Raw genomic sequence first — 144,179 nt, 5'->3', positions numbered from 1 at the left:
CATTACAGAGGGATTTGTGGAAGCTTGAGGGATGGGCAGAGAAATGGTTGATGAGGTTTAATGTAGATAAATGTAAAGTTATGCACTTGGGCCATGGAAACAAAAAGTATAATTATGTTATAAACGGTCAATTACTTAGTAAAACTGAAGCTGAAAAGGACTTGGGGATATTGGTGGATGGTAAACTTAATTTTAGTGACCAGAGCCAGGCGGCTGCTGCTAAAGCAAATAAAATAATGGGATGTATGAAGAGAGGAATAGATTCTCATGATAAAGACATAGTTTTGCCCTTATACAAATCCCTGGTCAGACCACACATGGAATATTGTGTACAGTTTTGGGCACCAGTGTATAAAAAGGATATAGTAGAGCTGGAACGGGTGCAGAGGAGAGCAACCAGGATTATCAGGGGAATGGGGGAACTAGAATACAAAGACAGATTACAAAATTTGGGATTATTCAGTTTAGAGAAAAGACAACTAAGGGGAGACCTCATTACAATGTACAAATACCTGAACGGACAGTACAAGGATCTATCCAAAGATCTTTTTATACCTCGGCCTGTGACCAGGACAAGGGGGCATCCTCTACGCCTAGAGGAGAGGCGATTTTACCATCACCATAGACAAAGGTTCTTTACTGTAAGAGCAGTGAGACTATGGAACTTTGTGCCGCAGGAGGTTGTTATGGCCGACTCTATGTACATGTTCAAGAGAGAACTGGACGACTTTCTGGAGAGAAAAAATATCACAGGTTATGGGGATAAAACATTTATTTAATTCTTAAAGGTGGGACTTCATGGACTTGCGTCTCCTTCCAGCCTTATATACTATGATACTATGATACTTATGGCTCAGAAACTGATGACACATAGACGGCAAAAAACATGCAGTTAGGGTAAGTGATCCTGCACTCCTGTCAGTATATTCTATTCTGTCATGGACTGAGAAGCAGGAAAACAATTTGTATATGGTAAAATTTAGAAAATGAAACACGGTAGCGCCATTTTTTATGGCTTTAGCTTGGCGCTCCAAAAGACACTTCCCCTTTCGTCTATTGATCAGTACGATCACAGTGATATAAAAAAAAAGTATTTTATATCACCATTTTCTAATACTTGGGTGAGGTAAGATAAGTTTTGCGGGACAAGGTGACGTCTGCATTCATAACATTTTGTGTAATCTTCATCCTTTTAATTGCTTTTTATTCAAATATTTGTTTAAATGAAGGAAAATATGCATTTGGACAATCTACAGAGGAGAGAGGCACATGGGAAAGAGGGGGCTAGGGTAAAGCTAAAAAAAATTAGAGTGGGCTAAAGAACTACAACACTCAGCCTTTCTTTCGGCTGCTAGGAGTTGTAGTTCTAAGAAGTAAAATTACTAATGTGAATTGTAGTGCACTTATAACCCTGTACATACCTAGTGCTGGGGGCAGGAGGCCAGTGGTGTAACTAGAAGCCGATGGGCCCCAGTGCAAAGTCTGTGCCAGGCCCTCGACTATAATGTATGGTTTATAGTAAGAGTCTTCTCATATGGGAAAGTGACACCATAAGGGCCCCTAAACCTCTTGGGCCCAGGTGCGATCACAACCTCTGCACCCCCTCAAGTTACGCCTCTGCAGGAGGCCACCACACAGGTTTTTCTTTTATTTCATGGAGGTCCTGCCGCTGCGCACAGCAGGATTAGGTGGGTCCTGTTGAGAGCAGGCTGTGCTAAAACATCAGTCCCCTTCTGATTGGTGACCACAGATGCCTGTCAGGACCAGGAGGCGGGCTGTATCCTCTGCTCAGCAGATCCAGGGCTAGAAATACTTTAGCCTGGCTGCTCACTGCAGGACATTAACTCTTTGTTTACCTGCTGGAGCAGAGCCGGGAGTCTCTCATCTTCCCCTGCACTCGGGCAGTAAGGTGGTAACATACCTCAGCGTTGTGGGAGGATGAGAGAATCTGCAGCTGAATGCGCCTCCTGCTCTCTGATCCCCTGCACTTCGGAGGCAGAGGTAATAAATCAGTGACAGTTCTGCTAGGGTCACTGTTCCTACCTGCTCACAGTCCCAGGAGCCGTCCAGACATAGCGACGCACTCGGTGACATTGATAGACGCCGGAAGTGTTCGGCATATGATAATGTGGGGGCGGAAGCCAAGAGCAGTCGGGGGCCCCCGGTGGTTTCCCCGACTCCCCGGTGTCCCAGTCCGACCCTGGCAGCGGGTCCCACTGATCACATGAAATCACAGCATACCTCAATGGAGATGTGATCCGATACATTCATGAGGTACATTTTGCAAATGTTAGTCAGTAAAGGAGCTTCAATGACATCACCCTGGTCACATGACATGAAGTGCTGATTGGTGAGATGAAAAATGGGAGATAGGCAGGGGCAAGCAAGACACATCCCCTCCAACTCCTGTCTGTATGTCAGGTAAGATAACAAAGTTGATTTTATGGCAATGTGAGGGAATCGATTTAAAGCTATAAGAAGGGTGCCAGTTAGTAAATAGGGCTCTACGGGAACCTGTCACTAGCTGTATTTGTCAAAAATGTGGTGTCCTTTTAAGGATCCAATTGTGTTGTGATTGTGTTAAGATTAGAGATGAGCGAGCACTAAAATGCTCGGGTACTCGTTATTCGAGACAAACTTTTCCCGATGCTCGAGTGCTCGTCTCGAATAACGAGCCCCATTGAAGTCAATGGGAGACTCGAGCATTTTTCAAGGGGACCAAGGCTCTGCACAGGGAAGCTTGGCCAAACACCTGGGAACCTCAGAAAAGGATGGAAACACCACGGAAATGGACAGGAAACAGCAGGGGCAGCATGCATGGATGCCTCTGAGGCTGCTTAATCGCACCATTATGCCAAAATTATGGGCAACAGCATGGCCATGACAGAGTGACAGAATGAAGCTAGATAGCATCTAAAACATCCAATAATTGACCCTGACACTATAGGGGACGGCATGCAGAGGCAGCGGCAGCAGCGGCAGGCTAGAGAGTGGCATGGCGACATACCCTAAATGGACTCAGGCTTCAAACCAATGGGTGGCAGAGAGGAACCAAAGGAGGTGAGCAAGAAGCGCTCAAATAATATCGGTACATGATAAAAGTTTGCCAGTATATTTTGTGGATTACACAGCAGGGTGGCGACAAAGTTAACATGGAAGCCATGAAAACAACCCAAAATTCTGCCTGACACAGCTCGTTTGATAAGGGGACCATGTATGGAGGCAGTGAACTAGTAGTAGATTAAAGGTGCTGCAGTTAAAACTATGTTAGTTGGATCTTGGCATGGAGCTGGCGCTCCGCTGCCAGGCGAGCTTTCGCCAATCCAAGCCCCTGTCTCTAGGCTACTCCCCAAACAGCACTTCTAAGAACCTTTTGTATAAGATCAAGTGTAGTAGCGTTCTTATAAGTTTGGGATATGGCGGGTGAGGGGAATGTAAACAGATGCGCAAGAAGCGCTGAAATAATATCGGTAAATGATAAAAGTTTGCCAGTATATTTTGTGGATTACACAGCAGGGTGGCGACAAAGTTAACAAGTTTGATGTGGAATGCCCTGTAATAGCTCTTGGGCGGTGTGCCTTTTATCGCCTAGGCTCAGCAGTTTGAGCACCGCCTGCTGTTGCTTAGCGACGGCACTGCTGCTGTGCCTAGAGCTACCGACTGATGGCGCCATGGCCACGGATGGTAATTCGGAGGAGGAGGAGGTGGAGGAGGGGTGGGAGGAGGAGGAGGTATACTAGGCCTTTGAGACCTGGACCGAGGTAGGCCCCGCAATCCTCTGCGTCGGCAGTATATGACCAGCCCCAGGGTCAGACTCGGTCCCAGCCTGCACCAAGTTAAGTGTAGTAGCGTTCTTATAAGTTTGGGATATGGCGGGTGAGGGGAATGTAAACAGATGCGCAAGAAGCGCATGATGCGCATGGAGCTGGCGCTCCGCTGCCAGGCGAGCTTTCGCCAATCCAAGCCCCTGTCTCTAGGCTACTCCCCAAACAGCACTTCTAAGAACCTTTTGTATAAGATCAAGTGTAGTAGCGTTCTTATAAGTTTAGGATATGGCGGGTGAGGGGAATGTAAACAGATGCGCAAGAAGCGCTGAAATAATATTGATAAATGATAAAAGTTTGCCAGTATATTTTGTGGATAACACAGCAGGGTGGCGACAAAGTTAACAACTTTGATGTGGAATCCATGAAAACAACCCAAATTTCTGCCTGACACACCTCGTTTGATAAGGGGACGATGTATGGAGGCAGCTATATGGACGACTTTTGGAGGTAGCAATGGAGACAACGTGTGGAGGCTGCTATGGAGACAATTTAATTTGGATAGTGCCTGTATGTGGCAGTCCAAAAAAGTTTTCAAACCAGAGGAGCAGGTAGGTGGCCCTCCAGAAAAATGAAATAGATTGAGTGCCTGTATGTGGCAGTCCAAAAAAGTTTTCAAACCAGAGGAGCAGGTAGGTGGCCCTCCAGAAAAATGAAATAGATTGAGTGCCTGTATGTGGCAGTCCAAAAAAGTTTTCAAACCAGAGGAGCAGGTAGGTGGCCCTCCCGAAAAATGAAATAGATTGAGTGCCTGTATGTGGCAGTCCAAAAAAGTTTTCAAACCAGAGGAGCAGGTAGGTGGCCCTCCAGAAAAATGAAATAGATTGAGTGCCTGTATATGGCAGTCCAAAAAAGTTTTCAAACCAGAGGAGCAGGTAGGTGGCCCTCCAGAAAAATGAAATAGATTGAGTGCCTGTATGTGGCAGTCCAAAAAAGTTTTCAAACCAGAGGAGCAGGTAGGTGGCCCTCCAGAAAAATTGAATAGATTGAGTGCCTGTATGTGGCACTCCCAAAAATTGTTTAAAACAGAGGACCGGGTAGGTGGCCCTCCAGAAAAATTAAATGCATAAAGTACTATAGCTAGAGCCAGTGGGCCCTGTCAAAAAATAGCCAGTTTCCTCTGCTTTAGTGTACAAAGAGGAGGAGAAGGAGGAAAATGAGGAGGAGGAGGAGTGCCTAAATTATTCAGGTTGAGCTTCCTTCACCTGGTGGAGATTGGAAATTATGAGAAATCCAGGCTTTATTCATCTTAATAAGCGTCAGCCTGTCAGCGCTGTCAGTCGACAGGCGTGTACGCTTATCGGTGATGATGCCACCAGCTGCACTGAAAACCCGCTCGGACAACACGCTTGCGGCAGGGCAGGCAAGAACCTCCAAGGCGTACAGCGCCAGTTCGTGCCACATGTCCAGCTTTGAAACCCAGTAGTTGTAGGGAGCTGTGTGATCATTTAGGACGATGGTATGGTCAGCTACGTACTCCCTCACCATCTTTCTGTAAAGATCAGGCCTACTCTGCCGAGACTGGGGACAGGTGACAGTGTCTTGCTGGGGTGACATAAAGCTGGCAAAAGCCTTGTAAAGCGTACCCTTGCCAGTGCTGGACAAGCTGCCTGCTCGCCTACTTTCCCTCGCTACTTGTCCCGCAGAACTACGCACTCTGCCGCTAGCGCTGTCAGAAGGGAAATAGTGTTTCAGCTTGTGCACCAGGGCCTGCTGGTATTCATGCATTCTCACACTCCTTTCCTCTCCAGGGATGAGAGTGGAAAGATTTTGCTTGTACCGTGGGTCCAGGAGAGTGAACACCCAGTAATCGGTGCTGGAATAAATTCTTTGAACGCGAGGGTCACGGGATAGGCAGCCTAGCATGAAATCTGCCATATGCGCCAGAGTACCAACGCGTAAGAATTCACTCCCCTCACTGGCCTGACTGTCCATTTCCTCCTCCTCCAACTCCTCCAACTCCTCTTCTTCTGCCCATACACGCTGAACAGTGAAGGACTCAACAATGGTCCCCTCTTGTGTCTCGCCAACATTCTCCTCCTCTTCCTCCTCATCCTCCTCCACCTCCACCTCCTCCGATATGCGCTGAGAAACAGACCTAAGGGTGCTTTGGCTATCAACAAGGGAATCTTCTTCCCCCGTCTCTTGTGACGGTCCCAGCCTCCACCAAGTTAACCCAATGTGCCGTCAGCGATATATAGTGGCCCTGCCCGGCAGCACTCGTCCACGTGTCCATGGTCAGGTGGACCTTGTCAGAAATGGCGTTGGTCAGGGCACGGATGATGTTGTCTGACACGTGCTGGTGCAGGGCTGGGACGGCACATCGGGAAAAGTAGTGGCGGCTGGGGACCGAATACCGAGGGGCGGCCGCCGCCATGAGGTTGCGAAAGGCCTCGGTCTCTACTAGCCTATAGGGCAGCATCTCCAGGCTAAGCAATCTGGAGATGTGGACATTAAGGGCTTGGGCGTGCGGGTGGGTTGCACTATATTTCCGTTTCCGCTCCAGCGTCTGGGGTATGGAGAGCTGAACGCTGGTGGATGCTGTGGAGGATCATGGAGGCGACGATGGGGTTTTTGTGCCAGGGTCCTGGGCAGGGGGCTGACTATCAGCTGAAACAGGGGAAGGAGCAGTGGTGTGCACGGCCGGAGGTGAATGGGCTTGGTGCCACTGAGTGGGGTGTTTAGCATTCATATGCCTGCGCATACTGGTGGTAGTTAAGCTAGTAGTGGTGGAACCCCTGCTGATCCTGGTTTGGCAAAGGTTGCACACCACAGTCCGTGGGTCATCCGGTGTTTCCTTAAAGAACCTCCAGACTTCTGAAAATCTAGCCCTCGCCGCGGGAGCCCTCGCCACGGGAGCTTCACTACGTGACACATTTGGCGCTGATGCACCTGCTCTGGCCCTGCCTCTCCGTCTGGCCCCACCACTGCCCCACCACAACCTGTTCTGGTCGAGGACTCTCCTCCGTCTCAGAAGCACTGTGTTCACCCGGCCTCTCAATCCAGCTTGGGTCTGTCACCTCATCATCCTCCGATCCCTCAGTCTGCTCCCCCCTCGGACTTCCTGCCCTGACAACAACTTCACCACTGTCTGACAACCGTGTCTCCTCATCGTCGGACACCTCTTTACACACTTCTTCCACTACGTCAAGAAGGTCATCATCACCCACAGACTGCGACTGGTGGAAAACCTGGGCATCGGAAAATTGCTCAGCAGTAGAGATGAGCGAACATACTCGTCCGAGCTTGATGCTCGTTCGAGCATTAGCGTACTCGAAACTGCTCGTTGCTCGGACGAATACTTCGCCCGCTCGAGAAAATGGCAGCTCCCGCCGTTTTGCTTTTTGGCGGCCAGAAACAGAGCCAATCACAAGCCAGGAGACTCTGCACTCCACCCAGCATGACGTGGTACCCTTACACGTCGATAGCAGTGGTTGGCTGGCCAGATCAGGTGACCCTGGGATAGACTAGCCGCTGCCCGCGCTGCTCGGATCATTCTGTGTCTGGATGCCGCTAGGGAGAGAGCTGCTGCTGGTCAGGGAAAGCGTTAGGGTGTTTTACTAGAATAGTGTTAGGCAGGAGTGATTCAACAAGAACCCAACAGCCCTTCTTAGGGCTACAATAACGTTATACTTTTTTTTTTTGCTTGCTTGTGGCTGGGCTTGCTGGCACTAGTAGTGCAGCTAGTACCATATTGTGAGGAATTTGCAGGGGGACTTGCTACCGTTGTGTTTAGCTCTTAGTGACACACATATCCACCTCAAACACCAAAGTGGGAAAATTTATTAGGGGTTTGATTTCAATTAGGCACAGTCTGCCATTTACTTTTTATTTTACGTTTATTTTTTTCATAACTCAGCGTCATCTCATCTGGCATAGTAGTGTGCTTTCATACTTGGCTAGAAAATAGCCACAGGAGAATCCAAACGGCTTACTTACGCCTACAGTAGCGTTATATATATTTGATTTCTGGTTGATCTGCTGGTGGCTGTCCTTGCTGCAGTGCATCTACTAGCAAATTGTGAGCAATTTGTAGTGAGACTTGCGACTGCTGTGTTTTGCGCTTAGTGACGCACATATCCATCGCAAAGACCGAAGTGGGAAAATTTATTAGGGGTTGGATTTCAATTAGGCACAGTCTGCCATTTCCTTTTTTATTTTACGTTTATTTTTTTAATAACTCAGCGTCATCTCATCTGGCATAGCAGTGTGCTTTCATACTTGGCTAGAAAATAGCCATAGGAGAATCCAAACGGCTTACTTACGCCTACAGTAGCGTTATATATATTTGATTTCTGGTTGATCTGCTGGTGGCTGTCCTTGCTGCAGTGCATCTACTAGCAAATTGTGAGCAATTTGTAGTGAGACTTGCGACCGCTGTGTTTTGCGCTTAGTGACGCACATATCCATCGCAAAGACCGAAGTGGGAAAATTTATTAGGGGTTGGATTTCAATTAGGCACAGTCTGCCATTTCCTTTTTTATTTTACGTTTATTTTTTTAATAACTCAGCGTCATCTCATCTGGCATAGCAGTGTGCTTTCATACTTGGCTAGAAAATAGCCATAGGAGAATCCAAACGGCTTACTTACGCCTACAGTAGCGTTATATATATTTGATTTCTGGTTGATCTGCTGGTGGCTGTCCTTGCTGCAGTGCGTCTACTAGCAAATTGTGAGCAATTTGTAGTGAGACTTGCGACCGCTGTGTTTTGCGCTTAGTGACGCACATATCCATCGCAAAGACCAAAGTGGAAAAATTTATTAGGGGTTGGATTTCAATTAGGCACAGTCTGCCATTTCCTTTTTTATTTTACGTTTATTTTTTTAATAACTCAGCGTCATCTCATCTGGCATAGCAGTGTGCTTTCATACTTGGCTAGAAAATAGCCATAGCAATAGGATAGCATCGTTTGGTTTTAAAAACTAAAAAACACAAAAAAAAACAAAAAACACAAAAAAAAGTTAAAAAAAAATTAAAGTTATAACTCTCATTTTCAAAATGTTTAACCCGAGGGCTAGGGGTAGAGGACGAGGGTGGGGACGTGGGCGTCCAACTACTGCAGGGGTCAGAGGCCGTGGTCCTGGGCGGGGTGAGACACCACCTGCTTATGAGGGAGCAGGGGAACGCCGCAGAGCTACACTCCCTAGGTACATGTCTGAAGTTACTGGGACTCGTGGTAGAGCACTGTTGAGGCCAGAACAGTGCGAACAGGTGATGTCGTGGATTGCCGACAATGCTTCGAGCAATTTGTCCACCAGTCAGTCTTCCACGCAGTCCACCCATGTCACCGAAATCGGCACTCCTCCAGCTCCTGCACCTCAGCCTCCTCCCCCCCCAGTCTGCCCCCTCCCAGGAAAATTTGGCGTTTGAACCGGCATACTCTGAGGAACTGTTTTCTGGACCCTTCCCACAGTCACAAACCACTTGTCCGGTTGCTGCTGAGCAATTTTCCGATGCCCAGATTTTCCACCAATCGCAGTCGGTGGGTGATGATGACCTTCTTGACGTAGTGGAAGAAGTGTGTAAAGAGGTGTCCGACGATGAGGAGACACGGTTGTCAGACAGTGGGGAAGTTGTTGTCAGGGCAGGAAGTCCGAGGGGGGAGCAGACTGAGGGATCGGAGGATGATGAGGTGACAGACCCAAGCTGGGTTGATAGGCCGGGTGAACACAGTGCTTCTGAGACGGAGGAGAGTCCTCGACCAGAACAGGTTGGAAGAGGCAGTGGTGGGGCCAGACGGAGAGGCAGGGCCAGACCTGGTGCATCAGCGCCAAATGTGTCAACTAGTGAAGCTCCCGTGGCGAGGGCTCCTGCGGCGAGGGCTAGATTTTCAGAAGTCTGGAGGTTCTTTAAGGAAACACCGGATGACCAACGGACTGTGGTGTGCAACATTTGCCAAACCAGGATCAGCAGGGGTTCCACCACTACTAGCTTAACTACCACCAGTATGCGCAGGCATATGAATGCTAAACACCCCACTCAGTGGCAACAAGCCCGTTCACCTCCGGCCGTGCACACCACTGCTCCTTCCCCTGTGTCAGCTGATAGTCAGCCCCCTGCCCAGGACCCTGCCACAAAAACCCCATCGTCGCCTCCATGATCCTCCACAGCATACACCAGCGTTCAGCTCTCCATACCCCAGACGCTGGAGCGGAAACGCAAATATAGTGCAACCCACCCGCACGCCCAAGCCCTTAATGTTCACATCTCCAGATTGCTTAGCCTGGAGATGCTGCCCTATAGGCTAGTAGAGACCGAGGCCTTTCGCAACCTCATGGCGGCGGCCGCCCCTCGGTATTCGGTCCCCAGCCGCCACTACTTTTCCCGATGTGCCGTCCCAGCCCTGCACCAGCACGTGTCAGACAACATCATCCGTGCCCTGACCAACGCCGTTTCTGACAAGGTCCACCTGACCACGAACACGTGGACGAGTGCTGCCGGGCAGGGCCACTATATATCGCTGACGGCACATTGGGTTAACTTGGTGGAGGCTGGGACCGAGTCTGACCCTGCGGCTGGTCATATACTGCCGACGCCGAGGATTGCGGGGCCTACCTCGGTCCAGGTGTTTCAGGCCTACTATGCCTCCTCCTCCTCCCACCCCTCCTACACCTCCTCCTCCGAACTACCATCCGTGGGCATGGCTCCATCAGTCGGTAGCTCTAGGCACAGCAGCAGCGCCGTCGCTAAGCGACAGCAGGCGGTGCTCAAACTGCTGAGCCTAGGCGATAAAAGGCACACCGCCCAAGAACTATTACAGGGCATCACGGCGCAGACTGATCTGTGGCTGGCACCGCTGAACCTGAAGCCAGGCATGGTTGTGTGTGACAACGGCCGTAACCTGGTGGCGGCTCTGCAACTCGGCAGACTGACACATGTGCCATGCCTGGCCCATGTGTTAAATCTGATAGTTCAGCGTTTCCTCAAGACATACCCCAATCTGTCTGATTTGCTCACGAAGGTGCGCCGCATCTGTGCGCATTTCAGGAAGTCCAGCACAGATGCTGCCACTCTCAGGGCAGCGCAGCGCCGCCTCCAACTGCCCGCTCACCGACTGTTGTGCGACGTGCCCACGAGGTGGAATTCAACACTGACCATGTTATCCAGAGTTTACCAGCAGCGCAGAGCGATTGTAGACTGCCAGATGTCAACTTCCAGAACTGGTAGTCAGGTCAGTCAGCTTCCTCAAGTCTACAATGAGGAGTAGACGTGGATGTCTGATATCTGTCAGGTGCTGAGTAACTTTGAGGAGTCAACACAGATGGTCAGTGGCGATGCCGCCATCATCAGCCTCACCATCCCGCTGCTTGGCCTGTTGAAAAACTCTCTGATCAGCATGAAGTCGGAAGCTTTGCGCTCGTCACAAGAGACGGGGGAAGAAGATTCCCTTGTTGATAGCCAAAGCACCCTTAGGTCTGTTTCTCAGCGCATATCGGAGGAGGTGGAGGTGGAGGAGGATGAGGAGGAAGAGGAGGAGAATGTTGGCGAGACACAAGAGGGGACCATTGTTGAGTCCTTCACTGTTCAGCGTGTATGGGCAGAAGAAGAGGAGTTGGAGGAGTTGGAGGAGGAGGAAATGGACAGTCAGGCCAGTGAGGGGAGTGAATTCTTACGCGTTGGTACTCTGGCGCATATGGCAGATTTCATGCTAGGCTGCCTATCCCGTGACCCTCGCGTTCAAAGAATTTATTCCAGCACCGATTACTGGGTGTTCACTCTCCTGGACCCACGGTACAAGCAAAATCTTTCCACTCTCATCCCTGGAGAGGAAAGGAGTGTGAGAATGCATGAATACCAGCAGGCCCTGGTGCACAAGCTGAAACACTATTTCCCTTCTGACAGCGCTAGCGGCAGAGTGCGTAGTTCTGCGGGACAAGTAGTGAGGGAGAGTAGGCGAGCAGGCAGCTTGTCCAGCACTGGCAAGGGTACGCTTTACAAGGCTTTTGCCAGCTTTATGTCACCCCAGCAAGACACTGTCACCTGTCCCCAGTCTCGGCAGAGTAGGGCTGATCTTTACAGAAAGATGGTGAGGGAGTACGTAGCTGACCATACCATCGTCCTAAATGATCACACAGCTCCCTACAACTACTGGGTTTCAAAGCTGGACATGTGGCACGAACTGGCGCTGTACGCCTTGGAGGTTCTTGCCTGCCCTGCCGCTAGCGTCTTGTCCGAGCGGGTTTTCAGTGCAGCTGGTGGCATCATCACCGATAAGCGTACACGCCTGTCGACTGACAGCGCTGACAGGCTGACGCTTATTAAGATGAATAAAGCCTGGATTTCTCATAATTTCCAATCTCCACCAGGTGAAGGAAGCTCAACCTGAATAATTTATCCACTCCTCCTCCTCCTCATTTTCCTCCTTCTCCTCCTCTTTGTACAGTAAAGCAGAGGAAACTGGCTATTTTTTGACAGGGCCCACTGGCTCAAGCTATAGTACTTTATGCATTTAAATTTTCTGGAGGGCCACCGACCCGGTCCTCTGTTTTAAACAATTTTTGGGAGTGCCACATACAGGCACTCAATCTATTCAATTTTTCTGGAGGGCCACCTACCTGCTCCTCTGGTTTGAAAACGTTTTTGGACTGCCACATACAGGCACTCAATCTATTTCATTTTTCTGGAGGGCCACCTACCTGCTCCTCTGGTTTGAAAACTTTTTTGGACTGCCACATACAGGCACTCAATCTATTTCATTTTTCGGGAGGGCCACCTACCTGCTCCTCTGGTTTGAAAACTTTTTTGGACTGCCACATACAGGCACTCAATCTATTCCATTTTTCTGGAGGGCCACCTACCTGCTCCTCTGGTTTGAAAACTTTTTTGGACTGCCACATACAGGCACTCAATCTATTCCATTTTTCTGGAGGGCCACCTACCTGCTCCTCTGGTTTGAAAACTTTTTTGGACTGCCACATACAGGCACTCAATCTATTCCATTTTTCTGGAGGGCCACCTACCTGCTCCTCTGGTTTGAAAACTTTTTTGGACTGCCACATACAGGCACTCAATCTATTCCATTTTTCGGGAGGGCCACCTACCTGCTCCTCTGGTTTGAAAACTTTTTTGGACTGCCACATAAAGGCACTCAATCTATTCCATTTTTCTGGAGGGCCACCTACCTGCTCCTCTGGTTTGAAAACTTTTTTGGACTGCCACATACAGGCACTCAATCTATTCCATTTTTCTGGAGGGCCACCTACCTGCTCCTCTGGTTTGAAAACTTTTTTGGACTGCCACATACAGGCACTCAATCTATTCCATTTTTCTGGAGGGCCACCTACCTGCTCCTCTGGTTTGAAAACTTTTTTGGACTGCCACATACAGGCACTCAATCTATTCCATTTTTCTGGAGGGCCACCTACCTGCTCCTCTGGTTTGAAAACTTTTTTGGACTGCCACATACAGGCACTCAATCTATTCCATTTTTCTGGAGGGCCACCTACCTGCTCCTCTGGTTTGAAAACTTTTTTGGACTGCCACATACAGGCACTCAATCTATTCCATTTTTCTGGAGGGCCACCTACCTGCTCCTCTGGTTTGAAAACTTTTTTGGACTGCCACATACAGGCACTATCCAAATTAAATTGTCTCCATAGCAGCCTCCACACGTTGTCTCCATTGCTACCTCCAAAAGTCGTCCATATAGCTGCCTCCATACATCGTCCCTTTATCAAACGAGGTGTGTCAGGCAGAAATTTGGGTTGTTTTCATGGATTCCACATCAAAGTTGTTAACTTTGCTGCCACCCAGCTGTGTTATCCACAAAATATACTGGCAAACTTTTATCATTTACCAATATTATTTCAGCGCTTCTTGCGCTTCTGTTTACATTCCCCTCACCCGCCATATCCTAAACTTATAAGAACGCTACTACACTTGATCTTATACAAAAGGTTCTTAGAAGTGCTGTTTGGGGAGTAGCCTAGAGACACGGGCTTGGATTGGCGAAAGCTCGCCTGGCAGCGGAGCGCCAGCTCCATGCCAAGATCCAACTAACATAGTTTTAACTGCAGCACCTTTAATCTACTACTAGTTCACTGCCTCCATACATGGTCCCCTTATCAAACGAGCTGTGTCAGGCAGAATTTTGGGTTGTTTTCATGGCTTCCATGTTAACTTTGTCGCCACCCTGCTGTGTAATCCACAAAATATACTGGCAAACTTTTATCATGTACCGATATTATTTGAGCGCTTCTTGCTCACCTCCTTTGGTTCCTCTCTGCCACCCATTGGTTTGAAGCCTGAGTCCATTTAGGGTATGTCGCCATGCCACTCTCTAGCCTGCCGCTGCTGCCGCTGCCTCTGCATGAAGTCCCCTATAGTGTCAGGGTCAATTATTGGATGTTTTAGATGCTATCTAGCTTCATTCTGTCACTCTGTCATGGCCATGCTGTTGCCCATAATTTTGGCATAATGGTGCGATTAAGCAGCCTCAGAGGCATCCATGCATGCTGCCCCTGCTGTTTCCTGTCCATTTCCGTGGTGTTTCCATCCTTTTCTGAGGTTCCCAGGTGTTTGGTCAAGCTTCCCTGTGCAGAGCCTTGGTCCCCTTGAAAAATGCTCGAGTCTCCCATTGACTTCAATGGGGCTCGTTATTCGAGACGAGCAGTCGAGCATCGGGAAAAGTTCGTCTCGAATAACGAGTACCCGAGCATTTTAGTGCTCGCTCATCTCTACTCAGCAGCAACCGGACAAGTGGTTTGTGACTGTGGGAAGGGTCCAGAAAACAGTTCCTCAGAGTATGCCGGTTCAAATGCCAAATTTTCATGGGAGGGGGCAGACTGGGGGGGAGGAGGCTGAGGTGCAGGAGCTGGAGGAGTGCCGATTTCGGTGACATGGGTGGACTGCGTGGAAGACTGACTGGTGGACAAATTGCTCGAAGCATTGTCGGCAATCCACGACATCACCTGTTCGCACTGTTCTGGCCTCAACAGTGCTCTACCACGAGTCCCAGTAACTTAAGACATGAACCTAGGGAGTGTAGCTCTGCGGCGTTCCCCTGCTCCCTCATCAGCAGGTGGTGTCTCACCCCGCCCAGGACCACGGCCTCTGACCCCTGCAGTAGTTGGACGCCCACGTCCCCGCCCTCGTTCTCTACCCCTAGCCCTCGGGTTAAACATTTTAAAAATGAAAGTTATAACTTTAATTTTTTTTTTTTTTTTTTTTTGTGTTTTTTAGTTTTTAAAACCAAACGATGCTATCCTATTGCTATGGCTATTTTCTAGCCAAGTATGAAAGCACACTGCTATGGCAGATGAGATGACGCTGAGTTATGAAAAAATAAACGTAAAATAAAAAGGAAATGGCAGACTGTGCCTAATTGAAATCCAACCCCTAATAAATTTTCCCACTTCGGTCTTTGCGATGGATATGTGCGTCACTAAGCGCTAAACACAGCGGTCGCAAGTCTCACTACAAATTCCTCACAATTTGCTAGTAGATGCACTGCAGCAAGGACAGCCACCAGCAGATCAACCAGAAATAAAATATATATAACGCTATTGTAGGCGTAAGTAAGCCGTTTGGATTCTCCTTTGGCTATTTTCTAGCCAAGTATGAAAGCACACTGATGAGATGACGCTGAGTTATGAAAAAATAAACGTAAAATAAAAAGAAACTGCCAGACTGTGCCTAATTGAAATCCAACCCCTAATAAATTTTCCCACTTCGGTCTTTGCGATGGATATGTGCGTCACTAAGCGCTAAACACAGCGGTCGCAAGTCTCACTACAAATTCCTCACAATTGGCTAGTAGATGCACTGCAGCAAGGACAGCCACCAGCAGATCAACCAGAAATAAAATATATATAACGCTATTGTAGGCGTAAGTAAGCCGTTTGGATTCTCCTATGGCTATTTTCTAGCCAAGTATGAAAGCACACTACTATGCCAGATGAGATGACGCTGAGTTATTAAAAAAATAAACGTAAAATAAAAAGAAACTGGCAGACTGTGCCTAATTGAAATCCAACCCCTAATAAATTTTCCCACTTCTGTCTTTGCGATGGATATGTGCGTCACTAAGCGCTAAACACAGCGGTCGCAAGTCTCACTACAAATTCCTCACAATTTACTAGTAGATGCACTGCAGCAAGGACAGCCACCAGCAGATCAACCAGAAATAAAATATATATAACGCTATTGTAGGCGTAAGTAAGCCGTTTGGATTCTCCTTTGGCTATTTTCTAGCCAAGTATGAAAGCACACTGATGAGATGACGCTGAGTTATGAAAAAATAAACATAAAATAAAAAGAAACTGCCAGACTGTGCCTAATTGAAATCAAACCCCTAATAAATTTTCCCACTTTGGTGTTTGAGGTGGATATGTGCGTCACTAAGAGCTAAACACAACGGTAGCAAGTCCCCCTGCAAATTCCTCACAATATGGTACTAGCTGCACTACTAGTGCCAGCAAGCCCAGCCACAAGCAAACAAAAAAAAAAAAGTATAACGTTATTGTAGCCCTAAGAAGGGCTGTTGGGTTCTTGTTGAATCACTCCTGCCTAACACTATTCTAATAGAACACCCTAACGCTTTCCCTGACCAGCAGCAGCTCTCTCCCTAGCGGCATCCAGACACAGAATGATCCGAGCAGCGCGGGCAGCGGCTAGTCTATCCCAGGGTCACCTGATCTGGCCAGCCAACCACTGCTATTGACGTGTAAGGGTACCACGTCATGCTGGGTGGAGTGCAGAGTCTCCTGGCTTGTGATTGGCTCTGTTTCTGGCCGCCAAAAAGCAAAACGGCGGGAGCTGCCATTTTCTCGAGCGGGCGAAGTATTCGTCCGAGCAACGAGCAGTTTCGAGTACGCTAATGCTCGAACGAGCATCAAGCTCGGACGAGTATGTTCGCTCATCTCTAGTTAAGATGTACATACAATTACAAGAGCAGAGACAACTCTTCCTGCATCCTATTTATGATGCAGTTGATATAATGACATCATCCACAGTTTCATTGGCACCTCGGAGGGGTTGCTTCTTTTTTATATATTTATAATTATGACGACACTCCTGTTTATTATTGGGGGGTTGCTGTATTATATGTTAATTAAACAGGGTGGTGGTGCTGTACTATATGTAAATTAACAAAGAGATGTTACTATTTTACATATTATTTAATGAGGTAGGGCTGCTGTGCTGTATATTAATCAATGGCATGGGTGCTGCTAAACTGTATATTTATGAATGAGGAGGGGTTCTGCCACATTATATATTTTTAATGAGGGGGTTGCTGCTGTATTAGATTACTTAATAAGGTAATGTGGTTGCTCTGTTATTTGTTAATGAGTGGGGGCTAAATAATATAAACTAATCATTGAGAGCTGACACTGCTTATGAATAGTTGAAGACACTTTGGTGGCAAATCCATCATGTTCTATACCTTATGGATAAGAATCATCACCCGTGAGGCATCCACCAGAATGAAAACCAGGGTGGACTAGGTTATGACAGAGAGGGAAGGCAGCATCTGTGACTGGTTTATACAGTACATGATGTATATATCTGCCTGATGTGTACAGTATATTAATTGCTGCTATATACACTCACTGGCCACTTTATTAGGTTCACCATGCTAGTAACGGGTTGGACCCCCTTTTGCCTTCAGAACTGCCTCAATTCTTTGTGGCATAGATTCAAAAAGGTGCTGGAAGCATTCCTCAGAGATTTTGGTCCATATTGACATGATGGCATCACACAGTTGCCGCAGATTTGTCGGCTGCACATCCATGATGCAAATCTCCCATTCCACCACATCCCAAAGATGCTCTATTGGATTGAGATCTGGTGACTGTGGAGGCCATTTGAGTACAGTGACCTCATTGTCATGTTCAAGAAACCAGTCTGAGATGATTCCAGCTTTATGACATGGCTCATTATCCTGCTGAAAGTAGCCATCAGATGTTGGGTACATTGTGCTCATAAAGGGATGGACATGGTCAGCAACAATACTCAGGTAGGCTGTGGCTTTGCAACGATGCTCAATTGGTACCAAGGGGCCCAAAGAGTGCCAAGAAAATATTCCCCACACCATGGTTGTGCGTGAAAATCCCAGTAGATCAGCAGTTTCTGAAATACTCAGACCAGCACTTCTGGCACCAACAACCATGCCACATTCAAAGGCACTCAAATCACCATTCTTCCCCATACTGATGCTCGGTTTGAACTGCAGGAGATTGTCTTGACCATGTCTACATGCCTAATTGCACTGAGTTCCCGCCATGTGATTGGCTGATTAGAAATTAAGTGTTAACGAGCAGTTGGACAGGTGTACCTAATAAAGTGGCCGGTGAGTGTATATATATATTGTGTATTCACTGCAGGTATATTTTTATGACTGTGGCATATTTATTTCCGGTATGATTTTATATATGTTATTATATTATAGGTTATTATATATGAATTGCTGATGTGCTCCCTGATGGTTTATATTTATGTGGGTGTAGCATACCGATAGGAATAAATGTGTGCGTGTTATGCATAGTATATGTGTGTATATGTCTTTGTGTTGTATACATGATGTATATGTATTCCATGGGGCCCTGCATAGGCCCATTAGAGTATTGTTACAATAATCAAAAGCACCCATGCCTTGTTTACATGCAGCACCCTCTGATGCATTCATTTATATGCAGCATCTCCTTAAGAGTCAATTAAGATGCAGTATGAAATGTAGGACCCGAGTAATAAAAGTGACCATAGATCTTACTCTTCTCTTGGCTCTTCGGCCTTGGTTTTTGCTTTATGGAAATATGCAGAGGTATGTCTGACGAGCAGCTTAAAGACACAGATTCAATTGATCCTCTTATAAGAGGTATGTATCTGTCAAACAGTTCTCGAAAGGTCGCTCAGGCACCCAAAGCTACCCAAATCCCTGAGTTTAATTCACTATTGGATCCTCTGTACACACCTGCTACCAATTACAAAAATGTGTATGTTGTTGAGTCCCACTCAAATCTTTGAGACTTCCACTTGCAAATCTATTAACATACTCTAGCCACCAGATACTTTTCTTCTCCCAATTTTTGTAACACTGCAATTTACTAGCAATGTGTAACCTTGCTGCCAGAGTGACGCTCTATGAAATGTTCTTCCTTTGTTTCTCATCTCATGTGTTCTATTAGAGTAACCATACGATAATGTTGCAGCGTTCATTATTAATGATAGATTGGAAAAAAGGAAACATTCAGTCCATGGGTGTTCTGTCTTCTATGAAGCCTGTAGTCATTCCAGTGCAACACATTCTCCTTATGGCACAGAAGGTCCATGTGAACCCAAGGAATGCAGCCTGATTAATATCAGCTCTTTGATGTTGTTCAGATTATCTGTCTGAGGGGAACTGAAGTGGCACAAAAGCCGATTGTTTGTTTATTATTAATAATTAACAATTAATTAATTTAGACTTTCCATCATTGTCTGACAGATACATAGTTAACTCTTGATTGCTTTGCTAAACATCTCTTTGAGTCAGTCCAAATTTCAATGCAAAATTTCAGGTTTAATGAATATTATTATAGCAAATTACAAACTCAAAATAGAAATATATATATTATATCACAAAATTAAATATCAACCGGCTCAGCTCCTCACGTTTTATAATAAACTGCATCCAGATAGGAATCTATCAGCAAAGAGGTCAATGTCTCCTGCTCTGTAACATCCTGCCTTTAGGTATGTATGAATTAATCATTATTCTTGGATTAAGCAAATACAAATATTTTGGTAATCCTAATGGATTTAAAAGGTTTATTCTGATTTTATAAAGTGTATTTAAAGTCCTGGTTGTCCAACTGTATGTGCAACCTTTGCACCGGTGTGGAGAGTGGAGAGTGGAGAGGCCTGAACATCATGTACACTAGTTAGAATAACCTAAGAGCCGGCTGCTATGGTCTCTTGTAAATTGAGTTTGTCATGTTCTGATCGTTTTGAGTCTTTGCAGTATTTAATAAAGCAGGAATATCTAAGACAAACAAAAACTGTCATAACATGACATAACAAGGATTATGGGGCTTGTAAGTTCTGCCAAGACTTTATCAGCTTGTCATGGATAGATGCACCTGCTCCGCAGCAAAGCGCCCATGGTTATTGTTTTCAGATGTTGGATTCTCAGTCTGAATACATCTGAGCTTACATAATATTGCAATTTATATATGCAGCTTATACCATTCCATAACATCTGCTGGTGGATGAATGCGCTGAGACACTGAAAAACTTGCAATGACATTGGCTTAAAAGTCATCAAAAGTCAAGTGTTCCACACACACACATACATATATATATATACACTGTATATCACCTTTGGGTCTATATTACCTATATTTTTACGTAGAGGGCTAATGTCTGCTGTTAACAGCTACAATACATTGATAACGGGTTACTCAGACCTGACCGCGACCCCTGTAAGACTGGCAGTGCAGGAGCTCAGCCTTATTGGAGTGATATAAACATTTGGTGTTTTTTAAGGGGATTATGGCTGGCATAAGGAGCACAGCACCTGATGTGAGGCAGTCTGTGGTTTTAATAGAAGGTATATGCTATGGAAGTGATCAGACCAGCCATGGCAACCTCTCATTTGAGACACGTTTAAGAGACTTATTTGCCAAGTGGGTGTGGCTTAGCAGGAAAATAATGGTTTACTTTGAACGTCTAAAGCCACAACCCTTTAAGTATATAATGTAAATTTAGGCACAAATTTGTAAAGATGTATCAAATCAATCATCCTGCCTGGTTCACTGTGATATACCATTATTTTATCAGAATACTTCTGGAGTGTCTTTTACCGGCGCTATATAGTGGCACATTGGGTGGTTATACCCATGGAGTATTAAAACTCCACGTACCATCTTACTGTTCTTATACAACTATTTTAAAGTGTAACCTCAATAACCAAGTACCGTATATACTCGTGTATAAGCCGAGTTTTTCAGCACAAAAATTGTGCTGGAAAACCTCACCTTGGCTTATACACAAGTCAATAAAAAAAAAAAAAAAAGAAGTAAACTTACATACTCACCCTCCGGCTCCCCGACGCTTGGCGCGGCTCCTCTTCTGTCTTCTCTGCGATGTTCCGGTCCCTGCGGCTCCTCTTCTGTCTGCTGTGACAGCCGGCAGTGATGTGGCCAGGCACCCATGCACACTATGACGCCATCAGCGGCCGCATCACAGTGGCTGGCTGGGTGCATGGCCGCGCATGTCTGCTGTTACAGCAGACATAAGAGGAGCCACGGGTACCGGAGCATCGCGGACAAGACAGAAGAGGAGCCGCGCCGAGCATCGGGACCACCCGAAAGTGAGTATACAAGTTTCTTTTTTTTTAAGTGCAGGGCAAACTGGGGGCTGGCTGTATACTACACAGGGCTGGTTGGCTGGCTGTATACTACAGGGTGCTTGCCGGCTATATACTGGGAGGCTGTGACCAATGCATTTCCCACCCTCGGCTTTTACTCGAGTCAATAGGTTTTCGCAGTTTTTGGTGGTAGAATTAGGGGTCTCGGCTTGTACTCGGGTCGGCTTATACTCGAGTATATACGGTACGTATAATACTATAGAGAAATGGAATTCCCCTTTAAGTTGAGTCTTGTAAACCTATGACCTTCTATTAAGGTAATATAACCATCTGCTTTCTTTACTAGTGAGAGATTCTGACCCCGAAGTGTCCTGATGAATTCCATGGTGCATCATATGCCATGTACATGAAGCTATAGCAAACAGCTGCTCCAGGCACAGGATGTAAAATTTCCATTCATATACAAGGGCTTGGATATACTTGTATGCTCTAAAAATCTGAAATATTTTAATGAGAATCACAAACATTTAAATGATCGGGAGGACAAAGGAGGAACAGTTGAATGAGGACAGGGAAATGTAGGGCAAAATTCCAATTCCAACCCAGCAAGTGATAACTCTAATAACTGCATACATTTGACAAATCTTAAAATGTTTCACGTTCAATGAACTATTTAGAGGACAAAATTGTTTTATTTGTCACCATTGCTATGGCAGATGATGAATATTAGAAGTAAGAGCCAACGTTTTGTCATGGTTTGAAGTCTACAAGAGTGACAACAGGAAATGCAGCCATTTTGTTTGTCACTGACTAGAAACCCAAGTCTCATTTTGACAACACATTTGATCATATAGTAAGGTAATGACAACCTTAATGGACATCTACCAACAGGATGGAAGACTGTATGCAAATGAGCCTGACAGGCTTTAGCCTCCATTAACACCTACGAGGCCTAGAGCCCCTCAGGCTCATTTCCATACACAGTCTTTCATCCTGGGGGTAGATGTCCTTTAAGGTCGACTTCATTTTTTGTTATTTGGTGGGCCTGAAATGGGAATACCCAACTCACGTATCGCATTTCTACCTGCTACTTGATGCAATTAAAACTTCTCTCCAAATCCGTTAATTGTCTTTTGTTCCCAGAAAACCTTTCTTAGCTTTGCTGCTTGTTCGATGCTCATTGACTAGGTTTCTGGCCACCATTGCGATGCGTCATCATTGTGATGCCTGCATGCACTGGAGCCTTCTGACAATACTTTACCTTTGCTGCCAAGGAACTAACTTTGAGACCGCCCAAAAAAACAGAGGATATCCCAAAGCCATGAGACAGTTGGCAGGCAGGTGAAAGTGGGAAATGGGTCAACCCTTGAATATCCGATGCTGCTCGAAATCTGAAAAAAGTCAAGAACTTTACTTTAAAATGAAAGAAGATTTCCAATACTTCTTCCCCCCATTTTAAGGGGTATTGAGGAAATATTAACTTCTAATACAATAATAAAAATAATACTATAAATAAATTAATACAAAAAAACAATGTAATTAATCATAAAATGGATCTTAAAGAATTTGCTTTTATGATTCACCAAATGTTATGGGCTTTCCAAAGTAGGTGGAGTGATCTTCAACTACAACTCCCATGATCTCATAGTTCTCAGTAACTGCTCCTCCCATTTATGCTCTGCTCCCAGTGATCTAACAGACTGTTACCATAGTAATGAGGTGTATTACTGGCAACAGTGCATCAATGACATCTCATCACAACACTGGCCATACTGGATGCACAGCAACCAACCCGAATGCAGTCAAACATAGTGGTGATCACATGACCTACCCAGGCAGATGCAGGACATGTGACCAGCGACCATCTTCTTTCCTGTGTCTCCTCCACAGGGAGAAAGTCACAGGACTGATTAAAGGTCCAGTGGCATTTTAATTCTCCATTATAATGTACGTCCACAGTATTTTTCTGCTAAATGGAGCAACATTTTAAATGGCAATTAATTACATATTTGCTTATATTTGAATGATCCATTTGTATATCATGCTTTATTCCTGGAACACCCCTTTAACTTTCTCTTCAAAATGAAAAGGATTAGAGGATTCAAAAGCCACAACATGGTCACCAAAAGGAGTCTAATGAGAAAGAAACCCTCAAATAATTAGAATTGTTGCAGATCTGGCTTTGTGGGTTACCTGTGAACACACCCAAATGGAAGGCTTCACATCCCACCTTGGTTTTGGATAAGTTTCAAGGTTTGGGTTTGAGAACTGCATATATTAAAATTTACCCCTGGCATGAACCTAACTTATAAAATAAGCTGTTGGACTTCCCATGGATACATAGAGGAGTGTAACATTCTTAAATAGCAGCTCAGAAGTCACATATGTTGAAATAGTCGGTCTGCATTGCCAATATGCTTTGACGGCGGCTTTGAACATGACAGAGAAACTTCCATCACTGAATATCTCAGGTCTGTAGTAAAGAGGAATTTGGGAAGATAAATCTCTTCTCAAAATCTCCACACAGAAATTTGCTATCATTTCTTTTTCTCCAGCTTTCATCTTGTACTTGTTGAAATTTTTGTCTTCAGAGCCAGCTGACCAGGGAAAATGGAATTGCATCAGAAGTGGTTGTTGCCGAGAGAAAGTTATGTGTCTTGGAGCTCGGATGAGCCCATGATTAACTTCCCCATTATTATTATTATTATTATTGTTTGAAGATTTGCGTTGGGCCCGAATCTATTGACTATGAACCAATGTTGGTCCAAATTTCCCCCAAAATTGGTACACACAGCGATTTCCGGTAAAATGCAGAAAAATTAAAAATATTTATCTGCTAATAGGTCTGTTTTTTCCCCCCACCACTATAGAATAAGGTTAAAGCGAACCTGTGACCAGGAATGTCATTTATAGCTGGTGACAGGTTCCAATAGCGGCTAGCCTATGCTATGCGGATTTAAAAAAATGCCTTTGCCAACATTCTGAATAATTTCAGTACTTTATACAGCTTTATTTCACATTATCTGTTATGCTGTTCACAGTTTCGGTTGCCCTTGGATATGCTCGTAAATCTTCTGACTGTGGTCAGATTCTTCTCATGAATAGCTTCTCTTATCTGCACACTGCAGTGCTCTCTGCCTCCTGCCCCCCCCCTGCATTACAAGACCAGCCCAGGCATTGGAACATACTGCCACAAGCAGAAGTGTGCAGAGACTTACTCTACTAGCTACAGACCGATAATGTCTTTATCTGGAAGGGAGGCATAGCAGAGCTGACTCTCTGTGTGACATAGCAGAGCTAGAGTGCGTCATTGGGGAAAGGGGGCGATTTATAAACACACTTGCGCCACAGTTCTGGTGGTTTTGCACGAAAAACACAGGCTACAAAGCCTTGCATCACAGTTATCAAGGCTTTTAGACCTTTTTTGGCACTTTCCCGAAATGTCCAATTAAGCGGCGTGACCTTCTGGTAGAAGGGTGTGATCTCATGAAAAGGGGGTGTGGCTTGTTGGAAATCGGCCGTGTACCCAAATTCCCGCACACAGTAATGACCAACTGAAAGTAGTTCTAATGTAGGAACTGAAAGTCTTATACTGCACCAGACTTCATCATCACAGTGACAAATCTGCCGCAGCAAAAGCTAAGCCTGCATCTGCAGGACAAATTGTACTTCCAAATTTCATTACTAAATAGTCCATGCAATGTACCAGGAAGCTGGAAGAAATTCCAAATGACAAATTAAGGGCTTTGTAATTATGACTTTCAATGTACGACGACACATTTCCTGTGTTTTCTAGGTCAATATGTTCAACAAAACTATATAAATTTAATATCTGCTTGTTTTAAGACCTTAAAAAAAATTAAAACCTTTCAAGGGTAAAAAAAAATAAATTCATTTGCATTTAAAGTCAATAACTTTTTCACACAGAGCTGTGAAAGCAGTGTTTTTTTGTGGGACAAGCTTTTTTTTTTTTTTTCTTACAACTTTTAGGACTGTAGTTTTATTTCAAATTTTTCAAGCCCGGCTAAGCGACAAAAAAAAGTTGAAATTCAAACATTTGGAGATTTTTTTTTCTGTTACAGAGTTCACCACATGGAGCGATCATTTTGATTATTTGATTGATCAGGCATTTGGGAAGCGGTAATACGTAACAGGTTTATGATTTCGGTTGTACACATGGCTCAATGAAAACATTTCGGGCTAGGAAATGCCCTGTTTTTAACCAAATGTACACAATGTGAGGGAATTTATCAGAGCTTCGGTGCCACGCCAGTGGAGCGTGAAGTGGAGGAAGGGCTGGTCGGTGGGGAGTGGGCCGGCATTGGGCGTTCCTGTCCCTGCGCACAGTGCAGCCCGTAAATTTTCATATGTGAAGGGTAGAGATGAGCGAGCACTAAAATGCTCGGGTGCTTGTTATTCGATACGAGCTTTTCCCGATGCTCGGGTGCTCGTATCGAATAACAAACCCCATTAAAGTCAATGGGAGACCCGAGCATTTTTTTAGTAAAAGAGAACATTAAAAGAACAGTGCATAATAAAATATCCCAGATGTTTACTGATGTTTTACTTGTAAGAAAAAATTGAAATAACACTATTCTTCACTTTCCAGGTGTTCGCGCGTGTCTCCCGCTAAGTTAGGAGATGTTCAGAACATCTGGAATGTGAAGAATAGTGTTCTTTCAATGTGTTCTGCACTTAAATGGTCCTGTATTCACAGTTTTTAATGTTTTAATTCTATTCTTCACTTTGCAGATGTTAGCGCGTGTCTTCCGATAATGTCGGAGATGTGCGCGCACATCAGCAATGTGAAGAATAGTGTTATTTAAATGTGTTCTGCCCTTAAATGTTCGTGTTTTCACTGTTTTTAATGTTTTAATTCTATTCTTCACATTGCAGGTGTGCGGCCGTGTCTCCCGATAGGTTCGGAGATACGCGCGCACAGCTACAAAGTGAAGAATAGTGTTATTTAAATGTGTTCTGCCCTTAAATGTTCGTGTTTTCACTGTTTTTAATGTTTTAATTCTATTCTTCACATTGCAGGTGTGCGCGCGTGTCTGCCGATAGGTTCGGAGATACGCGCGCACAGATGCAAAGTGAAGAATAGAATTAAAACATTAAAAACTGTGAAAACACGAACATTTAAGTGCAGGACACATTGAAAGAACGCTATTCTTCACATTCCAGATGTTCCGAACATCTCCTAACTTAGCGGGAGACACACGCAAACACCTGCAAAGTGAAGAATAGTGTTATTTCAATTTGTTCTTACAAGCAAAACATCAGTAAACATCTGGGTTATTTTATTATGTAATAAAAATACTGTTCTTCACTTAATTTAATGCTCGATCTCGAGCCGGCGAGATACTCGTCCGACTAACGAGCCGGTCCGAGTATGCTAATACTCGACCGAGCAGTATACTCGGACGAGTATACTCGCTCATCTCTAGTGAAGGGCCTTGCGTAAAAATAAACACGCCCCCCCCCCTCCCCCCCAGATACATCAAGAGGCCGGAGCTATCATGCAAGTAGATTACAAAGTAAAATGTACACTGTACAGACTTCACAATGACCATAACAGTAGTAACCAATACCACAGGCCCCTGGAGCCTGAAAGTAAAATAAAGGCACCACTTTGTGCGGTTCCAGTTTACTCCGAGTCCCTTCCTTTAAAGCCAATTCTGTACTGTTGCAATTTTTTTTTTTTTTTTTTTAATCAGTCGGCAAATGTTTTGTCTTGCGCTGAACTGGAGCCATAGTTTGATGTATTAGACAAAGGGCAATATCAAAGCAATTTGTAACCCTGTATTACTTCCATCTCACCCCACAGATTTTTTTTTCTCCCTCCATTCTAGAACACAAGAAGCTATTATAATGGATGAGCACAGAGCTACTTTCCTTTCATCATGAAAAAAAAACCTCTTTTAAGTGTCTACATAAAATTCACGGAGGAGCGCAGTATAATGTCCAGACCGGGAACTGTCCAGAGGAAGAGTTTTAATGGCTGCGATCAAAGAATAATCCATCTAGTCAGCTTTCAGATTAAATGAAGCAACTTCACCCGTCTGCTCTGCTAAAACAAAGGCTTGACACTAGTTTTTAATTTATTTGGATAACTTTATTACTTACTGTCTGTCAAAACTGATAAAAGTTGTGTGTGTTAATGGGGCACATAATATGGTGAAGGTTTTTTTTTACCTTCAGACCGGTAAGAAATCCTTTCATTCAAAAGGAGTTAAAGGAAACCTACCATTTGATTTGATGCAGTGTGAAGCAAACAAACCTTAAGAATGCTGTAGCTACACTGATGCAGGATCATATCTTGGTTAATCCCTGAGCTGAGTGGTTTTGCTGAAAAAACTATAACATTACGGACCTTGGGAAAGCTGGGTCAGGCTGGCTGACAAACACATTATGCTGGAGCTTGTAATTACAAATGGAGGTTAGTCAAGACATGACTTATCAACCTGAGCCGGATCACGCAGATTGTTTTATCAGCAAAACCACTCAGCACAGGGTTTAAAAAATATATGATCCTGCATCAGTGTAGCTACAGCATTCTCGAGGTATGTTTGCTTCATAATGCATCAATTCAAAACAGTAGGTTTTCTTTAATAAAATGACCAGACCTGGGCCCGATCCAGTCACTCCAGAACTTTGACAAGTCTCTTGTCGGGGGCACCTTCTCCTCTGTCACAAATAGTTGTACTATTCCCTAGTCATACTTTTCAACTCTTATAAGTTGGCTGAGTACAATAAGAGCATTACTCTTGGAACACTTTTGGCATGAAGCTACCCCACCCCCTTTTTTATAGGCCACACTTCCTTTGCAATACTAGTCTAAGAAGTGCCTTTTTGGTGCAAATTAAGACAGAATTGTGTCGTAAGCAGATTATTAAAGCGGGTTGCCCTTCTTTTACATAACTTGCTCATGTGCATCTACCACCAAGACAAGGGGTTTTCACAATCTGCGGAGGTCTCAGCACCGAGACCCCCCCCCCCCCCACTGATCAGCAAGTTAGGCCCTCAAACTTTGCTTCATGGGAAAACTCCTTTAACACCTATGGTACCTGGAGCCCCTTATGCTTATTTGCATACAACCCTTCATCCTGGTGGTAGATGCCCTTTATTAATAATCATTTGAATGTTCATCAAGTTATTCAACAGTCCTGATAGTTTGTTGTCTGCAAACTCTTGTTGGATTTATTTCTATATGTCTGAACACTGATGAATAGGAGGGGCGGAAGTAGGAGAGTTACGACTCATCCTGCTTCGCCCCCTCCCCTTGCGCCTCTCAGTCAGAAGGACTGTGAGAGAAAGAGACACAGTGGGTGACGTCATGAGAAACAGGAAGTACATATCAAGGGCACTGATTGAGATTGCCAAGGCGCCAAGCATTCTCCGTCAGTGCCATAAAGATGAACGGGGCAGTTGGCGCATGTGCAAGCAGCTGCTCTTTTCATCTCTGACTAGTCTACAATGGACCTCTGTTCTTGTGGGGGGTCCCCAATAATGAGACCTCCACCTATCAACAAGTTAGCCCCTTAGCCGTGTTTGATACATTTTCAGATTTGCTATAAATTTCCTTTAGCTTTACTAGAAAGGACCCTACACTCCAATGATCAGCTGCGGGAAGGTGTAACTAAAATAAAATGTTAGAACAAAAAAAAAATTATAAGAGCAGACTATTTCATTCAATCATTTCAACCCAACCTCTAAAAATGTTACTTGATGTGGAGCAGGCGGAGCGTTTTCGATACAGTCTAGTGTTTATTGTATGTTATGGAAGGTACACTTGAATTTCAAAAAGTTAAAACATATAAAAGTGGTTAAGGGAAAAAAAACAATGTATCAACATTTGATAAATGCATAAGAATGTCTTATCATACCATAGAGCCGGGTACAATAATGGTAATGTTAATGCCAACAGAGCATTGTGGAAATTAGTCTAAAAAAAGTTATATTATGCTTTTTACAAACAACATTTGCTGCTGCTTAAAATACCAGGGAGGAGTTCTGCCTTATCAGGAGATGTTCCTTAGCTTTGTTCGGATATGAGGGAGGATGCATTGAGGGGGGAGTGGGGGAAGAAACAAATGATGCAATTACTTCACAGAAATCACAGAATCACCTGTCCAAACCGGTATCGATAAGAACATAAAAAGGTACAGGTTATAATTCTCCCTATACGAAATAATTTACACACAGATGTATGTCACCTATACCACCATCTAAAAGAATCACTAAATACATTTTTTTGAAATAAACAAGCAATATTTCTGCATGATCAAATATCAAAACAGCCAAAAAGTAGTGTTGGTATTTTTGTCCCTCTATTTTTTTTTTTTTTTGATCCTTTGCATGTAACTGTCCAGAAACAAAATCTTCTTCGTTTTGTTATATATATATATAATTTTTTTTTTTGTAGATTTTATTATTGTTTTTTTTTAATATTGTAGTGAAGTGCAACCAACCAAGCTTATCTGGTAGTACAACTGCATAAAGAAACCACTGGTCAAAAATACAATGGAATGGAGGGGAGGAGGAAGAATTTGAAGTCACAAAACCGCGTATTTTGTTTTTCTTTTCCAAACCATTAAAAGCAAAAAAAAACAAAAAAAAAAGCAAAAAAAGTACTCCACAGTTTTCAGAGGATGAAGATGAGCCGGATAGATACTCGTGCCGTGTTTTTAAGGAGAAAAGATTTATGCAGAGGATGTGACACTTTGTTTGTAAACTGCATGGTAAGCGTTTCTCAGTAAGACGTAGGGGAAACAAGACTCCAGCAAGTCCATGGTCAGGAATGGGGACTCCTGCACAATCTGTGTGTGAGGAAAAAAAAAACACAAAAACAAAATCAGTGAACGAGCACAAAAAAATATTTTATTTTTAAAAAACATTTTTTTTTCTTTTTTATGAACCCAAAATCTGGAAACCTCTCGTCTAAATGAGGACCTGCTGGAATTAAGCAGATTAATGTGCTAATGTGCAGCTAAAACCCCCTGAAATCAGCTGTTTCCAAGAAACAGTTCTCACCTGTTTAATGGGACCATGCATGGTGCAGAACCACATGGAAAACACAACTTATAATAAACCACACCCCAGATTTAGTCATTCGAAAAATGGTAAAATTAAAATGTCCCTGTTAATCACACACAAGCACAGCTCTGCTACATTCCAACATTAACACACACAGTTCTGCAGTTCTGCTACATCCATTCATGCACACAGCTCTTGACACATTCACATGGCCACACTCACACTGATACTTCTTCATACCCCAGTCCCAGCTGCAACTTATTCTCAGGTCCCATCCCATTGCAGCATGGAAGGGTTTTAGGACCTTGTAGTGATGCAGTAGTGATACTTCTGACATCACTCTAGGTCCTGCTCTCAAAGTCATGTAAGGGCGGCTGTCCGGGTGAAGAAAAGAGCAGTGCAGAGGCAAATAGTGATCAGAGATAGTGTGAAGCACTTCGTCAGCGCTTCACCCGATTTCCAGGTCTGGTAGTGCTGGACCTTCAGACTAGGCACATCTAGATTGTTTTTTTTCTTGATAAAGCGCATTTTATAGTCCGATAAATCCTCCATAAAAAAATTTTAGTCTCCTTTTTTTGACCAACTAGAATATCCGTTGGGTGTAAATTTAAGTGCATGAGGTTGTGCCAGCTCTTGCCAGATGACTGATATATTGGGGAAATGAAGAAGCAGGCATAGAAATCCTGAGGAGGATAGGCAATAGAGACTTTCATTGACAGCCAAGGTCAGACTGGCTCACCAAAGGACCTAAAATCGGTGGACCCAGGAATGAACATAATAAAGGTTTACAGAGCTTAGGGACGTAACATTCCTGTTTGGTGCCTATCAGGGTCTATTATACAGTTGTCACAAGCAAGTGCCACAAAGTAATTCAATTACAATCCAACACCAATGTCAATACAATATGTTGTAAAAATAAACCAGACACATGAACAAGCCCAAACAGTAGTGTAAAGATGAAGAAATATGGCGACCAGATCAAAGTATGTCATCATGATGGACGGAGCTTCAGCATGGTCTAGACTTCAGGATGTAACTAGAATCCCTTCTACTTGTTATTCAATTGACTTCCATGAACCCGATTTACGGGGCAACAGGCCATATATTTCTTTTCTTCTCAACTTACCATATCTAGCAGCAGATAAACAGACTCTCTGTTTCTTGTAGTTGTTTTATCAGTCTCTTGGCCAATTTTCAGCAAGCTGGAAGATGCAAGCTGTGGCAGAAAGTCAGATTAGTGGGACAAGCCGTCAGGATCCTAAACATAGTCTCAAGCAGATATCATGTCTACAATTCTCCCATGAGTCATTGCTGTAGGACATAACCCCATGGGAATGCAAGGCTTCTGAGGCAGCCAAAATAGACAAAGAGCCCTCTTAATTCAGCTAACCTTCTAGACACAGTTTTATGTTGTGGCATTGATTTTTCTTAAAGGATCACCAGATCAAGGATTGTAAACCAAGCACACTGACATACTGGTGTGTGCCCCCTCTGGCAAGATCTGCTCTTTTTTTTTAGCTTTCATGCCTTTGTTTTTAAGGGGGAAAAAAACTTAAATTATGCAAATTAGCCTAAGGGTCTCCAGGCTCCATTAACTCCTATGGAGCCTGGAGCCCCTCAGACTCATTTGCATAATTATAAAAGCCTGTTTTTTGTAAAAATCAGGGCATAAGGAACTAAAAGAAGAGCAGATCCTACCAGAGGAGGCACACACCAATATGTCAGTGTGCTTGGTTTACAATCCTTGATCTGGTGATAGATGTCCTTTAAAATCAGATTATTGAGATTCCGGGAACAAAAAAAAAAAACAAAAAAAAACCCTACAGATCTATTACATATCAGATGACTGCAATTATAAATCAACAAAAAAGAAAAAAAAAGGGGGGGGGGGCAATCTGAAGGCGAAACATAAATACATACAGCCAAGAATTCTTTAAGACGATCTTCAATGCTCCCTTTGTGGATGGTGAACAGGGCTGCGGCAATCTGGTTGATGGCCTTTGCCAGGCAATGGATGTTATTGCAGTGACCTAAGAACCAAAGGCACAGGGGTAAGATCGTGTACAGCTGTTGGGCATTTTAGCACAGCCTGCGGATTAGTGGATACCAGTGGGATAACATTACAATACCTTCTATGGCCGGGCTGTATTGCGACATGACGTTACTAGCCAAGGTTGGCAAAGAAACGGCCACAAACACCATGAGAAGACAAGCAATCTTGTATTCCTCCTCTGGGCTGATTGTTTCTGGAGGGAATCAGGTGAAAAATATATAAATGATCTGCCAGTACGGTGTCATGTCTACCACATTATAAATAAGAGGGAAATGAGTCAGAGTCCCTTATCAGCTATGACTCTACAGTACTACATGTGGACTTCATATTCGTAAAAGATACTTTCCTTTTGTAAGAAAAATAAAAAAAATGGCTCTGCAGAGAGTTCAATTTTTTGCAACCTTGACATCCAACAGTATGTAAATTACATTTTTCTGCCAAGGCTTTTTTATTCTTCCGCCTTTTTGAAGTCTCTATTTCAAGAAATTTCCATCTAAACCAGGGACACTTACTCATAGATCCAGGAACTAGGATTGTGGTAATCTTCTTATATTTGTTAAACATGGCCTCCTTCCTTCTAAGATCCTGCTAGGACTGGGGTGGTTCCCAGAGCCCCTCTGTGCTGCAGATTCACAGACCATTACACCCCCTCTGCTCCTGCATCACTTCCCCTTTCTGCCTGATGCAATGTCACTGCAGCAGAGGAAGTTTCAGCACACAGGCTACCCCACCCTCCTGTAGGGACGCCCACTTTCTGGCGTGCTCCTCTCCTTTCAGATCTCCCCAAGCACATCCGACAGAGATGGAGTGTGCCGCAACGTGCAAGTGGGTATTCCTGCGGGCTACTGGGGCGTGGAGTAACCTCTCCAGGTATTTTACATATAATAATTCCTTTATTTATATAGTGCACACAGATTACGCAGTGCAGCACAGAGCTTGCCAGATCAGTCCCTGTCCCCATGGATAATGTTTTGGAGTTTGGGAGGAAACCAGAGGACCCGGAGGAAACACAGAGAGAACATACAAACTCTTTGCAGATGTTGACCTGGATGGGACTTGAACCCAGGACCACAGCACTGCAAGGCTGTAGTGCTACCAACTAAACCACTGTGCTGCCCCATAATGTTACATGATATTTTTTTTTTTTATAAAAGTTAGATTAGGTTTTAAGATTAGTCAAATAAAGGATAGGGCAGCTGTAGGTAAAAGGGATCTACCATCAGATCTACTTCTGATGGTAAATTCCTTATGGTAGGTTTCCTTTAATAAAAGCCGTATCAGCACATGTGTCATTTGTGGCTTGTAATGATTATAAAGTGGCTTTAACCACAAAAGAGATAAAATGGCTAATAATAAAACTCACCCGACAAACACCCAACTACAAATATCCTAACCCCTGAGCCAATGTATTAGGATGTGAATGTGTCAATCAAGAAGTAAAAATAATTACAAGATAAAATTAGGTTCTACTAAAGTTAATGATGTATATTGACAGTCATCTAATCCTTACAGTTCTTATACTCCTGTGGTCACATATCACTGTACACAACATACCCGATTTCTGAGAGGACAATGCCACGACCAGGGCCGGGTCAATTTCACATGGCAATCCGGCTGCTGATGACAACTCGTACACGTTCATTGCAACCTTTAAAGGGGGGAAAAAAATATATAACCAAAATATTGTAACACACTAGCGAAGATAAAACTAAAACCACTAGAATTCTAACTTCATTTGTGGGTTAGACACTTTCACCAAATTCTTCAAAGTCATCAGGATAGAAAGGGGACGTGATCTAAGCTGTGATAACACCCACCAAGATTTGATACTAAGATCATCCAACATAAGCCCTTTGTAGTCAGGTGTGCAGATGTGTGGAGAAGTTGGGCAAAAGTGTTCAGCATATGACCCATCAGTCTTGATTGGCCCCGGGGGCAGCGGGACCCAGGACTTCCTGTGACATCATGCTGGTTTTTCGTTAGATAAAGGGGTGTGTGAACTCATTGTATGTACGATAGTAATGACTTACCCCAACCCCTATAAATATAACTTAGGCATTTGGTAGCAAATGTCGCCGATACAGTTTAATGTAAAAATACGTACATTGCACCCTCTAAAGGAACATACATGGAGGATATGGTGTTCTTACCTTCATATCGGTCTCTCTTGGAATGTGATCCTTGAAGTCTTCAACAGAACTCACAAGGAAAGGAATGTGGTAAGATAAGACCTGAAAGAGGAATTATAGACTATCTCAGCATGCCCGGCATCGGCAGATAAGACATTTTACTGTGCATTTAATAGCCAGGTAATCCAAAAGACCAACTAAAATACCAGACGTGATCTGTCAGATAAATAAGAGAAGTACAGAGGCGCTCCGGGGGTTCCAAACACACATTACTAAATGCACAGAAGATTAAAGAGTCCTGTAAAGCTGTGAAACATTATATTTGGAATACGTCATCTTTTCACCATTTTATCAGTCGCCCCAGTGAGTCATTGACAAGATGCCACATGCAATGGCTACAAGAACGATTTCTCAAAAGGTTTTGGATCTTACTTCATTTAACACTTTCTTGTGGTGTGCAACCAATTGAATATATGACACACAAGGACAGATGTACAATTACTGCCTTAGGCCACATTCACACGACTGTCGTGGGGACATATATACAGAGGCAAGCTGGTGGTAGTATGGTACCGCACTGTACACAAGAAAAAGATAAAACGTATAACTTTTTTGGCCTATACAGCTGCGCACCACTATCCGCGTGCCGACATGTGCTCGTACATGCTACATTGTGTCAATGCGTCCTAAAAGTGTGTCAGTACAAATTCAGACTTAATGAAGAAAGTCATAAAGGGGTTTTCTGGGTTGAAATAATTGACTGATCTTTACAAGGTCTTTATGTGTATGCAGAATTCACCAGAATTCTAGTGCATTTTGCTTAAAGAGGACCACTTACTGATCCGTATGGACCCGTGGTGGTCTAGATCAGTGATTTTCAACTAGTGTGCCGCGACACATGGTCGGGTGTGCCGCGGGGAAAGTTCCCCAAACTATGGTGCCCCCTGTGTTTTGTTTCCCGGCAACGCACAGCGATGTAAAATGAGAAATACTATAGTCATGAGGCTGGAGTACTACAAGTACCAGCTCACATGCTGATTATATGAGCTGGCACTCGTACTCTGGCATCATGGCCATAGTACTTCTCATTGTACCCCTTTATTTTGCAGTATATGAGCCACATAATAATCAGCACCATATACTAAAAACAGGGAGAAACTGAGAACTCCCTGGTTTCACACTCATTTACTGAGTGAGTAAAATAAATTTAGAATCTATATTATTAACTATATGTATAATATGACTGTTTTAGTGTCATTTTGTGCTATTTTGGTTGGTGGTGTGCCCCAGGATTTTCTAAGTATAAAAAGTGTGCCGCGGCTCAAAAAAGGTTGAAAATCACTGGTCTAGATTATATTTCTGTGGCCTAAATTAAAGAAAAACAAAAATTTGTACATATGAGGCACATCGGAGTCGCCTCAGAAAATCCCACGCTGGCACCTCCTCTTGCGTTGCAGGAAGTGAAGATGGGACAATATCTCCGCTTCACTATGGATGACGCTGAAGCTAGGGTGCACTACGATGGCTTCACTAGCCACAACACATAGGGAACTCCTGATGCAGGCAAGTTAAACAATTATTTCCAACCTTGTAGGGGACGATTTGGGAGACTAAACCACCGACAGGTCCTTATGCCAGGTTCCTATTGATCTCCTTTACTGTGCTTTGGTAGCCTTTACCCTGGTCTTATATGGTCGATCTAGGTAGGAGTCGTCTCAGTATTTAGTAGTTTTGAAGGTCATTTTACAAACATAAAGAGGGGACTGGAATCACAGGAACTAGCATTATGTAGGGATTGAAAATCTTTTGGCAGACTGGGGGGGTTGTTCCACTGTCCAACTTAATAACAAGGCAAAGGAGAAGCTGAACAATGGCATCCAAGCATGAAACATTATCACAAGCATTCCTCTTCACACTTCACAGGCTGTAATATTTAAGAGGATGAGTCAGTTCAGAACAGCTGAGGCATCTACAGACGTCTGTTCTGCTGATATATGTGAGAACAGCGATGTGAAGAGTCCATAATTATACACCTGCCCGTATCGAAAAGTCTTACATCAAGATCAATGTGCCTGCCATCAATGAACACAAGAGCAAGACTGGGAATGTGCCAAGCTGTGGAGTAATAAAGGCACGTTCACATCAGTATTCTGCAAACCATTTATATTGGAAGACATACCACCACTGCCATCTGCCAAGATACGCAACTTTGTTCCCATCTTGTACAAGAACCACACACTTAATACATGCCCCATCATGAGCTGAATACAGAGGGTCCTGATGCCTATTGTCATAGAAAGGTCAAAGTTCTCAATGGCAGAGGGGTCCCTGTAATAAAGCCATTACCCTTTCGTACATTACAGATTGTGCCAAAAATTTGTGTCAAGAAAAGGAAATAAAGTAGTGAATTCTTACATCTCTGAGGGCTTCCTGTGCAAGTGAGCGGAAGGACAATATAACTCCAATGATGGTCATCCTCTTCAGCACACTGTCCACAGCTACAACCAAAACAGAACAAAGTGAGCCCAGCAATCTTCAACGCCCAATATTTTGTACTGCCAAGATGATACAGCAGTTAGGACATTGCTTTATTCTCAACAGACATACAATTCTCAGACAGACGTAAAATTAAGTGCACCGACCAGCCATGACAATGCAAAATTTGGTCATTATTGCTCCCTCTACTATATTTTAAGTGAGCATGTCACATTGAAAATCTTGTCCATCGATCAGGAAGTATGTTACAGAGCAGGAGGAGCTGAGCAGTTTGTTACTCAAGATGTTATTCCTTGTGCAATCTACTCAGCTCCTCTTGCTCTATAACATGCTGCCTTGCTGTACTGCTCCATGGCGATGATTACTTACAGGACAGTCTTTTGAAGAGCGCTTGCATTTGTTCAGGTTTGTCAAAGCTTGTCCTCATTTGTGTTAACACTTCAACGTTCTCCACCACAAGTTTCTGCAAAATAAAATGATTCAGTTGGTTAATAGACTTATGATCTAACAGTGTGGGGGAGAAAAGATCCATGTGCAATTCAGTACAAGACGCTTATCTGTGGCCATTTGTCAACACCCGAGACTATTCAGTCTTAAAGGAAATCTAATGCTAAAGTAAAGCTAAATTAACCTATAGTCCCTATAGCCCTCTTCACTGCGATCCCAGCCCTGGTATTCTTTAATATTGACAGGATTGCCTTAAAAAAAAAAAAACCTTCTAAAAAGCAGCCCGGAGTGCTCTTGCCTGTTAAAGGGGTTTTCCCATGAAGTAAAGTTATGCCCTATCTGCGGGATAGGGCCTAGCTTGCTGAGACCCCCACAGATAGCGAAAACGAGGGGTCCATCAGATGGAGCAGAACGGTCACGCATGGCCGTTTGCTCCATTATCTGACAGAGACCCCCACTGATCAGCAAGTTAGGCCTAACTTGATACCATGGGAAAACCCCTTTAATTGTTCACGTCTCCTGCGCCATAGATACTCCCCTCTCCCAGCACGAGAGAGGGAGGTGACGTCACACGAGAGGCGATTGGTTTTTAGGAGTGTTTTTTTTAGGCTTAAAGAAACCACCGCCAGGATCAGGGCAAATAGGAGTATAGGCGAGTATCTGTAGATTAATTTAGCTCAACTTTAGTGGTAGATTTCCTTTAAACTCCAGCAGAGCCTACACAGAAAAACCTTACTTTTTGTGTAGAAATCAAGACAAAGGACATTTTATTCTGGTTCCACACGTCGGTGGTATAACCTTTGTTCCATCGCCATGTACATGATGGATAAGGGCAGACAGACTTCTTGACAAGTTGACAGAAGACAAAATGCCAAATGTCTCCAGGCAGAAAGATGACTATTATACTGGATTATATGCACTTCAATTGATAGAAGTATTGTGCAGAAACAAAACAGAGGAAAAGTAAATGCAGCCTAATATAAAAGCATCTCGGACCATGTCCTTATGTTTGCAAAAGAAAAACAGAGCTTGCAGTAGAAGGCGAGGATAGTGTCACACAATTAATATAAACATGTAATAAATCAACTAGTATATTAAATTAACGTCTCACATGTCATTGAAAAAAAAAAAAGTAAAAATTGTCAGGATGTGTAAAGCCATTTGAAAAACATAATTTCAAATATCAAATGTGATTTAAGGACAAGCTTAACAGCCAAAACGGACCTGGACGTTCGTGTACCATGAATAGGTCATGAATAGGGTTAAAGAAACCATATTTGTGGGGCAACCAGTTAGTTTTTTGCCTCAATTTTTCTCTGTTTTTGCCAACTCTGTCTTGGCCATTGGTTAGATGCCCTACCACATGTTTTTGAGCAGATATACAAAAACTCCTTCCCCCACTGAGGGAATGTACAGAAAGCAACATGGTCCCTCTTCGATTGAGCTGAGAAAGATTGACAATTCTTTACACTTGGGGTGGCTGACCACCATAATCTTTATACCAGTTTGCACGTAACACAGGTGGATATAGTCAAAGATGTTTTCAAAAAATTTTACGAGGATGATCGGGATTGTGTGGGTTTCTCTTTGCAGTAATATACAAGGTGGAATCGCTGTAGGAGATGGCGGCTGTCTACAATGGGTGCAATACCTTGAGTTCAGCCACTTGGGATGAGATATGCCACATTAGACTTTCACTTAGAAACTTCATGCCGTATGGTCCCAGCAGCTCAGAGAGCGCTCTCATTTCTGTGAAATTGTTAAAAAAAATATATATATACATAAATAAATAGAGAGTTTACAATGAGAATATAAAAATTCAGCAACCACAAATGCCTGAACAAGTTGTCAGGATAACAAAAATGCTTACTGTTCATAACAAAGTGCTAAAAGTACACTACAAAGTTTATAAAACCATTCAGCAATGTTCAGGGGGCAGATTTATTTCTGGATATCCGCTCAGTGAATTTGTAGTTTTTATTTTTTTGTTTAATTTACAAACTACAGAAGTAAACATATGCGCTGCTCTTGGCGTGGCTCTCTTACAATTATGACAATCCATAGGCTGTGGTGGAGGGATCTGCTAGACGCAGTTATACCGCCATCCATGAACAATCGCCAATTAGAGATCACATAACCCTCCACCGGCGGCCATTTTATGGACAGGAATGTCTGGCTGATGAGGGAAAAGACAGGAGGTTTCTCTTCACATAACAAAACTGTGCAGAACTAGTAATAGATGTATATTGGTAAATTACCTAATATACTGCCTCCCACACTTACACACACATTACATAAAAAACATGAGGTAAAAGTGGACAAGCCCTTTAAGTGCAAAATTGTTTTAACCTCCTATGTGTATGATTGTGTTCTTTTAAGCATTTTTCTTCTACAGCCAGTCACCATACTGTATATTATTAAACTACTAGCCCCCCTCAGGTAGAATGACATGTCCTTCTAGAGGTCCATCTATGTGTACTGTCACATGTTTACCTACAAAAGAGGTGTCCAAAATCAAGAGAATTTGAAGAGAGTCACTTTTAGAGGCTGCAGAGGGAATGCCACATCAAACACCTTCACTTATTGTACTTAGAAACATGTTTTGGTGTCAAGTAAACAGCTCACAATGATTCCATAACCACAATTTTATTTCAATCTTATTTTGTCGGCACCAGGCAAGACCCTTGGAACAAAAAGCTGTGAAATACATAGATCTCCCCCATTCTGCCCATCTATCAGAAGTGTCTAAGCTAATCAGAGCTCAGCTTTAATCTTCCCACAGCGGTTTATAAAATGAAAGTTTCATGGATTCGATGGGCAACTAGAACAGTTTTACCTCAGACACTTCTGATAAAGGAGTTTATGCATTTCTCCAACAGATCTGACTTACCTGAGATGTCAGAGTATTCCTCGGCGTTAAAGGTTAGCTCATTCTCAGTGGGCAGATTTACAAAAGCTTTCATTGCAGGAAAATAAGCTATGTGCCCATTGCTAACTTGTCTCAATAGTGTTTCCAAATACCTACAAAACAAGAGAACAGACCGCCTATTGTATTCCAAATCATTTATGGGTAGAAATAGTAGAAGACATTTAGAAAACACGGAGAGTTAAATAAGAACCAAGGAAATTTAGAAGAGATGTATGAATTGTTGTGCTACGCTATACACATGCATGCTCTGCTAAGATAAGCTTGCATGTTTATTTCACAGGAAAATGGGGAATAAGCAGCAAATCAAACCAATCTTTCTGCCGCCTTTATGGAAAAACTGTAATAATTTATTAAATTCATGTCCATGGATTTAACAAGGATGCACTTCTCATAGAAACGTCATTAAAGGGGTTGTCCGAGTTTTGAAAAAAAAAAAATATATATGTGGCCGGGAGCAGGCTACCTAAAACAATAAAGCTGTACTTACCTTCCGGTGCCCTCCGGTATCCAGCGCTGCTGTCGCTCCGGTCCGGGCGCCATGTAAACAAACATGGACGCCGGAGCAGCGCTGCATTCAGCTTCCAGCCGGACACGACAACCTTCCGGCCCTCATACACAATGCTGTGTATAGGGACGGATGGGTGTACCTGGCCACGGCCGGCCGGAAGCTGAATGCAGCGCTGCTCCGGCGGCCATGTTTGTTTACATGGCGCCCGGACCGGAGCGACAGCAGCGCTGGATACCGGAAGGTAAGTACAGCTTTATTATTTTAGGCACCCCCCTGCTGGCCACATATATATATATTTTTTTAAACTCGGACAACCCCTTTAAATATTTCGGGCTATCCCACAGAACTGCTACCAGAGGGGTTACATACAAGACCGCAACAAGGCCAAAAACCAGCGAAAGAGTATCCCTATGTATGAGCAATATATACAGTCTCCCTGTGATGTCACAGCAGTGTAACCGAGGAAAAGTCCACCTTGTGACATCAGTGACATATCTGATAGTGATGGGAATTCCGGCTCTTCTTAGTGAGCTGGCTCATTAGGCTCAGCTCACCAAGAACAGCTGGCTCTTCTGGAGCCTGAACAGCTCCCTATTTAATATATAATAGTCAGGCCAATCAGTCACCCAACACCACTCCACTTTTAACCCGATTGTATCGGGGTAAAGGGGTGTGGTGAGACTGTTAGGGACAGGGTTAAAGGAAACCTACCACTTGAAGTGGCAGGTTTCCGATGGCAATACCGAGCACCAGCTCAGGGTGAGCTGGTGCCGGAGCTTATTTTAGTTAGTGTTTTAAACCGCGATATCGCGGTTTAAAACACTTTTTAAACTTTATAGCTGGCGCATGGGAGGTACGCGCTCGGCGCTTACCATGCGCACGGCTCTCATTCACTTCCTATGTAGCCGCGCGCACGGTAAGCGCCGAGCGCGTACCTGCCTGCGCCAGCTAGAAAGTTTAAAAAGGGTTTTAAACCGCGATACCCCGGTTTAAAACACTAACTAAAATAAGCTCCGGCACCAGCTCATCCTGAGCTGGTGCTCGGTATTGCCATCGGAAACCTGCCACTTCAAGTGGTAGGTTTCCTTTAAGTGAGCCATCATCTCATTTAGGTGAGCCATCTCCCGTCGTTCACAAACAAGAGCCAGCTCGTTCACGGATGACACATCACGAATATCTGAGAGAGACCTCCTTATGAAATGCTTGAAGGGGAGCTCTTTGTGATCTAATAATGTACTTGAATGAGTTCCCCCTTTTGAGGTCACAGCAATTCACCTAAGTGAACCAAGTTCCTATGTGATTTCAAAGGAGCATATGTGAATTGTGAAGGGTCTTAAAAGAAGACCGCCCAATGTTAGCTCATCGTACTTGAAGACTTTCTTGTGATGTGACGCTATGGGCTCAAATAAGATCATTGTGATGTCACAGAAGTATGACTGACAAAAAAACCAAAGCTTGTGTTATGAAAGAAGGATCTCTCACATGAGTGTCCTGTCAAAGCAGAAAATCTAAACGAGACTTTCTGTGATATCACAGTAGTGTACGGGAGAGACCTGGGGCCCAAGAGAGCACTGTGATGTCAAAGCGATGATGTCACAGTAGTGCTCTTGTGATATCACAGCTGTTGACCCCCCCCCCCCATCTGACATAACAGCAGCGCTTCTTAATAAAACCCCTTTGTGATGTCATAATTTATTTGCAACTATTTTCTCTTTTTGCTGTGCAGACCACTAGAAAATCCCTCGATGGAGCAAATCACCAGTAACCATGAGACAAATAGGAAGAAGCACAGCCTTATGATCTTATTGGGGGCCCCTCACTTGCTGGACCCCCGAGCAGCTGCACTGCCTCGCATTGTTTATATAGCAGGGAAAAGATTTTACATTTCCATCAGGATAGTCTGTATGTGCGGAAGCATTTGATTTGATATTAAAAGGTTAAACGGTTGGATGTGACAGGGAATAACATCATGTCAGACAAGTGAAGTACAGTACTTACCAATTAGTGTACAGACTGGTGATTGTGGGCTCTCCATGGCTGTCAAGATGCTGCGTTTGCTGAAGCAGAACATTGTTGAAAACCCTTGTGATGTCAATCTGCACATAGTTTTCTATTGACTGCAGCACAGTCATGTAGGCCCTTACACTAGTTAATAACTCTGAGGGCTTTGCAATCTCTTGTGTGGCCTGATTGTACATGGTCATGCCAACAATAGACCTGGAGCGGGAAAATAAAGGGATATTAGCTAAATCTCAGCAGAAGGAATGTCGCATGGGAAGCAAATACTTGGCATCCGGCAGTCACACAGTGCACGTCCAATCATCACAATAACCGACTATGGGAATTCTTCCATTAACGGAACCATAATGATATAGTTCTATTCACAGCTTAAAGGAATACTAAAGTAGATGCTACATGAAAGAGAACCCGTCATGCAAAATAACCCCCTAAACTAAATATACTTTCATAAACTGCCATTAGAGAGCATTGCCTCTGTCCCTTCATTGTCCCTCTACATGCCTGTAAACCTAAGCAATGAGGTCATAAAGCTGTATGCAAATGACCTGTGAAATGTCCAATGAGTCATTAGCATATTCGTGCTGTCCAGCTTATTCATGAGTGGGAGGCACAGCCACGCCCCCAGTGCATGACTGACAGCCTGTATAATGGTGTGAGGCTGTATAATGATGTGCTTCCTGCAGCCTGTGTGTGTATAGAAGAGATACAACAGCTCCAGGCAGCCATGTTATAGCAGAACATGTCAGGTACTTGTGTAGCTGATGTCTGTGTCTCTGTGTATTAGGAGGATGCAGCATGTCAGCAGGTGCAGCGCACACACACTAGCAATGCTTTACTATACATTACACACAGACATGAGCAGGGGGAGGAGAGGGGAGGGGTGACATCACTGCCTCTGACCTTGTGACCAGCCTCATTTACATGATAAAGAATAAATGATTTTATAATGATTAATGCATGAAATAACTAGATAAAGGCTGGGATGGGATCCTTGTGAGCTGCTCCAACAGGTAGTAGTGACAGGACAAGTGACACAGACCTGATGACAGGTGTCCTTTAATGCTACAAATAAACAGATGTTGACTTGTGTTTTTAGCTATGGTGATCTGAAATAGTGGTCAACTAGAGGGGGTTAATAATTTTACTGAAGATAATAGGTAGCGTTCACAGCTCATCCTATCAATGAAGATCCTGTGTTATCTGCCTCCAACTTTTTCAGGCTACAGATTTGCTCTTTTAGTTAAAGCTTTTGCTGAAGTATTTAGTCTTTTATTATTGCCATGAGGGAATAAGCAGCGCTCACTCGCCAATGCCACATGGGATACAAACAACAGTCTACAAGATGTTGAATGTGGCCCCTTTAAACTGCACCTGGCATGTGCAAGTAGCCCACACAGATTCAATCTATACACAGGAATTGTGTCGGTGGAGTCAGTAGGACCCTCTGTCTCTACTAGGAGTGCTCTAGGAGTGCTATGAGGTTTTCTTTGCTCAAAATCATATACATCTATATATGTCAGAGAATTCTCCTATCACATAGAGCAGTGGATATCGATATCCAATGCTGCAAAACCCGAAATTAAGACTTCATTAAAAAAAAAAACAAACACAGAAAATATGAAAAAAAAAATTAAAAACGGGAACCTACCACCACGATTATACCTATAAAGGTAGAACGTAGGAGTAGAAAAGAGGCTACTGGGGCGTGGAGCAGCCGCGACGTGTAGCCTCATGTCCGGCTATTCCACGCCCGAGTAGCCGCTCTAGAAAATTTACATATTAGAATATTAAAAATTTTAAAAAGATAGCAGGGATGTGAGGATTAACTCTAAAAAGGGCTATCCTCATGTCCCATACATCCAACTACCACCCGTTGTACCTTTAAAAGGGAACCTACCACTACGATTCTACCTATAAAGGGCACCTCTCATCAGGGTTTTGTCATTGGACCTAATGACAGGTTCTAACAGAAGTTCTCTCACTGTTTCCCATTCAGATTTGATTATAAAAATCCATAGCTCATGATCTCTTGTCAGCAAACTCGCCAATCACAAGGGGCGTGTTTTGTCTTCTCCAAATCGGCAATGAGGGAGACACTGGCCGAGTCAGAAAGCGACTCATGGAAAAGAATTTCCAGAGGGAAGGGGGAATGAGGGAGCCGAGGGAGACGTTGTAGAAGAGAAATCATGCCCCTTGTGACTTGGGGTTCAAAATGATCTACGGATTTAAAAATAAAAACTGAATGGGAAACAGGTGAGGAGACTTCTATGGAAAGCTGTCATTAGATTCAATGGTGAAAACCTGACAACGGATTCCCTTTAATTTTTTTTTTTTTTAGGGATATTTCACTAAAGGCAAAGTCTAATACTCAGCTACAGTTATCCAACTTAGACAAAATTGTAAATAATTGCCCAACTCAGCCCCAGTTATCATCCACTGCTTATTATCATTATAAACACCGCAGGGGTCCGCACTATTGTTTCTTTTGTGAATAACGCCAGGAAAACTTTTGTACATGGAAGTCAATGAGAACAGATTGTACTGTATATGGAAAAGCTTCTGCTTTAGGTGTCAGTTATTCTCTTTCACCATAGAAAATACTAATGGACACTAGCGGCAATGTGAACTTAGTCTAAGGAGGAGGGAGGGGACACATGATACTCTCCACACTTTTAGGAGAGCTTTACGGCCCCAAGTACGGTTGTGTACATGAGACCTTACAATGAAAACAGGCATTATATTTTCTTTTCAAGGACATCGACCACCAAGAGGAAAGACTGTATGCAAATGAGCTGAGGGGCTCCAGGCTCCATTAACACCTATGGAGCCTGGAGCCCCTCAGGCTCATTTGCATACGATCCTTTATCCTGGTGGTAGATACCCTTTAATATTCTAGGCCAAATCCCCAGAACTACCGTATTTTCTGCCCTATAGGGCGCACCGGACTATAAGGCGCATTAGTCCGATGCGCCTTATATATGTAATAATTACATATATAAGGCGCATCGGACTATAAGGCGCGGGGTCCGGGGGCGTGTCGGAGGTCCGGGGGCGTGGCGGGGGCGTGGCGGAGACGTGGCGGAGACGCGACGCGACGCCGAGACGCACCGGGGAACGCGGGGAAGGTGAGCGGGAGGTGGAGGAGGGCAGCGGACCATACTTACATTGGTCCCCGCTACCAGAGACAGCAGATCTCCAGCGGGAACTGCAGACCACGCGGCAGAAGTTGTTGTTGCCGCGTGGTCTGCAGTTCCCGTGGAGATCTGCTGTCTCCGGTCTCCGGTAGCGGGGACCTATGTAAGTATGGTCCGCTGCCCAGCGCCATACATAGGGCGCACCGGACTATAAGGCGCACTTTGGATTTCCACGGAAATCCAATGCTTTTAAGTGCGCCTTATAGTCCGGAAAATACGGTACATTAGGATCTCTCCGCTAATACATCTAAAGTTTTTCCAGACTTCTGTAATTCTAGAGAAATCCAATATGATTTCATAGGTAATGTGATGTTTACCTGGCAGAGGTTTTTCTAGTTAGATTAGAGAGATTAACACTGAAATATATGTTCAAATGTGTGCGCTTGTGCATTTTGTCAGGGTATATTAGGTCCAGACTGGTTCATGCTCTGATTATAAATGATCCATTCCAGTTTCAGCCTCCAGCATCTTACTACCCGGATATAACAGATGACCCTGAATTCCATGCACACAACTTTTCCTCATAAAAATTGTTTTATGAAATATTTTTTGGAAATGATACGTCCGATGTATCTGCAATTCTAATTTTAGGGAAGTTAATAAAAAGAAATTGAACTTCATACCAGGCGTCTGACACTTACTTGGTGAAGCGAATTTCCAAGTGCGAGGTCAAATACTCCCGCGGAGTGAACGTATGCTCCCATACGACCATATTGGGCGCATAATTAATAGAGAAACAGAGTTCTGAAAGTGCAGTATGCAGTTTATCTAAACTGTAGCAGAAAAAGAAGAAAACATACATAATTACAATGAGTAGAGATGTATCAGTACACAGTCATGTCTGGCTAGGTTAATACCACATATTCATCTATCATTCAGCAAACAGAAGGAAAAAGACTTTGTGATTTGGACTTATTTTCTAGGATTGTAGCGTGATAAGGATTCTCACACTGTGGTTTTCTTTGATTTATGAATTCAACCTGCCCCCCAGCCCCTCCACTCTGCTGTAATATCTAACCAGAAGCCTGCAACAACTTTTGTGCAGACCAGAGGAGAGAGGCTAGGCTGTGTTTAGTGAAGAGATCTTACATACCAGTGCGACACAGCTACAATCCTGGAATATAAATGATTTTTTTTCACAGTACTAACAAAGTCACAAAGATCTCAAGAAGTATTACACAATAGGTTGAGCCCTCTAGAAGCACAATCAGTGCATCTGTTGGTCGTTTAAGTGCCAGGGTCGGGTACATTACACTCAAGGATGAACCAGATTTGTGCAAGTCCACAATTCCCTTCGTGATATCTAGGATGATTTATTTAGACCTTTATGATGTTAATAATAATTCTTTATTTATATAGTGTCTACAGATTAGGCAGTGCTGAACAGAGCTTGCCAAATCGGTCCCTGTCCCCATGGGGCTGACAATCGAATCAACCTAGCAGTTTGTTTTGAGAGAACATACAAACTCTTTGCTGATGTTGACCTGGATGGGACTTGAAACCAGGACCCAGTGCTGCAAGACTGTAGTGCTAACCACTGATCCACCATGCTGCCCCATAATGTTACATGATCTTCAGTTGAATAACTGAAGCTTCCAAAGACACAGAAAATGTACAGAAAAATAAAACCGTTAAGGCTTGTGAGAGGTAGGGAGTAAAAACAGAAACTAAAGAACAAAAAAATAAATAAATAAAAAAGTCCTCATCATTGTTAAGGGCTAAAAAAAAAAACAACCATAAATATTTTACCCTTTAAAAAAAAAAAAAAAGAGCTTTTTACCAGTCATTGTTTATATTTTGTGCCCATGCCTAAACAGCCTTTGTTCTGCAAGTTTTATTTGTTTATTTATTTAATTTTTTACTTTTATTCAACTACATAGCTTTATTGATGGCTAATTGAAAAAGCACATGACAACTCGCCCATCGATTTAAAAAAAAAAACTCAATTAAATTTGCTCCAAGTGACTGGAATAAAAGGCAAAAATAAATCACAAAGACACAACATTTAATTACAAAAAGCTTAGCATAAAAAAATAAATAAATAAAAAAGGCTCTTACTTTGTAACCACAAGTCTATTTTTTCTCATGCTTTCAACCCCGGGTTTTTCTCGCTCAGGTTCTCCTTTCTTTCCAGTCTGCTTTTTTGACTTTTTGTTCACTGCTTGACTGATTGTTTTGGCACAGTGTTTTGGCAGTAGCTACAAATGAATAAAGAATGGGAAGAAATAAAATTCTTGGAACCCCAGGATCTCATAATAATAGGATCTACTCAGGTGGGCATTCTATCCCAACATTCAGCTTACCAAGCCGGCAAAGAAAAGCAAGTAACAAAATATCATTTTGAAACCTATAGAAAAACATTCTACATGCACAATTGTAGAAAACAGGAAAAACAAGAGATGTCATGCAATTGATCTAAAGTAGATTAGCTAGCAACTGCTTTTTGGCTAGTGACATCTTGTGTAGGTAGAGCACACCGAGTCAAATGCCTGAATATATACAACTAGAAAAAAACCTATGGTACCCCTTGCATGAGTGGACAATGGAGGGCAAGACTCAGAAAAGACAATGTACCAAATCAATAAAAATCTAATACTTTGATTTTTAATATCATGTTTTATCAATTTGATAACAAAGACAATGCAGAAGCGGTGACACAGAAATGCCGTCAAACCGGACAGAATTGGAGGAAATGTGGGTAGGAAATGTGGGTAATACCAATATTGAGATAAAAAGGATAAGGAGAGGGTTTTTGAAGCCTAGTGCAATTGTGACCAGATAGGTAATCTAAGAGAGTAAATAGTTAAGTCCTATAGTGGATCAAACCTAGGCTCCCCGTGTGTCACTGGTAAGGAGCTTTTAATCCCCAGAGTGGGATTCTCATCTGTCCGCGATGGCGGCAGAGCAGAAATTCGTTTCGGCTCTGGTTGAGCCCAGACGAAGGCTCGACCAGAGCCGAAACGCGCGTCGAGCCTGCCGCCATCGCGGACAGATGAGAATCCCACTCTGTCACTGGTAAGGAGCTTTTATTCCCCACACGGAGAGCTTAGGTTTGATCCACTATAGGACTTAACTATTTACTCTCTTAGATTACCTATCTGGTCACAATTGCACTAGGCTTCAAAAACCCTCTCAATATTGGTATTACCCACATTTCCTCCAATTCTGACCGGTTTGACGGCATTTCTGTGATACTGCTTCTGCACTGTCTTTGATTTTTAATATCATGTTTTATCAATTTGATAACAATAAAAGTATTAGATTTTTATTGATTTGGTACATTGTCTTTTCTGAGTCTTGCCCTCCATTGTCCACTCATGCAAGGGGTACCATAGGTTTTTTTCTAGAAAAACATTCTAGTATACACTGGTCTCAAGTTAACATAAAGCAATGAAGAACAACCACAAAAATATCCAAAAGTTCTGAAAAAGTTCTGATCACTTTGTCAATTTGTACAGAATCAATACTACTGGATTTTACTTAAAGGACACGTATCACCATTTTTCTTTTGTACTTTTTTAAAAACAGATACATTGGGGGATATTTGCGATTATTTTCCCCAATCCACCACCCTCATGCCCGGGGGTTAGAGTGGCCGGCGGTTGTGGGCGATGCGCTGCGGCTAGGGAACTTTCATACGTAAAAATTTCCCGGCTGTGTTTGTTTCTACTCCAGGACCCGATAAGCCCATATAAGCGCTGCGCGTGCCTCGGACAGATGCGCCAAGAGGTCAAAGCCTTGTGATGTATCCGGTTGCCCCGAAGCAACGCCGGCGAATGATAAATGACCTCCATATTCTTTATTTGATTTTTTTTGTCCGTGACTATGGGTGGTGCCATCTTATCGGAGTTCTAACATTTAGTAATTCCGCTTTACAGTAGCCTCATAACAGAAGACAACAATAGACTTATTGAGGTCTAATGAGAGTTTTCAAGGCACGCTCTGTTCAACCAGGGGATTACATCATCACTTCTCTGAAAAGGTTGCAATGATGTTTTTTTTTTTATATAGGTGTTAGTTTCTATGTGATCTAATGTATGTGTGATGTAAATGAGTTAACTGCTGCAAAGAAAAATACTACTGAATTTGCAAGTAAAAGTCTAATTATAGAATATATAGTGGCAGGAATGTAAAGTTGCAGGATATTATATTCCCCAAGGAAGGAGATTCCCACAGTCACAATGCCTAGGTCCATGAATAAGTGCCCCTGGTTTATTGATGGTAGCTTTCCTTTAGCATAAAATCTTGGCTTAAAAATATTTAAGCCCCTCTATTCTCTATACCATGTCTGGCACAGATCAAAACAACTCTATGGTCATATACATCAAAATATTAAAAAGGTAAAAAAATGAATGACCGCAGTGTTCTTAGCACTTTTAGATGTGACATAATAAAATGCCCTTACCTGATCACTTAGGGTGCACTGTTCTGTGCAGATATCCGTGATGAGATTGCGGGCTTGTTTGGCCATTTCATCCAAGAACATATTACATAGAGAAAGACTGCGATCTCCAATGTGATGTCTCTGAAATGTTACAAGGCTCAATCTGAGCAAATTTTCTTTATATATATCATTTCATTAACACAATGATAACTGACAGGAGACAAAAAAAATCCTTTACACATTGCATTACATTTTAAATCCCTACTGCATTCACCTACAGGGGAGCTTTCACCACCTCCAAAGCCTGATCTTTGCATCCTTTAAAAGGGGCAAATCCACCGATTCTGGTGCATTGTCAATTTTCTCAGTCAGATAGGTGGAGCCAGGATGTCTGCTCCAGTCAAAGAACACCCACAGGACAGTAGGGAGCCTGATTAGCATATTGGACACTGAAACATAGTTGCACAGTCTCCACTGTGCAGAACACATAGATAGGGGAAAAGGATGATTAGTCTGTCCAACTTTGTGTCCCAGCAAGACAGAGTAATCCACTAAAAACTAGATTTGAAAAAAATGAACCCCTTTAACTACCCCAAAGTAACTAGAGTGTTACTGTAACTCCTATTACTACCCCAGATTAGATTCCATACTATAGACCAGTGTTCTCCACCCAATGGGCCACAGACTAATACCGGACTGGGATCACAGAGATCTGGGCTGCAGGAGGAAGAGGAAGGTGTGAAGACACTTGTACTCCCTACATCACTAGTTCAGATGCAGATTGTACTGTGGGAAGTGTAAGGAGCAGAAGCGCCTTTACCAGACATCACACCTCCAACTTTTTTTGCATCAAAAATTCCATCAACTTTCCCCCAATATCTCAAGATTCCAAATGCAGTCCCTGAAAAAACTGACATGTAAGCTACCCTTTTACATTTTTCACTCTTTGTTTCATTGCAGCCAATTGATAAGATCAAAAAGGTTTTTTATGCTCATTAATGTAAACTCTGCCCCCATCTTTACAGAAAAAACTGAAATAGATAGTAGATATTTTTGCTAATTTATTAAACAAGAAAAAGTGAAATATCACATGGTCATAAGTATTCAGACCCTTTGCTGTGACCTTTATGGCAGAGTGTGTCGACGGAAGCCTCACCTCAGTGCAAGACATAAAATCTACATACAGTTTGCAAAGAAAGACATGAAGGGCTCCCAGGCTAGGAGAAATGAGATTCTCTGCTCTGATGACATGAAGAATCAGCTTTTTGTGTTAATTCTAAGCGGTGTGAGTGTGTGGAGAAAACCAGGCACTGCTCATCACCGACCAAACACAATCCCAGCAGTGACACATGGTGGGGGCAGCATCATGCTATGGGGGCAGGGATAGGACGACTGGTTGCTATTGAAGGAAAAATGAATGCAGAATGAAGTACAGAGATATCCTGGATGAAAAGCTCTTCCAGAGTTCTGGACCTCAGACTGGGCCGAAGGTTCATCTTCCAACAATACAATGACCCTAAACTCACAGCTAAAATAACAAAGCAGAGGCTTCAGAACATCTCTGTGACCATTCCTAACTGGCCCAGCCAGAGCCCGGACCTAAACCCTCTGGAGAGACTTGAAAATGGTGTCCACCAATGTTCACCATCCAACCTGGGGAGGATCTGCAAGGAAGAGGCAGAGGATCCCCAAATCCAGGTGTGAAAAACTTGTTGCATCATTCCCAAGAAGACTCCTGGCTGCACTAGCTCCAACGCTGCTTCTTCTCAATACTGAGCAAAGGGACTGAATACTTATCACCATGTGATATTTCTGTTTTTTCTCTGTCAAGATGAGGGCAGAGTGTACATTAATGAGCAAAGAATATTTTTCATCTTACCATGTGGCTGCAATGAAACAGTGAAAAACGTAAAGGGGTCTAAATACTTTCCGTAAGCACTGTATATTCACCTAAAGTTTGACATGTAAAGTCAATGTTTGTTCACAGCCAACCAAAAAAAGTAACTTGCAGCACAAAATCTACTCTTTCCAACACAATATGTCAATCTGCCTTGATAAGTCAAAATTACATTAAAAAACCACCACATCCATAACTATGTAAATGTGAAGAATAAATGCCATCTAACATGTATAGTTAGACGTTGTACCCCATACTGTTTAGCATTAATTCTTAAATATCTATATAAGGAAGGAGGACTCTTACACATATTCCGCTGGATTTTTCTCATCTCCAAGCCGAAAAAAACATATATTGGGAGCAGATAATTTTATGAGATTTTTGAAGCAGGCAAAATCTTATGAAAGTTTTTCTAATCTTGCAGATTAGCGCATATATTACTCATAGCTGACCAACCAAAAAATATGAATGTATAGACAGCTACATGAAACCATAAGCAGATTTCTCAATACAAGTCAAATAAATGTGGAAAATGTGTACATCTATCCATTCTGTACTGTAGAAGCGAGTACTCATGTTGATAAGCTCTCCAAAATGTTATGAAGAGGATTTCTGAAAACATACATAATAATTTACCAACAAAAACCCCTTACCTCTTCAGGGCAAAGCTCATGGGTGCAGCTCATAAAGTGAGTGCAGATAAGAGGGAATGAGATGGAGTATCTGGACTGTGACGGCAGCTCCAAGCACTGCTGGAACATCTTCTCAAATGCTCGACTGTAAAAGCTAAATATCAAAAAGACAAAAACACAAGGTGGATTATCACTCTCCAGGTCATACCTTCTCCCATATACAGCGGCCAAACGCTGCTCTTGCTGGATTAAGGTTGTCACACACATTACAGTAACAACAACTGAACCTGACAATTTCTATGGAATAGAATTTTGACTATTTGGAAAAAAGTTGGGAAAGACTCATCTGGCAGATTGAAATTCAATTTTTACATAGTAAGTAAATCTAACAAGTCCAATCTATATCATTGTCTACAGTGTTGATCCAGAGGAAGGAAAAAATCCTCTAAAAGGTCGGACACCAATTGTCCTTCCTTAGAAACTCCTGGATAATTCCTGGATCAACACTCCCTCCTTCCTCAAGCACAAGACTATGCAGATTAAAAACACCTAAAATAAAATAGTGTATAATTGTCTTAAGGTTATATTCACATATTAATAAGAATCTATGGTTTTAAGATGAAGGGGTGCCCCATTTCTATGGACTTCGGTCGCCCCTTCAGAACATCTTACACCATCATTACCCATCATTGGTTTTCATAATAGGGCTTATGTAATATAATTACACTCACCCCTCTCCTCTCCATAGGGATACACGGCCAGACGAAAGGGGAAAGATAGAACATTCCCAGTGTATGGGAGCCTATTGCCATCTAAGGGGAAGTATATACACACCCACAAAACAGGGTGAATGGGGCCCAATTGTGTAATTACATAAAAAATGCATATCTTATACAGCCTGTCCACAACTTAAAGACACGCAACTTACAGGCAACCCCTAGTTACAGGCGGATCTCCCTGCCCACTGTGACCTCTGGTGAGACTCTCTGGATGCTTTTCTTTATTCAAGGCTGCAGTGATCAACCCAAAGGGAACCTCTCATCAGAAATTGGCCTATTAAACCACTGCCAGCATTTTAAGCATGTTAAGTTGAACAGCTTCTAGATCATGCTTCTTTCATGACCAAGCTTGATGACATCACCCAGAAAACCAAATTTAGAGTTAGATGTATAAAGTCAAGGAGGCGGACAGTTTAACATTGAAGTCATGCTCTCCCTGCCTCTGAGCATCTCCTCCCATGTGATTAACAACCTCGGCCGGGCTTCAGGAGATCTGATGAGTGATGTCCCTGGACACAGGACCATCAAGCCTCCTTGACTTCATAAAACCAATTTACATTTGATTTTCTGGATGATGCCAGCACACCAGGCCATGAAAGAAACATCATATAGAAGCTGCTTGACAACATACTACTAGTGGTTTATTAGGCCAGTTTCTGATGACAGGTTCCCTTTAAGAACAAGACTATCTTGTAAAAAACTTGGGTACTGCCTGTAGAACTGAAGTGATGCAACACAACAAGACTTAAAACTCAGAGAGAATCAGCTAATAATTTTAAAACTGAAAAGTTCTTACCAAAATATGGAGAGATCTGAAGTCTCCACCAGCATTTCCACTAAGGAATCCACCATCTTTGTATGGAATATTATAGTGTTCATCATCTTTCCAAGCTCCCTGTGGTCAGCTAGACTCAGTGATGCTTTGGAAACACTGGTGTAGGCCTTAAAGGGATATAAGCAAAGATTAGCATTGGAATAGCATATATAAGGACAGCTCACTGCATATAAAATGTAAGGTTTAGATCACCCAAAGGTTAAAGCGGTATTCTCATATAAGAATTTACATTTAATTAATCTGCCATATAACCACATTTCTTCAATTGCATATTATTAAAAAAAATGTACGGTAGTTATATTGTATTGTAGTCCTTGGATATGATCACCCCCCGAACCCTAGCAGCAGTGGCCACACACAAACCATTGGGGCCTCCATGGCCACATGAATTCAGCGCTCAATACCACAGGACGGCTGCGGGATACACAGTGACTCCCGGCCATTTCATATGCAAAAAAAAATTGTTTCTTTGTGGCATCACTCCAGCAGTGGTGCTTGGCCAATCACAGAGGGGTAACAGCTCCTGCCAGTGATTGGCTGAGCTGCCTTACCTTGCTTCCTGTTGTGTTGGGAGACACAGGAAGTGGGGGCGGAGAGTGGCGCAGGAGCAGTAAGGACAGCTTATTAAAGGTTCAAACACACCCCATTTTCATGGCACTTTGCATACAAGAAAACTCCTTAAAACCTCTATTACCTCTGCCATTGTGACCCTACACCTTCAAGGTCTACCTCATCTATTCCCACTATGGATTCTCTCTTTCTTAAATTTTCAGAACACCATTAATCACTGTAAAAACTGACCAACTAGCCTTGGGATCTGAATCTGGAGGATTAAAGTGCCATTGTTGAAAGGATAAAGCTCAGATTTTGTGATTTTTTTTTTAAAGCAGCTTAAAGAGAAGTTTGGCAGCCATATCTGATGAAAATTCCTCAGCCCCGAGTTCCTCTGTATTTCATTTCGAGCTGCTATGAATCTGTTAAAACGCTCTCTCCGGATTTCCATGACTCAATCAAAGTGGGATGTTAAGGTTTGTCAGCACATCTTTTGAAGCACGGTTTCACCATTATCTCAAAACAAAGACAAAATGCCCAGATAGCCTGACTTTAAAGTGGTTTCTTCCCCCCTTGAAAGGCGACCAAGAAAAGGGCAGCCTGTTTTTGTAGAAACTATTCTGCATTTTGATGCACAACCTCCTGGCTTCCAGGCCAAAAATAATACAAGCGGAAGGCATTCTGCGATCATCAAAGCGTTCTCAGGTCAGGCGAGACAAAGTGCTATTCAGCTACTGTTGCACAGATGTTTGTGCACTTCTTACATCCAGTCTTCAGCCAACACATCTTTGGCTCCGAATCTGACAATCGCTTTAATGTCTCACTTGTAAAACAGTGTCTGACATTTGAAGGGGGAAAAAAGAAATGGGCCGGTTTTGTTCGGACATTAAACTGTGCAAAATCGAGGTCTATAATTCTCTTTTATTTGCTATAATTTAGGATTAAAAGGGGCATCATTACATCACGATGTGGCAACTCGGTTCTCAACTAGTTTTTATTTTGGAGGAAGGTTGTGTGAACTAATGTGTTGAAATAATAGCACCAATATCAAGGGTGAAGGGATATTGTGCCTGCAAGGTTTTATCTCAGCTTCAGTAGAGAAATAAGGACAGAGTGCAGGGGTTTCACACACACACAAAAAAAAAAAAAAAAAAAACTGTGGAAACTTTGTTTCCATTTTTATAAACAGAGCTTTATTTTTTGCACATTATTTTGAAATATTTTTAACCAATTAAAATATTTTCTACAAAATGTAGCAACATTCCCCGCTACACACCTTATCCTTATAAAATAATTAATAACAATTCCTTTATTTACTGTATATAGTGCACACCGATTACGCAGCACTGCACAGAGCTTGCCAAATCAGCCCCTGTCCACAACAGGGCTCACAATCTAATCAACCTACCAGTATGTTTTGGAGTGTGGGAGGAAACCGGAGGACCCGGAGGAAACCCACGGAGAGAACATACAAACTCTTTGCAGATGTTGACCCTGGGACTTAAAGGGCAACTACTGCTCTGCGTTTCATACAAAAAAATAATTTTTTTTAAAAAAAGCAAAAGAAAAACCTGCAAAGTTTGAGATGGACCTGTACTTCACATAAAGAAATGCGAAATAAGTGAAAAAAAAATAATAGGGTAAAGTAAAGTGCAACAGAACCCATGAGTTCTAAGTCCATAATTTTCTGGTGGAAACATTTTTAGTGGAAAACCACAAAAAAAATTCTATATATTATATAAAAATGCCTATTCAAACCACTTTAAATGGGCAAAATGACACTCTTGTTGGTTTTGTTAGATTAATCAAAGCGCCCCGACCACGCACCATGACCGGAGCGCCCCGACCACGCACCATGACCTGAGCGCCCCGACCACGCACCATGACCTGAGCGCCCCGACCACGCACCATGACCTGAGCGCCCCGACCACGCACCATGACCTGAGCGCCCCGACCACGCACCATGACCTGAGCGCCCCGACCACGCACCATGACCTGAGCGCCCCGACCACGCACCATGACCTGAGCGCCCCGACCACGCACCATGACCTGAGCGCCCCGACCACGCACCATGACCGGAGCGCCCCGACCACGCACCATGACCGGAGCGCCCCGACCACGCACCATGACCGGAGCGCCCCGACCACGCACCATGACCGGAGCGCCCCGACCACGCACCATGACCGGAGCGCCCCGACCACGCACCATGACCGGAGCGCCCCGACCACGCACCATGACCGGAGCGCCCCGACCACGCACCATGACCGGAGCGCCCCGACCACGCACCATGACCGGAGCGCCCCGACCACGCACCATGACCGGAGCGCCCCGACCACGCACCATGACCGGAGCGCCCCGACCACGCACCATGACCGGAGCGCCCCGACCACGCACCATGACCGGAGCGCCCCGACCACGCACCATGACCGGAGCGCCCCGACCACGCACCATGACCGGAGCGCCCCGACCACGCACCATGACCGGAGCGCCCCGACCACGCACCATGACCGGAGCGCCCCGACCACGCACCATGACCGGAGCGCCCCGACCACGCACCATGACCGGAGCGCCCCGACCACGCACCATGACCGGAGCGCCCCGACCACGCACCAGAGGCCGCTGGAGATCGGTAGTGTCACAATGGACCTTAACCAAGTACCACAGTAAGTTTGTTTTTACCCATTTTTTTACCCATTTCCTTGGGTGAATAACAAAAATATTAATGAACCTGGACGACTTCTTTAAGTTTTATGACAGACGTACAAATCTGGTTGTTCTGCTTGACTTTTTCTCTTTTCTACTTCATTTGACTTTAAAAATACTGTAAATGCATACAAGTCTTGACTATGTTTCCCGAGCCAAAGATTTATAAATAAAAAAAAAAGAAAGTAAAATTCTATGAGAAAAATAACCCCTTAAAAACCGATTAACTTGAGAAATAAAATTCTGTAAGTACAATTTCAGATGGCAGCTTATGAACAATTTCTGGGGAAGTGGTTTCCTCCGGGCGGTGCTCTGCCACCAATCATTTAGTGCTGCTGAGAAGGGCAATTGATGGCGGCGCTGCAGAACACTTCCCTGCTGTTCCGCTCATAATACAAATGAACAGAACCCTTTTCAGCGAAGCATTAATCTGACTTATACATTACCCAGAAATTAGACATTAAATATTGCCCACAATGTCAGCCTGAACCTATTCCACATGCTAAACGCTTCTGCTTAAAGGCCCTTTTCAGTGTAACATGGCATCTTAACAAATCCGCTTCTGCCTTTCCAAGAAGGAAGATCAATGAGGTTCTGCTGAATTTTCTCAAGTGAAACTATTTCCCGGTAATTAAAGCTGTAAAATCGTGGAGCAGTGAAAGGTCCATGGTCTGATGACAATATTGCACAATGCATATTCTGAGCTGCTCTACTACACTCTATCTTCTGGGATATAAATTGCATTGAAAGTTTAAGGACATCTTTATAGTTTGTGTTATTCCTGCAGTTTTAAGATAATGTGTTAGCAATTTTGACAGTGTTCAGTATTGGCTCTGGAGATCTGCTTAATCTTGTGTTAGTAAAAGCAGGACTGTGAGAATGTATTAATATTCCAGGATTGTAGCTGGACTTTGAGCACTCTGGTGCAATGGTGTGTGAGATCTCTTCAAGGGAGGACGGGTTGTACAGCAGTATAGCGAAGAGATATCATACACCAGTACACCAAATCCAGCTATAATGACGGATATAAATGAATATTTAACAGTCCTGCTGCTACTAACAGTAGACGCAATGTATGATTATACAGACCTCCAGGATCAACACCCAACACTGTATGAAGCTTTGTATGGTCAAAATCAGTGACGGATTTCCCTTTAACACTATGATTGATCGGTGGACCCAAGCTTACAAAACTTGCTCTCACCAACCTAATGAAGAAGTAAAGCTGTAATATATTACTCCAGGTGCACATAATCCTAGAGTTTTGATTTCCAATACATATTGACAATGTCCCTTCACACATTTGCTGCTCCTATTGCTACTCGCTATTATTAGGGCTTTAAAGATGATTAAAAATATATAGAAAATCAAGTTCAAAATGGGGGTCCTAACATAAAAGGAAGGCACCAATCACTGCGTTGGCCTTTACAGATCTCCAATGTGGCCAGTAATTGGAGTAGAGTGGCATTGTTTTTGTGTGCTAGGGATATCTTTTTGTTTTTCATACTTCATTTAGGTTCCCTGAATTAGCTATATACTTTTGCATTTGACATTTTGTACTTTGTTATGGATTCATAGGTGTGAACTCGAAACAAATCCTTCACATATGAACAAGGTCTTATAAGAGGCATCAAGCTACAGATCAAGCTAAGATACAGAGCCAAAAAGCTCAAAAAAAGGGATTACCTGTAATCTGAACCAATCCAGCCTCATTCCTCGAAAGTCAAAAACTTCTCCGTCTTCAACTAGAAGCAAAAATATACAAGACTGAATATCAAAGTTACAATGTAGATAATAAGGGGAGGTGTAGGAATCCAAGGAGTCTGCACTTCATTAAATATAGAGATGCTGTGAAATCCTTGTATAAGGATTCTGAGTGCCTCAGTTTAAAGGAGTACCGTACCTTATACTCGAGTATAAGCCGACCCGAGTATAAACCAAGGTACCTATTTGACACACAAAAAACTGGGGAAACTAATTGACTCGAGTATAAGCCCAAGTTGAAAAATGCAGCAACTACTCTTTAAAAAATGCCCAACAGTGCCCTTTCCATGATAAAATAATCATCTTAGTACTTACCTCCGGTGTCCTCTTCTCCACTCAGCTCCTGGTTCCCGGCAGTGTGGGCAGAGGTACATCTATGCATGCAGGCAGAGAGTATGGATGTGCCTCTGCCCAAACTGTAAGTCAGAAGATACCGGCAGAAGACAAGCCGGGCGAGAAGAGAACGCTAGGAGTGAGTGCCAGAGGAGAGCACCAATTTTTATTTGGTTTCATTTTTATTATAGTTTAATTTATGTTATTAAAAAAATGTACCTGTGTGAAGATAATTTCCCATAAATGTCACCATTTTGTTCCATAGAAACATGATATGAATTAAATTATAAGCCAATGCCCAGATGAGAATACCCCTTTAAGTTAATAGTAATGATGACAAGTGCTGTAATTTGCCCCCTTCCTAAGCCTATATCAAAGTACTTTTAGTTTTGCCCACAGAATGGTATAAGACTGTGATATATCATTACTTTCTGTACAGTGGGGGTCAGTCAGCCAGAAACCTCAATCCAAAGGTAGAAAGAACAGTTAAAGGGGTTGTCCGAGTTCTGAAAAAAAAAAAACTAAAAGGTGGCCGGGAGAGGGCTGCTTATAAAAATAAAGTCCTACTTACCTTCCCGGTGCTCTCCGGGTATCCAGCGCTACTGTTGCTCCGGTCCAGGCGCCATGTAAACAAACATGGCTGCTGGAGCAGCGCTGGACTCAGCTTCCGCCCGAACCCGACAACCTTCCGGCCCCCATACACAATGCTGTGAATAGGGACAGGTAGGCGTGGCCGGCCGGACCAGAGTGACAGCAGCGCTGGATACCGGAGGGCACCGTAAGGTAAGTAGGACTTTATTTTTTTAATCAGCCCTCTCCCGGCCACCTTTAGTTTTTTTCCAGAACTCTCGGACAACCCCTTTAAAGGGTTGTTCAGAAATCGAAAAAAAAATATCTGCTTTCTTTCAAAAACAGCGCCACACCTGACCTTGGTTTGTGCTGGTATTGCGGCTCAGCTGTATAGAGACGAATGGAACTTAGTTACAAAACCACACAATACCTGTGGTCAATAGAGGAGCTGTTTTTGGAAGAAGCCATGTTTTTCCACCTAAGTGGATGTCATATATTTAGTATGGACCAGACTGTATGGGTCCATCTAGATACCCTTGTGGATTGAAGGGGCTGTTAGACTCATACCAGCACTTTGTAGTTAGATGGGTCTGTAGACCTGCAAGCAACTTGCATACTAGATAACAAATGGTGCAGGGCAACACAGCTCCATCCCATTCAAGTGATGCAATACCTGGCACCACCAGGGGTTCTGAGAGTCCAACTACCACAATCTCATAAATAATACAAAAGGCCCTCAATAACATGAACCTAGGAAGTCACTTCATCTGTATAAATTCTTGTCGATATTCTATAAAAGTCTTATTTATTCAAATGAAATAAATTCCCCTGCCTTCTGTATATCTTACCTTGTTTTACGTTTAGTGACGTCATTGTGTTTACAAAGGAGGACATGATGATGGATTCATCCTCGGGACACACAGAGAGATTCTAGAGCAACAAAACCACACAAATCAGAAGATCACAGTGCAACGTCACACACCAAGAGTCTGTAACCAGCTACAATGCTCTGGTGATAATACGGAGAATATACAGAGAATAGCTTGTAGAAGAAAGCCATCTAGTGGTCCATACTAAGGCTGCATGCACACTGTCGTGAGCCCGCCGCACCGTAGCACGGCGGGCACACGGCAGCGCAGGGAGAGGAGGAGGAGATGAGCACAGCTCCCCCCCGCCCCTCTCCATAGCGATGTATGGCCGCGACGCCGTAATACGGGAAAAGATAGGACATGTCCTATCTTTTCCCGGGCTACGGAGCGGTATGGTGCCAAACGTGTGCTGCACCGTACCGCTCCCGTAGGGCGCCACGAGCCCATAGAAGTGTATGGGGGACGCATATTGGCCGCATATACGTCCCCCATACTGTAGTGTGAATGCAGCCTAAAAATCAGCACAACTACACGTGAGAATTCTTATACTGCAAGTGCAGCAGATGATCAAAATGGTTTTTTTTTTTGAAGACTCATGGGTAATAATGCTATAGATCCAAAACAAAAAAACAAGTCGATTCTATCAGGGAGGACACTTCAAAAGATAAACAATCATAAAACTTGGGAAAATAGTAAATACAGAGGACTTGCAGATTATGACCGCACAGCTCCCTCTGCCGTTCCAAGTCTAACTACAGTATATATGTACATACATGCACATTGCGGGTGACCAATCATAGCCACTCCACAATCTACAACAGAGATCCCGTCCTTCTCAAAATGACAAAAGTCAATAGAGTACAAATACGTACCTACACAGGAAAGTGCCCCAAAAAATAGTAAATTTGCCTCATGCTTTTTTTTTACGTTTTTGAAAAAGGGTAATCCAAAATGTCTTATCACCTAAAGAAAAGCTCTTGCAAAATATAGTATTAAACATCTAAAACACCTGTGACATAAAGGTTCTCCACCTATAAGACTGCTACACAAGGGTGTATTCAGTTCATGAAATTTAAAAGTATGTGACCCCGGGATCCAGACTTCCTACTACATCAGCATCTGTGGTCCTGTAAGTCAGGGCTCATCACCAAGACTAATGCCCTGTCCTGTAAACGTGGTTTAGTACAGCACAGTAGTCCCATGGAGAGGCAAGGACACCATGGATGAATATGATGGTACACATCTGGGTCCCCAGATATGGACTGTATTACCCAGACACCATTTCATGGACTTTCATGTGAAGTCACTGCAGTGCAAAGCAAAGTGGTAACAGAGCGGTCTCCTACCTGTACCAGTTCATTCAGGACCACTGCATCAAAGCCAGACAGGTACTGCACATAATATCTCTGCATCACAGGCCCATATTTCCTGACGTGTGCCCGCAGCTCTTCCATATAAAATATGAGCTCCGCTATATGTCTAAATAGGATACAAAAAATAATAATTACCAATTACTCATTAATTTACAAGCTCATTAATATTTACAGATGATGGAAATTAGATTTAACAAAATAGTTCCCCATTCATCGTCTCAACACCGTCCATTACTCATGGAGAACAAACTTAAAGCATTGTACAGGCAGTCTCTGGGTTATGTACAAGATGGGTTCCTTGCGTTTGTACTTAAGTTAAACTTGTATGCAAGTCGAAACTGTATATTTTATAATTGTAGATCCAAACAAAACATTTTTTTTAATGGGACCAAGAATTATTAATAAAGCTTCATCACAGACATCTTACAGCTGATTATTGCAGCCTGGGACTATAGTAAAACTTCCGGAGAGCTTCACCAGAGCTCACTGTGGGCAGAGGAATCAGTCTTTAACAAGGGGTCGTCTAAGTCGGGTGTCCTTAAGTAGGGGACCATCTGTACTTTGTAAAAATCCCTGAAATACCAAAAGCTATGTGGATCTAGTTAAAGTACATCTACCACCTTTTTTAGGGGTGGTAGACTGTCCCAAAACCTATGCTTGTTACCTTAGGGGTGATGGGGGACTCCTCCTGGCATGCCCCCCCGCCATCTTCTATAAAGAAATATTGACTTTTAATTTTCAAACAAATGAGCGGGCGGTGCTCACATCTCGGCTGGCTGAGCGCCTCTTGGCTGCGTCAGAATCTAATTTATTCACGCCCCTTTTGTTTTCCTCCCCCTATGTAGGCTGGCCACAAGCGCAGCAGACAGCCGGTGACGTCACCCGTGCATACCTCCCCTGCACAGTCGCGGGAGACAAGTGCAACCGCGCAAGAGAGAGACACAGGACTTTTTGCATCACTCACATGTGCGAGATTAATAAATGTGAATAAATTAGATTCCGATGGAGCCAGGGGGCGCACTGCTAGCCGAGATATGAGATCCTCCGGCTCATTTGTATAAAGTTATATTAAAATTTATATATAAAGTCGATATCTTATTATAGAAGATGGCCCGGAGCACGCCAGGAAGAATCCCCCTTCACCCCTAAGGTAATGAGCATCCGTTTGGGGGACAATCTACCACCCCTAAATGTGGTGGTAGGTGTCCTTTAATTTTTACTTCCTTGCCATGTGGAATAACGGTCCGTCATATCGGTAGTGAAGAAATCTTGCAGTATTTCCTCCTTCCATGAAGTTAAACAGCGAGTGATTCCTCCCACGATAAGTTTCCACACTGGTCTTCAACAAATACCCATTACCGTATATTATGTATGCAACCACACGCGCCCCGGAGAACACAAAAGTGACTCACTTATCCATAAAATCGTCTGCCACCTTCTTTGGAATGTTATCTGCATGCCGAAGCAGCCAAATGATTTCATCTCGAGCAAACGACAAAGCCATGAATACAAAAAGAGCCTGGAGGAAAAGAAAGAAAGAAAGCAAAACACATTAGGCATCACTAGAGGGAAAGAACAGTCACCGCTTACTGCAGAAGTGTCATCCAAAAAGAAATCCTGTACATTTACTAAATGTATTATTTTTGTAAAACTGGGCAAAATGTGCTCTTAACTGTTGAAAGGAGACACTCACAGATCCAGGCACCAGGATTGTGGTAATCTTGTTACATTTGTCATCCATGGCCTCCTTCCTTCTAATATCAAACTGTAGAAGTATGCTAACAAGTCTGAATGTCTCTGGGGTTGTTACCAGAGCCCCTCTGTTCTGTAGCTTCACGGGCTGTTACACTGTCTTGCACTGCACAGTGTAACAGCCTGTGAAGCTACAGAACGGAGGAGCTCTAATATCACCTGGCTCATTAGCATAATGTTAAAAGTTGATTTTAGAAGGACTGAGGTCATGGATAACACACATAAGAAGATTACCACATACTGGCATACTACAACCTCCCTTCACTGCGTATGCTTATTGCACTATGAAGCCAGGGTGTAGCGCTCCCATATCATTGAAGGACTGCGCAAGGAGCACAAGTGATGAGTCTGAGGTGCCTCATTGGACTCATCTCTAGGCAACTTTTTTTTTTTTTTTATAGTGGCCACGGAGGAACTTTGGAAAGGGCGATTTGGGACACTAAACCAGTGGTCTATAAAGACCCGTGGGTGGTTTAGTGTCCCAAATTGTCCTGACAGGTCCTCGTTAAACATTCTAACTGTATATTATTACATCAGAAGAGGCAGAGACTTCTCCTGTGCTGCACCTACACTACTGTCCTTGTTGCCCTACAGATTAACTACAACTCATCTGCTCCAGTTATGGAGATCACTCCACTCATCTCATCTCTTGTCTTTTTTTACTCCTCGTGGTTCACTTTGTGTTGGTATAGCTGCTGGTTGGTTACTAGTGGCTATAGTGATGCTTTCTTCTTACACCTACCTTTGGCCCCAGTAAACCAGGTTGGTCAGACAGGACAGTAGCCAGCTCCTTCAGTGCGGACCTTAAAAATTTGCGTCTCTCTCTGTGTGTAGCACCACTAAAAAAATTTTTAAAAAATGACACTAAATATTTAGCTTGTAATGTTGTTATATTTCCTACACATGTATAAATGTATTTTATATACAAGATCATTTAGTATCAGTTACTTACGCGTGAGAAATCGCTGCCTCCTTGCATTCTCGGATGTCATTAATTCTTTTGTTGTATCTATGATGGGGGAAAACAAAACAAATCTATTTAAGAAAACATATTAAGAAGACCACAAAATTATTTTTTCTATAATTTGTAAAAAAAAATAATACTGCTGCCTAAACAAACTTATACTCCCCTCATCTTCCTCCACAACTTTGGAAGTCAGTAGATGTTTTATCGTTGATTTAACCAGGAATATAACCAAGCTTATTCTACTTTTCAAGGAGTATACGCCAATCTGTGATTTCACCCATCAACCTAATGTATATGGGTCCTTGTGACATTTCTAGGGTGACAGATATTGCAAGATACAAAGCTGAATACAACTGGCAGGTACTTGGATTCACTTTGGCCTAAGTGGTAGTAAGGGTCTTTTTTTTATACTCTCAGCTGACCGTATTCACACTTATACTGTAGGTTGGGGCATCCTTTTTGCCTCCATTTGCACAGTATACGTCACATCCTTTGGGAAACATAGGGTGGAAAGACTTGAATGTCTTTCGATCCAGCTTCTTCCTGTAGTGCAAAGTGTAAACTCAATGGAGGCCATTAGAGACCATGGGGAATGATGCAAGATATAAAGGTACTTTCCAATATGACTTTTCACATACAGTGTACTCTTTATGGAAGTAAACATGTTTATACCCAGTCAGCTACAATTTGTGTCTATCAAGTAATTTATGGTTGAGCTAGCACTCTTGTTTTTCATGTTGTATTTGTGGGGTTTTTCGTCTGGGTGTGTATTTGACTAGTATGTATGCTTAGATATTAGATATTTTCATTAAAGGTATTGTTTTAACTGATCTCCCTTTGCTGAGATAATATTTACATACGGGACCGTACTTTTGAACTCAAGCAAGGTATTGCATCCAACCCCTGCCTCCACTGAGAACAGCACATCCACAGTGATGTACCTGTCCATATCAGGATGGTGACAACACTGGAGGAAAGACCCTGAACATAATCATCAGACAATCACTGGCTGTTGCAGATGTTGTCTTTTCCTCTTGCTTTCAGGGCGGAGGGGAGGAACAGGACGACGTATCCCACCGCATGCATACGGTGTGTGGATACATCTGGAGTCCACCTGGCAAAGCCAAAGCAATGAGAAGGTCCAAACGTAGCCCAAGTTTGGAGAGATACCCGTTGAACAAATGAGCATGTTTCTCACTGCTACACCATGCATAGCGCTCCTATGTAATCTGACATCTCTTCCATCTTGCTAGAAAGATGGAATTCAGCTGATGTTTCAGATTGAAAAGCAGATTAGGAAGAAATAAAGGAAGAGGATCAACCACATCGAAATTGAGGGCAAAAGGAAACACTGATGAGATACATTACAAAGTTTCCAGCAGGCAATTGTACCAATGATTTATGCAAAGTTTGTTGACTAAGTTAGGAGATTCAGAGAGCAAAAAATACACTTCAGTCTGCGTCTATGAGTAGCCAGTCTTCTACTCTTGTGTTCAAGCCTTCAGCAGAAGGGTAAGATCTCAAATAGACTCCATTCTAAAGCGTACTGGCAGGTCAAGATCTGCATCGCCTCCACTCATCTTAAGTTTGTGACAATTGTTAATAGGAAAAAAAAAAAACCCACAATCTCAGTCATACCCTCTGATGTTGACAAAGAGATCTTCTGCCGCTTTATGGATATGGAACACTTCATCTCTGTACAGTGATAGACATGAGCTGCTCTGCAGGGCGAGCTTCCACAGGTTCAGGGCAGTAGCATCAGTATTCAGTATCCCATGGCACAGGATGAATCCAACTGGGGAACAAATCAACCTTATATGACTTATTACTGAAGGGGTGACAAAGTTATATTGTTACACCAGTCTGTCAATCTTTATTTTTCCATCGACATAGCATTGTAGCGACCATTTAAATACCTTAAAGACAGATTCCCCCCCCCCCCAACCCCAAGGTACAACCACAAATTAAGCACTCACTTTTATTCATTATGATTATACTGTAAGCATTGGGTATTAGAGTCTCATTCTTTGTAAGGTCAGATAAAGGTATTGTGCACCTGTCAAAATTGACAATACAAACCTGCAAAAAAATGTTTGGTAAAGGGTACCTGAAGATCTTCGTAACAAGACCAATGTATTTATCCAGGTTTGCAGCACTGTGGTGCATTGGAATGGGAGTTCTCTTCAATGATCACATCACAGCCCCTTCCTCCTAATTAACTGCTGTAGTATTTAAACAGAAGGCGACTACAGCAGTAACTCAGCAGAAGGGAGGGGTTGTAGCTGTACAACAGATCTCACACACACCAGTGCACCCCGGTGCTCCAAATCCTGCTACAGTCCTGTTACTAACACCTCACATAAAAGTATGGTTACACAGATCTCCAGGACCAATACTCAACACGGTCTAAAGCCTTATATGGTCTAAACTGCTACATTTTGCCGATTTATAAAGCTAGATAACATGCAACACAATATAAGAAATGGCACCAATCACTCTCCACTTACAAATGATCCATTTTTCCATTGCATCCAGTGAAAGATATTCACAAGGCATCTGCAGAAACAAAAAGTATAATATATATATTATATTGTGCCTTTGAATGTGAGGAAAGCCATATGAAATCAATATAGACACAGCAAGCGCCTGGAAACACAATCACACTGGGTTTGGCTATTGATACCAAGATAGAACAGGGCAAGTACAGGATCTTAATAAAGTCACCCATATTATAGTTACCATGTTCAAGTTTCATATTTACAGCTTGGTAGGTCACATGACCCCCAGACAGCAGGACTCTGCTGGAGGACAGCAGGACACAAAGTCCAGACACAGGGGGTTGTTACTGTCCGCCTCCTCAGTCATGCCAACTCCCATATCAGAGGTTGGGCATGTATATGCATATTTATAGAGGGCAATTTGTAACAGATGTGGTAAAAAGATTTTTTAGATTTGTGTCAGTATTTCAATGGACATCAGGATTTTGGGGCAAGTCATGCACTGCTTTTCACATCCTAGTGGGATATTAGCATGAAATTCAAGATTTGAATAGGCAAAACTGTTTTAGCAAGAGAAATGGTGACCAATATCAGAATTTGTATGGTATTTTTTTAGTCTCTTTTTAGTAAAAGTGAGCAGTCTGGCTTGCATTACAAAAAGCCCAAGAAAGAACAGGGTTCACATCAATGTCAAGTGATCACTGCAGCCTAATCCTAACCCAAGCACAACAAGAGGCTGCAGCAGTGTCACATTTAGCCCCGTCTTCTTACAATGTCCAGGCTCCATGGTAAATATATCATTATTGTTTATTCAGCAGGTCTAGTGTTATTTGCTTCCCTACTTTGGGGACCATGAGGCTCATGGTGGGTTTTGAGTCCAGAGACCTTTATTTAGGTCTAAGCATGTGCCTTCTCTGGCCTATAACACATTGCCATCTGTTGTTAACTTTTTGTGCCTTTAACTACTTGCCATCAGCCTGCCATTGTGCCATATACACAGCATATTCCCTGAGGACAGAGTTCAGAGCAGGGTTGTACAGGGGGACATTGTTGTGGCATTATCAGGTGCCACCATCTCCTCTGCGTTTGGGTAACTGGAAAACACTTGGGCTGTATTCGCTTTTTGACACGCGGTTTTCTACATTTTTCATGAAGTTATTTTTTCATGTGTTACATGAAAAAATATTTATCATTACGTGCTATGGTCCCATGTCTAGGTATGTACACGCAAATTATGTGACATCAACACTGTGGCCTCCATGTAAAAAGTTTGGATAAGTCAAGTGTTGTGCTGGATAGGACTGCAAGAGTTGAGACGAGTAGAAGTTTATTTCTCACTTCACATCAGTCCGAGTTGCCTGCGCACAATTGGATAAACCTGGGTAATCCCTTTAATTTACCTGCAACTGCAATGCATTCATTGCTGCTTGTATCAGTCAGTCTGTGTAATACCCCCCAGCTATAATGTGCTGCACATGTGCACCGCCAACAACTGGCCTCAGCAGTGATCTCTGCATGTACAGATCACAAGACCACTGAGTGACAGCAACTGGTTATAGTGGTCAGAGCATTGCCGCAGGACAGATCGTTAAAACGGAGTATTAACCCGATGGTAGCAATTTTATTTTTATAGATTTAGATTTTTTTGATTTTAGAATTTTTTTTTAGGATGTTAGACATGTATGTATTTCCCAGCAAGTTATTTGGAAGTTATACTACATAAATACATTTCATGCAAGCAATAATCTCTGCTAACCCCAATATGTTGGTACCATAAACCTGATCTTGTCAAGATACTGGAAAAAAAGATGTAGCCCTTACCGTATCTGACTGTGCGGGGTTCAGCATGGTACTTGGGGCGCTGATGAGGCTGAGGAGTTGGGCATTTCTCCATTGCTCTGCGGAAAGGTTTCTTCGAGGGTAAACCATCTGAAGTGAAATTAGGGCATCTGACAAAGACTGAAACATAGAAAAGACATCAAAGAATAAGTGAACCTCTGCAATACAGAACAAAGACTGCCAAACTCATCCAACAATAAGCTCAATTATAATAATGGCCGCTATTAAAGCACCATCTGAGAGCCCAGAGTCATCATCCTGGAAGCTGTGAAATTGTTTACCAAGCTGCAAGGCTAATGAGAAGACAATCTGCTCAGAAAAGAATATTATTTCACGGGTACGTTGTGATTTGTACCATTTATGAGAAGGAAGTTCATCACATCAGGAAATGATGGTCTTTCAGACTGGATGTGGAAGCCAAGGGGAATAATAGTTCCATATTCAGAATGGAAATGTATCAAATCCCCAAAAAGAAACAATTCTTAGATAGAAAAAGTATAACAAAAACTTTATAGTTACATTTAAACCCGGTATAACCATCCCATGTTGTCTATTATAACCCATATAAAACGTAAGCACAGGTTCCCAATTGTGGCAGTGGCTTTTAGATAATGTAACTTCATTCACACATGTTCATATATATTAGATATGCTAATTATTTTTCACACACAACTTGAAACCCAACAGCAGCTGTGTCTGCTATTATAACTCCTGACCAGAGCTTCATCGGGCCACGCCACATCACCGACCTGTGACACCGAAGCACGACAAGTGTTACACCCCTGCAGACACCGTTACCCTTTCCTAAACTCCAATCATTAATAAGCAAAATGCTAAAATACCCTTATATGGGTCTTCAACTCCATCATTAAAATAGCACCTCATAACCCAACGTTATAGGAGATGCTACTGAAATATTCCAACTTAAAGTTATGTGCAGTAAGAACATAGAATTTCATAGGAAACTTTGCTTTCATATTTCTGGTTGATTCTTTGAGCATATGCCCATAATGCCCCGGCAACGCCAACTAAGGCACCCTAAACACAAAAGCCAATTTTGTCAGTGTCATATCCATTGATTCAAAGGAGAGCACACAGACAAATTGTTTTCAATGGGATCACACATACAGCAATAGTGAGTGAGCTGTCTGCCCGAGCCACAAAACTCGGGCAGAGGTGGTGTCAACATGGCTCACATGTGCCACAAACAACTGACCACAGATTTGTTTGTAGCTCAAGAAGGTGCAGAAGGCTAAGGGTGAAGACACACGTGGCGTTTTTAGGACGTTTTTGGGCCGTTTTTAGTTAGTGTGTTTTCACATCGTTAAAAACGCACGCGGTTTTTAAAAACGCATTCGGTTTTGGTCCGGTTTTTATTGCACAATTTCGGAAAAACGGACAAAAACAGATGCATTTTCAAAAAACAGATGCATTTTTAACGATGTGAAAACGCACTAACTAAAAACGGTGTGTCTTCACCCTAAAGGTGACCATACACCCCACCGGCTGCAAGGTAGCTCCTCGGCCAGACCCCCTTACATACTTGTATGTTTGATTTAGCCGAGTGTCCATGTGTTCTTAGTCGAATAGGATAAACTGCTCTGAGACACCTTAATAGTAATTTATTATCTTGAAGGATGTTGTTCTTTAAATTGCCCAAATGCAACCCCCCCTTCCCTTTCAAATATCTGGCAACTTAGCATCAGTAAAACATCTCGTATACATTAAATGGTTGCCCAGTTCTGGTAGGTAAGTGTAATAACAATGAGTGGCAGATGTACTGCTTCATAGGCCTGGCATGGCTGGTAATTCCTGAAGCTATGAACTACATCAGTTATGTATTATCAGTTATGTTGCACTTTTTTCCAAATTTTCCAAAGACTTGCAAACTAGTGCATATCCACTTCCATGTCAGATACAGTCATCAGAAACATGTATAAATGTAGAGTAAAGCATTATGCACTGAAACCAAAGCCTCCATCTGTACCAACCTTACTGTGGGGTACAAACTCTTCCATCATCTTTTTCAGCGGATTTTCATAGTCTACGATCATCTGTCCAAGTCGGGGATATTCTCTATCACTAGAGGGATGATAAAGAAAAGTAATGTCATAAGACATCTGAAGTAATCAATCATTTTGGTGCATTTAAGATGCCTATTAAATCTGTGAAAGCCCTCGGTAATTATTATTGTCAGCATTTTTTGATTACAATGTTTTAACTGGGGATAGGAGATTCATGAGGGTCCATGAACCTATAGATAGGTTGAAAATTTTCCACACACAAAAGTAGTAACGTTTATTAAAAAAAAGGTGAATCTTAAAAATGATTGCCCAATTTCTAGAAATAATTTATACTGTTTGTGTAAAGTAACATTATACTATTTTCCAATATACGTTCTATATAAATTCTTTCCTATTTTCTACATCTCTACTTGCTGTCATTCAACAGAAAGCTGCATTGCTTACTTCCTGTGGAGAAAAAAAACAGTCACTGTTCACATAATGTCACACAGGTGCAGGGCTCATTGTATCCCTGGCCAATGTAAGGTCACACAGGCGCACAGCTCATTATATCTCTGGTCATGAGATGTCACACAGGTGCACGGCTCATTATATCCCCGGTCATTTGATGTCACACAGGTACACGGCTCGTTAGATCACAGAGCAATCAAAGCCATGTGTTATAATGAGCCGTGCACCTGTGTGACATCACATGACCAGAGATATAATGAGCTGTGCACCTGTGTGACATCACATGACCAGAGATATAATGAGCTGTGCACCTGTGTGACATCACATGACCAGGGACTGGATTTTATCCACAGGAAGTAAACAATGAAGCTTCCTAAAGAATAACAGCAAGCAGAAATTGATGCAGAGAGTATATTGGGATATTGTATAATTATTCATTACACAAATAATATTAATAATTAGCTCAAGGAAGACAATTATACCCCCCACCACATTGTAAAATTACTCTTACAAATGTAGCATTATGTGTGAACAGAAAGTCAATTTCTCATTGAGGCCATTATAGGAATGAATAGGAAAACTGACTTTCAGCGCACAAATAAGATGAGGGTCATACAGTATGAGAAAGTTGGATATACCTGTCCAGGTTAGATTTATAGAGCAGACATCTCAGTAGATGAAATACATTTTTAAATCCTCCAGTGTTAAATGTCTGAAATGAACCCCCGCCATGAGATAACCACAGAGTGTTATCTAGACACAACGCTACCCGCGTACCTGGCTCCATGAGTCATTTCATGGGAGTAGTTGTACAGTCCTATAATCGCTTTCCTTTCTTCAATCCGAGAAAGCATTATCATTATCGTAGTGTAGGTTATGATCAAATCTAAGTAGTTCTTGGTTAAGTCAAAGTTGACAGTCTGAAGGAAGGAGAAAACAAAGGGTAAGTTGTCACAGAATGGGGACAGGTAATAAATGTCAAGCTGACGGGGTGATACCTAACATGTGAATGATTTTTACTGTTTATTTTTATATATGTGTTCTATGGAAAGGGGGGCAATTTAAACATTTTTTTTTCAAGTTTTTTTTTTACTATTATTATTATTTTTTACTATGACTATATTGCAGTGTATAGTTATTTTACTGCTGCCATTGGCAGGCTATTAGAAATCAGTATCCATAGCAGGCCTAAAAGTCTCTCTGAGACTGTAGGCTACCATTGTAACCGATCGGCGGCCTCGGATAACATCACATGTCATGAGTCGACCCCACTGCGTCAACTAACAGAGCTGCCGGTGGGTGGCGCCATCTTGGATAGTCAATCGGCGCCCACGACAGCTCTGTTAGGTGCCGCAGTCGGGATTGGCCACGGCACTTAACCAGTTAACTGCAGTGATCCGGGTCAGCACTGATTGACAACTAGGTGTTACCTGACATTGACCGATCAGTGTTGACAATACCAAAATGTATGGACATACCCCTATGACAGAAGGTGAGCTAGCACCCAATTGACAATGCATAGCACAAGTCTATGAGAATATATTGAAATATATATCAGTCTATTGCATAGCGTTGGTTCCAGGGAGATGCTATATACCTCCTACTTCTAACCCCGTAAAGCAGATTGGTTCAGGCTGTGTGTGAATATCTATAGCATAGCCCATCCCATAAGAGAAATCATGTGCAAATAATAGGACTTAATAAATGCTAAGAGCTCTGTGATTTGCTGATGTCTGATCAAGCATCTGCAGAATTTTGGTGAAAAAACAAAAAAAACCCTAGAACTAAATACAGAGGAGGTGGCGAATGTGACCAGAAAACACGTATCTGTATTATATATTTATTACGCAGGGGGGGGGGGGTCTACTTTTTTATACTTACAATATCAAAGAAAACTTGACACACATCAATAGTGTTAAGCAGCTCACATACATGATCCTGAAAAGACAAAAATAGAATAATGATATATAATCACAGTACAAGCAGCATAATGGACACAATGGACCTCGCAACAACCATTTACAGCAACCTGTGACTACACGGCTAAAAATCTCAGAAGGCTTAAAGGAAACCTACCACTTGAAGTGGTGGGAGTAAGAAGGAAATACCGAGCACCAGCTCAGGGTGAGCTGGTGCCGGAGCTTATTTTTGTTAGTGTTTTAAACCTCTGTATCGCGGTTTAAAACACTTTTTAAACTTTATAGCCGAAGCTGTTTTGGCGCACGGAGGTACGCGCTCGGCACACCATGCGCGCGGTTCTCCTTCACTTCCTATGTAGCCGCGCGCACAGTCGCGTGCATGGTGCGCCGAGCGCATACCTCCGTGCGCCGAAGCAGCTTCGGCTATAAAGTTTAAAAAGTGTTTTAAACCGCGATACAGAGGTTTAAAACACTAACAAAAATAAGCTCCAGCACCAGCTCAGCCTGAGCTGGTGGTCGGTATTTCCTTCTTACACCTACCAGTTCAAGTGGTAGGTTACCTTTAATAAGGAACTTGATATTCTGCAATGTTGAAAATCATCCTGTACTTTAAAGACTGGTCAGAAATCTGTGTGTGATCCTATCACAGCAACTATAGTGTTTTATAAAGCAACTTCGTGCAGATCAATCACTACATGGAGTATATGGGGGTCTATAGTCAGAGAAGTTTCTCAGGTTATCAGATTGGTAGGAGCCTGCCCCAACAATATGCTGAACCCAGTGGCGTAACTAGGAGAGACAGGGCCCCCTAGCAGGCTACTGCACGGGGGCCCCCTTCCCACTTAAAAATATACATATTAGTATACTCACACATGAGAGTTACAATCACACATAAATACACTCATGTGCATATACACATACATACAGTGCCATATGCAACATACTCACATACAGTATATACAGACACCATATACACATCACAGATACTGCATATATACATCACAGTATATGTTATATACATATTATGCTGGACAATGTGCAGTACAATATAGATATAATGGTGTATATCCTCCATTCTTTATTGTGTCAGGTCGGATGAAGGGGCCCCCTGACACTCTGGGCCCCATAGCCGCTGCTATGGCTGCTACCGCTGTAATTACGCCCCTGGCTGAACCCTATTCAGTATGGGAGCAGGTACTACAAATATAATGGAGCCAGATTTTGTCTATGTTCTGTGTTCTGGTATCAGCAGATCAGAGGGGAGAAGAGCTTGAAATAATGTTATCGGCAGGCATGTCTCTAGGCAGACTCTTCATGATTTCTCCATTCTATGAGAGTGTAGCTTGAAGAGCAAGTTTTTGCACTTTGCCTCCTGACCCTCCCCCTGAATTCCAAAACCAGCTCAGACACCGGAACTTCCTGCCAGCAAGCAGAGAGCACTGCAGTGTACAGACATGAGAAACTACTCATGAGAAGATTCTGACAGTAATAAGAAGATTTACGGTCGTATCCAGGGACAATTGTAAACACCTGGACTGATAGAGACAGGTTGGAATTATATCCTTCCTGAGGGGGCTAGTAGTTTATTGGTTATACTCTGGTGACTGGTTTTTATTATTCTAATGCTCTTCTGTGGACATTTTAAGGCCATGCAACAGTAAAAAAAAATTACTTAAAAAGGGGTATTCCCATCTGGGCATTTACATTTCAATTTTATTAATTTGTCATCCATATGTTAACATTTCGTCAATTGGATGTTATTTAAAAAAAAAAAAACTTCTTTTTGCAATCAGTCCAGCAGAGGTGGTCGTATCCAAAGAGTCAGTCTTGTTTCTAAGGGACCATATGACATTTATAAGAAATTATCTTCACACAGGTAAATTATTTTTTTTTTTTTTTTTTTTAAGGAAACCCCTTTAAATAAGGCAAACGTCTACTATGAGACTATAGCCACTTACCTTAAATTCCATAACATCCACGAAAGTGAAGTAGTAAAGTGCCAAATTCTTCAGAATCTCGGACTTCTCTTTCTGGAGTTGTGCAAGCTGTTGCTGTAAATGTGGGAAGACGAATATTCGGTCAATTCAAAATATTCGGGGCATGACGGACAGGAATGACATCCATCCTAATCATCTGGTCTACTGCGGGCTGCTTAGTGAGCCCTCAAGCCCTGATAGTGGCCCTGATATTATACTTACCACCCTCCTGGCAATATACAAGGCTTATAAATTCAGCATTTAAATGCAGAAAATGGGAGGGAAAAAAATACCAACAAAAAAAGCATTGATCCTAAAAGGGATGTCAATAGAAAGATAGAGCAGAGCATCCTGAGGTGGAGAAGCAAAAGGACACTTAAAATTCTGAACTTACCAAACAGAATATCCAGGCAAAGCCACGTTACGCATGCAAAATAAATGTAGATACAAACATAAAATACAGTAAAATAATCTAGAACTAGATAGTCACATTACAACAAAAGCAACAAAAAAAAAAAAATTAAGAAGCAAAACACTTGTTAGACACAGAAGAATAATGGGCAGAGAGATATTAGAGAGTTATCTATACACAATGTGAAGACACAATGGAGCAATGTACACCGAAGGAAAGCAAAGAGATTATTTCATGAGAATAAAGGATGAAGCTGATCGGAAGAGATGTGAAGGAACCCAAGAGAACCTTGTAATAAATCTGAAGGTAACATTGGCTTTATTTTACATAAAAGAAGGACTCGTGTATGTATATGTTCCGAACATCCTCCAGATCTATAAGTGGCTCATCCCCCGAGAGCAAAGGATCAGGCGTTAAAATTGACACAACATCTGCCGCACAGGAGACCTCCAGCACATCAGGTAACGTTTTCAGAAGAAAGTTCTTGGTGGAAATGTTGACCAAAAAGAATGAAACCTTTACTATAGCAAATTCAATATAAATAGTAAAGAGGGTAAAAAGGGAACTGTATATATTTGTGAGCAACCTATCAGAAGGGCTGTAGACCATTGCCCAAAGACCTACACTATGTTACATCATGTTGCCTACATATCAAACATATAAAAAAAAAAAAAGGCTTTACTCAACTATTGTCAACTTCAATATCCCACATCTGTACAGCTTCTTGGCCATACATGTTCATCAAAATGCAATATCCCAATGTGTCAGGCAAAATCCACCCAAACATTGAATGTATATATGCATCCTGCTTCTCAGGAGGGCTGCAAATTAAGACAAGCCCCCGATGCTCCATACAAACTACGCTATAACAGAGAAGCGTTGTTCAGCCAGTCCGGAGCTGTTCCTCATCACTTGTCAAAGCCCAATGTCTATACCAGGCGGCAATGAATAGTCTGATAGTCAGCTCTGGATTCAGATGCCAGCCTAGGAATCACGAGCAGTGTAGCCATCTGTACATTTGGTTTGGAAGAACGTAGGCTGAAAAGAAGCAGGAGATATTTGAGAGGTTGGTCTGGTGATGGTCCAGGAGGCCTTTGGACAATGAACATGAGTAGAACATCATAATGTGCAATCAAGTGTGGCAATAGCAGAGGGAAGGGAAAGAGTAAGAATTGATGTAACACAAGTTCTGGGGGATGAGAAGTTGTTTTATGGCCCTTAAAAAACAGGGTTTTTTTCCACTGGTCATGCCTATATTCAGCTGGAGGCCATCTACAGGATCAGGACTAAGCACAACAGTAAAAATCCTGCCCCAGCCAGTTGTCTTAAGGCCTGGCAAGGGGACAATGAGGAAGGTGAGAGAGCATGGCTGAGCATCTGGGAACAGTATTTATATCCAATACCTTATCTTATTTTGTCAATATACAAAATGGGGGTTTTTTCAAGTGTAAAACACCAGTCTTCAAATCCCCATTCCACACCTTCACAGCTGGAGCATCCTGGATCACCCCGATCCGGCCTTTCAGTAGACCTGGGAGGGATCTCCAGCAGGTTGGATCTAGTTAGGTCAGGTAGGACCTGGCAGAGATTTTAGCTATGGTCCAATGGAGACCTGAATGGACTTTGTATAAATAATAGGTTTTGCTGACTTTCCTCTAATGTGTTTGTGCATCTTTAAAGGGAATCGTTTAGCTGTCTTGACTTTACAAAGCTGTAGACTGTTCGAGATTGTCCCTGGAGATTTGTGTGAACTTTGCATTTTAACAGTTCTGCTGCTAATAAAATACACAATATTCCAGGATTCTTGCTGGACACAGAGCACTTTAGTTCACCGTTGTGTGAGATCTGTTCACTAAACAGTCCATCTGCTATGAGTCACTGCTGTCCCCTGCTTCTGTTTGAATACTGCAGTCGTTACTCCGATGGGGAGGTGTACTGTGTTCAGTAAAAAGATATCACACACCGGCGCACCAGAGGGCTCCAAATCAACTTACAATCCTGAAAGATAAGTGGATTTGTACACAGTCCTGCTGCTACTAACAACACTCACACAAAGGTATCGTTACACACATTTGCAGGGCCGATACCTACTCCTGTCTGCAGCTTTGTATGGTCAAAAAAGTGCTGACAGAATCATTCGTTTATGAAGGCAAAGGAAATAGCTTGTGGTTAGCTTAGGAAACATTATCTGGCTAATGGAAGTACATTACAGCAATTCAGATGATGTAGTGCCCAAACATATAAACCTGGATCCCTCCCAAAGAGATTGATGCCCTTCATTCTCTGAAATTTTCAGATATTTTTTTGCTACATCAGTATAAACAGAACACGTGCAGTCTTCCTTAGATGCAGAAAATACTCTTATTCTCCACTGTCGCGAATGTAATAGCTGTCAAAGGACAAGGCCGCACATAGTACGGACACATAGGATGCATATTTCAGATGTTTGTGCTCCAGCTGATAAGTAATGTACACACCACACCCAGGTGAGCAGTGCGGCAGCGAGTAGCCACTTCCTGGATAGCATAGCCTTACACCCAGGCATTAGGTGCCGCACACACGTATGAGCACAATTTACAGGTTCAACCAGCTGAACGGCTCCCGTAATCCTCAGCCAGCGAGGCCATTCATCTATACTATGTGGCTCCAACGCAGTGTATGCTTGTTCAGGTGCTGCATGATACAACTACTGCTGTATGGGTCCTTACATGACCAAAATAAGAGTATGAGAACCGTCTTATGAGGTTTACACTGAACTTTCCTTAACCTGCAAGAGTCATCGGTGCTGGCAGATCAGCCTCCCTTTGTCAGGCAAGACGTGTAGGATCTTGTCGGGTTATCCATGGAATGATGTGAGACATGTAGGGCTCCGAACGCCACTAACACAGAACAATTCATCAGACGCCGCAGGACGGTTTCACTCAGGGATGTGCTTTCTAAAAATACTAGGAAGCGGCCGTTCATTACTTCAATCACCATGTTTTAGGACTACGAGGAGCCCAATAACCACACATGCCTGGTTTTCACCAATTTCTTTAGTGATTACACAGTTTATAGAAAACGAAAACTACTAACCAATTAAAGGAGAGGGGGGAAAAGAAAAAAATTTAAATAAGACTTAAGTATTCCAATATGCCTGTTTTTAAAGGGGTTGTTCATTTTCAGCAAGCGCTTTTGTATGTATAATGAAAAGTTTGCAGTCATTCCATAGGAAGCTTCATTGTTTACTTTCTGTGGTCATGTGATGTCACACAGGTGCACCGCTCTGATTTCTCTCTGTGATACTAACGAGCCGTGCACCTGTGTGACCTCACATGACCAGGGATCGGTTTCTATCCACAGGAAATAAACAAGCAATGAAGCCTCCTATGGAATGACAGCGAGCAGAACCGATACAGGAAGCATATTGGAAAATTGTATAAACTTTTCATTACACAAAACAATGACATTTATTTGCTGAAAGTGGAAAACCCTTTTAATATCTAGAAACTGGTGGCCTGGATACTGTATTTACTGTTGTTTGCAACCCGTGTGTTATTGGTGTGTGAATAACTTGTAAGGCAGGAATAAGACCTGCTTTGAGTTTTGTGGCTGAAACTGTTTTTTGGGGCTCGGACATACAAGTTTTTGGAAACCACGGCTGTGTGTATGAGCCTGTAGCATAGAGAAAAATACATTTCTGTCTGTTGAATTAATAGGTAGCACAAAGACAAAAACAACCTGTGTGTGCAGAGAGCCCAAATCTGTTTTACCAAGGCTTCAGATTCCCCATAACATGGGCGGTGGAGGTGACAATCTCTATGCTTAAATACAGCAAGTTCAACCTCTTTAACCAAGGGACACACTTTTCCATCTGAACTGCATAACTGAATAATATGCAACTGTAATGCATTAAAAATAAAAAAAAAAATTAAATTTAAAAAAAATGAGGTGGGCGTTTGCTCTGTTAAAAGGGGGAAATCAAATTTGAACTTTACAAAAGCAGTACTAAAACTATTACTGCTCCAGAAACAAACCAATTAGTTATTGGCTGATGGCGTTTTTTTTTTTTTTTTTAACATTAAGGGTGAAGACACACGTGGCGTTTTTTAGGCCGTTTTTAGTTGGTGCGTTTTCAGATCGTTAAAAAACGCATGCATTTTTTGAAAACGCATGCGTTTTTGACAGGTTTGACCAATTATCTTAATTCAAACTGGTCAAAAACGCATGCGTTTTTTTACGATCTGAAAACTAAAAACGGCACGTGTGTCTTCACCCTAAGGCTACATTCACACGAACGTATGGAGGACGTATATACGGCCGACGTATATACGGCCAATATACGTCCCCCATACACTCCTATGGGCGCACGGCACCCTACGGGAGCGGTACGGTGCAGCACACGTGCGGCACCGTACCGTTCCGTACCCGGGAAAAAGATAGGACCTGTCCTATCTTTTCCCGTAATACGGGGCCGTGCGCCATAGGTTGCTATGGAGAGGGGCGGGGGTGAGCTGCGCTCACCTCCTCCTCCTCCCCCACGTACACTGCCGTTGCCCGCTACGGTACGGTACGGGCGGGCAACGGCAGTGTGAATATAGCCTAAGAGTGAGTTAGAGCCAGATTCTTCTCTTCCACAACATCTGCTGTTGGTGAAACCAAGGTCGGTCCAGCTGAATCCACCGATCCCATTCATGGGATTAACCAACACATATCTGAGGTGTAACATCCAACTTCAAGATATTTTCAAAATTTACATAACCAAAAATGAAACGCTCCACTGAAATCTGTCATTACCATCATCCCGCCAGCCTATACAAATACATTTCATACCGTATTAGAATGAAATCTACTTACGTTGTTATTGCGGGTTTCAACTGCAGGAAACTTCCGGACAATAAACTTGACAGCAGATTCTAAGTTTTTATCGATCAGGTAAGAAGGCTTTGCTTTCGGATCCCCACATGCCTAACAAATAAATTTATGAAACAGAAATTAGATTTTTTTTTTTTAAATTGATCCATATGGTAAGACTTTGGTTTTAGAGTGAAATGAGAAATAATAAAATGTGGTCAGAGCTGGAAAGGAGAATGAGCAAAAAAGAAACTAAAAAAGGCAAAAGAAGATCTCCTATGGAAAAGAAACGTGCATAAAGGTATGGAAATGTGCAAAGCGGCAGAGAAAGCACTGAATGTTCAATCCTGAAAGGAAATGAAAAGGCAGAAATATAAAATAAACTAAAAAAAAACTGAGGTAGAGATGTCGGCAGCAATAACATAACTGGTCGATGGGTGGTCAGAGAAGGACATTGTGATTTTGCTTGGCTGGAAATGCGCTGAATTAGTCTGACAAAGATTGTGCAAATACAAACTGTAATAAAAACTAATTGAAAGTTTTTATCAACAGTACACAAAAAAAAATAAAAAATGGAAAAAAATGGAGGACTGCACAATAGACAAGCCATAATGTGTCATCTATCACCCAGGTTATAATAGGAGATGCAGGTATCTATTTCTGCTGCCTTAGAGAACTTCAGCCAACCCAGTCTGGCGTTCTCCTCCCTATTTGTCATGTAGATGATGCAAGTAAAAATGTTCTTCAGACTGTCAGGAGTGAAAAAAACATAACTTTTTACTAGTACTACAAAATTTCAAAGACAAGTGATGTACTAAAGTGAAGACATGGGCAAACCTGTCAAATAACAGAGGTGCCCAAATGGATGTCAACCTTAGGCAGAGCATCAATAAGAGCCCCCAGAGTGATGAAGATCTGGGTGTAGCCAAAAGATGGCCAATGTTACTAGTGACTTAGCCTAGGGACTTGTGGAAGGACAACATCATCATCCACATCGGGCACAAAGAGCAGTAGTCACTTTGGCCAAACAAAATATACATCAGCTTTACCAGAAACATCTCCTGTACTGGAAATATTCTACAAACTTCAATCCAACTGACCTGCACTGACAATAGGTTGAAGTTGACATGGTTAATTTTACATTGAGTAACCACAAATCCTGGTTTAGCCCCAGATTGAAGGTGGACGTACACATTTGATGAAATTCAGGCAAACCGGCCAAATTAAAGAGGACCAGGCTACCATGTAATGTGTAAGTAGAATCTGGTGTACGACTAATTTTATATTTTGGTTGGATTCCATTTTTACTAGCTACTTTAATTACTAACTCAAGGGAAAAAAAAAAAAAAAAAAAAAAAAACTCCAAAAGTGATGTCACTAATGGTTTTATTGAATATAGTTGGATAAATTTCCAAAGGGTAAACTATAACTATTGGTTGGGTAAAGAGAAATGATTACATTAACTACTCTGTCCAAAAAAGTAGGTGCACGGGGGAAAGAGAAAGAAAGCTGGGGTTGGTGACGATAATCTATTCTGCTCTATGTAATTGGTCTGAAGACAACAGTCCCAAAGCTGTTCCCTGCAGCTCTTTTGCCACTATACACACCATGCATTACAGCAATGACAAAGCGGTAAAGCAGATCTGCAGCAACATGCAGACTCCAGGCAAGGATAGAAGCGGCACAAAACAGACAATCGGGGGCCCCTGAGACTTGGAGCGTTCGTATTAAATGACTCTTTTCTACTAGTTTCTAATGGCCATACTAGGACTCTGAATAGAAGTCAAATTCTTAGGCACCCAAAAAATTTAAGAAAAGTTGGTCAAATCCAGTGATTTTGTTGAGGCTGCCTAATCTCTGTGTATGTGTGCCTACAGATACTCCTGCATCAGATGTAGGATCAGGTATTCCTATTCCTTATTCATTGCTTCTCCCTGAAGGAATGTCACTGCCAGGAGATTAGTGGGGGATGTAGTGGGTGAAAGAAACTCATTTTGTCACATAAAAGGGACATTACCATCTCAGCAAATAAGTGTTATTGTTTGAATAATGAAAAGTTTTCAATGATAATTTTCCTATATACTTTCTGTATAAATTGCTCACAGTTTTCTAGATCTCTGCTTGCTGTCCTTTTACAGAAAGCTTCAACCAGTGGATAGAGATCTGACCATGGTCACACAGGTGCACAGCTCGTTATGTCACTTGGCTCTGATTACTCTGTGATATAACGAGCCGTGCACCTGTGTGACCATGGTCAGATTTATATCCAATGGAAGTCATCATACAAACAATAACATTAATTTGCTGAAATGGGAATAACCCTTTAATGTCATTTTCGGAGACCATTTTCTCCCAAACACTGAACTTCAAACTCCTATCCACACTTGGCACTAGGAGAAACTAAGTGTTTTTTTTCTGGGGGTCCTGGGCACAAAAGATTATGAGCAGAAGACTTTCAGTTTGACCTTGAAGAAACGACCATTGTGTTAGGAAGCGGAAATTGTGGTCCTCCATGCACCGATCAATGACCAATAACTGGGTAAGACTACATTCACACTGCCGTTGCCCGCCGTACCGTAGCAGTGCACGGGGAGAGGAGGTGAGCGCAGCTCACCCCCGCCCCTCTCCATAGGAAGTTATGGCGCACGGCGCCGTATTACGGGTAATGATAGGACAGGTCCTATCTTTTTCCCGGGTACGGAGAGGTACGGTGCCGCATGTGCGCCCATTGCCGTCTATGGAGGACGTATATCGGCCGTATATACGTCCTCCATACGGTAGTGTGAATGTAGCCTAAGACTTATATAAAAATTACAAAGCCAGATCAGAGGACATCTAGACCTTTTTGGTGTAAAAGGACACAATTACACAACAAATTTCACTTCATATAGCCAGAGTATTGGCTGAGAAGGGGAAATTTTCCTATTAAACTGGGTCCAGAATCTGGTCTCTTTGTGGGGAAAAAAGAACTAGTAGGCAGAGGTAAAATACTGTCCCTTGAAGACCATAGAACGATGTAGCTGGCGACGTCTCTAGCTCCCTACCGTAAGGCAGCAGAAATATTCTAACATTATTAATATAATATTTTATCATATTACACTTCATCTCATTATAAACTGAAGAAAGATTTAACAATGAAGTTTACAGGAGTCATACAAAACATACTAGGTGGAAACGCAAAAGTCTGTAAGAGGGGTCTTCCCTAATTGTCCTATCCTCTTACCTGGATTATGTGGGTCTACCTACAGGAGCGAACCACCAATATCATTGTCCCACAGATGATGGAACCAACCACGAGTGGCTCCACACAGCAGCATGGTACTAGTATGTCTAAAGTACAGATTATAGCTATGATCTCCGAAGACGGTAGAGCCCACAGCACCGGGAACGGTCATCCAATAAGGCACTTAAATAATGCGGGGAAGGGCAGGCAGAGGGGTGTGGGAGGCATCACTTAATAATATGTGCTAGCCTGCACAGTATGCAACAATGAACTTTATATAGGGGGAGATTTATCATAAGCATCTGATGTAAAACTGGTCTAGTTGTCCGTGGAAACCAATCAGAGCTAAGCATTCATATTATCAACAGTTGTGGGAAAATGAAAGCCGAGTTCTGATTGGCTGCCATGGGCAACTAGGACAGTTCTGCTCTCAGACACTTACCGCAAATCTCCCCCTCTTATTGTGTGTGTTTATGCATGCTAGGAATTGTGGGAAAGTTTAATATGTAAAAATAATGGAAAGAGGGTTTGTGTGGGGAAAATAACTAGTCTACAGGTGACACTAAAAACAAAGAGAGGACCATGAAGCGGCATAGAGTACATGCACACCTGTCCCTGCATGCTGGGTGGCATGGTGCAGCAGTCAACAGAAGAAGAGGCTGAGGACTAGATTTCTCATTGATCTTTTGGGGGCCATGCTGTAAAGTTATAGAAAGAGAGAAGTCATAGGGCAAAGGGAAGGTGAAAAGCAATGCAAACCTTCCAAACTTGTCCTTGCTGGGAAAGCATTTAAATAAAGAGAGAGAGAATTACATACAGACATTTTATAGCAAGCTAAACATGCAATATATATACAACAAGGAGCACACATAGAAAACATCACTTAAAGGCACTCTAACCTTACTCTTCTGACGACAGTACAGTAAAGGGGGTGGAGGTGGAACTAATTTAGCAACGTAAAATGTTCTTTAACGGAAATCTAACATCAAAATCAAGCTTGGTAATAAACCATAGACCCCGCGGCACTGCAACTGTGATAATCTAATATTTATTATCCATGGCCTCCATCCTTCAACACTCAACTTCTAAAATTGCGCTAATGCGGCAGAAGGGCTCCTGTGGAGTTTACCAGGTTTACCCTGCCCTGGTTTCGGAGGTTAATATACTGTGATGGAACACTTCCATCTCCCAAAGTATGAGATTACAGCAGGCATGGCCAGATGGGGGTGGGAAGTGCTCTAGTACAGTGTAACAGCCCTGGAAGCTGCAGCACGGAGTGGCTCTGGTAACAACTTCCAAAGCCCTTCAGGCTCATTAGCATAACTAAAAAGTTGATTTTAGAAGAAAGGAGGCTATGGATAACAAATATAAGAAACTTACAGTGTCTACATGAACTATGAGTACGTTTTTCCGGTTTATCATGCTCTATTTTGATGGTAGAATTCCTTTACACTTTATTTTGATGGTAGAATTCCTTTAGAGTATGATAAACCGAGAAACTTACACATAGTGCCTACACTTTAAAGTGTGCTTTACATGTTATTCTCCTGAATAATTTAGAATATGGTTTGAGCACTATAATTGCTACATGAGGCATGATTGGTCAACTCCACGACCTCTATGGTTGGATGTTTTTGATCAAAGATCAGGCAAGGAGGTGACACCTTTAACAATTGATAAGTACTCTGTTTCCCATATGCATTATGATTTGGGACCTGGGGGAATTTTTAGTATTTTGTTTTTAATATACATGGTAGAATCCGGCATCCGTCCTCACCCTTATGACAGTGCACACCGTGTGCCAACCTTTTTATGGAGGCTGGCACGCTGCTCCTATAAAAGCAATAGTTTTTAATGAATCAGTGCCCAAGTCAGAAACATTTTTCACTCTTTAGTTTATTAGGATCTGTGAAAAATGGCAGTGAAGGGACATGAACATCCAGTTTTCATGTTCAATTTTGGCCACGTTCATGTGCGGGTAGCCCAACTCTTCCTAGAAAAATCACAAAAAAATTGATAACTAATAGTTACCAGTTAGGGGAGAAAACCTAAGGTGACGTCAGTATGAAACCATGTAGGAACACCCCTCTTTTTCATACGTAGAATGGTAACTCCCAGTTGTCAATTTATTCATAAACTGGAATTATTTAATACTGTAACAAAGCAATAAAATACAATCTTATTCTATAATGGAAAACAAGTATTTTAGACAGCAGCAGAGGTCCTGGTTCATGCAGTGAATGATGTATCTACTTCCCCCATATTTCGTTTTTTTCAGAACACTATTGATTTTTACTATGAAAACTCCAGGACCTGCATCACTAGTTTAATAATGTACATTTCATGAGCCGTTTAATGGAATACAGGAAGACCCATTCTCCTCACATCAGGTGACAACAGAACATTCTGGGGCACTGCCACTGCTACAGCAGGCCTCAATGTCACCCATGGAAGGACAAAAGTGTCTACAGAAGGTAATAGAGGGCGGTTAGAAATTCTGTCACTTTCGGGTTAGAGTGCCTTTAACATCAGTACACTTACAGCAGAATTATTAACAGAACAGTCATTTTTAGAACAAATCACCCCCGCCCTCCAAGAACACACAATTGATACAATAAAGTTTGTAAAAACTCCACAATAAACATACAAGCAGACATAATGATTCCTAAAATTCTTATGCATCTCCTGTACCTTGTGTATCAGTGCCTCCTGAAAATTTGAGGGGTATTAGAAATCACACAACATATAACAGGTTTATTGTAGCATAAATAGATGTTACCCCATGTCCATATATGCAGATAAATGTATACAGCACGATAGGCGATGTACCTACTGTACCAACCCCCTCTTCCCTCCCCAAACTGAACGGTCACCAGCTGTAAGACCACCTAGGAACCTACAAATACATCATCAATGCCACATCCACACAAGTTGAGGTAAACTAAACTAAGAAGGCAAAAAGGGAAATATGTGCTCACAAAATAACAAAAGGGACAAGTAGATTTTGACCGTAAAGAGCCGTCCATTTGTTATACCACAAGACATGGTATTTGGAGTCACTTGGGATTAAAGGGATTTTCCATAAGGAAAAATGTAGCACTAATAGTTAAAATAGACAGATATCCCAGAAAATGACCACTCAACCAAAAATCACTGGTGAGGTATAAAGCAGGTGATTGGCTGAGCTAACACTTCCTGTTCATCAAACCGACACACAGGAAGAGGAGGAGCATAGACTTTGTATTCACTGCCACCAATATCAGTTATACTGGAAACCCGCTTTATTGCCAGAACATATTGCCAGATGGCGACTGAACAGCCAATCCGGTAGCCAGAGACGTCCCTGGCAACTAGTCATGGCTATGATTGGCCAGGGGAACGTCCAATCATTGGGTCCGCTCATCTCTATTGGGTAGACTTTACATACCAAGCAGCCAGTGCAGATCAGTTGGCTTGCTACCCCTGACAACCAATCAGATTCCAGTTGTCTGAGCATGTTAGAAAATAAAGCAGCTCTCTAATAGGCCACTTTTGGCAGTTGTCCCTCTTTTTGCCTGCAAGGCTTCTGAAGAGATAAAGCCCAACGTTTCTGAGATAGTTGAGATACTTAACCGAGCAATAAAGAAAGTAAAACTCTGTAGCATTCTTTAATGCAGCGGCCATTGTTCCCTGGCTGGTTAATGTACATAGTATTACTGTATGACCTTTCCCTGCCTGGGGAGCTGATCACCAACATTCAGCCGATGACTATTTCCTGCTGTAATAATCCGTGCATCAGATATTTCATGTAACACCCATCGATGTAGAAGAACAGCTTCTCCCTCAGAAACACAGACACTCCCATCCCCCCGAGTCTGACATCTGCCCACACTACACCCAGAAAATCTGCAATCATCTTCCTAAAGAGAATAACTAAATAATACATCTACGGCTAGAATAAAAAGTTACATAATTCCCCATTGCGACGAACATACAGGGTTCACTGTATTGTAAAAAAAAAAAAAAAGTTTTTTTTTTTAACAATGGTTTTAGAATAATTTTAGTCTGTGGTCAGATGTGCTTTGTATTTCAAAACGCAATAGAATAGCTGAGAAGAGGATATTTGCCCAATTACAATGCGCTGACAAAATGTGGTGTAAACACAATGTTAACGCAAATCTTAACACAATGTAATTAGACAAATCTCCTCTTTTAAGCTGTTGTATGATCAAAGCTCACGGGGACGTGCCGCGGACCAATAGCATATGCGCTTCTACGGAAAGCATGTGATCTGTAACCAGCACCCGGTGTCTAGGATTGTTTAACTGCTTTGATTCAGTTTCAAAACGGAATCAAAACGCTAACTTCTGACAGCACCCTAAAGCTTGTGTAAGATGCAGATGAGGGTTGCGAGACCCACTGGGGCACATTTACTAAGGGTCCGTTGGACGCATTTCCGTGGGGTTTCCCCGACTATTTCTGATTTGCGCTGAATTGGCGCACGCAATCGGATTGTGGTGCATGGGCGCCGGCTTTCATGCGACAAAAATCGGGGGGTCGTGGCCGGACAATCCGACTAATTCGGACAAACCACGGAATGCACTCGCATACACCAGGAAGAAGATGGTGAACTCCGGAGGACATCAGCGGGGGAAGCGACACATGCAGGAAATTGGACGCACGATCTTAGTGAATCGCAGCAGCTCCGAATCCTCATTGGACAGTCTGGATAAGTAAATGTGCCCCACTGTATGGTGTATGCATCTCAAGGACCAAACACAAGGAATCCCTGCATCCCTACATACTGAAAACATGATCACTCCTTGCATCACCTATATCTATGATAGTTGGGTCCTTCCCCCATGGCAGTGTTTGATCCACAAAATGCGACCTTGTTCTGTGACATGGGGTCACCACATGTCACGTGAAACTACTAGAACAAAAGCTACAGACTTATTATCTATAGATATTTATTAAAACAGGCAGGGGGAGGGAGCTGACAGGTTTCACCTAATACATGCTGTCATTTGTGTGATGAAAATGTAGAAAATTAAATCATTTCATTTCTAAGTAAAATTTAGCTCATATAGTTTCATACCTCGGGCCACGAGATTGCGCTCACACTTTACGGTTGAGTTTAGAAGTCCAAACACATATGCCAGACATAGGCCAAGCCTCTCCCCATTCCAGTTGCATTGCAGTCCCATTGTATAGGGAATGATCGGGGTCATGGTACGCTGCAGTACAACTTCCATTTCTTTAATTAAAGCCACATCCACTAATGAAGATCTAATGAAGAGGGAAGGTTCAAGTTCCAACTTTTTTTTTTTCCAGTGTTAAAAATTTAAGTGAACTTGTTACCTACAAGCTGTAAAGGCATCAGTGTTGTGAAGTGGAAAAGTATGTCACCTACTATCTAGGGCTCTAGTTGTAGCTCAGAGCTATAATGTAAAGGAAATCCACCATCAAAATCGAACATGATAAACCATGACACTTACTCATACATCCAGGCACCGTGACTGTGGTAATAATCTTATATTTATTTCCCATGGCCGCCTTCTTACTAAAAATCAACTTTTAAAACTATGCTAATGAGCCTGAAGGGCTCTAGGGGAATTACTAGAGCCTCTTAGTGCTGCAGATTCACAGGCTGTTACAATGAGAAGAACACATCTCACCGAACCCCCAGCTCTTTCCCACCGGCCTGTGTCTGTGTAATCTAGCAACAGGAAGTGCAGGGGGAGGGGAGACCTGCTCTGCTCTTTGTAACATCCTATGAAGCTACGGCACAGAGGGGTTTTAATAAGTTGATTTTAGAAGGAAGGAAGCAATGGATAACAAATATAAGAAGATTAACACAGTCACCGTGCCTGGATCTATGAGTAAGTGTCCCTGGTCCATCATGATTGATTTTGATGGTAGATTTTATTTAAAGGGACACTCCGGGTTCATCTGATCCCCTTGTGGCCAAGTGCAAGACGTGGGTTGAATTGTGTTTTGCAACAAAATTCAAATGTGTTTTCACTGAATCGGGAATGAGCACCATGTACTTTAGCTATAAACAATGCAAAAATCTGGTGCTGGTTACAGATTGCACATACGCAATTGTCCCAAGCCCCACCCCATTGCGTTAGAATGGCGTTTCAAAATGCAACACTTGACTACAGCCTCAGGGGTCATTTAATAATGATAAGCCCCCCTCCTCCTGAAACCGTTTGGGCAGGCTGATAACGGCTCCCATCTTAATATCAGGTCCTAGTCACATGTAGGATACAAGAACGTTGCAATTTCCTCATTTAAGATTTTAGTTAACGACTTGCTAGAACAGAATCGTGTACAGGCTGTATGACTCTCCAGCTATTCTGCAATGTTCTGCAGCCCTGATGAACGTCAGCCGCACGGATTCCCTCCTACACACAACCCGGGATTGCTGAGGCTTCACAGCCAGTTTTAATTGCTATGTCAAGAATAGAAATCCGCTATTCAGTTTTCTCCTGCAAATCTGACTATTCAGACCCTACCGACACACTGAACAAATAGGGAATATTTAATGGGGAGGGCTAGTCTTATAGAAATTACAATTCTTCATCTTCAATATTAATTTCTCATGTTTTTATGATTCTTATGTTTTAGATGTATACGGGGGCTTTGGTCCCCATAACAACCAATCACAATGCAGATTTAATTTTCAAAGTAAACCTGATTTAGTCCTACAAACTACCACCAACCTGTTGTCCAGGATCACAATGATGTCCTTCTATATACTGAAAGACTTGGCATTAAGCGAAATACATTTTTTAAAGCTGGATACAAATGACCATTAAGGAGTCACAGGGGTGGAGAAAAGTCATGCTGGGATGTTCCCCCTCCTGGCTAAATTGGTGTCCATAGACCAGATACATGGTAGCTGGCAGCTGCTGAAGGTATCTTATGATACTTGTCTTATGGGACATTATTCAAGCCGGGAGCGGTCAGGCCCGTAATACTCTTCTCCTCCCCCATGACTCCTTACAGCAAATGTATTAAACCATTAGCTCAGTATTATTATTCTGTTGAAAAGGTTCTGTATTTTTTTTAGGATCTTTTTGGTATGGAGAATTGCAAGTATCAGTATCATAGTCCAAATTCTGGTATTGTGGACACCCCTACTACTACTACTAGATTTGTATTATTGTACTTTAACCTTGCGGGTGACACCGCTGAATGTATTTCCCACTATTCAACCAAAATGTACAGCGGATCCTGACCACATAACCACAATGGCTCATTTCAGTAATTCTGCTTTGCTTCTGTTGAGGAAGTTGCTGCCATCAGACTGCAGACAGACATCTGATAAGTCAGTCATCTGCACTGTGACTAAGAATCACACACTCCTGGCAACAAGTCCTGTGGTCTCTGGTCCTGATTGTATCAGGGACAGAGTCCTAGTCCTCGTACATATAGTCTATGGAGGATTGTGCTGTAGTCAGAAGAGGCTCTATGCTTGAGAATGTCGTTTTGTCTGCGTTATCCATTGATTCAATGGATAGCACATGGACAAATTATGATGGGGCCGTACAAATCTACTGCCATCAATAGGATAGGGGCCAAAAATCTGATTAGTGATGGCCCGACTCCTGAGAACCGACCGACCCCCCTCCCCTCAACCCCCGCCAACGATAAAGAGAAGGAGACCTCCATCAATCTGAAGAACTAGGGTCCTGTTCTCACTAATGGTTGGAGCGGCAGGTTGATAATTTGTCCTCTGCTCCATTCAATAGTATGAGTGTGTCGTAATTGGCAAGCACAATGCCCGGAAACCTACGGCACTGTCACTGTCTAATTGAGTGCTGGAAATAGTGTCAAATCCCCCCCTACTGAGAATCTGTGGATAACTGGGCGTCCTATTCTCGTGACTGGTGGAGACCCTCACCGATCAGCATGTTATTCCCAATCCTCTGTATAAGTAATAACTTGAATATTTGGTGCAAACCCATAAACTATTGTCATGAACGATTGCACCCATGGCCAGCAATATAGTCTTGTGATGTGTATGGGAACCGTCCATTACATAGAATAACCAACATATAGAAAAACACTTCCCTTTTTCTTAGCCTATATATCTATAAGATAAGAGTCTTTATTGTCTGGCAGCTGAGGAAGGTCAATAAACACATCACTATTGACAGATGGCGCAGAAATGATGTAGAAACAATGTAGCGACACACCCGGAGAAGTTGCAGAATCGGAATCACACAGTTGATCAATGGAAAAGGAAGTAGTTTGAATTTCTACTAACTATAGACGGAAGTCTAGTTTATCAAAACCAAATATAAGCTGAGCTGTGATTGGCTGCTGTAGGGAAGAAGCCTCTGCTCTAGTATTTAATGCCTTCTGTTAATGGGGGCAATAACTCAAAAATGTATAAAGTGAATGACCATGGGCAGATTTACAAACAAAATAGTCTTAATTGCCTCAATTAACCAATCAGAGAAGAGCTTTCCATTTGTATCTCGCTCTTAAAGGAAACCTACCACTTTAAAATGGCAGGTATAACCCTCAAACACCTCACCCTCGGGGTGAGCTGGTGCCGGAGCATATTTTCATTATTTGCAGAAACCGCTGTATTCCTTTTTAAACTGTTTTATTCTTTGTATCTCAACCACGCTTCGGTGCACCATGCGCACGACCGTGCGTGCACCTGATTAGGAGGTGCCAGAGATCCGGGGACGTCACCAAGCTCTCGGGCGCACTCGCACCTGCGCAACTTCGCGTGCGAAGCCGGCCCGGTTAGAAATTTGAAGTTGCGCAGGCGCTATTGTGCCCGAGAGCTCGGTGACATCACCGGCTCTCCGCCACCTCCTAATAAGGCGCACGCACCGTCGCACACATGGTGCGCCGAAGCGTGGTTGAAATATAAAGAATAAAACAGTTTAAAAAGGAATACAGCGGTTTCTGCAAATAATGAAGATATGCTCCGGCACCAGCTCACCCTGAGCAAAGTATTTGAGGGTTATAATTGCCATTTTAAAGTGGTAGGTTTCCTTTAAGCTATAAAGCTCCAATATGATTGGTTGCTACAAAAGAAAGTTTTTTTCTTTTAGAAGATTACATTTCTGTACTTTGTAGTAACAGAGAGATCAAATTAGTGATGATTTCACAAAGCAATCATGAAGTGCCCTAAACAGTGATTCAAGGGGTTCTCCCAAGAAGCAAGTTAGGCCCTATCCATAGGATAGATGGGCGTATCAGTGTTGGCACAGTGAATGCATGCACAACTTGCAGCTCCGGTAATCTCGAGGAGCCGAGGAGGGGTGTTACGGGGGGTTCAACAGACCCCCAATCTCGTGGGAATCCCATCACTGCGTTCCCCACCGATCCGGTGGATAGGGCCTAACTTGCTTTATGGGAAAACCCCTTTGATGAAGTTTTTTTAACATTGAAATATTAATAATAGGAATAAAGTTCTGATTGCTGGGACCCCAACTGAGAATGAGGGTCTTTGGGGCCGCATTAACACATGGCGTGTACATTGCGTTTTGAAAAACAATACAACCGCCAAGGAGAGGAGATTTACCTCATTACTTTGTGTTAATGAAAACATTTAAAAACGCACTAGGGGGCAATCATTAATAGTGTTGAATGGTCTGTTTTTGGCTTAAATATTGTGTGGTTTAATAGACAGACTTTAGATTGTGTCGCAAGGGCTTAATAAGTTGGTGCATGGCCGAAAAGTGAAATTACTCCACATTCATGAAGGTGAAATAGGAAAAGCTGGTCTGACAAATTCGGCAAATTCCAAAATGGGTCGGGAAACGTGAAGTGCAGGATGAAAGAAAAAAAAAAAAGCAAAGTTGTGGCATTGACATTAAGGGGGGTTTCCCATGAAAGAAAATTCTCAAATTTCAATCCCCTAGTGAGGTTTATACAATAAATTTTTTAACCCCTTACTTTAAAATTTAGCTCAATTTTATTGCAGTTTTAGCTCCTATCAGCTCTTAGCTCCAGCGATGGTCGGTGTAAAATCCCAGAGTGTGAGAAGGGACTCTCAAAGCAGACACTTCATGATTCCTCTGTGCTTTGAGATGCTGTGTGCTGACAATGTGCTTAGATTATCAGGGTACAGGTTTATATACACTTTCATTTAGCTAGATGAAAGAGGAGATGCATGAGATGCATATAACACATGATATCATCAGCTCTGCTATATCTGTCTGTAGCTTTACTCTCCTCAGGATGTGTAAATGCCGAAAGGAAGTCAGTGTCTGTGTGAGCTCGTCCTGGAATGCAAAGGTGGGGGCTAGAGGCAGAAAGCAGAGCGCAGCTCAGCGCAGTGTCAGATAGAAGAGCAATATGACTGCCAACCCTAAACTCAGTAGATCCAGGGTCGGGCCCAGGGACAATCAAAATTGTGTACACGAGGACCGATAGAGACAGGTTGGAATTATATCTGTGAAATGCTGAATTTTTGTGAATAACATGGAGTTAGAGGATGTGTTTTTTTGTTATTCCGAGTACATTTAAAGGGCATCTACCTCCAGGGTGAAGTATTGTATGCAAATGAGTCTGAGGGGCTTGAGGCTCCATAGGTGTTAATAATAATAATCTTTATTTATATAGGGCCATCAAATTCCGTAGCACTTTAGAAATCAATGGAGCTTTGAGCCCCTCAGGTTAATTTGCATAGTCTTATCATGGTGGTAGATGTCCTCTAAGAAACTTGTCTTTGTGGGAATACCCCTTTAATGTGGCACACTAGGCAGAGCAAAAAAATGCTATTGATTCATTACCCAGATAGAATTAAAAAAAAAAATCTTCTATGCTGGACCATAACGTACAGTGTTCAAGGGAATGTGATGCAAATTTCGTTTTATTCTGTAGTATTAACAGTAGTATTTTATTCTGTAGTCTGAGCTGTAGTAACAGCATTTAGTGATACGCTTTACAGCAGCCTCGTGGTCGCAGGTAGTAGTGGTCAGGAGGAGCTGGCGTATCGATCTCTATGGAAAGGGTTCCAGGTATGTTCTGTGCAGACAATTTCAGGCCTTCGGATTATAAAACATTGTTGTTGAAGATGGCGGGGAGACTCTGCACTTTGCTTTCCAATTGAAGTATTCAATTCTTAACCTTGCTGTGTTCTACTGCACAAGATAACCATGTAAGATCCTGACCCTGGGGGCTGTCACAGGGACACACAGGTGACCAAAATCTGTGGCAGTTCTCAATAATAATCCGGTGTCAAACAGGATCTTAAATGGGATTTCTTATCTGAGGATATATCCATGGGACATGCCATAAATACTGGACCGGGGTCAACTGCCCCCTGGTGATGGGTACAAGTCTCAGAGGTGGGACCCACATCTATAAAAAGGTATTTATGACACTGTGTGAGGCCATAAATACCTCAGATGGGGCTAACCCTAGTTTTAGAAAAATGATGACACAAAAAGGGGCTTGTCATCACGGCCACCAAATACTGAGGTAGGTCAGTTAGGTCAATCCTTTTAATGATTAACAATTATTCCCTATCCACAGGATAAATTTATGATCGCAGGGGGTCCGACAGCCAAAACCCATACAGAATAAGTGATCGCAAGGCCCCATGATTTGCTCTATGCTGGGGGGATTAAAAGGTTTGGCAAGTCCCATAGCAGGACACAGCTCTCACCTACATTCCATTTACTACGGGGGACGACTTCCAAGTTATTACTAAAAATTATTATCGTTTTAGTGACAGAAAATAACAAACACAGGTGTGAACTGGGCCTTACAGAGTCCCTGCTGGTCAGCTATTAGATCCCGCGCAAACATACATCACTTATACTTCAGAAAAACAATACCCTTGGGCCGCATTCGCACACAGCGTTACAATCACCTTTTGAAACGCAATTGGAAGGCTCCACCCCCAGAACAAACATGGAGTTGACATTACATTTCATGAGCATTTCAGAAACGTTCCGGTAGCACATATAATAATCAGGGGTGGAGCCTTTCATTTGCGCCATGTGTGAATGCGGCCCAAGGGTTATTTTTTGCTACAGTATAGTAAGTGAACACGGCCTTAGGTTATCCCACACACGCTGCAGAGCATTCCTCTCTAAAAATCAATTCATTTATGTAGATTGTCATCCACTTTAAAGGGCATCTACCACTAGGATTAAGGACTGTGTGCAAATCATTACCATAGTGTCTTTCATCCTGGTGGTAGATGTGCTTTAAGTGAAAATTTCCACCAATATAAAAGATTTCCAATTCGAATCCACAGCACAAAATTTATGTCAATTTCTGTGCAAAAATCTGCAGACACAAGATATTATAAATCTCATTAATTTATTGGGACTGTATTAAACGGTAAAAGTTATCTGTACCCCAACACTGCACCCCAGGAGATCTTAGGGGGCTCTTTATTATTGAGGCCCCATATGATAAGGTGGCACCTGATTTACAGGAAAGGAGTAATGTGACCACCACAGGTAGTGACTGCTGTATTTCACTTGCTACAACGTTCAGATATTTAAGTTGAGTCCGAAGGTTACTACATAACAAGAGAAGGGGAACCCAGTGAAGGACAGTTACAGGGTCAATAGTATCACCTGAAAATGCTAATGGGAACATTTACATGAACGTTTTTGGTTGGAGGAACTAAGTAGATTCATACATAGTTTTGTCTGTACTTACAATAATTTATATTTTATTGAGCTAAATCTCTTCTAATTTTTGGCTTATGAGTCCAGTGGAGGGAAAAGCCTTTTCCGTATGACTGTGTGCGTTCACACGTTCAGGTTTTTCAGATGCAGTTTAAGCCATAAACAGATGGGTGAGAACATATCGGACTACGGTCACGCGTTGCATAGGGTCTTGCATGGTTTAAACTTAAGACGCCGGGTGCTTGTTTCCGATCGCATGCGTTTCCGTAGAAATACATATGGGATGGGGCCATGGCGCACCTTGATTCCATTCTTAGGCAGAATCAAAGTGTAATGTGGGACCTCACCCGATTGAGAGAAGATGCTCCTCCTTCACTTCACTCCTTCGTTTGGACATCAGAAACTTCATTAGAAAAACTTAACGTGTGAACACACCCTATAGATATGGAGATGATTTTCCCATTTCAGACAGCCCACTGGACTCCTAATCCCATAGAAGGCCAAGATTGAGATATTGGAAGGAAATTTATCATTGATAGAATATTGTAGGTAGAGATCCATCTGTCCAGCTCCAACTGCTCTATAACATGCTACCTGTGGATCAAATCGAATTACAGGAAAACAATGGTAACAATCGCATTTTAGACATCTGGACTATTTTCTAAGTTTTTCAGTCATGTTGCCACAATAATCTGTCTGGCTACCTGCATGGAGAGGTGGTAGATAAGATGTGCCCATAACCTCCTGTGTTATCCAGATACGGGGTGTGGGGTTATGTATATCTCTGTGTCCCCATTTCTCTTGTTCTTTACATAAGCAAAACAATGAAAATGACTGAAAACCGATTCCAGACACAAAGAAAACCCAAAAGATCCCACTGACTAGAACAGGGTCCATTGGCTTTGGTTTGGTGGTCACTCATGCATTTTTGACTGAATACAATATGGACGGTCATTTTCTAATGAAATTGTTGAAGTATTGACTCATATCAATTCCTCATGGTTTTCTAGATCTCCTAGAAATAAGAGTGTCACATCAACAGCCAGACACAACTGATAAAGAATAGTGAGTGGTGCTCATGAAAACCCCTGGTATCTTGGAGCAGAAAATACTAGTACTAGGTAAAATACCCAAGTGCCAGAGAGGACTTCAATTTCTTACCATCTACCTGTTATGTCCTAAATTTGTTTGCAAAAGATAGGAAGATAAAAAGGAATTGAGTGTCAAGTGCCAGAAATACAATTTCCAGATCTCTGCTTGCTGTCACGCTATAAAAAAGCTGCAGCCGGTTCCTGGTCATGTGATGTCACACGGGTGCACAGTTAGTTACATCACACTGCTCTGATTGCTGTAACAAACCGTGCACCTGTGTGACATCACATGACCAGGGACCCGTTATTATCCACTGGTAGCAAACAATAAAGCTTCCTATCGAATGACAGCAAGCAGAGATCTAGAAAACCCCATTAGGAATTGATACACAAAGCATAAGAGAAAAATTTTGGAATTTTCTATTACACAAACAATATCAAATACAGTGTTTACGTAAAGTGGACAACCCCTTTAATATCATGGAGCAGATTGAGAACACAGAACTACTGAAGGACATTGTACGGATTTGCTGTAGATGTTCTGCTATTGCAAAATCAGCAGCATTTACAGTAGAGAAAAAGGGGGAAAAAAATCTTGTATTAAAAAAAAACAGAACAAAAAAAAAAAAAACACATTACATGCGGTAATCCACAGCAAATACTTACCATGTGAACATGACCTAAAGCTGCAAACACCTTCACATACCATTATTATTGACAGAAGGTTTACAGAGAATTTAGGTGGCAGTTCAGTCACTACATGGGAGCAGAACCATCTGATTCTGGTTCTGTTTTGTCAGGCCCAAAGAAATGTCCAAGGAGGGCGGCTCAGCCTCCCACTGAATATTTATTGATGGCCTGTCCTGAAGATCGGCCATCACTAAACTTCATGGACAACCCCTTTAAATGCATCAAGGTTATGCTATAGAAAGGTTTGGTACGATTCCCCCTTTAATATTTTAGTTCTCTCGGTATTCAGAAAACCCTTCTAAAGAGCATCTGTCACTTCTCCTGACACGTCGGTATGAATCAAACATTCTTAATATGATGCTGTTCCTTTGTTATTCTTACTACAAATTAATAAACAAAATTGAACAACTGAGTGTCCACATTCCACTTCATAAGAGGAGAATGACCCCATAGTCTGAAATAGTCAGCACTGACTGGACAAAATCACAGTGTGTGGGACAGGCCCCAAATAACCAGCTATAAAGTTACTTATATGTCCTGGAGGAATAACAGGGGGATAACAAAAGGTGGAGGTTATAAGAAAAGCGTGGCTTAATATATAGGGCAGTGGTGGTGAACCTATGGCACGGGTGCCAGAGGTGGCACTCAGAGCCCTCTAAATGGGCACCCTTGCCATCACACCAGGGCAGGGTTCGCCAGACAGGACACACCCCCTGCAGTCCCAGGCAGCCCAGGACCCTAGAAGGAAGCTACAATAATGATCCAAACTTCTTCTCCTTCTTTCTACTGTATTGATGTCCTCAGGGCCGATACAATGTAAACCTGTGACAGAGCGGGGAGTCAGAAGTTACGGCTTAAATTGTTACATTGGCACTTTGCGAAAAATATGTGGGTTTTGGTTGTAGTTTGGGCACTCGTGTCTAAAAGGTTTGCCATCACTGATATAGGGCAATACAGCAACATAATTTCCATATCTATTGTAATTCCAACATTGCCAATCCCCATCCAAGATACCAGATACCTGTGGTGACAGTGGCGAACAATTATCACCTGGTGCAGCGGCTGTGATCATGTGACGACATGGAACGAATTCTAAGGAATAGTGATTAGTATAGCAGATAGCGCCCCCTATCCATCCTGTAACTACATCACAGGGCTGACATAGTAATGCTGCTTTATACATCATGGACCCCCTGTACAGCCCAGAAGTGCAACTTGTATACAAATCCAAGTCTCACTGTATCAAGACCGCATCCCAGTGTGTGTATGTATAATATATTACACACACGGTATATGACAGACCATCTGTATATATAGACACTATCAAAACAGCTCCCCTGTGTATCATGACAGCCCTATATATTGTATAACATACATACACATTGTAACATGAGAGTGCCCTGTGTGTAATATATAAATTACACACACACTGTATCATGAGAGCCCCCTGTATATATACACACAATGCTATCACTATCATGATAGCAGGCAATGTGGGTATATACACAAGGTATAATGGCAGCCATGTGTTTATATTTTATATATACACACACACAATGCAACATAAAAGCACCCTGTATATATACGCTGTACCCGACGCCATCAGGCTGTATATGCACATGCATACGCTGTACCCGACGCCATCAGGCTGTATATGCACATGCATACGCTGTACCCGACGCCATCAGGCTGTATATGCACATGCATACGCTGTACCCGACGCCATCAGGCTGTATATGCACATGCATACGCTGTACCCGACGCCATCAGGCTGTATATGCACATGCATACGCTGTACCCGACGCCATCAGGCTGTATATGCACATGCATACGCTGTACCCGACGCCATCAGGCTGTATATGCACATGCATACGCTGTACCCGACGCCATCAGGCTGTATATGCACATGCATACGCTGTACATGAGGCCATCAGGCTGTATATGCACATGCATACGCTGTACATGAGGCCATCAGGCTGTATATACACATGTATACGCTGTACATGAGGCCATCAGGCTGTATATACACATGTATACGCTGTACCCGACGCCATCAGGCTGTATATACACATGTATACGCTGTACATGAGGCCATCAGGCTGTATATACGCATGTATACGCTGTACATGAGGCCATCAGGCTGTATATATACATGTATACGCTGTACATGAGGCCATCAGGCTGTATATATACATGTATACGCTGTACATGAGGCCATCAGGCTGTATATACACATGTATACGCTGTACATGAGGCCATCAGGCTGTATATACACATGTATACACTGTACATGAGGCCATCAGGCTGTATATACACATGTATACGCTGTATATGAGGCCATCAGGCTGTATATATACATGTATACGCTGTACATGAGGCCATCAGGCTGTATATACACATGTATAGACTGTACATGAGGCCATCAGGCTGTATATACACATGTATACACTGTACATGAGGCCATCAGGCTGTATATACATGTATACAGCGCCTGTAATGACATCACACATTGCTCAGTGTGACATCCTGTGGGGCCCCGGGCCTGACATGACACCGGGCCCCGGCACATTACATGTGATGTCAGCAGAGATTTCTTTCCTGCAATCAGTAATAACATGGAGGATTTCCTCCTCCTCCTCCTCCTGCAGCTGGGATCCCTCATCCTGCACCGCCCTGTCCTCCTCCTCCTCATCTCCCCCAGCAGCAGCCATCAGCCCGGGTATAACCCCCATCCTCCGCGCCCCCCCCCCCTCTTGTTACCTTCTTGATGTTGTAGAGGCGGGTGAGCATCCCGATGCCGCGGTCATTGAGGATGGTCAGCTTCTCGGCCAGCTTCTGCTGACTGGGCTGCAGCACGGAGCGCGACATGCTGCCTGTCTCCCGCCGCTAGCGCTGTCCCGGGCCTGGCTCGCAGGAGTCGTTCTTCGGGGTGAGGAGGGGGGCTCTTGTTATGGAGGGGGGCCCCTCATACACATCCCATGCTCCGCAGTGTAACGCGATGACACGCCTGCCTGGCACCCGCCGTCCAGCGCCACCCTTCCTGCCGAACGTGGGCGTGGCCATCCACTCTCCCGGCCCCTTTCCCATGGAGAACCCTTCGGGATCCTGCGCATGCGCGCATAGGTGACCGGCGTCTGCTGGCGTCCGCGCAGTGCACGCGCTCCGGAGCGGGGCCGCGCCTGGCTCACCTTTGTGCCCGTAACTTCATTGCTGCGCACTCACTGGCCTCATTCCATTTTGTTAGTTACCAAGTCACCTCAATAGAGCAGATATCTCTGTGCTGCGACAATGGTGCGATTTTATGGGATATTTGGAAATACTGTAGTGTTCTGTGAAAAAAGATGATTTACTTTCAGTAGATGCTTAGCGTTTTATTTTATGCTTCCATTGGGATCTGTATACAGAGGTATATAGTGAGCTCCCCCTGGTGGCTGGTGGGAGAAGACAGAATTGTGTTATTTAGAGGGAGTTCACACATTGAGGTTTTTGTGTGTAGATTTTAAGAGGAGATTCTTTGGCTTTTCAAAACTACATGCTAAAACCTAATTGGGTAAGTGCCCCCTTTTTTTGTGGCTGTTACACTGACACATTTATTTCAATGGACCCGTGCACTCAGAGCAGGTCCTATGCCTGCCCATGGTGGCAGCCTGTGTCTTCTCATAGGAGTCTATGGGAATGTGAAAAATAATGGCACACAGGTATCATCCCCGTGCTGTACACATTTGCAGATCACTTGCTTTATAACACAATCATGTGACAGCAGGGCCAGATTAAGGGTCCCAGTGGTATGGAGCACCTCATTTAGGATGGGGCCCCCCCAGCTCGGCAGCCAACGTGGGGCCCCCTCCCACAACAATATATGTAAAAAGATATAACATAGTTACACAGTTCCAAAGCTCTAGAGATATTAGAAACAATGGTATCTTTAGTTTTAGATAAATTTCTACTTACTAAACCATTTCCAATTTTGTTCCATGACAAACTAAAAAATACTCCCGCCATATTATTACTGAATAATCATAAGACAAAACTGTTACCAAATAAAAGGACCATAAGACCAATATTCCAAACAATAGCGCTACTATTTACAAATGATCCCTCGAAACTGACCCACAGGATTACCACAACATGACCGGTATTACCAATAATTTACCAACTATAAACTCCATTTACTGATGATCTTTACCGCCATATTGTTATTATACAAACACCACCGAGCAAAGGGCGATATCACTAATAACACCTCTGTACTAGGCCCAAATAATAACATTACATCAGGATTATCACCACTACATAATGACTGGATAATACCGCAATAATATATGATAACCTACACACAGACCAGTATGTACCAGCATATAGTAGTATATACCAGTCCTGCACAGAGGCTGCAGTGTCATCCAATGACTTACAGGTGACGTCCCTGATGTTGTCTCCTCCCTTCTGTCTGATATTCCAGGAGACTTCTTCCATCCATGACTCTCTGCGGGTTTATAAAACAGATATGGTTGGCATCGTCCCATATTCTCCTCACACCTGACCCTCACATACAAAACTGACCACACTGTACCCCCACATATATCATATATACCCCCCACACCACAACTGACCACACTGTGCCCCCACATATATCATATATACCCCTCACACCACAACTGACCACACTGTGCCCCCACATATATCATATATACTCCTCACACACCACAACTGACCACACTGTGCCCCCACATATATCATGTATAACCCTCACACCACAACTGACCACACTGTGCCCCCACATATATCATGTATACCCCTAACACAACTGACCACACTGTGCCCCCACATATATGATATATACCCCTCACACCACAACTGACCACACTGTACCCTCACATATATGATATATACCCCTCACACCACAACTGACCACACTGTACCCCACATATATCATATATACCCCTCACACCACAACTGACCACACTGTACCCCTCACATATATCATTTATACTCCTCACACCACAACTGACCACACTGTGCCCCCACATATATCATATATACCCCTCACACCACAACTGACCACACTGTGCCCCCACATATATCATATATACTCCTCACACACCACAACTGACCACACTGTGCCCCCACATATATCATGTATAACCCTCACACCACAACTGACCACACTGTGCCCCCACATATATCATGTATACCCCTAACACAACTGACCACACTGTGCCCCCACATATATGATATATACCCCTCACACCACAACTGACCACACTGTACCCTCACATATATGATATATACCCCTCACACCACAACTGACCACACTGTACCCCACATATATCATATATACCCCTCACACCACAACTGACCACACTGTACCCCTCACATATATCATTTATACTCCTCACACCACAACTGACCACACTGTGCCCCCACATATATCATATATACCCCTCACACCACAACTGACCACACTGTACCCCATATATATCATATGTATCCCTCACACCACAACTGACCACACTGTTCCCCATATATATCATATATACCCCTCACACCACAACTGACCACACTGTACCTGCCCCACACTGTGAAACTAAAAATACCACAGTTACTCACAGTATAATGTCACCTGGATAACAGAAATATGCCCCCCACCCCAAAATATACCCCATAATAAAACCTCTGTGTCCCCTGCATATATTACTATACTACAGACCCTGAGTAATACTGTACCCCTAATTATATGTGTCACCCACCAATTACCCAATATATGGTTCCCCCATGACTTCATTTATATATTGCCCCGTTTAATGAATTAATTTACCTATTTATGGCCCTTTCTAATATACTGGGGTGCCACATGAATTTTAGAGGCTGGCCTCTAATATACTGTCCCCCCATTTAGTTATATGATATACTGCTCCCACCCCCACCCGACCCTATGAACTATTTTACATGCTAGGCCTCACCCCCATAAAACTTCATACACTGGCTTCCTCTGTAAATTATTTTATATTCTGTACACTTCACTCTTTGGTTCAGTAAGGAAACTAAATTTATACAGGTTTTATTGAGTTTTAATACATTTTAAAAAATTAAAACCTCATTAAAAAAAGAGGTTTTGTCTTCTTCTGACGCTAATAACTTTTTCATAGCATATATACTCGAGTATATGCTGCGTTTTTCAGCACAAAAAATGTGCTAAAAACTTCAAACTTGGCTTATACTGAAGTGAAGAGAAAAAAGAAAGTCAAAACTCACCTTTCCTGCGCTCCCCGCAGGTCTTCTCTTCTTCCATCGGCAGCGGCAGATCTGTACACGCTGCCGACGGAACAAGAGAAGACCTGCGGGAGCGCAGGAAAGGTGAGTTTTGACTTTCTTTTGCTACCAGGGGCAGGAGCTGGCTATATTGAGGGTCAGGAGCTGGCTATATACGGGGGCAGGAGCTGGCTATATACGGGGGCAGGAGCTGGCTATATACGGGGGCAGCAGCTGGCTATATACAGGGGCAGCAGCTGGCTATATTCAGGGGCAGGAGCTGGCTATATTCGGGGGCAGGAGCTGGCTATATTCGGGGGCAGGAGCTGGCTATATTCGGGGGCAGGAGCTGGCTATATACGGGGGCAGGAGCTGGCTATATACGGGGGCAGGAGCTGACTATATACAGGGGCAGCAGCTGGCTATATACAGGGGCAGGAGCTGGCTATATACGTGGGCATGAGCTGGCTATATACGTGGGCATGAGCTGGCTATATACAAGGGCAGGAGCTGGCTATATACAAGGGCAGGAGCTGGCTATATACGTGGGAAGGATATATCGGGGCAGGAGCTGGCTATATACGGGGGCAGGGGTAGGCTGTATCATGGGCAGGTGCTGGGTATATTTGGGGGCTGGCTGAGGAGTTATTTTTTGGCGGGATGAGCCGATGTTTTCATTGCTACCATTTTGAGGACTGTGAGACCTTTTGATCAGTTTTTATCACATTTTTTATGTTATGTAAAATGGTGTAAAAGGGAGTGAGTAACGATCAGAACAAAGATGGCGGCGCCAATGTGCCACCGTCCTTTAAATGTTGGCGGCAGCATCAGAAGGGTTAATACCCGCGGTCGGCTTTAGCACCAATCGCGGGTATTAGTGCTATATGCAGCAAACCCCACCTCTGTATTAAGAGGGCTCAACTCGTGAGTCCTTTTCATACAGGTCCCGCACCTCTGCTCCGTACATGTAAGCCTCAGAGCATTAGGGAGTTAATATTGTACCCCCCAAACACACACAATTTACTATGCAGCCCGCCCCCCCATAATTAACTATTTAATATGCTGCCCCCCCCTAATTAACTATTTAATATGCTGCCCCCCATAGTTAACTATTTAATATGCTGCCCCCTATGATTAACTATTAAATATGCTGCCCCCCTATGATTAACTATTTAATATGCTGTCCCCCATAATTAACTAATTTGCTGCTCCCCCACAGTTAACTTTTTGATGTGATGCCCTCCCCAATTAATTATTTTAAATATCCTGACCCCCACCATCTTTGAATGCTGTTTGATTTTTAAAAAAAAACAACCTTATACTCACCTCGGGTCCCGCGTATTCTTTCTTCTTGCCGCGGGAGGACAGGAAGGGGTGCGCGGCCGCGTGATGACGTCATCACGCGGCCGCGCATCCAAGTTCCTGGAGCGATGTGCGCCGGGGGTTGTCTTCCGGCCACATCGCTCCAGTAATAGTGCTCAAGCGGCCGGAAACGGCCGCATCGAGCACTATACAGGGACGGGCAGGAGCTTCTGGTCCGGACTGACGGAGGCCCCTGCCCGACTGCCGAGGCGAGTGTCGGGGCCCGCCGGGGCCCCAACAGGAGCATGAACATCGGCACTATTGGAGCGCCAGGCCGGGGGCCCCCAACCAATAAAGCCGGATCCGGGGGCCCGGCGCTAGCGCTCCAATAGCGCCAATGATGATCCGGCTCTGTGTGACAGGGTCGGTTTTAGACAAAGTGGAGCCCTGGGCAGAACTAGAAGTGAGGCCCCAAAATAAAGCTGTCTTATGAACAGTCACATTCAGTAAGAGGCTCCTTTAGCCCTCTAGTAATTTTGGGGCACCTGACTGGAAGATATTTGTGCCCCGTATCGCTCCGTGTGACCATTGTGCCCAAATGCTTGGTAATAAAGGATAATTCATCCCTCATCTAGACTACACCTTTTTTTTAGTATGTTCTTAGTTAGAACCTCCTCTTTCACTAAAATATGCTGTCATTGGGACTATGGGGCTCATTTACAAAGGGTCCGCCTTTACTAAGGGGATATTCCGACAATTACTGATTTGTGCCGCATTTAAAAGGTTATTGTGTCGCACGCAATCGGATTTTGGCACAATCGCGCTGGGAGCGGACCGTCGGACCAAGCCAAGCACTTACATGCATCGGGAAGAAGAAGGTGAACTCCGGCGGATCGGAGCGGGGAAGCGACACATGCAGGAAATCGGACACATGATCTACGTGAATCGCGGCAGAGTTCATCCTCGTCGGACATTCCGGATCGGGGATCGGGCAGGGACCGGGTAAGTAAATGTGCCCTTATATCTTTTGCACAAGTGGCCAGAAACCAAAACAAAAACACCAAATAAATCAGGGGGCAGCAGAAATCACATGTGTTCTATCATTTGGCATCTTGTCCATTCTCATTTTTACCTCATAAAAGATGGATGTGCTATAAATGGAAGCTACAACATTGATCTGTACATTATGGGGGTCATTTACTAAGGGCCCGATTCGCGTTTTCCCAACGTGTTACCCGAATATTTCCGATTTGCGCCGATTTTTCCTGAATTGCCCCGGGATTTTGGCGCACACGATCGGATTGTGGCGCATCGGCGCCGGCATGCACACGACGGAAATCGGGGGGTGTGGCCGACCGAAAAAAACGCTGCATTTTTTTAAAAAAAAGTGTCGCTGGACACGCGCTTACCTTCACCCAGCAATGGGTCGTGGACCTCGGCGGACTTCAGCGCAGCAGTGACATCTGGTGGATGTCGGAGGAACTGCCTTAGTGAATCGCCGGAAGACCCAAATCCACCGCAGAGAACGCACCGCTGGATCGCGAATGGACCGGGACGGTAAATCTGCCCCTATGTTTTATATATGTACCTGACCAATATGTTCTGGTATTGATCAGGTATACAGCATACATTGTTTTTACAATATAGAACAGCGCTACAGTTACATTCAATGAAAGAAATGTATATAATGCTGTATACAGGTGGTCCCCTACTTAAGAACACCCGACTTACAGATGATCCCTAGTTACAAATGGACCTCTGGATATTGGTAATTTACTGTACTTTAGTCCTAGGCTACAATGATCAGATGTAACAGTTATCAAAGGTGTCTGTAATGAAGCTTTATTGTTCATCCTGGTTCTAATGACAACCCAACATTTTTAAAATGCAATTGTCCAAAAAAATTCTGGCTCAGGTTACAGTGATAAAATATACAGTTCCAACTTACATACAAACTCAACTTAAGAACAAACCTACAGAACCTATCTTGTACGTAACCCGTGGACTATCTGTATTTCTTTTAAAAACATGGGCAGCGTAAGGCAAAGAACACCAATTACAAAATCTTATCCTGCTGGCACAGAGTTCAACCCTTATTACATCCTAAGATATATTAGATATATTTTGGAGATTTGGACAATCTAGAGATACCATATTTGATATTTTGCCGAAATCCTAGGGGGCTTTCCTTTCTGGACCTATGGCCTACAGAATAAACAAGGTCTCAGAGTTACATCTTTCAACTCCTCCTAATGTAGCTCTGCTATGCATAATCGCAGGCCCCCTGAAATCCCTAACAAGTAAAATAGGCAGTTTTATGCTAATAGCTGCAAGAACAGTGATCGACCATCAATGGAAGTCCTCGGTGACTCCCGTGGTCTCTAAATGATTCCATGAGATTAGGCACAGTGGCTTAATGTTAGCATTACAGCCTTGCAGCGCCTGGGACCTGGGTAATAGTCCCAGGTCAACATCTGCAAACACTTGGTATGTTCTATCCGTGTTTGCACGGGTGTCCTCCAGGTCCTCCAGTTTCCTCCCATACTCTAAAACATACCGATAGGTTGATTAGATTGTGAGCCCCATTGAGGACAGGGACTGATTTGGCAAAACTCTGTGCAGTGCTGCGTAATCTGTGTGCGCCACATAAATAAAGGAATTATTTATTATTATTATGCACCTTCAATTTATAGAGGAAATCACTACCAACTACAAAAATTTCCCAGATTCGTTATGTAAGATTTGGGCTCCCTGGTTGGCATTGCCACCCCTGAATACCACCAAACCCATTGATTTTTCAGCATTATTACTATTGACCACTTAATATTCCTCTGTCCTCCCTCCTTTCCCTGTCTTTTCCTCTCCTCCTTCACTGCTGTAGATTTTGTTTCCCTATTACTGTTTTTCAATAGTTCACATATGTGTATTTTACACAGCACCCTTATTTTATGTACCGTATATTTCACAGGAAAGATGCTTGCTCACTTTATTAGCAACAAATTCCTTTCTCCGGTTCAAGGGCTTACGCCCTGTAATCTGTGCACTTTTCCTACTACAGGCGGTCCCCTACTTAAGGACACCCGACTTACAGACAACCCATTGTTACAGACAGACCCCTCTGACCTCTGGTGAAGCTTTCTGAATGCTTTGCTATAGTTCCAGATTGCAATTATCAGCTGTAAAGTGTCTGTAATGAAGCTTTATGGATAATCCTTGGTCCCATTACAGCAAAAAAGGTTTAAGCTACAATTGTCACTGGGGCCAAATTTTTTTTTTGTCTGGATCTACAATTATTAAATATACAGTTTCGACTTGCATACAAATTCAACTTAAGAACAAACCTAAAGAACCTATCTTGTACGTAACCCGGGGACTGCCTGTACTTGGCATTATATTGTAAATTTGCCAGTTTCCCCTCCCCGTTTTTTTTAATCAGAAAATTGTTGAAAAACAAAACTAACAGGCTTTTTATTGTGTAATGGAAGGCACTGAGTGTTGAAGACATTCATGTCACCACATTTATCTAAGTATCCAGTCCTCAATAATTCCCCTAAAGGGACTTCAAAAAAGAACCTAAATAAAATTTGAAACTGTTAAAAAAAGATAAGAAAGAGATTAACACATTCTTTAACACATAAATAACGTACAGAGAAAAACATGCCATGTTCATAACAACAGTATTATGGCAATAATATATTATTTACCCAACACGATAAATGCCATAAAAATGAAATGCAACATGATATTTAGTTTTTGGCCTCCTTGTCAAAACATTGAATAGTTATTAAAAAGTTAAAGGAAACCTACCACCAGGGATATGCCTATGCAGATAAATCCAATAGTAGATACCTCCTAAATTATATTTCTCTAATCCTTTAATATTTTGTAACCTGATCCAAACTGCACATAGATATATGCACATAGAGAGCAAAGGCTGCTCAACAGCCCAGTGGCCTATGATGTCCAACCTCTTTCCACGTCCTCAGCGTGCTCCCGATACAAGCTGTTTTCACACCAATGGTTTCTTCGAGCTCTGCGCATGCGCAGTAGCACCTTCAGTGCCAGTGGCTGCTACGATATGCGCTTGTGCTCTACCACATTCACTGAGCAGGAGCTACTGTGCATGCACAAAGCTTGAAGAAGCTGGCATTTTTAATACAGCTTGTACACAAGGATGTGAAAAGAGGTACTGGAGCCTGGAGTAGCCTTTGCTCTCACAGCCCAGAAAGGCTACTGCACACCCCAGTAGCCTCTGGCAAAAATGTGCTTATTAGTAATAGTTAATATCAGGCTAGGAAGTACAGGCGGTCCCCTACTTAAGGACACCCGACTTACAGACAACCCATAGTTACAGACATCCCCTCTGACCTCTGGTGAAGCTCTCTGGATGCTTTACTATAGTCCCAGATTGCAATAATCAGCTGTAAGGTGTCTGTTATGAAGCTGTATAGATAATCCTTGGTCCCATTACAGCAAAAAATGTTTAAACTCCAATTGTCACTGGGACCAATTTTTTTTTGTCTGGATCTACAGTTATAAAATATACCGTTTCGACTTACATACAAATTCAACTTAAGAACAAACCTCCGGACCCTATCTTGTACGTAATCCGGGGACTGCCTGTATTAAAGGATTAGAGAAAGATAGTTTAGGGTTCAGGATGGTAGGAGGCACCTAACGTAATAGGTAGATTTCTAATAGAAGTTTAGTTTTAGTGTACTTCAGAACGTTAATAAGAAAAAGTATAAGATTTTTTTTCCATTCTTTAAAGAAGGCAATCTCTCAACGAGCACTGTTGTTAAAAAAAAAATTTAATAAATTATGCCTCACACATCATAATGACACAAAAACAAATCACTTGAAAAAAAAAAGTGCTAAATGAGTACAAAAGCTGACCCGATCCTATCGATAAACGCAGCAATGCTCTACTCTGATCCCCATGGCCCCATGCACACGACCATTGGGGGGACGTATGTATGCGTGGCAGCTACGGCTCTGTACAAGGGGAAAAGATAAGATATGTCCTATCTTTATCCGTGTAACGGCGCCGTGCATCTCTATGGAGAGGGGAGGGGTCACCCCACCTCCTTTCCATGGTACCGGGCGTGTACGGGCACACGTTTGTGTGCATGCACCCTAATGTTGTGCAAAACTCACTCACTGAAGTCAAAGGGTGTGTGACAAAAAGAAAAACAGACTGCAATTGGATGCCATCCTAGGATGGCCAGTTTTACATGTACATGTTTCGAGAAGGTAGCTAAACTGGATGTGAAAATCACACACAACTAGGATGAGACTACAAACTACGAATAAATAAATATAGAAACATTTTTATATTTTGACACTCAGTTTGTGGGAAAATGGTGACGGTAGTTTTTATATTAGGAAGAATTATTTGGATCCTATTTTAAGATTTTGAAAAGGGCAAGCTGTGTTTTTTCAAACACACATTCATGGTGCAGTGAAGAACGGGGCATGCATTGTGTCTCACCACACCATGGACGAGCCATTATCCCTTTGAGATTTTTGCATTTTCTGCATGGCACTGGAAAAGAGCTGTAAGTATTACCTGCACAGATACAGGTAGGAAATCGTGCGGTGTGATTCATTTCTAGGTTGTTTATGCTTTGGTGTAAAGAAAAGTACAATCATCGCTTTTTCAAAAACCTGTAGATCACACATTTTTATTAAAAAAAAAAAGAGGGAAAAGACACAAATAGAGAAAAAGACACAAACACAGATAAATTAGAATCAGAATGTCTGTCAATCGGTTTTCTCATGGATGGTATCTGTTTGTCTTCTACTGCAGTCTTGATACTTGTGGAGCTGTTCCATGAATCCCGGGTTTGGACACACTGCGGGTCTTGCATTTTTTACCATTGAAAAGGCTCTGGCAAAGTTAAGTTTCTCACTGTACATCAAATACCCGATAATTATTGCTGGGGCGCGAGACACTCCTGCATTACAGTGGACGAGCACCACACCATTCTGCAAAGAAAGAAGCGTCCAGAGGCATGATAAATATACAATTTCCATCTATACAGATCCAGTTTAGCAATAGGAATGTTAGCACATAGATCCATGACATACAGTGGATACAGAAAGTATTCAGACTCCTTTAAATTTTTCACTCTGTTATATTGCAGCCAATTGGAAAGATCAAAAAAGTTATTTTTTTTGGTTATTAACCCCTGTTTCCTTTTTTGCGTCTTTATTTTTCACTCACCACCTTCAAAAATCTATAACTTTTCTATTTTTCCATGTAAAGAGCTGTGTATGGGCTTGTTTTCTGCGTAACAAATTGCACTTCATAGTCAAGGTATTTAATATTCTATGCCGTGTACTGGAAAGCAGGAAAAAAAATCTGAATGCAGTGAAAATGATGAAAAAACACATTTGCAGCATTTCTTGTGGGCTTGGATTTTACGGCTTTGACTGTGCGATCCAAGAGACAGGTCTACTTAATTCATTTGGGTCAGTACGATCACGGGGATACCAAATTTGTATAGGTTTTATAATGTTTTCATACATTTACAGCAATTAAAACCTCCTGCACAAAAAAAAAAAAAAAATCTTCATTTTGCCGTCTTCTGGTACTAAAAACTTTTTCGGACTTTGGTGTACAGAGCTGTGGGTGGTGTCATTTTTTGTGACTTTTGATGATGTTTTCAATGCTTCTATATTTAGGACTGTGCAACCTTTTGATCACTTGCCATTTGCGACTATTTTCCGTTACGGGGTTAAACGAAGTGAGAAAAAGTTATTACATTTTGATAGATAGGGCATTTTCAGACAAGGCAATAGCTGATGTGTTTATGATTTTTACAGTTTATTTATATTTGTATGACTTCTAGCATTTTTAGTTTTTTTTAAATATAATTTATTATTTATTATGCAGAGGGCCAGCCCTCTTCATACTCCTCCATGTACAACAAGACGTAAGGGTATGTCTTATTGCGCTATGGGGTTAATGTACACTTTGCATATATTGACAGAAAAAAACTAAAATGCAGATGTTTTTGCTAATTAATAAACAAGAAAAACTGAAATATCACATTCAGACCTTTTGCTGTAACACTAATATTTAACTCACATGCACTTGTCCATTTCCTTCTGATCCTTCTGAGATGGGTCTACTCCTTTATTGGAGTCCAGCAGGTGTTTAATTAAACTGACTGGACTTTATTAGAAAAGGCACACACCTATCTATACAAGACCTCACAGTGCATGTCAGACCACATGAGAATCAATTTTCTGACATGTAAGATGGCTGTCGTTCTTACCAAGATCTCAGCAGGAAAGTAGCTCTGCTTGACTACATGAAAGCGTCAGCTTCCGGAGACAGGAAAACTCTCCTGCTGAAAGAACGGCGACCATCTCATCTCCGTTAATTAAGGCATTTGGATCCCTTTCACACTTGCGTTGCAGATCACGTCAGAGTCTTACCAGGGTGCGATCGGGGTTTGGTCAGTGAAAAACTGACATTTTTCATCAAAGTTGAATCCTTTTTCAGTCAGAGATTGTTCAGTGTCTCAGTTTTTCATGCTTGTGAAAAAGACTGATGACTTTGGTCTATCCAGTGGCGTAACTACAGCCGTAACGGCTGCTACGCAGGCCCGAAGAACAAGGGGCCCGTGGCGCACGGGCAAATTGCAGTGCTCCCGAATCCTGCCCAGACTGTGCCACTGCGTCGCAACTTTATTACTGGGGCCCAGTGGAGAGGAGGAGGGAGTGTGGATTCATTTTAAGCCCACCCTCTCTCCCCTGGATCAGGCATGCTGACCCCTAGATTCTCCCCTTTCTTACCCAGGACATGCTGCTCATTGCAGTCGCAGCCTCGGGGGTCCTCACTGATTGGACAGACTTTGTAGGCCTGGCTGCCACAGCCACACTATGGTCTCCGCACAAGCCCCTGACGGAAGTGTACGGAGCGGCGAAGATAGCGCAAGTTCAGCACTGGATAGTACGGTGGATGCTGGGCTGTTGATAAGGCGGGAAGATGATGCAGTTGCCGTGGTCCGTGCATATGAATTCAGCCCAGACCCGAGCTGCTGCCTTTTCCCTTCCCTATATACATGTGTTTATGGTGTGTCTCTGTGTATCAGTGTGTGTATATGCTGTTTGAGTTTTCTAAGTGTGTGTATATGATGTATGGTATGTATTTACTGCATGCATGTAATGTGTTTTTCTAATGTGTGTATATGCATGTATGTATGTATGTTGTATGTTTATGCAGTATGTCTGTGTATGGTTGTTTTATACTGTATATGTGTGTATATAGGGTGTCTATATTTATCACTGCTTCTATACCAGTTTTCTGGCATAAAAGCATTGAAATAATCACAAGAATTTGCGATTATTATGCGACTACGCCACATACAAGCCAGGTTCCTGCCCCATGCTGTGTACTGCAAAACTTCTGTTCAAAGTTTTTTTTGCAAAACTACACCAGGTTAGACCTGGCAGAGCATTGCCTGGCGGCTGTGCTGCCTGACAGATATATCAAGAGAAAAATATATCTTGATGTATCAACCAGGGCAAGAGGTGGTGTGGCCACTATCATACGCTGGCACACGAGCATTGGCATATGATAAATTCCCCCCTGTATGTCTATGTATATGTACTATATGCGTTTATAATGTCTGTACTTTTCAGAATGTGTGTATATGAGGTGTATATACTTAACATGTGTATAAATGTATGGATGTGTACATACTGTGTGTATATACTTTGAGTTTGCGTTAACGTACGCATGAATGTATAGATATATGAGTACATAAATGTATACGTATTTGTTTATATATGTGTGTACGTGTGTAAGACTGTATTAATGTGTGTATGAGTGTAGAACTTTATGTGTGTGCATATAAGTATATACATTAAATGTGTGTATGTTTGTTAAGGGGAAGGGGCCTCATGCATAAGTCTGCTATGCGGCCTAGCCTCTCCTAGTTTCGCCACTGGGTCTATCTCTTCTATGGAAATTGATCAGTGAAAAACGCATTGCACTTACATGTGTCTCAGAGTTCAATACACTTTTTATCCGTCTCCATAGACTATGGTGCGTTTTTCACGCATGTCATGTGTAAAAGAAAAAGATTTTAACCTGCGTTAAAAGAAAGCGTGCATGTACGGCAAAAAAAAATGCAGGTGTGACAAAACCCATTGAATAAAATGGGTCAGAGCGCAATGCAAGTTCTGCACGTCAAATACACACGTGTTAAAAAAGCAAGTGTGAAAGTGTTCTTAGACTGTGGTATCCAATCATTTTACATGGTGGTATAAGAAACGCCGTATATTAGTATTTTTTAAGCCATTTTTATTTTGTGGGGTTGGTGGACATCTTGATTAGGAAAACAGATCTCCACCTTATAAATTTCAAAATATTTTTTGATACTTGATGGTGTTCCTAACACAGAACCCCACCCCTCTTTTGTAAAAAATGTAAAATGTTTAAAATGATGTAACATTCAGCTATTAAACTTATGTTTATATGGTGCTTTAGGTAATAATTTTGTTGTCTTGTGAGTAATTAATTCATGAGTTAATTGGATAATAGCTGATGAAATATGAACGCTTTCTACACTTCAGAAAATCTTTTCTAACTGCAATTCCCACATGTTCCCTTCACACTGTACTGAGTGATAGAATCAGTGAATGCTTTTCAGTGTGTCCATACATGTACGTGTCAGCGGCGCTGTGTAACCCGAGTGTCATTATGCAAAGTGGGCTTCAGATGTCCTGTAAACCATTCTCCATGAGGGAAGCGGACACCGCGCACAACAAAGAGCGCTGCAATATTATCTTCCGAGATGGTAATCTATGATAAATAATCCACGGTAGATCTGATGAAACGTTGATCCCATATCAAGGAACCCGTGATGTTTGGTAATGGATAGCTGGAATTATTCACACAGGTCTTCGAGGGGTGAGAAGAGGAAAAGAAACCATACACTGATTACAGCTTGGATATAAAGTGTCACCATCTATAACCTCAACTCCCTTTAGGGACAGTTCATGGTACCAATATAGAACATTTGGAAGTATGGAGCATTCTCTTTCTTTTCCTGTGTTTACGGCCGTGCATGATGCATCACTAAGACTGCTTAATACTCGGCTGTGCTACACGAATGTGAAAGTAGCCATAGGAAAATTTATACTGGGGAATGCAGATCATAGGTATACAAAGTAGCAGAGATACCGTAATCCCCTCAAACCACATATAGCTGGGCATATCACTCGGAATACAGGTGGGAACACATCATAAGGTACATGCAGGCCCTGGGATACTTTCTAGCTATCACTAAAATAGATGAGACTTACCAGGTTAGTCACAGCACATGCCTATAGAAATATAATTTCCAGTTGTTTATGGGTTAGGAGAGGTTTGAGTGCCAACTCAAAATGCCACCAGTAACTTCTACTCATAATTACCCTTTAACCTCCCATACACCGATCTGCAGTTTGCTGCATGGCCTCTACAGTAGTCATGACACTAATAGCAGCTGGCCCAGAATGGTCAGGAGCCACTGTGGAGAAGCACCAGCGAACAGGCAGAGGATAGTCAAAGACAGGCCAGGGTCGGAGCAGGCATTAATCAGGAAGGGACAAATGTACATGCCAGTATAGACAGCTACAGATTATGGTCAGGTCAGGGACAAATGTACATGCCAGTATAGACAGCTACAGATTATGGTCAGGTCAGGGACAAATGTACATGCCAGTATAGACAGCTACAGATTATGGTCAGGTCAGGGACAAATGTACATGCCAGTATAGACAGCTACAGATTATGGTCAGGTCAAGTCAAGGTACAAAATATATAATTGCAAAGCAGAATCGGGGACAGGAATCCAGAAATCAGTAGGGAGAGGAAAGAGAACCCTGCCAGTCGTTCCAAAAAAATGTTGAGCTACAGCTGCAGCCCACATAAATGCCCTGAGTTGTTTGCTGTTCACAGACAGATCCAGGGGCATAACTACAGTGGTAGCAGCCGCTATGGGGCCCACAGTGTAAGGGGCCCTGTCATCTGACCTGACACTAAAGAATGGCGGATGTACACCCATTATATACATATTGTGCTGCACATTGTACCAGGTTTGAGTATTGGCTCTATGGGGGTATAACCCTAAAATATGTGTTATACTTACCTCCCTGCGGAGTTAAACCACCGACCTATATTGATATACAGAGGCCCAGCAGTGATGTCACACTAGCCAGCATGTGCACTTCGGACAACACATCATCACTGAACCTCTGTAAACAAACAGAGGCCAGAAGTTGAGGGCCGGAAAGAAGTTTTGCCCATTTGTTACATTCATATCCCACCAAAGACCAATAGTCAGTGAAAGTTAAGACTGCGTCAGTATTATTAGTGTTACATGGTAGGTTGGAATACTGTGGACTGTGAGCCACTAACCACCTCCCTAAAAAGAGTCCTGTTACACCAGACCTACAATCCCTTGCGTCTCTTCATGCTTTTCTTCCAAGAAAGGAACATACATCTTGTCAGGAAGTGAATGAATAGATACAATACAGATTGTTCTTATACTATCATTACCTGCAGCCTCGCTTCTTCTATGAAATGAAAGCATTCTGGGAAATATGATGTTATGTCCGTCTCTGGTAGATCAAGGATGGAAAGTTTCTTGTAGGTGAATTCGTCTGGAAAAACATTTTGTACTCCGTAGGCCACATTCAGGATATGAGTGACCTGTGGAGAGATAAGTATGTGTATTACAGATCTGTAAGTGCAATTATGAGGTTCTTTTTTTTTCTCTATAAAAACCTCATGAAGTTGGTGCAGTAAAATGACCTGACCTGTTCACCTTTAAGAAGTGTAGATTATCTCACTACACAATATCCTGAATAATAAATGAGGGCACTAAACGTGTTGATAGATGAATTGTTTAGGCTGAAATTTCATTCCTTGTGTCAACTACTACCAGAGATGTCTGTATTACCTTATACTTTTTCAGGATATTGTGGTCCTGGGCGACATCTTGTGACCCTGGTGAAACATAAAGATACAGAATATGAGCCATCACAGAATAATATGAGGGATAGGTTAAAATTGTCATAAGGGGCTAATGGGCTAATGTGTGAAAGCGGCTTTAGGCTGTGTTCACATGTTCAGGTTTTTATCCCATTAAGCCCTTTTTCATTTTTGCGTTTTCATTTTTCACTCCCCACCTTCAAAAATCTATGACTTTTTAATTTTTCCATGTTTTCTGCATAAAAAATTGCACTTCATAGTGACAGTATTTAATATGCAGTGAAATTGGTGAAAAAAAAATGCATTTACGCCATTATCTTGTGGGCTTGGATTTTATGGCTTTTACTGTGCAACCCAAATGACATGTCTCCTTTATTCTTTGGGTTGGTACGATCGCGGGGATATCAAATTTATAATGGTTTTATATTGTTTTCATACATTTGCAAATAAAAACTTTGCCATCTTCTGGCACTAATAACTTTTTCATACTTTTTGCAACTTTTAATGACATTTTCAATGCTACCATTTTAAAGGGCTGGACTGCCTTTTGATCCCTTTTTAATGATTTTTTAAAAATATTTTGCAACCTGGCAAAAAAAAGTTTCGACTGTGTGCGCTATTTTCCATTACAGGTTAAACGCCGGGAATAACTGTTATTATATTTTGACAGATTGAACATTTTGGGATGTGGCGATGCCTAACATGTTTATGATTTTTACTGTTTTTTATATTTACATAAGATCTAGGGAAAGGGGGGGTGATTTGAATGATTTCTTTTTTATTTATTTACTTTTTTAATATTTTTCAGACCCTTTAGGGCAGTCTTGGCCATAGGTGGCACTCAGAGCCCTCTATATGGGCACCCAGGCCATCACCCGAGGGCAGGGTTCACCAGACAGGACACAACTTCTCTTGCAGTCCCAGGCAGCCCAGGACCCCAAAAGGAAACTACAATGATAATCCAAACTACTTCTCCTTCTTTCTATCGTACTGATGTCCTCAGGTGCCTATACAATTTAAACCTGTGACACAGCAGGGAGTAATAAGTTACTCGCATTGTCGCATTGGCACTTTGCGAAAAAAAATTGGGTTTTGGTTGTAGTTTGGGCAATCGGTGTAAAAAAGGTTTGCCATCACTGCCCTAGGGTACTTTAACCATAGATTGTCTGATTGATCCTACCATATACTTCATACTTCAGCATTGTATTGTGATCGTAAATCTTGTCCCAAGTCTAAGGCCTTATTCACATTCCTACTTTTTATGCTGGCGTGCAGTCCATGTTCTTCATGGATTCTGCATGTGTCTCATCCATGGTTGACCCATGTTTCAGTTTATCTGAATTAACCCTTAATGGCCAATTCTGTGATGAAGAAGTAGAGAGAAGGGGCTGCACATGAGGTGTTGCTGATCTTTTCTGCATAAAAGGCCCATTCTTCATTCATTTTCCTAGGGATGTCTTATATGTCAAGCACTAAAAAAAAAAAATCAAGTGCATCTTCTTTTTTTTAGAAGTTCTTCAGCAGCAATATGCGTTTTATACAACCTATAAAAGTGACACTTTTTGGATAAGGGGAGACATTTGGTTAGAAGTGTAGGATTAGAAGTGTGTATGAATGGGGTTAGGAGCTTTGAGACATGTAAATCCATGGCAGATACTTGACGCTGATCACAGAATCAGTGCACATAATAAACACGGTGTAGATATTACAATTCACCATGTGAACATGGCTTTATGTGTATATTTTAACCTAATATCATGACACGATAAAATTCCACTCACCAAGTAAAAGCCATGGCTTGATGACCCCGATTTGTAGGTCCAGGCTGAGGTCCTGCACATAGCCGCAGGCTGGTCCATCCGGCTGATCTGGGTCATCCACTACATGCACCAGAGAATCTTTCCAGGTCTCTATGATTCTCTTCCCGGATAAGGATGTCACTCTCGTACATTGCTTCTTGAGTCTGTTTTTTGAGAAACCTTTAATTTCATCTCCCAGCGAGAGCATCACATGTGTGTCCAGTGCACAATGTGCAGCAGCCAGAGGATAGTCACCAGGGACTAGTGACAGCCGCTCGTCACTGCAGGCATGGAAGGGTTTGTCTTCCTGTTATATATTCTAGGCCGCCTGCCATTGGATATTCTGCTGCTGGTTCCTATTGGTGACTGCAGACAACAGAGAGAAGTGAAAGCTGACACTGCAGATCCCAGTCGCTGCTATGGGGGAGCACACAGCGATGATACAGGAGTACAGGAGATGGCCCCCTGCTGGAAGCTTTGTGTTACTGAGCTGTGCATCCAAAGCAAGGCATTTACCTGCTGCATGAAATGTGCAAAACAATTCTGTTGGACATAGTATTTTAAAGAGGACCTGTCACCTTAATTTTCGCACTAGGAGCTGCTTACTAAAGTAAGCAGCTCCTAGTGCTTGATCAAATGCCACAGTGTTAGAGTGATAGCGTTACCGGAAACCTCCGTTAACGCTATCTAACACTGCGGCGGGGTACAATGTAATCATTGGACCACTCGCAAAGCTGTCTGACGTATTCATTAGGGGGCGGTCCCAGGCGCTGCCTCTTCCCTGGACCGCCCCACTTGCACGCTAGGCAGCAGTCACCGCCCCTAGCCCCGCCCCCTCATGAGTACGTCGGACAGCTTTGCGAGCTGTCCGACAATTACACTGTACCCCGCCGCAGTGTTAGATAGCGTTACCGGAGGTGTCACTCTAACACTGCGGCGTTTGATCAAGCACTAGAAGCTGCTTACTTTAGTAATTTGTTTTGCGTGATGCGCCAGGCCCTTATTTAATACCTATGCAAGCATTTAGCACTAAAAAGAATGTGCAAAGTCCGACAGAAAACTGGCGCAGGGGCTTTAATAAATGAGCCCCATTCGCTAAATGGAATTGGTGAAGTTACGGCTGCGCATTAAAGGGAACCTGGTCTCCCATTTATAGATGGTGGCCCCCACTGATCTGAAATGGATGACATAATCGGAAATTAAAGTTTTAAAACGCAATGGGGAGGGGCTTGGTCACGTGTTTTGCGTGCAAACAAGCCGTGGAATAGTTGCAATTCCTTGCACATGTTCAGGAATTGTATCTATCATACCCCTCACAGCATCACCATGCCACATGTTAAGGCGGCCATGTTGGGTGGTGGAGTGGACTGTCCCGCACCGGCATACTTCCTATAGCCTTCCCCTGGACCTGCCAGGGAACTGCCCCACCACACGCCAATTGCCGGATATATAAGCCGGAGCCTCTCAGTATATCTGACATGTGCAGGCTTCGGAGTTAATACCATCAGGAGTGTATGATGAATTCCTCCCATGGTGCTTATTGCTGATCGCTAGTGTTTCAGTAGAAACGTGATTGCGATTGGGCTTAAGCCCTTCCTGCAGCCTTCAAAATACAATTCTAAGGCTGCGGGTGAACACAGCTTATTGGAGCGTTACAATTCACTTATATCACTTATACAGCATATGAGAGATAACAGCGCGCTGTGCTCATCCTGTCCTTCAATCACTTATTTGGAATGAGATAGCTAGGATAATTATTCCTGTAATTGGTAGAGGTCTCAGAAGTTGCACCCCCTTGCCCCACCAATCGTCTTTTTATCCCCTATCCCTTGAACAGATTTAACATTGATAGTTGATAAAACCTCTTCACTTGCTATTTTTAAGCGAAAGCAATTTGTTCCAAAAGAAATGGAAAATATCAAAAATGTGTAAAACTTCTTCCTCTTTTGCATTAGATCCATAACTGGAGTAGTATTTCCCACCTTTCCCCCCTTTAGCATATGGCGTAAGCAGTGGCGTAACTAGGAGAGACAGGGCCCCATAACAGGCTTCTGAATGGGGCCCCCTTCCCACTTCAAAAATATACTTATTTCTATACTCACTTGTGTGAGTTACACACCATACATTGTATACATACACATACAGCATATATACATTACATACACTCACCGGCCACTTTATTAGGTACACCATGCTAGTAACGGGTTGGACCCCCTTTTGTCTTCAGAACTGCCTCAATTGGCAATGTGGCATAGATTCAACAAGGTGCTGGAAGCATTCCTCAGAGATTTTGGTCCATATTGACATGATGGCATCACACAGTTGCCGCAGATTTGTCGGCTGCACATCCATGATGCGAATCTCCCGTTCCACCACATCCCAAAGATGCTCTATTGGATTGAGATCTGGTGACTGTGGAGGCCATTTGAGTACCGTGACCTCATTGTCATGTTCAAGAAACCAGTCTGAGATGATTCCAGCTTTATGACATGGCGCATTATCCTGCTGAAAGTAGCCATCAGATGTTACAGGGTACATTGTGGTCATAAAGGGATGGACATGGTCAGCAACAATACTCAGGTAGGCTGTGGCGTTGCAACGATGCTCAATTGGTACCAAGGGGCCCAAAGAGTGCCAAGAAAATGTTCCCCACACCATGACACCACCACCACCAGCCTGGACCGTTGATACAAGGCAGGATGGATCCATGCTTTCATGTTGTTGACGCCAAATTCTGACCCTACCATCCGAATGTCGCAGCAGAAATCGAGACTCATCAGACCAGGCAACGTTTTTCCAATCTTCTACTGTCCAATTTCGATGAGCTTGTGCAAATTGTAGCCTCAGTTTCCTGTTCTTAGCTGAAAGGAGTGGCACCCGGTGTGGTCTTCTTCTGCTGTAGCCCATCTGCCTCAAAGTTTGACGTACTGTGCGTTCAGAGATGCTCTTCTGCCTACCTTGGTTGTAACTGTTGCCTTTCTATCAGCTCGAACCAGTCTGCCCATTCTCCTCTGACCTCTGGCATCAACAAGGCATTTCCGCCCACAGAACTGCCGCTCACTGGATGTTTTTTCTTTTCCGGACCGTTCTCTGTAAACCCTAGAGATGGTTGTGCGTGAAAATCCCAGTAGATCAGCAGTTTCTGAAATACTCAGACCAGCCCTTCTGGCACCAACACCCATGCCACATTCAAAGGCACTCAAATCACCTTTCTTCCCCATACTGATGCTCGGTTTGAACTGCAGGAGATTGTCTTGACCATGTCTACATGCCTAAATGCACTGAGTTGTCGCCATGTGATTGGCTGATTAGAAATTAAGTGTTAACGAGCAGTTGGACAGGTGTACCTAATAAAGTGGCCGGTGAGTGTATATGTACAATGTGCAGCATAATATGTATATTATGGTGCAAATCCTCCCCTTTTTAGTTTGTCAGGTCAGATGATAGGGCCCCTGACACTGTGGGCCCCATAGCAGCTGCTGTGGCTGCTACCACTGTAGTTACACCACTGGGCGTAAGCATTTACTTAAAGAGGACCTGTCACCCCATTTATCGGCACTAGGAGCTGCTTACTAGAGTAAGCAGCTCCTAGTGCTTGATCAAACGCCGCAGTGTTAGAGTGATAGCGTTACCGGAATCCTCCGGTAACGCTATCAAACACTGCGACGGGGTACAATGTAATCATCGGACAGCTTGCAAAGCATTGTACCCCGCCGCAGTGTTAGATAGCGTTAGTGGAGGTTTCCGGTAACGCTATCACTCTACGGGTGAAGACACACATGGCGTTTTTAGGCCGTTTTTAGTGCGTTTTCAGATAGTTAAAAACGCATGCGTTTTTGACAGGTTTGAGCAATTATCTTAATTCAAACAGGTCAAAAACGCATGCGTTTTCAAAAAACGCATGCGTTTTTTAACACATGCGTTTTTAACGATCTGAAAACGAACTAAAAACGGCCCAAAAACGCCATGTGTGTCTTCACCCTAACACTGCAGCGTTTGATCAAGCACTAGGAGCTGCTTACTTTAGTAAGCAGCTCCTAGTGCCGATAAATGGGGTGACAGGTCCTCTTTAAGGATCTGTGGGGACATAACCTCATAGCACCTCACAGATCCCTACAATACGAGGACATGTGCACAGTTATACATGTATGGAGATATAACACCGCACCAATAGAATTCACCACAGATTCCATCATTTTTGTGGAAAAAAATAGAGCAATTTTTCCTGTCATAATGAATTAATAAATTATTATAATTAGTAATTAATTAATCCTGCACTGAGTCACAGTTTCTATTTTTAATAAACCACAACACTAATGTGAACACTGAGTTACAAATCCTGCCCATCCCATTCTTATTATGTAACATCTGCTCTGACTCCAGTCCACTACAAAATGGCGGCCGAGGACACAGGGATGCAGACATGCGCAACACAAGCGGGTAATGCGGTTACTGTAGCATGTATCCATGGTGACAGGCTGAGGGGGTGTCTGCTAATCCACCAGCCTCTAGAATTTCACTGTCAGTCCCTTATTGTGTAAATAGGAAACGCCTGCTGTGTACTCAGCTTCCTGCAATACCACCCCGTCACCGCTGTGCACTGAGTACTGCGTCCTGGTCTCCACTAGGTGGGGCTGCAGCGTACTCAGATTCCTGTACCACCCCCGGTCACCGCTAGGAGGGGCTGCTGTGCACTCAGATTCCTGTACTACGCCCCGGTCACCGCTAGGTGGAGCTGCTTGAAATATTTACAAAAAACCCGAGCCCGGTGCGGGGGAAGTGACGCAGTACCCGGACTTCCCGGCGCTTAGCAGTTGTATTATTTGAAAGGCGCGCTGGGAGCTGCCCTGTCATCATGTCTCTCTTCTCCCTGGAGTCTCTGGGTGAGTGGAGCCTCCCGCGCCAGCAGTTTGTATCAGTAATAGCGGCCTAGCTATCAGGTACGGTAGCGGAGGAGGGACACACTTTAGAGGATGGCGTGTGTGACACGTGTTGCAGTCTATGGGGTGGCAGCGGGGTTACCGTTAGGAGTCTTAACCCCTGAATGGATCATCCCTGGAAACGCTATAATGACGAGCAATTTATCAATGTAGTTGGTTTTTGCAGTGTTTTCTTGTAACACACAGGGCTGTTTAACCCTTAATAGTTCAGCCTGACTAGGACTAGTCAAATTGATAAAGTTTTTAAAGAGTTGTTTTTTTCATTTTTATTTGAAGTTAAGGGAAAAAAAATGTCTTTTTTAACTTTTCAAATTAACTCAAAATCATTATTAATTGCCCATTTTGTTTTGGGCATTTTGATTACTTTATATGTCCCCCATGAGGTTATAAAACACCCCAGGGGGACATTTTAAATTTTTTGGTAAATTTTTACTTATTTTTCCTTTTTTACCCTGTACTGGGGGTATCTCCTGCAGGGGTAAACGACCCCCTGTGACTGCTGATGATATTCAGAGCTGTACTGGATCTGATCAGACCCAGAAGCTCTGATTAACCCCCCTTTAGACGCAGCGGTCATGTGACCACCTAGTCTGTATTGCTGGAGGAACGGAGAAAGCTGAAGCTGTAATAAACGGCATCTCCGTTAGGGTTATGCCACACATGGCGTTTTTAAGCAGTCCGTCCAAAAACCGCATGCTTTTTTTTTTTTGAAAACTCATCCATTTTTGACCAGTTTTAATTAAGATAATTGGTAAAACCTGTCAAACGCATGCGTTTTTTTTAACGGACTGCTTAACCCCTTAGCGCTCTGCGCCGTAGCTGTACTGCGCTGAGTCCTGCGAATAGCGCTCAGCGCAGTACAGCTACTGCGCAGAGACGATGCCGGTTCAGCGCTGTATAGCAGCCGAACCGGCATCGTTAGCCGCGGGATTTCAACGGTAATGTACCGTTGACATCCCCGGCTAACACCCGCGGTCGGAGTGGGCTCCGATCGCGGGTGTTTAACCTGTTAAATGCCGCGGTCAACGCGACCGCGGCATTTAACATGCCTTCTGGGGGTCTTTACCCCACGATCGGCCCCCCCCGCACCGTTTTCGGGGGGTCCGATCGCTGTTTTGGCACCTCTGGGGTCCGATCGGGACCCCAGAGAAGCCTGGAGGGTTTACCTTTAAGATGGCGTCTGTGACGTCATCTTAAAGGCAAAGTGTCAGCCTATGCATCTGCATAGGCTGGCACTGCTAATACCCTGCAATACATTAGTATTGCAGAGTATTATCAGGAACAAGCAATCAGATGATTGCTTGTTCATATCCCATGGTGGATCAGGTAAAAAAAGTTTTTCAATAAAAAAATTACTTTATAAATCACTAAAAATGCCCATAAGCCCCAAAACATATAAATAGACATATAACACTCAAAGTCTAAATCATAACACAAACCCCACATATATAGTATCACCACGTCCGTAACAATCCATAGAATAAAACTAAATAACTATTGAACCCATATGATGAACGCCTTAAAAAAAAAAAACGTTAAAAACCCGCCAAAAATTATGATTTTTACCTATTATATCCCACTAAAAATGCAATAAAAAGTGATCAACAAAACATATGTACTCCAGAATGATACTGTTGCAAAGAACAACATGTCCCGCAAAAAACAAGCCATCAACCAGCTCTGTAGCCAAAAACTTAACAATGTTATGCCACTTGGAAGACGGCGATGCAAAAATGATAGATTTTTCCCCACATTCGGGTTTTTTTGGCAAATTTAGTAAAACATAAGAAAAAATATTCATGTCTGGTATCCCTGTAATCGTATCGACCCATAGAATAAAGATAACATGATTATTAGGCTATGCGGTGAACACGAAAAAAAAAAAAAGTAAAAAATCCAGTACAGAATTGATGCTATTCTACTCATGACCTCAAAAAAAGTTCCAAAATTTTCAACAATAGGTGATACCAACCCCAAAATGGTAACACTGGAAAAAGCATCTCGTCCCGCAAAAAAAATGCCGTCACATGGCCCCAATAACGGAAAAGCGAAAATGTTATAGCCTTCAAAAGGGGGCAACCAGAAAACTAAAATCCTGGCAGCTGCAGGGTGCTCCTTCCCTTCTGCGCCTCGCTGTGCCCCCATAACACAAGTAATGTCCACATGTGGGGGGTCGCTGCACTCAGGAGAAATTGTAGAACAAATTTTATGGTGAGTTTTCTCTTTTTATCTTTTGGAAATGTGTAAATTTTAGGGCTAAATGAACGTATAACCGACAAAATTTGACCATTCTAAATTTCACCGCCATTTTGATTCCATTACTATGAAGATCTCAAGGGGTTAACAATCTTCCTAAAAGCTGTTTCTGATAGTTTGAGGGGTGCAGATTTGAAAATGGGTTGGTTATATTGGGGGTTTTGTAGCTAAATATGTAAAATTTGATTTGAAACCGTATTTATCCCCAAAATAGTCAATTCCGAAAATACGGAAAATCGCTATTCGATTTGTAGGCCACGTGACGTCAAAATAAGTTATCCAAACATTTCAAAAATTATGAAAATGTAAAGTAGACAAATGGGAAATGTTATTCTGCAAGTTATTTAGGTGGTAAATTTATCTGCCTGAAAACGCGGTGATTTTGAATTTCGAAAATGGCAAATTTTTCTAAAAATTCATCATTTTTTTCTTTTGTAAATAAACGCAAAACTTATCAGCCAAAATTTACCACTAAAATGAAGTACAACATGTGGGGAAAAAACAATCTCAGAATCGCTTTGATAAGTAACAGTGTTCAAAAGTTATAACCACAGGAAGAGACACTGGTCAAATTTCAAAAAAAAGTTGCGAGCCTTAACCTGCAAACAGGCTGCGTCCTTAAGGGGTTAAAAACCGACCATAAACAGGTTCAAAACGCCATGTGTGGCATCACCCTTAGGGTCTCCTGGTGTGTCCAGTATATGGAGACCCCGTACTAGTGGGGGAGCAGAAGAAAACTGCAGCAACGTTGCTATGGACTCCGGACTTCCTGAGACAATTTTTATTCAGTCTATATATTATATATCCAATGACTGACACACAATAGGGAATTGCTCCTTTTGAAAATGAAAAAACCTTTATTTCCTTTCGGACCACCCAGTGACTTTAGACGTCAGCGGGGATGCTACATACAGTTTTATTGGATTTTCCAACAAGTAACGTTTCAGAGGGAATCTATGAACTTTCTATGCGCCCCTCCACCCCCCAGTCTGTTATGATATCAATGTATCTCTATAGTATCCTTGCATTGCTTGTAACTACTACTATCCTCCATGACATAACTATTACTCCTTTGATTAGATCCTGCAAGTTAAAGGGAACTTTTCAGCAGGTTTTTGCCTTTGTAACCTGAGGAAAGGTTTCTGCTGCTATTTAACTATTGATCGGCAATTTTCTTGGTTAAAATTAATCCTAGGTGCTGTTTGTCTATGAAGACATTTTAGGGGAAGATCTACTATCAAAATCCAACATGACAAATCAGGGGCACCTACTCATAGATTCAGGCACTGTGACTGTGCTAATTTGTAATCCATGGCCGCCTTCCTTCTAAAATCAACTTTTATAATTATGAAAATGCCGCTGAGGGGCTCTGTGGGGTGTTACCAGAGCCCCTCGGTGATGTCTTTTCACTGGATTTTACACTGTGCAGAGCAGGTCTCCCTTCTCCCTGCACTTCCTGTTGTTGCCTGATTACACAGTTGATTTTAGAAGGCAGGAGACCATGGATAACCATATAAGAAGATACCACAGTCACGGTGCCTGGATCTATGAGTAAGTGTCCCTGGTTTATCATGCTTGATTTTGATTGTAGATTTCTTTTATAGATCTACTAGGCGTTTGTGCCAGAAATGACCCCCGAGCCATGTGAAAATCTTCAGCCAATGAGTAAGGGTGAAATGCAGGAAATGGTTCCTTCGCTTTTTCTCATTGTTTCTGTAAAGATGTCGGACCTGTGATGAAAGGCCTTCCCCTTCTGAGTAAGGGTGATGCCACACATGGCGTTTTGAGCCTGTTTTTGGTCTGTTTTTAAGTAGTCTGTTAAAAAATGTATGCGTTATAAAACGCATGCATTTTTGAAAGGTTTTACCAATTATCTTTAATTAAAACTGGTCAAAAACGCATGCATTTTGGACGTACTGCTTAAAAACGGACCAAAAACAGTGAATCGGGGGGGGGGAATTGCACACCAGTTCGCCTGAGTGTTCAAAGTCCAGCTACAATCCTAGAATGTAAACACACAAAAGTCACACAGATGTCCAGTGACAACGTCTAACACAATCTGCATCGTTGTATGGTGAAGACTGCTTACAGGTTGCCTTAAAGGGGTATTCCAGGAATCAGCATAATTCATATACAAGTGGGCACTCAAAATATAAGCTAATGTGTAATTAGTTGTTGTAAAATCTGCTTGGTTTTGGGGTGCCAGTTAATATTAAATTAACAACAACATTCAACGGATCTTTATATGGGATTTATTACAATACATGGGGAATACACATAGAGGGTAAACTAACTAAGGGATAGAGAGATGGTGGGAAGGAAGTGCTCTAACTAAAGATCTGTATACCATCTTATATACACACACACACATAGCTCATACACATTGCCCATCATCCCACCTCCACCACTGTCTTGGCCAATCCAATGATGATGTAGAATCAATACATTCTTATCCCACAACCTTGCAGGACAAGTAACTTGAGTCTTTGTTTCCCACAGGATCTGGTAGAATCTCCAGGGGGCGATGGCCTCCAGGTGTAATAGCACAGTCCATTGTAATCACATGCAGCTGTCTCTGCAATCTTTATTAGGGGCAATGTAGGCATTTATGGCTTAGTTCTTCCTCTGTCCACAAAGACCCTTAAACTTTCTCAAGCCACATCATGTCATATTTCCAACATTATGCCCCTTTGGCCCTGAAAGGCCCACACACCATTAGACCATATTTAGAACAGAAATAAAATCCATTTCTCCTCCATTATCTTCTTTGGGTGTGGAAATGATCTTTCTTCTTCTGGCTTTTCCTCAAGACAAAGTAGTTGAAGGTTGTATGGGTAAGGAATAGGGCACCAATGGTCATCACACCATTCACTCACATTCATTCTCATATCCATTTCTTGAATAACATTTTTCATCTATACCATTTATCCAACAAATATAGATCTCCATATATGCTAGTAACTGTCATATTTACAATATGCAAATATAAATCCCACGTCATATAGAATGCAAGCTGGCAATAACATCGTAGATATCAATTAAGCTATAGATATGAAATTACATAAAAGGAAACCCAAACAGAACTATAAAACATTACCAATAGTAAATCAAAGGATTGATTTCAAGTAGAAGTTTGCAGGGTGGTTTATCTAAGGGTTTCCAGATTTACTTGACTTCAAATATGTTTAGTTTAAACATAAACTTTCATTTAGCTTTTTCCCATTACCAAATCTAATTCTGTAAGTTTATATTTACACTCCATAGAAATGTTCATATCACACCTTATATATGTCTCCCATCGTCCTGACTTATAAATTAACCAAAAGTATATCAAGTGCATAAAACACATAGCAAAAAAAAAAATTATAAGTCATTCCACTAATCAACCTTTAGAGTAGGTGTCCATCTAACCTCTTATATTGGTAATCTTACTTGTGCATTATACAATATAGTAACCGTATACTGAGCCATTAATTACTATATGTTTTACGCAACCTTGAAGACACACACATAGATTAAGAACATTAAAATTAAAAAAATTCAAACTGAATGCTGCTTTTAATACCCTATGTTCTTCATTTAGATGCTTTACTGGTATAAAGGAGCGTGCAGTTTGTTTGAGAAACTTAAAATTAAGTTGCCAGTGAGACAAATGTATCAGAGAAAAAAAACCTTAAATAAAAAAAAAAATTAAATATTTATGTGAATTCACTATAGTCTGCCCCTTTGGTACTGCATTACTCTCTAAAACCATGCCCCTTTGGTACCACAAAATGGTACCAAACACTGTATAACAAAAAAAAAAAATAATACTTGAATCAAGAAAAAAAAAATGCTCCATTTAAAAAAAACGGGGAAAAAAAAAAAATCCAACAAATCCAACATTCCTGAGCATCAGGAACAAAAACAAAAAATGTGTATTGACACAGTTTACATACTACATTTAACAGAACACAAAACAGACAACATAAAACAATGAGAGCTAATTCAGCTTCTACACATCTTAGGGTGGGACACCAGGCAGTTTCCAATCCTTCTGTCAATGATTAAGTAAAGTCATCTATGGGACAAGATAAAGAACAGACATAGCACAAAAAAAAAACAACAATTATATTACACACAGGACCTACACATCACAATGGGATGTTACTTCATTTTTTTAATTGTTTGCAAACAATTAACCCTCATAAATTTTGAGCTCATTACACCACGTGGTTTTATTTGTATACATACTACCTTTTTTATGACCTGTAAACAAAAATGTCAATATTAATAACTTGTTTCTTCAGCCAACCACCTTGTTGCCTAAAACAAAAACACAATGACAGTTATCACACAAAAAATACTTAAAACAGATATGTAAAACACGAGATCAAAAAATGGAGCCTGTAGAAACAAAACAAAGTGTTAATTTCTTTGTCCTGGAGTCATGTGACAAAAGAAATCCAGTCTACAAGAGAAAGAAAACATAGTTAGAAACCTTGCAATTCATACCATCAACACAATTCCAAGTCTATTAATTCACAATGTATATCGCTATATCCACACATTAATAAGCCACGCTGCTGCTGTACTGTGCAGAGTTTATTAGCAGGGGGAGGGCGATCTGTGACCAGCTCCAGAATAGCCAGAATGGCAGCCCTGCCCATGGATTGTACACTGGGACATTAGCACCTTCCTTGTGCTGTCTGCAGTGAGAGGGAGGCTGTTCTTTCTTATCCCTGTGTATATTGGGAATCTTATTTGCATGTGATGTTTTCTCCTCACATGTCTCTGTATGGCTATTTTCAGGAGGTGCCAGGGTCTCCTCATATGCCTCTGTGTGGCTACTTCCAAAAGATGTCATGGCCTCCTCAATGGTCTCAGGCTCAATGGCATTAATTTCTGCATGCAATGAATTATAATGTGTCTCATGGTTTGCATTATTTACATCACAGAAACGTTTAATATGTCCTGGCCTCCCACATCCATAGCAATACCTGACATATCTCGTCCTCCTAGCTCTGTACTCTGTAGACAGATATCCTGATGGTTCACCCCTATTGTTAGACTCCTCACACCAGTCCCTGAGTATATTAATAAAGTTCTCTAGGGATGTAGCATTTCTAAGGGCAACCTTTGTGGTGTAATCCACATTACACTGATTTGCCATTGAATAGAGGAAATCAGAGTCATCCTGAGACATATCGTGGCAGTTGTAAACACTCCTAAATAAGGTCAGGTACTTGTTACAGAAGATAAGGGGGTCATCACCTGTCCTGAACCTATATCTTCTCAGGGTATTCTCACCCCTTACATCTCTCCCTCCCATGATACGCTGCAATTCCTTCCTTCTTAAGTCTGCACCACAATCCTCATCTCCCATGTGTGCAGACGACAATTGTGCGGCCAGAGGCCCAGGAAGCCATGCTCGGAGCATAGACCAGGCATCCTTATTACACAAGTTGTATTGCTTCACCACAGCTTCAAATTTATTGGATACAATTATTGGTGATTCATTTGTATCCCATTCTCCAATGACCTGACACAGATGTAGTCTATCTTGGATGGTGAGTGTTGGAGACTTTTCTGCAGGTATTAGATTGTGTTCATCACTCCAACCCCCGGGTGTGACAATGCAGACATCTGCTGCTTTATGGCACGTCTGGTTCTGTAGTTGGAGAGACCGTATCTGCTCTTCTTGTTTACACAGTTGGGCCATTGTTTCAGACAACTGACCCTTTAGTGAGGTAATTATCATGTCCCTCTGATGTATCTCCCTTTCTAAGGACTGTGTATGAGTTTCAGTAGACACAGAACTCAATCTACACTCATGTAGCTGCTTATTCAAATCTTCATTTCTTAAAGTCAGCTCATCCACCTTTGCTTGTAGATTATCCATCTCACTAGTTGTTTTAGCAGAAATTTCAATCAGAGTCACTGATTCTGTCTATACTTTCCTTACATTGGAGCCTTTGTATGGACCAATTTACTTCCTTTACCTCAGCCAATTCTTTCATCTTAATTAACATCATAATTTCATTGCCCAACCTTTCTTTCTTCCCTCTTACTGAGCACTTTCCTATCTAACTTCTCATTATGGGCCTTACACTGCATCATCAGCTCCTTATATTGCTCCTCTAGTGAACCATCTGCACATGACTGGTATCTAGCAGACGCATACTTTTTCACAATGTTTTGAACAAGTTCCATCTCTGTTACAACAATACACACTGACAAACACACAAAATGACAAACTAAACAAACACAGTTTACCTACTATACTAACGTTCCGAAAGTCTACTTTACACACTGCTTAAGCCTTTATACTCATTCAATCTAGGAAAATGTACAGCTATATCAAGGAACACCCTTTTTCCTACAACTTTACCTCTGTACACTAAACACAACCGCTCACACTTAACGTTAACCTACAATCTCAACAGGCGACTTCCCATACATTCACATAAAACAACCTGACTTATCAAAGATAGTAATGTAATATGAAAACTTGTTACTTACCAGGATTTTCTTTGTACCAAAGATCCAAATTCCGTTCATAGATTGAAATAGCGCAGATATTTTGCCGTGGATTCTCTGTAGAATTTAAATTACAGGTCCAGACTGGGGTGCCAAATGTAAAATCTGCTTGGTTTTGGGGTGCCAGTTAATATTAAATTAACAACAACATTCAACGGATCTTTATATGGGATTTATTACAATACATGGGGAATACACATAGAGGGTAAACTAACTAAGGGATAGAGAGATGGTGGGAAGGAAGTGCTCTAACTAAAGATCTGTATACCATCTTATATACACACACACACATAGCTCATACACATTGCCCATCATCCCACCTCCACCACTGTCTTGGCCAATCCAATGATGATGTAGAATCAATACATTCTTATCCCACAACCTTGCAGGACAAGTAACTTGAGTCTTTGTTTCCCACAGGATCTGGTAGAATCTCCAGGGGGCGATGGCCTCCAGGTGTAATAGCACAGTCCATTGTAATCACATGCAGCTGTCTCTGCAATCTTTATTAGGGGCAATGTAGGCATTTATGGCTTAGTTCTTCCTCTGTCCACAAAGACCCTTAAACTTTCTCAAGCCACATCATGTCATATTTCCAACAGTTGTTATTTAAAATTTTGCTCCCCTTAGCAGAAAATGCTGATGACATACACTGTAATGAAGAATTAAAATGCTACTGGCCCTTTAATCAGTCCGTTAATTTCCTCCGCGCGGTCCGTCGCAGAAAAGAAGATGGCCGCTGGTCACATGTCCACATCACATGTCCTGTACCTGCCTGGGAAGGGTCATGTGATCACGACTATGTTTGGCTGTAGTCGGTTGGTTGCAGTGCATCCAGTATGGTCAGTGTTGTGGTGATGGCAGTTACACATCATTACTATGGTAACAGAGCAAGAAAACCTGTTACATCATCACTGTTAGCAGAGCATAAGTGGTAGGAGGAGTTACTGAGAACTAAAGGATCATGGAACTTGTAGTTTCCAGTGGCGGCCATCTTAGTGATAACTCCACCTACTTTAGAGAGGCCATAAATTTTGTAAATCATAAAATCATATTATTTTAGCTCCGTTTTGTGACTAATGACATTGAGTATTGTTGTATTTATTTATTTATATCATCATGGGTTTTTGTGTCAGACGTTCATATTCCCGGAATACCCCTTTAAAGGGATATTCCCATTTCAGCAAATGAATGTTAGTTTTTTTACGATTAAAAGTTATACATGTTGCAAAATACTTTGTCAATTTCTAAGGATTTTCTAGATCGCAGCCTTTCGTCAGTCTATAGAAGCTTCTATGTTACTTCCAGTGGACAGGAATCTTTCCATGGTCACACGGGTGCACAGCTCGTTATTGCACAGCTGTGATTACTCTGATGTAACGAGCACCTGTGTGACCTTGGTGAGATTTCTGTCCACTGGAAGTAACATAGAAGCTTCCTATGGAATGACGGCAAGGAGAGATCTATGAAGTGTGAGAGATTGATATTGGAAAACATTTTATAATACAAACAATAACATTAATTGGAATACCCCTTTAAATCATCCATCTCAACAAGTTTAAATGGATTTTCTGTAACTGTAATAACTGGGCTTGCTGAGGCCTCTGTCAAAGCTCTTGAGTCGGCCAGAGGTGTCCATGGTCGCTCGCCCTCAAATGATGGAGGCAAAAGCGACATAAGTAATTTATTTTCTTTTCTTGCCCCCATGTTGACTTGACAGATTCCAGTCTTGGGGATTGGGATCACAGCATTCCAGCTTCTACGACCATCGTAATGCACCCATTGTCTCTCCAAGTAAAGTTGAGGGACCAAAGGGATAGAGCATTCTGGAATGTTTTATCATCTGAATTCAAAATACTTGGTTAATTTCCTTTTGGTTTTCCATTTCCGCTGCTTCCACAGGTGGTGAACCAATGACGCTAGGTTCTCCAACATCTCCCAAGCCTGGCGGCGGTGCCCAGTTCCTGCCTGGTTTCCTCATGGGTGATATCCAGACACCTGTAACGCCACAGCCTCGTCCATCATTAGGAGTTATGGAGCTGCGATCACCCTTGGTGGGAGGTAATATTTCAGGTTATATTGTAGCTTCTTCTGAATTCTCTTCCAGTAATCTTCTGTGATTGAGCCTAATATTATTGTTTGTTCTTTTAGGATCTTCTCCCCCTCAGCCTGTGGTTCCAGCACATAAAGATAAGAGTGGCGCACCTCCTGTGTCAAGTATCTATGATGATCTTCTAAGTCCAGGCCTTGGCTCTACACCCTTAAATTCCAGAAAGCTGGTAAAATGTTTTTTTTCATAATGAGGCTATCCTTTGTTTAAAGTTAATTTTATATGGGAAGAGTTGTGGGTGGCAGTCCAAGAACAGTGTTTAAGGCTAAGTTCACGCTTGCATTCTGCAGGCGCTGTTCCCCTTTCCATTATTAAATAATGGAGAAAAATAGCAGAGCAACTTGCAGCGTGCTGTTAATAATGGAAGCATGAATGACGGTAACTTCCTTAAGTTAAAGAGTTAAACTTCCTTCAAGCAAATTAACCCCCTGAAACTAAATATATTTTCATAAACTGCCATTAGAAAGTATTGTCCCTCTACATGCCTGTAAACTTAAAGGGAACCTGTCACCAGCGACCTCATTTTCACTAAAGACAGATTGTAAAAGCCCATGACACCTGTAGTGCAAAAATGCCCCTCTGCCTTTTCTAAGCATTTGCATTACAATATAATTGTGTGTTAAAAGTTACTCTTGCATCCTGACAAAATCCTGTGGTAGTCCCAGGGGCCGGGCTTTGGTTTGGATGCATTTCAAAAAACATGTGACTTGTCTGAGCTGCAGGCTGCCTCCATCTTTGTGCTCCTGTACAGCTCCTCCCTCTCCCACTGACGTCATCTCACCAGGCTGCGACCTCTGAGAAGGAGGTGGAGCTGTACAGGAGCACAAAGGTGGGGGCTAAGATCTGAGGAGAGAGTAAGACAGACAAGTCACATGTTTTTTGAAATGCATCCAAACCAAAGTCCAGCCCCTGTGACTACCCCACGATTTAGTCAGGGTGCAAGGTCAGTAATAACACAAATTACACTCACCGTCCACTTTATTAGGTACACCTGTCCAACTGCTCGTTAACACTTAATTTCTAATCAGCCAATCACATGGCAGCAACTCAGTGCATTTAGGCATGTAGACGTGGTCAAGACAATCTCCTGCAGTTCAAACCGAGCATCAGTATGGGGAAGAAAGGTGATTTGAGTGCCTTTGAACGTCGCATGGTTGCTGGTGCCCGAAGGGCTGGTCTAAGTATTTCGGAAACTGCTGATCTACTGGGATTTTCACGCACAACCATTTCTAGGGTTTACAGAGAATGGTCCGAAAAAGAAAAAACATCCAGTGAGCGGCAGTTCTGTGGGCGGAAATGCCTTTTTGATGCCAGAGGTCAGAGGAGAATGGGCAGACTGGTTCGAGCTGATAGAAAGGCAACAGTGACTCAAATCGCCACCCGTTACAACCAAGGTAGGCAGAAGAGCATCTCTGAACGCACAGTACGTCGAACACCGGGTGCCACTCCTTTCAGCTAAGAACAGGAAACTGAGGCTACAATTTGCACAAGCTCATCGAAATTGGACAGTAGAAGATTGGAAAAACGTTGCCTGGTCTGATGAGTCTCGATTTCTGCTGCGACATTCGGATGGTAGGGTCAGAATTTGGCGTCAACAACATGAAAGCATGGATCCATCCTGCCTTGTATGAACGGTTCAGGCTGGTGGTGGTGGTGTCATGGTGTGGGGAATATTTTCTTGGCACTCTTTGGGCCCCTTGCTACCAATTGAGCATCGTTGCAACGCCACTGCCTACCTGAGTATTTTTGCTGACCATGTCCACAATGTACCCAACATCTGATGGCTACTTTCAGCAGGATAATGCGCCATGTCATAAAGCTGGAATCATCTCAGACTGGTTTCTTGAACATGACAATGAGGTCACTGTACTCAAATGGCCTCCACAGTCCCCAGATCTCAATCCAATAGAGCATCTTTGGGATGTGGTGGAACGGGAGATTCGCATCATGGATGTGCAGCCGACAAATCTGCGGTAACTGTGTGATGCCATCATGTCAATATGGACCAAAATCTCTGAGGAGCTTCCAGCACCTTGTTGAATCTATTGTCCCACGGGAAGAGAAGACACGGCATTCACCGGTATGTGCAAAGCTGACGTCTTTATTCGGACGGACACAGGACAGGAGTGATGCACTCCTGTCCTGTGTCCGTCCGAATAAAGACTTCAGCTTTGCACATACCGGTGAGTGCCGTGTCTTCTCTTCCCGTGGGACTGTTTGATTCACTGTATATTCACACGTGCACCTCCGGGGAGCGGCGATTCTATGTCAGTTTACACTCTGGGACGCGACTGAGTTTGAAGGCCGTGTGGAGAAGGTGGTGCCGGTCTCATTACCCTTTTTCTGCCCTTGTTGAATCTATGCCACAAAGAATCGAGGCAGTTCTGAAGGCAAAAGGGGGTCCAACCCGTTACTAGCATGGTGTACCTAATAAAGTGGCCGGTGAGTGTATATTGTAATGCAAATGCCTAGAAAAGGCAGAAAGGCAGATTTGCACTGCAGGAGTAATAAGCTTCTGCAACCTGTGTTTAGTGAAAATGAGGTCCCTGGTGACAGGTTCACTTTAAGCAATCTCGTCCTAAAGCTGTATGCAAATGACTTGAGATGTACCAATGAATCATTATCATATTCGTCTTATTCATGAGCGGGAGGCACAGCTACACACCCAGACTGACGGCCTCCTCCATGTGCTTGCTGGTGCCCCTGCAGCCTGTGTGTGTATGAGATACATAGAGGAGACAATACACCTTTATACAGGTTGTCAGTCATGTGTATAGGAGTACTTCCTGATGCTGATGGCCACGTCCCCTGCTGCCTTTGTGTGTATGGGATACTCCTATACACATGACTGACAGTTTGTATAATGGTGTAATGGCTCCTCCGTGCTTGCTGGTGCCCCCTGCAGCCTGTGTGTGTATAGGAGAGATACAACAGCTCCAGGCAGCCATGTTATAGCAGAACATGTCAGGTACTTGTGTATGGGAGGATGCAGCATGTCAGCAGATAAAGCACAGACACCAGCAATGCTTTACTATACATTACACACAGACATGAGCGGGGAGGGGAAACGGGTGACATCACTACCTCTGACCATGTGACCAGCCTCATTTACATAATAAAGTATAGATGATTTTGGAATGATTCATGTATGAATTGGCTAGATAAAGGCTGGGATGGGATCCTGGTGAGCTGCTCCGACAGGTAATGGTGACAGAAATAGTGACAGAGACCTGATGACACGTGCCCTTTAAAGTCAACCGTAATTTTTAGTTTTAATTATGCTCTCCTAAAACTGAAGAGCCCTGACATGGTTGTGAAATAAGTCCTATCACTGTACTCAGCCTCTCATCTCAGCATTTCAGTTCCCTTGCTCAGTGTCTGGGCCGCTCGGGCAGATAAAAGTTGCTTGTGTCAAGCCTGCCTTAGGCATTCACATAGAGTTGAAAAGAATAGATTGCGCCTTTAAAGGAAACTTACCGTGACAGATCTACCTATTAAGTTAGATCTAGTGGCAGCCTGATGCTGCTTTGACTAAAACTTAGTGCCCCAGATCTATATAAAATTTTTATCTTATCAATATGCAAATTTTCTTTAGCTACTGGGGTGTGGAATAGATGCGCCATGGAGCAGGAGCTACAGCTACTCCATGCCCCAGTGGCCTCTCTCGATTCCTCCTACAGACTGCTTGCCGCAGCCACGCAACCTTGTCTTCGAAGCATGCGCAGAACTCTGGCTAAGGCAAGCTGTATGCTGAAGACTGCATGTAGGAGGAATCGAAAGAGGCCACTGGGGCATGGAGTAGATGCGTGATGGTTTTAAGTGAAGTTGTAATTTTTATTTTTTTTTCGAAGATGAGATGCTTAAGTGTGGCTAAATTTTAATTTTTGCCTTTGTGACATATGTGTACAAAAAATTAATATCTTGGCACACATAAAGCTGACCAAAATAGAAAAATAAAGATGTACTAGCACAACTCATTTAAAGTTAAATGGTTTTCTGGGGTACCTTGCTAAAAGCTCTTATTTTGGAAAGAATCTTTGTCTCTTTTAATGGCTCTTTGTTTTTTTGTTTTGCTGTCCCCTCCTATAGTCTAACTTGTCGACAATGCAGATGTCTCATGTGGGAGCAATGCCATCTACTCCATGTAAGTAGCGTGCTCTTTAGGACCTCTTCCCCCTTAATCCTAGAGAACCCTTGTTTTGGATAAAGTCTGAATGCCCATTACTATTACATTGGATGTAATGTGTTCACTTCTTCTACACAGTCACTAGGTGTCCTCCTCGCACAGTTTTTAAATGGAAACAATATTTTCTTTAAAAGTTTGGCAAACCAATTTTAGATCAAAGCCTTGGTCTGAAGATAAGACTGCAAAATCTTTGTTTATGCCGCTTTTGCTGTCCATTTCATCCTACGGATTTCACAGCTTTAGAATGGTCTCCAGTTAACATTCACAATTATTCCAGTGCAGATGTAGTTTTGGGAAACCAAATCCACTTATTTTGTACTGTAAACTGGAATTTCTAATCTTGGTTTGGACCAGGCCTTGGAATTAAAGGGGATGGCTGCTCTTTTACATAAGTTGCCCACGTGCCGTTACTGCCTTGTGTTTAATCTCTGAATGATCATTAGGTGATTCGGCAGTCCTGCTTCTTACTTTTGTGCTTTGTGCAGACACACCATGATACTTTGTTTACATCTCTGAGCTCTGCTGAAATGGAGGAGCTACAGTTGTGACTTATCCTGCTCCATCCGTCTCCCCTCTTCCTGTCTGCCAGTGAGGACAGACAGTGAAAACAAAACAGTGGGAGACGTCATGTGGACAGGCTGGAGCAGTGAGCAAGGAAGGTGTGTGTGGCGTAGAGCATGGTGAGAACAGGGAAAGGCTGAAACTTTGTGTCTAAAACGGAACCAAATGAAAGGAGTTATTATGCTACAATGTAGTAAATGACGTGTGAGAAACGTTCTTGGCTGTAAAAGGGTTTAATAATTTTCAATGGGAGTGTGGGTAAGGGCAGCTCGAAGTCTTACAAAATTTCTTTTGTGTATATATAAAGTATTCATTTGTCTCCATCAGCCGGAAGTGTTTTTAGCCCATCAACCATTGTACAAACCAGGAAAGGAGCACTGTCTCCGGCCCAGCTAGATCCTTTTTACACACAAGGTGACGCGTTGACATCTGAGGACCAACTAGATGATACTTGGGTTACAGTATTTGGGTAAGCTATGTTTTTGACGTTCAACCTGACCATTTTCCCATTCTTAACAACGTATAGTTCCTGTTGGTTGGAATAGGAGGAGCTTTCTGCACAAATAATTTAGCTGTAATGTGTTTGAACTTCTACTAAAAGACTAGCACAAAAATGAACAGATTTGGTGTGTATGTGTCCTATTCAGATCGCAGGTCTTTTTCTATTGAAACTAATGCATGTACCATCTATCTTTAGGTTCCCTCAAGCTTCTGCCTCCTACATTTTACTGCAGTTTGCTCAGTATGGGAATATAGTAAAACACGTGGTAAGAAGCGTTTTCCCTGGTAAAACAATGTATTAATAATCAACAATTCTCTTCCTTATAAATTTTTCTTATTATTGACAGATGTCAAATGCAGGTAACTGGATGCACATACAGTACCAGTCCAAACTTCAGGGGAGGAAAGCGTTAAGTAAAGATGGCAAGATATTTGGAGATTGCATCATGATTGGTGTAAAGCCCTGTGTCGATAAGGTAGGAATAATGTACCATGACCAAAACCAACTCTGCTTTGGTTTTTGTTAGCAGCTGTTGTATCACAGTAGGTAGTGGGTTTTAGGAGTACAATTTTGTGTTAAGTAAAAACGGCAAATATGATAATCTCTACTGGTTCTTTAAAGGGAACCTGTCATTCCATTTACTACTAGCACCTTTAAAGTATTACATTTCACCCTTGTGTAGGGCAATGAAAGATCCTGTTTAGAAATCCCACTTTTAGTTTAAATCTCACCCATTTACCTATAAAGTCATTTGAAAAATAAAAGAATCCTATAACCCCTTCCTGAGACAAGGTCTGAACCCTCTCCATACAGGGTGGGTGTTTGCAGCATTTTGCAGCAAACACACACTACTTACACCTGTGGTCGGTGCTGACACTGATCACTGGTGTCAAGTATTGAATACCCCTTGCAAAGCTGCCGGCGGTATCTGAATTGTGGCGGCACATGGATGCCACCATCTTGCATTTCCTTGATTTTTGAAGGTTAGGAGCAAAAAAAACAAACAAAAAAAAAGCCTGGTCGTCAGGAGGCAATACATAAGAATCTCCCTCTCCAACTTTGAGTTACTGTTAAAGATCCAATCTTCCCCCCCCCCCCCTCCCCCATATACTGAAGATGGGGGTATAGAATTCACACTTCTCCCCCTCCTGACTGTAAAGTAACAGGTTCTCTGAAGTAGAATTACTTGTAAATGAAAAATGTGAAGTGTCATGTAAATTATTAGCAAAATTTGGTTTCTGTTCAGAAAGTAAGGGCTCTCCTTCCAGAGACTTACAGCCATGGGTGCTCTGAGAAATACACAAATATGTTTTCCAGTATAGGATAAGGAAAACATTGCCTCTTGGCTACCTTGTAAGGCAGCCCCTTTAATATCAAGCATGACTTTCAGGGAGCCTAATGGCATGATTTAAGATATTGATTCCAGATGCAACAGATTCCCAACTGTAGACAGCACTGTTTTGATGTGGTCAGGTCTCTTCAGTACAGTGTAGGGAACTGGTTTAGCTAACTGAGAAGCTATTGACTACGGCCAGAAAGCTCTCCTTACAGATACTTTGCAGATGTGTTGAGACTTTTGATGTGAGTGACAATTCAAAATCTTTTTAGAGTGTAATGGACAGCGGTGAGAAGACATCGGCGTCATCCGTCTCTTCAGTCTTCACACCTCCAGCAGCCGCTTTCGGTACACCCACTAAGCAGATGGGTACTCCAAGATCAGGAATGAGGCCTCTTGCAGCAGCATACAGAGTTTCAACTAATGACTACCAGGTAAGTGTTTTCTATTGGCTGTAATCTTGCCAAAAATACTGACAGACTTCTTGTTCTCGTATACAAAACTTAGTTTAAATCCCCTGAGGTGGACTTTCAGTTGTTTTTATGTGACTATATTTCGTAGCTTTTTTTTTTTTTTTTCCAATTATAAAACTTCTAATCTGATCTAAGGCTTTTCATTTTTTCCTAACAATTTTTTTTCCCTTTTTTTTCTTAAAGGTTTTGTCAGATAAGCAGACTCCTAAAAAGGATGAGAGCATCGTATCCAAAGCCATGGAGTTTATGTTTGGATGGTAGTTGAAAATGAGAACCGTGTGACTTCAGCGCGTCACCTCTGCCGCATTTCTTGGTTAGTTCTATAACCGCTCTTGGCAGTTCGGACGACCATTCACCAGACTTGTCTTTTTATGTCCTCTGTACAGATGTGCTGAGACTTTTCATTATGGGGTTGGGTTTCTTATTTACGGTGTATGAGTATGTTGCTGCTTGGACTTGAACCAGTTAATGAATGTAATATACATCCAAACATCATAGAACCAACAAAAACCTCAGCTGCTGCAGTTTTACCCCATACTCCCCATCAGTAATGCACTACTCATATCCCTGACTGCAAACTCCTGTAAACTTCGTCCGTCTTATTGTTTTATGTTCTAATTGTAAAGTTTCATGAAATTTCCACAGAAAAAATGTGCAAGTGCTCAGACACATTTTACCCTTTTATTCTTTTCTAATAAATGTAAAACTCTTGTATTTGTCATGCAATTCAGTCTTTGAAAGTTCTCAATGTTCCTTGTAGATTTATAGAAGCTTTCTACTCAGAGGTTCAGTAGAAATAGTAGTGCAACTATTACCATTAAATACTTAATTTTTATGGACATTCCTTAATGTCCTGGACTCCCTGGACCTGAAATGACTGCCTGAAATGGGCTTCGATCTCTATTTTTGATTGTAAGAACAGCCGTGCGGCATTTTCTATGGAGAAGGAAGGGGTGAACAGCGAGCCTTGCGTATGCTAGCTCAGCTACGGCCGGGCAAAGGTACGTCCATGTGGGTGCGCTCTGAGCAGAAGATGAATTATGGGGGGAAAAAAATT

The 144,179-nt window shown here is 42.6% G+C and overlaps 4 protein-coding genes across 9 annotated transcripts; 1 reads left to right on the top strand and 3 right to left on the bottom strand.

Moving 5' to 3' along the window:
* Nucleotides 1–28,860: 28,860 nt before the first annotated feature.
* On the bottom strand, nt 28,861–101,972 carry NCKAP1 (NCK associated protein 1). 4 transcript variants are annotated; one of them, XM_072121568.1, is made up of 32 exons: nt 101,655–101,972; nt 85,268–85,285; nt 81,289–81,399; nt 76,023–76,115; nt 74,027–74,083; nt 72,923–73,065; nt 71,663–71,753; nt 69,654–69,791; nt 67,842–67,890; nt 66,973–67,129; nt 65,320–65,376; nt 65,110–65,206; nt 64,028–64,134; nt 62,589–62,721; nt 61,222–61,303; nt 59,393–59,451; nt 54,413–54,558; nt 52,859–52,991; nt 50,330–50,449; nt 47,983–48,122; nt 46,566–46,697; nt 42,710–42,928; nt 40,165–40,295; nt 38,926–39,023; nt 37,197–37,290; nt 36,747–36,829; nt 34,353–34,433; nt 33,757–33,850; nt 32,279–32,395; nt 32,070–32,179; nt 31,276–31,365; nt 28,861–29,932 (listed from the first exon to the last, which is right to left on the bottom strand). In XM_072121568.1, the coding sequence occupies exons 1-32, from the start codon at nt 101,760–101,762 to the stop codon at nt 29,816–29,818; spliced, it is 3,405 nt and encodes a 1,134-aa protein (XP_071977669.1). In that variant the 5' UTR covers nt 101,763–101,972; the 3' UTR covers nt 28,861–29,815. The 4 variants fall into 4 exon arrangements, with proteins under 4 accessions (XP_071977669.1, XP_071977670.1, XP_071977671.1 ...); XM_072121569.1 differs by having other exon boundaries at nt 76,023–76,109; XM_072121570.1 differs by lacking the exon at nt 85,268–85,285.
* Nucleotides 101,973–111,238: 9,266 nt separating this feature from the next.
* DUSP19 (dual specificity phosphatase 19) lies at nt 111,239–125,217 on the bottom strand. Its single transcript, XM_072121567.1, has 5 exons — nt 125,031–125,217; nt 120,222–120,605; nt 118,409–118,455; nt 118,006–118,158; nt 111,239–112,433 (listed from the first exon to the last, which is right to left on the bottom strand). Exons 2-5 carry the CDS (start codon nt 120,445–120,447, stop codon nt 112,209–112,211), a joined length of 651 nt encoding a protein of 216 aa, XP_071977668.1. The 5' UTR covers nt 120,448–120,605; nt 125,031–125,217; the 3' UTR covers nt 111,239–112,208.
* On the top strand, nt 124,968–143,848 carry NUP35 (nucleoporin 35). 3 transcript variants are annotated; one of them, XM_072121562.1, is made up of 9 exons: nt 124,968–125,122; nt 135,857–136,015; nt 136,106–136,233; nt 140,154–140,208; nt 141,139–141,280; nt 141,509–141,578; nt 141,660–141,788; nt 142,922–143,083; nt 143,306–143,848. In XM_072121562.1, exons 1-9 carry the CDS (start codon nt 125,095–125,097, stop codon nt 143,381–143,383), a joined length of 951 nt encoding a protein of 316 aa, XP_071977663.1. In that variant the 5' UTR covers nt 124,968–125,094; the 3' UTR covers nt 143,384–143,848. The 3 variants fall into 3 exon arrangements, with proteins under 3 accessions (XP_071977663.1, XP_071977664.1, XP_071977667.1); XM_072121563.1 differs by having other exon boundaries at nt 125,028–125,179; XM_072121566.1 differs by lacking the exon at nt 124,968–125,122 and adding an exon at nt 125,206–125,328.
* LOC140075527 (posterior protein-like) lies at nt 131,985–133,316 on the bottom strand. The gene has a single exon (XM_072121603.1). It carries the CDS (start codon nt 133,314–133,316, stop codon nt 131,985–131,987), a length of 1,332 nt encoding a protein of 443 aa, XP_071977704.1.
* Nucleotides 143,849–144,179: the final 331 nt, after the last annotated feature.

This window comes from Engystomops pustulosus, chromosome 8 (assembly GCF_040894005.1).
Source record: "Engystomops pustulosus chromosome 8, aEngPut4.maternal, whole genome shotgun sequence".
Taxonomy (NCBI): Eukaryota; Metazoa; Chordata; class Amphibia; order Anura; family Leptodactylidae; genus Engystomops; species Engystomops pustulosus.
This window is presented reverse-complemented; position numbering and strand designations above follow the sequence as displayed.

Excerpts from the sequence above, each read along its gene's own strand:
- LOC140075527 (XM_072121603.1), bottom strand. The coding sequence starts at position 133,316 with ATGGATAATCTACAAGCAAAGGTGGATGAGCTGACTTTAAGAAATGAA.
- NCKAP1 (XM_072121568.1), bottom strand. The coding sequence starts at position 101,762 with ATGTCGCGCTCCGTGCTGCAGCCCAGTCAGCAGAAGCTGGCCGAGAAG. Across the intron at positions 76,116-81,288 it reads TTGAAACCCGCAATAACAAC|CAACAGCTTGCACAACTCCA; the intron begins GTAAGTAGATTT and ends CCACATTTACAG. Across the intron at positions 42,929-46,565 it reads TTGGAAATTCGCTTCACCAA|GTCTATTGTTGGCATGACCA; the intron begins GTAAGTGTCAGA and ends TTCCCGCTCCAG.
- DUSP19 (XM_072121567.1), bottom strand. The coding sequence starts at position 120,447 with ATGCTCTCGCTGGGAGATGAAATTAAAGGTTTCTCAAAAAACAGACTC. Across the intron at positions 118,456-120,221 it reads CAAGCCATGGCTTTTACTTG|GGTCACAAGATGTCGCCCAG; the intron begins GTGAGTGGAATT and ends ATGTTTCACCAG. Across the intron at positions 112,434-118,005 it reads TAGAAGAAGCGAGGCTGCAG|AATGGTGTGGTGCTCGTCCA; the intron begins GTAATGATAGTA and ends CTTTCTTTGCAG.
- NUP35 (XM_072121562.1), top strand. The coding sequence starts at position 125,095 with ATGTCTCTCTTCTCCCTGGAGTCTCTGG. Across the intron at positions 140,209-141,138 it reads AGCAATGCCATCTACTCCAT|CCGGAAGTGTTTTTAGCCCA; the intron begins GTAAGTAGCGTG and ends TGTCTCCATCAG. Across the intron at positions 141,281-141,508 it reads ACTTGGGTTACAGTATTTGG|GTTCCCTCAAGCTTCTGCCT; the intron begins GTAAGCTATGTT and ends ATCTATCTTTAG.